Source organism: Ranitomeya imitator, chromosome 3, assembly GCF_032444005.1.
Source record: "Ranitomeya imitator isolate aRanImi1 chromosome 3, aRanImi1.pri, whole genome shotgun sequence".
Taxonomy (NCBI): domain Eukaryota; kingdom Metazoa; phylum Chordata; class Amphibia; order Anura; family Dendrobatidae; genus Ranitomeya; species Ranitomeya imitator.
The window spans coordinates 542693631-542837809 of record NC_091284.1 but is presented as its reverse complement, the minus strand read 5'-3'; the positions used below and the strand labels follow the sequence as shown (position 1 = coordinate 542837809).

Genomic DNA, 144179 nt, shown 5'->3' with positions numbered 1-144179 from the left:
CCTGGCCCTTCTGCCTGGCTACCACACCAGAGTGGTCGCAAGGGTCATGACGGTTCTCATGTGCTTCTTGCACCTTAGAAGCATGGTCGTCCTGCCCTATTTGGTCGACTTTGTAGCCGCTCTCCTAGGACTACGCTGAGTCGTCTATATCACTTGCAATTACCTCTCTATTGGGCTAGCAGCTAAATTTAGACAAGTTTTTTTCCCTCATTCTCAGCCCAGCTGATCCTCTTTGAGGATGATCCTGCCCAAGAAGGATGGTTATTCTCTCTCGAGTCTAGGTCGTGGCCCTTCTACAGGGAGCTTGCGCTCTTGATCTCTCATTCCCTCGGTTCTTTCAATTCGCTAGGAGGGTTCTGAGGGCAAGGAAGTCAACGGAAGCAGTTTCCTTCACTGCGCTCGTTTTCTGCAAGTCAATCAGGCTCTCAAAGGGTAGTCTCTGAGCTCCTTCCTCATCCAGAGCCTTCTCCTGGCCCAATGGCTATTGGGAAATACCATTGCCAGTTTTCTTCTCCCTATCATCTCTCTGTAGATCCGAACGGTACGGCTGTTCCTTCAGCAGGTCCTCTGCCTTCTGGCGGGTCTTCAGTTGGATAATGCCTCGGCTGTGCCACAAGTTAGCCATCTAGCAAGTACCCACAGTCAAGCGCCATGGCTAAGGTACCTCGCACTCTCTGATGGGCCGAGATCTATCTTCGGTGGTCTCAACAGTTCATTCCCTGGAGTAGAACACTGGGCGGCAGACATATTCAGCCGTCCGGGTTTTTCCTCAAGTGAGTGGGAACTTCACTCGGAAGTCTTCCATGGGACCTGCCTTCACTGGAGTACTCCAGAGCTAGTTCGGATGGCGTCCAAGCTGAACGCCAATGTACTCCAGTTCATGGTTTGGTCTCGCGATCCAAGTCCATCGCAGTGCATGATCTATTCTTCCATGGCACCAATTTCCATAACCCCTCTTCCACTACGTCTGAAATCTTTTCGGAAGCGGGTAGGGCCCCAGTGATCCCGGGAGTCCCGCACCGGTCATGTCAGGTTTTTTCTCGCTTGCGGTACTATTATTTTTCCGGCTTATTGTCTCAAGCTGGAAATATGGTCTTTCTCGCAGGCCTCAATCTGTAGTTCTTCCCTACCGCGTACCGTTAAATCCGTGGGACCTTAATGGTCCTGGGCATCTTACAGTGGACTCCTTTTTTGATCCGGATAGACTTTTCTATCAGGGAGGGTCTCTCCCCTTCTTTCTCTGCGTTCTTGTCCTCCTGATGAGTCTTCAGATCTCGACGTTCTGTTCTTTATCTTTTTTCCTTATTACCATCAAGGCAAGGTTGCCCTCTAGCCATCCACTTCCCCTCGTTGCCAAGGGGTATTATATCTCCACTGTTGCAGGGGCATCGTCCTCTCATCTCCTTTGGCTCTAGTCTACAAAGCGGAATGGGTTCTCCATAATCTGGAAGAAGCGAGTGCTCCGAGTGCGTACGTATCGAGGACAACGTCCTTCCAAAGGTTGGACACTTTACTCGGGTTTTTCGATGGTAAGTAGCCTTCCTGACGGTCGCAGGAAGGGTTTAGCCGTTTTTCTTTGGCCACGTTAGCCTGGTGGATTCTTTTCTCCATCCAGGAGTCCTTTCGCGCTAGATGTCAGCCTATCTCCCTGTCTGAGGGCTCTAGGCACCAGACGTCGGCAAGCACGACAGCAGGCTTGCGAATTCCTCCAGGCCGCATGCATTCTTGAAGCACTATAATTCACTCACTTCCACAGATGTGAGTCTGGGCAGGTGGACTTTGCAGGCCGCGGTGGCGCACTTGTAAGTAGCGGCCACACGGCCTGAAGTGATGTTGTCCCCACCCAGGGACTGCTTTGGGACGTCCCATGGTCTGTGTCCCCCAATGAGGTGAAGGAGAAATAGGGATTTTTGTGTACTCACCGTAAAATCCTTTTCTCCGAGCCATTCATTGGGGGACACAGCTCCCTCCCTGTTATTAGCTTATGCTTTGTTTTTATCTTTTGTTATGTTATACTCTTATATATAATGTGACATGCTTTACGCTTATATGTCGTTATTGATCTCCTACTGCTTTTGCACCGAACTGGTTAGCTGGGAGCCAGCAGGAGGGTGTATACTGCAGGGGAGGAGCTAACTTTTTCTTTGTATTACTTAGTGTCAGCCTCCTGGTGGCAGCAGCATACACCCATGGTCTGTGTCCCCCAATGAATGGCTCGGGGAAAAGGATTTTACGGTGAGTACACAAAAATCCCTATTTTACAGCAGCCCCATAGAAAAAGAATGGAGTCGTGGCCGGGTATCCGACCTGCCACTTTTATTTTGTAATATGGATCAAAAATCAGTCGCGAATCAAACCGCCACCAATCGGTTAGTTATCACCCATCCTGTGGGTAGGTGCTAACTTGTTTTCAATGGAAAAGCCCTTTCAATTATTTTATTGTTTTCCTTCCATTACGTCGGGGATCCTGCTATATTTGACACAAAGAATATTTTAGATTGAATTGCTACTTCCGCCATATTGTAGACACAATCACTATTCTTGCCAGATAGTATTCTGAATCGCTACTCTTGTCATCAAAAACATTTGAAGCCTGAATGATTCCCATTAGTCGGACTGGGGTGCCCACGGCCCACCAGAAGAAGTAACTAAAAGGACCCACCCTAAAATGTATATATATATCGGGTCGGGTATATCGCATCGGGTATTCTAGAATATGCATGTTCACCTAGTATATTGCACAGCCCACGTAGTATATTGCCCAGCTACGTAGTATATTGGCCAGCCACGTAGTATATTGCTCAGCCACGTAGTATATTGCTCAGCCACGTAGTATATTGCCCAGTGACATAGTATATTGCCCAGTGACGTAGTATATTGTGCAGCCACGTAGTATATTGCCCAGTGACGTAGTATATTGCGCAGCCACGTAGTATATTGCCGAGTGACGTAGTATATTGCCCAGCCACGTAGTATATTGCCCAGAAACGTATATTGCCGAGTGACGTAGTATATTGCCCAGGCACGTAGTATATTGCCCAGTTGCGTAGTATATTGCCCAGTGTCACGATTCCCCTGACCGCTGTCACCAAGTGGTCAGGATTCACACCGTGACCGTCACCCCTACGTCACGGATCAGGGTGACTTTAGGCCAACAGACAACTATCACCTGTGCAGGGGGGCTTATCTTAGTTATCCCTCCACTGCTAACAATGTGATGAAAAACCACACACAAGGCTATTGACCTCTTAGTTTACTGCAGGGGCTTATTTTAGGTATCCCACTGCTTTTCTATATACCACAAACTGCAGGGATTTATGTATATCCCGCTTACAGTTCCACTTAACACTTGCAGCTCTCTGGCGCCCCCTTACTCTCAGGTCAGATTAGGTACTGCACCCTGGGTAATTAGTCGCCAGAAAGGCTGCCTGCTAGTACTGGCTATTGGGCACGCTGCAGCGACGCGGTAAACTACTCCCACTCAGGCAGGAACAATAATTATCAAACCCGCAGTTGCTTCAGCATAATCCAACAGTCAGCACACTTTCGCTGCCACCAGCTTCGATTAAACGGGTCCGAAGCTAACCCAACACAACAGTAACAGTAGCGTATTTTCCCTTCAAGAGACTTAGGGTACGGTTTAGAACAGGAGAACGAACTAATATATAATAGTATATCCCATTAAAATTAATTAGGCAGTGCTTTACGAAAAAATATTTTATAAAGAAGTTACAAATGAGACAATTGCAAATATGTACATGGGTAATTATAACATAAAGGGAATAAATGAGAAAAGCAACACACTCACATGTTTAAAGCATGACAGGCATCCAGGCTAGTGGAGTTTTTCCATATGTCCCAGCTCATTTGGACGTGCTGCTGGCTTCAGAAGACAAGCAGTCCAGAAGGAGAGATCAGCAGAAGAGACAGCTGGGGAGCCTGCCACAAACTTAATACCTTAAGGCTTTGACATCACAGAAGGGCTGGCTTATCCAGACCCTCCTCTCTCTACCTTCTGCCTAAACTTTGAACTATTCTTTCTAAGTTCTATAACTTCACTACAAAACACGCCATAGTTCTACCAAACTCATCATTCATCTCAGATTAACGTGGGCATTCTAATGAGATCAAATATGTCCTATCTGGGATACATATTTACAGAGAAATCCCTACTTCTTTACCAGATGGAGTTAGAAGCCCGAGTTTCATGGGATGTGTAGATACACCGAGTGAGACTACGAATATATATTTTCATGTTCCTAGCTTAAATCGTTTGCCTAATATCTAACAAAAACTAAACAAAGAATCTTTCATGGATTCTTGAAGTTTCTACTTCCCTTATAGCTGAACAAGAGCTTACACAGGAAATGCCAGTTGTAAATCCCATGCGGCAATAAAACCTCTCTTCCCCCATACTCTCAGAGAAGGAAAGCCAGGAATTTGCAGCTACAAACTGTTACTCCAAGAAGGGGGCTTAGCCCATGCAGGCTAGCAAGAGAACTACTTATGATATTTCATACCATATCGTGACACCTCCCCCTTTTGGTGTGCGCTAGGGAGGCAGTACCCCACGGTATGCCTCCATGGGCACCTCAGTAGGTTCACCCTGGCGGGAGAGTCCATCTGCATTCCCATGCTCTTTGCCCGTTTTATGTTCAATGGTGAAGTCAAACTGCTGAAGGGCAAGGCTCCAGCGTAGCAACCTGCCGTTGGTTCCACACATGGCGTTTAGCCAGCGCAGAGGGTTGTGGTCGGTCACCACAGTGAAAGTGTGACCATACAAGTAGGGCTGCAAGCGCTGCAGGGCCCAGACTATGGCCAGGCACTCCTCGATTGTGGAGTAGGCCACTTCCCTCGGCAAAGGTTTCCGGCTCAGGTATAACACGGGGTGCTCTTGGTCCTCCGAGTCAACCTGGCTGAGCACAGCACCAAGGCCAAACTCGCTGGCGTCGGTCTGCACCAAGAACGGTCGACTGCTGTCGACTGCTTTCAACACAGGGACGTTGCACAGTGCGGTTTTCAACGCCTGGAAGGCCCCCTCACAGCCATCTGTCCAGTTGACAATGTGAGGTAGCTTCTTCCTGGTGAGGTCCGTCAAAGGTTTTGCCAGGCTACTATAGTGCCGTACGAAGCGCCTATAGTACCCTGCAGTGCCCAAGAAGGACATCACCTGTTTCTTGGTCACGGGAGTGGGCCAGTTCACGATCACTCCCACTTTGTCAGGCTCTGGCTTCAGGGTGTTCCCGCCTACCCGGTGCCCCAGGTAGTGAACCTCCCTCATGCCCATCTGGCACTTTCCCGGCTTGATAGTCAGTCCTGCTTGGTGAATTCGCCTGAGCACCTCCTCGAGATGCTGCAGGTGTTCCTTCCAGGAGGGACTGAAGATGGCAATGTCATCCAAGTACGCCACGGCGTACGTCTCCAGTCCCTGAAGCAGGAGGTTGACCATCCGCTGGAAAGTGGCAGGGGCATTCTTCATGCCGAAGGGCATGACCGTGGACTCGTACAGTCCGAAGGGCGTGATAAAGGCGGACTTCTTCTGCGCCTCGGGGCTCAGGGGAATCTGCCAGTATCCTCTACTCAAATCCATTATTGTCAGGTATTTTGCGCCAGCTAACTTCTCAAGCAGCTCCTCGATGCGCGGCATGGGGTGCGCGTCAGAGGCTGTGATGGCGTTGAGCCCCCTGTAGTCCACGCAGAACCGGGTGGTCCGGTCCTTCTTTGGCACGAGAACTACAGGTGAGGCCCACGCACTCTTTGACCGTCGAATCACCCCCAGCTGTAACATCTCATCAATCTCTTGGCGCATAATCTGCTGCACCTGGTCAGAGATTCGATAGGGTGTTCGCCGTAGTGGGGCGTGATTCCCGGTGTCCACCTCGTGGACTGCTAACTCAGTCCTCCCAGGTCGGTTGGAGAACACGACCCGGAAAGGTTCCAGTGTGGTTTGCAACTGCACCCGCTGGGGTTCAGTTAACGAGGCGCTTACCTCCACATCCTCGATGGACCCATTGGCCTTGGCTTGGGCCAGCAAGTCCAGGAGGGTGTCTTCCTCACCGTCTTCGGGCAAGCTGCAGACCGGTAGGACGAAAGGTTCACGTTCGTGATGAGCCTTCATCATGTTGACGTGAAAGGCCTTTCGCCTACCCCGAGCGTGGTCAAGCGTGACCACGTAAGTGACCGGGTTGAGCTGTTGGTGGACGACGTACGGGCCCTCCCAGGCGGCCTGAAGCTTATCAGTTGGTACGGGGACCAGCACCCACACCTTTTGACCCACGTAGTAGGTCCGCTCCCGGGCGTTCTGGTCGTACCAGTGCTTCTGATCAGCCTGAGCCTGCGTCATGTTGTCATGCACCAACTGCGTCAAGGTCTGCATCTTGTCACGGAAGCGCATGACATACTCCACTATGGACACTTCAGAAGGGTTCGGCTCCTCTTCCCAGGATTCTCTTACCAACCCAAGGGGTCCCCGAACTCGCCTGCCGTACAGGAGCTCGAAGGGGGAGAACCCCGTCGAGGCCTGCGGAACCTCTCGGTAAGCGAACAGCAGGTGTGGGAGGTACCGCTCCCAGTCGCGCCCTTGAGTCTCAACCAGCATGCGTAGCATCTGTTTGAGGGTACCATTGAAGCGTTCACACAGGCTATTGGTCTGTGGGTGATACGCACTCGATACCAGGTGCTTCACCTGCATTCTCTTACAGAGAGCCTCCATTAGGCGAGACATAAATTGGGTCCCTTGATCAGTAAGCATTTCCCTGGGAAACCCTACACGTGAAAAGATAGCCAACAGGGCATCCGCCACCTTATCTGCCCTAGTTGACGACAGAGCTACTGCCTCTGGGTACCGGGTAGCGTAGTCTACCACAGTAAGGATATATTGCTTTCCAGAGCTGCTGGGGACGGCCAGCGTGCCCACAATGTCCACCGCGATCCTCTGGAAAGGCTCCTCTATCACTGGCAAAGGGATCAGGGGAGCCTTAAGAGCAGGCCCCGCCTTCCCCACTCTTTGACAAGTGATACAGGAGCAGCAGTAGTTTGACACATCTGTCCCCATCTTAGGCCAATAGAAGTGTTGAGACAGCCGAGCCTTAGTTTTGCTGATCCCCAAGTGTCCAGCTAGCGGGATCTCATGGGCAATCCGCAACAACTCACCCCGGAATTTCTGCGGGACGACCAGCTGTCTTTCCCTCAACCACTCCTTTTGTGATTCTCCGGGTACTGTCTCCCGGTACAACCTTCCTTGTTCCCAGAACACCTTCTCCTTATCAGTCTCGGAGAAGGGCGTCCCGGCAAGTTGTCTCAAACTCTCTAGGCTCGCATCTGTGTGCAGAGCGGCCTGAAACTCCTGGCTAGGGGAAGCCAAAAGCGACGTCAGGGTCCCTTCCCCACGGGAACCCTCTTGGAACTGCTCTGGGTCCACCTCTGGTTCAGTCACAGTAATGACTGAGGAGAGTCCGGAAGGCAGACAGTTATCTGCGTTCCGGGCACTCTGACTGCGGGTGACAGCAGCTACGTAGGCTGTCTCCCCGGGGATTTCTACAGGCCCATCAGCCGGCGCTGCTATGGGCTCTACCTCCCCATCCACCCCCAACACTCCAGGGGCAGTGCTACTTATGGGCCAGTTACCTTCCTCGGTAGCACTGGTCACTTTCATGGCGTCACCTTCCTCACGGTTTTCATGCATCTCCCCATCTCCTGTAGCACCGACACTTGCCCCTGTTAGGGGTTCCTCAGCCGTCTCACTCCGCAGAGCGACGTGGCTGGGCACGCCTGTACCTATGGACACATTAACCTTCACAGAAAAATCATTATCAGGTTCAGCTGGCACAGGTACAACATTTTCACCATCAATCCTAGGGAAAAAATGGTTAATCGATGCATCATTACAAGATAAAGCATGGTCAGGTAACACATGCGATTTCCCATCATCATCATCATCAGGGTTAACTTTACCCTTATTAGTAGATTGGGGAGGGGTGTCAGGGACGTAGTATGCAACCATCCTCCCCAAATCAGTCCCCAACAAAACATCAGTGGGCAAATTATCAGACAGCCCCACTTCCTTCACCCCGCTCCCGGCACCCCAATCAATAAAAACCCGGGCCATCGGTAAGGGACAGCTGATGCCCCCAATCCCAGTGACAGTTAGGGTTTTCCCCGGAATGATTTCTTCAGGGGCCGCCAGTTCGGGTTGGATGAGGGTTCGTTCAGCCCCGGTGTCCTTGAGGCCTGTAGCAACATGGCCTCCCACAGTGACGTGCTGTACGTTGTCACACACCCTCCCAACCACACCACCCACCAAAAGAACTGCTGCATTAGGCCCTGGGGCCTTGGCTTGGGTGTTCTTCTGCTTGGTTGGGCAGGAGAGACTGATATGACCAGTCTGATGGCAGTTGTAACACGTGCGAGGTTCGGTGGTCGGTCTGGTGCTGTTGGCCACGGGGCCAGGACCTCTGGTGTGTTGGCTGGCAGGGGTACTGGCGTTGGTTGCAGGCTTACCCCCTCTCCAGCTGGTGGTGACTGGCTTCCGCCCTTCCGATCTACGGTTGGCCTCATAGGCATCGGCAATCTGTGCTGCTTTCGTCACGTCTTTGGGTTCTCTGTCCATCACAAACTGTCGCACCTCAGCTGGGCAAAGATGAAAGAACTGGTCTTTGATCATCAGGTCTCGCAGCTGTGCAAAGGTGGTCACTGACAGTCCTTGGGTCCACTGGTCAAAGTGGGTCCCCAGTCCATGCACCACATCACTGTAACTGTCGTGTGGGCCACGTTGGAGGGTCCGGAACTTTCTACGGTACACCTCGGGTGTAAGCTGGTACTTGGCTATCGGAGCCTTTTTGATGGCCTCATAGTCACCATCTTGTTCTTGAGGGAGGGCAGCAAACGCCTCCAGAGCTTTACCTCTCAGCCCTGGTGTCAGGTATCTGGCCCATTCATCTGTAGGCAGCTGGTACTGCCTGCAGGCTTTCTCAAAGGCCCGCAGAAAAGTGTCCAAGTCCCCGTCCTTCTCCATAACAGGAAAGTGATCGGGCCGGGGCTTAGGTATCTGAACGCTGCTGGGCTCACGTCTCTGGGCGGTGGAGGGCATCCCCCCCTGCCGGAGCATCTCCAGTGCATGTGCTCGCTGGGCTTGGCGCTCGGCTCTCTCAGCCTCCCGCTCGGCCTCCCGCTCGGCTCGCTCCTGGTATTGCTGGATCAGCTGCAGACGCCTCTCTAGGTCATCTGCGGAGCATTGTTGCAGAGCCAGCTGCAGGAGGAGGTCTGCACCCCCCTGGTTGCCAGTAGGGCCCGTATTCAGTGGTTGGACCTCTGCTGCAGCACCATGTTCGCTTGTGCTGGCTTCTGCGGCCTCTGGGCTCTGTGGCCTGGCTTGGTCTGCTTCAAATTGCACCAGTTCAGTGACCATTTGAGCCTTGGTCTTGCCCTGGGGGTTCAGGCCATGGCACGTGCATATCCCAGCAAGAAAGTCCTTCTTCTGCTGGTTGTACCAGGCTTCCCCTTTCGCAGCCATGGTTGCCAAATAAAAGATAGGATAGAAAAACGAAGAGAAAGGGAAGGGATAATTACCAGTACGCAATTGTCTCACAACTAAAAAGCACTGAGTTCGTTCTCCAAACTTATTTGCGCAGAGTCCTCGCAAGAACTTTCTGCAAGTTTTTAGTGAGAGGAATGATTACTCAAACCAAATCACTAATGCTCTAAGATATCCCACCGCCTTGCCACCAATTGTCACGATTCCCCTGACCGCTGTCACCAAGTGGTCAGGATTCACACCGTGACCGTCACCCCTAGGTCACGGATCAGGGTGACTTTAGGCCAACAGACAACTATCACCTGTGCAGGGGGGCTTATCTTAGTTATCCCTCCACTGCTAACAATGTGATGAAAAACCACACACAAGGCTATTGACCTCTTAGTTTACTGCAGGGGCTTATTTTAGGTATCCCACTGCTTTTCTATATACCACAAACTGCAGGGATTTATGTATATCCCGCTTACAGTTCCACTTAACACTTGCAGCTCTCTGGCGCCCCCTTACTCTCAGGTCAGATTAGGTACTGCACCCTGGGTAATTAGTCGCCAGAAAGGCTGCCTGCTAGTACTGGCTATTGGGCACGCTGCAGCGACGCGGTAAACTACTCCCACTCAGGCAGGAACAATAATTATCAAACCCGCAGTTGCTTCAGCATAATCCAACAGTCAGCACACTTTCGCTGCCACCAGCTTCGATTAAACGGGTCCGAAGCTAACCCAACACAACAGTAACAGTAGCGTATTTTCCCTTCAAGAGACTTAGGGTACGGTTTAGAACAGGAGAACGAACTAATATATAATAGTATATCCCATTAAAATTAATTAGGCAGTGCTTTACGAAAAAATATTTTATAAAGAAGTTACAAATGAGACAATTGCAAATATGTACATGGGTAATTATAACATAAAGGGAATAAATGAGAAAAGCAACACTCACATGTTTAAAGCATGACAGGCATCCAGGCTAGTGGAGTTTTTCCATATGTCCCAGCTCATTTGGACGTGCTGCTGGCTTCAGAAGACAAGCAGTCCAGAAGGAGAGATCAGCAGAAGAGACAGCTGGGGAGCCTGCCACAAACTTAATACCTTAAGGCTTTGACATCACAGAAGGGCTGGCTTATCCAGACCCTCCTCTCTCTACCTTCTGCCTAAACTTTGAACTATTCTTTCTAAGTTCTATAACTTCACTACAAAACACGCCATAGTTCTACCAAACTCATCATTCATCTCAGATTAACGTGGGCATTCTAATGAGATCAAATATGTCCTATCTGGGATACACATTTACAGAGAAATCCCTACTTCTTTACCAGATGGAGTTAGAAGCCCGAGTTTCATGGGATGTGTAGATACACCGAGTGAGACTACGAATATATATTTTCATGTTCCTAGCTTAAATCGTTTGCCTAATATCTAACAAAAACTAAACAAAGAATCTTTCATGGATTCTTGAAGTTTCTACTTCCCTTATAGCTGAACAAGAGCTTACACAGGAAATGCCAGTTGTAAATCCCATGCGGCAATAAAACCTCTCTTCCCCCATACTCTCAGAGAAGGAAAGCCAGGAATTTGCAGCTACAAACTGTTACTCCAAGAAGGGGGCTTAGCCCATGCAGGCTAGCAAGAGAACTACTTATGATATTTCATACCATATCGTGACACCCAGTGACGTAGTATATTGCCCAGCCACGTAGTATATTGCACAGCGAAGTAGTATACAGCACAGAGCCACGTAGTATATTGGCCAGTCACGTAGTATATTGCCCAGCTACGTAGTATATTGCCCAGCCAGGATGGTCACAGGTGAAAAAATAAACATATACTCACCTTTCCGAGGGAGCCCTTGTAGTCCACGGCAGCTTGCGGTCCCAGGGTTGGTATCAGAGTGCAGGACCTGTGATGACGTCGCGGTCACATGACCGTGACGTCACGGCAGGTCTTTCTAGCGCAGGCGCGCAGGGCCTGTGATGACGTCGCGGTCACATGACCGTGACGTCATGGCAGGTCCTTCTGCCATACCATCTTTGCCACCGGAAACTGCAGCGGAAGATGGCGGCCGGCGCGAGCGGCTCAGCAGACTACAGAGGGTGAGTATAGCAGGTTTATTTTTAAAAAATTATTTTTAACATTACATTTTTTACTATTGATGCCGCATAGGCAGCATCAATAGTAAAAAGTTGGGGACACACAGGGTTAATAGCGGCGGTAACAGAGTGCATTACCCGCAGCATAACGCGGTCCGTTACCGCCGGCATCAACCCTGTGTGAGCGCTGACCGGAGGGGAGTATGCGGGCGACAGGCATTTTCTTCCGGACCTGTGCCCGTCGCTGATTGGTCGCGGCAGCCATGACAGGCAGCTGGCGAGACCAGTCAGCGAATGAATAACCGTGACAGAAAGGACAGACAGACAGAAAGACGGAAGTGACCCTTAGACAATTATATAGTGTGTGTATATATATATATATATATATATATATATATATATATATATATATATATATATATATATATATATATATATATATATATATATATAATTAGCGAAGGCAATAATTATTTGATACCTTGCTGATTTTGTATGTTTTCCTACTGACAAAAACATGAACAATCTATAATTTTAAGGGTAGGTTAATTTTAACAAAATATCAAAAATAAAATCCAGAAAATCACATTGTTTTAATTACCAGTATATAAATTTATTTGCATTTTGCAGACTATTCATGTCTTTGTCAGTGGGCAAACTTACAAAATCAGCAAGGGATCAAATACTTACTTCCTTCATTGTATATTTTTGGGGACAGGTTGTGTGTGTGTGTGTGTGTGTGTGTGTGTGTGTGTGTGTGTGTGTGTGTGTGTGCATGTGCATACAACTAAGATGCACTAACAGAACATGGCTCAGTAAACTTAAAGGGAACATGTAATTACTATATTCATGCTGCCCAAACCATGGCAGCAGCCCTTGGAATTTGGCTGCAGCCTGCCATGTTTTTCTCGTAAGCGCCAGAGTTAAAGCTTCTTTCCGCACTGCTCAAGGAGACGAACAGGTCTCTCCCTTTGTACACATATGGCTCTTTGAACAATGTTTTCTGAAGGGCATGGCATAGTGAAGCATGTGATAGGAACAAGTGCGTAGTAAATGGCTAGTTATCCATTTGTGTGACAACATCAAAAAAGCAAATTGTCGGTAAATCTTTTGTTTTTCTTCAATAAAAAACGATCTGATTGAAAAAGTAGGAATGCAACGTTCCCCAGCACACAGGAAATTCTGACTGGGGAGCGCTGCACACAACAGACAACATGGGACCAACTCCTTAGAAAAAAACAAGATCCATTCATCAATAAGCAATTTGTTTAATAGACGCACTTTAACTAAAATCAAATTTCAATGTACCGGTAATTATTTTTAGCAGCCGCAGTTCAATCACGTGCTCCAGATGCCACGTAGGACTCCAATCTCAAGCATGTCATGGACAAGTCTTTCTGTATATGACAGCATGGCTTACACCCCTACTTCTCCACATGCAGACATGCTTTTTCTTACGCAAATTCTGTGCAGACAAGCACATTTTATCACACACATACACTTCGAAAGCTTGCATGATCTTACATGTTTCCACACACAGGAATGTTTTTTTAGACTTTAGTTTTGCATTGGCACACACATCTATATACAAATGCACATTTTTAGACAAATTCTTATACACATGTAAGCATACATTCACGCTCCTGTACATATTAGGCGCGTGCGTGTGTATTGTCCTTACCTGCTTGAGATGGTGTCATCTGGAAGCTATAATAAGACCTACAGTACAGACCAAAAGTTTGGACACACCTTCTCATTTAAAGATTTTTCTGTATTTTCATGACTATGAAAATTGTAAATTCACACTGAAGGCATCAAAACTATGAATTAACACGTGGAATTATACACTTAACAAAAAAGTGTGAAACAACTGAAATTATGTCTTGTATTCTAGGGTCTTCAAAGTAGCCACCTTTTGCTTTGATGACTGCTTTGCACACTCTTGGCATTCTCTTGATGAGCTTCATGAGGTAGTCAGTGGGAATGGTTTTCACTTCACAGGTGTGCCCTGTCCGGTTTAATAAGTGGGATTTCTTGCCTTATAAATGGGGTTGGGACCATCAGTTGTGTTGAGCAGAAGCCTGGTGGATACACAGCTGATAGTCCTACTGAATAGACTGTTAGAATTTGTATTATGGCATGAAAAAAGCAGCTTAGTAAAGAAAAATGAGTGGCCATCATTACTTTAAGAAATGAAGGTTCGTCAGTCCGAAAAATTGGGAAAACTTTGAAAGTGTCCCCAAGTGCAGTTGCAAAAACCATCAAGCTACTTAGCTTGGCCGACTCTTCTGGCAGCAGTTTCTCTCCCATGAAAACAGCAAACAAAAAGCACTGTGGTTTACCGCCTTATATTCAGAGAAGGAAAGCGTGGAGTGCGCCTCGCTCATCACCGTCTTATGTTTCCAACATGATGTAGAACCGGCAGATTGTTGTCACTACTGGTGATGTCCCTGAAAAAAATCCTCACGTGTCTGTGCAAATAGTTTTTGATACTGATGACCTCTTGAAATAAGTGAGCAGCAAACATTTAGTTTATGTAATTAAAAAAAAAAAAACAGCGTACAAATGCGTACCGGAGTAATGCCCACAAAAAACTGAACTGAAAATCACTTAAATAAAAACAGATGGCGTCACCTCTTGACAACACTGATCGATTTAGATAAAAATAAAATATAAGAGTAGATGTCTAGTATGATTTGTAATGGGGTGCCCCTACCTTATGGCATGTGAAATCACTGTTGGGGTGAAAAGGTGATAGGGTGTTTGGAGTTGCTTGCTAGTGAAAAGCGAGCGTGCTGGGATAAGGTGTTATCCGAGCATGCTTGTGTGCTAACCCAGTGACTTTGGCGTGCTTGAATAATATGTTCAAGTCCACGTGGTTGCATATCTCGTGGCTGTTCGACAGCTAACAAACAAGCAATCTGTACATGTGTTGCGGCTGTCAAACAGCCAAGAGACATTCAACCGTGGGGACGTAAACATATATTTTTCGAGCATGCTGAAGACGCTCGAGCATGCTCTAATAACTCCTTATCCCAGCACGTTACTCATCACCATTGCTTGCCCCTCATCAGCCATAGGTGGCGTAAGGAGTAACATTTAGTCGGCGCAGTGCTACTGTAGGAACTTAAATGTGAATAGCCATTGCTTGCCCCTCATCAGCCATAGGTGGCGTAAGGAGTAACATTTAGTCGGCGCAGTGCTACTGTAGGAACTTAAATGTGAATAGCCTCTTTAAGGTGGAAGAGGACTTGACCTCTCCTGCCAAGAACAACCAATCCACACCAAAACTCAATTTTGATAAAAATTTGACCATAAATAAAACATAACAAAAAAAAAACTGCTGCAAATCTATATAAACGCATGTATAAACATCACACATATATTACACATCCATATACAGTGTGCCCCTACATCATAGATGTGAAATCTGACTATAATTGAAACATTAACCATGTGATGCAAATCTATATAATCACATAGGCAAGTTTAGATGTCAGATGAGGGTTAGAGGGCCTCCATACATACCAGATGGTTTCCCAATAGATGTCAGGTGAGGGTTAGGAGGCCTCCATACATACCAGATGGTTTCCCAATAGATGTCAGGTGAAGGTTAGGAGGCCTCCATACATACCAGATGGTTTCCCAATAGATGTCAGGTGAGGGTTAGGAGGCCTCTCAACGTACCAGATGGTTTCCCAATAGATGTCAGGTGAGGGTTAGGAGGCCTCCATACATACCAGATGGTTTCCCAATAGATATCAGGTGAGGGTTAGGAGGCCTCCATACATACCAGATGGTTTCCCAATAGATGTTAGGTGAGGGTTAGGAGGCCTCTCTACGTACCAGATGGTTTCCCAATAGATGTCAGGTGAGCGTTAGGAGGCCTCCATACATACCAGATGGTTTCCCAATAGATGTCAGGTGAGGGTTAGGAGGCCTCCATACATACCAGATGGTTTCCCAATAGATATCAGGTGAGGGTTAGGAGGCCTCCATACATACCAGATGGTTTCCCAATAGATGTTAGGTGAGGGTTAGGAGGCCTCTCTACGTACCAGATGGTTTCCGAATAGATGTCAGGTGAGGGTTAGGAGGCCTCCATACATACCAGATAGTTTCCCAATAGATGTTAGGTGAAGGTTAGGAGGCCTCTCTACGTACCAGATGGTTTCCCAATAGATATCAGGTGAGGGTTAGGAGGCCTCCATACATACCAGATTGTTTCCCAATAGATGTCAGGTGAGGGTTAGGAGGCCTCCATACATACCAGATGGTTTCTAAATAGATGTCAGGTGAGGGTTAGGAGGCCTCCATACATACCAGATGGTTTCCCAATAGATGTCAGGTGAGGGTTAGGAGGCCTCTCTACGTACCAGATGGTTTCCCAATAGATGTTAGGTGAGGGTTAGGAGACCTCCATACACACCAGATGGTTTCCCAATAGATGTCAGGTGAGGGTTAGGAGGCCTCCATACATACCAGATGGTTTCCCAATAGATGTCAGGTGAGGGTTAGGAGGCCTCTCTACGTACCAGATGGTTTCCCAGTAGATGTCAGGTGAGGGTTAGGAGGCCTCCACACATACCAAATGGTTTCCCAGTAGATGTCAGGTGAGGGTTAGGAGGCCTCCATACATCCCAGATGGTTTCCCAAAAGATGTCAGGTGAAGGTTAGGAGGCCTCCATACATCCCAGATGGTTTCCCAATAGATGTCAGTTGAGGGTTAGGAGGCCTCCATACATACCAGATGGTTTCCCAATAGATGTCAGGTGAGGGTTAGGAGGCCCCCATACATACCAGATGGTTTCCCAGTAGATGTCAGGTGAGGGTTAGGAGGCCTCCATACATACCAGATGGTTTCCCAATAGATATCAGGTGAGGGTTAGGAGGCCTCTCTACGTACCAGATGGTTTCCCAGTAGATGTCAGGTGAGGGTTAGGAGGCCTCCACACATACCAAATGGTTTCCCAGTAGATGTCAGGTGAGGGTTAGGAGGCCTCCATACATCCCAGATGGTTTCCCAAAAGATGTCAGGTGAGGGTTAGGAGGCCTCCATACATACCAGATGGTTTCCCAATAGATGTCAGGTGAGGGTTAGGAGGCCTCTCTACGTACCAGATGGTTTCCCAGTAGATGTCAGGTGAGGGTTAGAAGGCCTCCATACATCCCAGATGGTTTCCCAAAAGATGTCAGGTGAAGGTTAGGAGGCCTCCATACATCCCAGATGGTTTCCCAATAGATGTCAGTTGAGGGTTAGGAGGCCTCCATACATACCAGATGGTTTCCCAATAGATGTCAGGTGAGGGTTAGGAGGCCTCCATACATCCCAGATGGTTTCCCAATAGATGTCAGTTGAGGGTTAGGAGGCCTCCATACATACCAGATGGTTTCCCAATAGATGTTAGGTGAGGGTTAGGAGGCCTCTCTACGTACCAGATGGTTTCCCAATAGATGTCAGGTGAGGGTTAGGAGGCCTCCATACATACCAGATGGTTTCCCAATAGATGTCAGGTGAGGGTTAGGAGGCCTCCATACATACCAGATGGTTTCCCAATAGATGTTAGGTGAGGGTTAGGAGGCCTCTCTACGTACCAGATGGTTTCCCAATAGATGTCAGGTGAGGGTTAGGAGGCCTCCATACATACCAGATGGTTTCCCAATAGATGTCAGGTGAGGGTTAGGAGGCCTCCATACATACCAGATGGTTTCCCAATAGATATCAGGTGAGGGTTAGGAGGCCTCCATACATACCAGATGGTTTCCCAATAGATGTTAGGTGAGGGTTAGGAGGCCTCTCTACGTACCAGATTGTTTCCCAATAGATGTCAGGTGAGGGTTAGGAGGCCTCCATACATACCAGATGGTTTCCCAATAGATGTCAGGTGAGGGTTAGGAGGCCTCTCTACGTACCAGATGGTTTCCCAATAGATGTTAGGTGAGGGTTAGGAGACCTCCATACACACCAGATGGTTTCCCAATAGATGTCAGGTGAGGGTTAGGAGGCCTCCATACATACCAGATGGTTTCCCAATAGATGTCAGGTGAGGGTTAGGAGGCCTCTCTACGTACCAGATGGTTTCCCAGTAGATGTCAGGTGAGGGTTAGGAGGCCTCCACACATACCAAATGGTTTCCCAGTAGATGTCAGGTGAGGGTTAGGAGGCCTCCATACATCCCAGATGGTTTCCCAAAAGATGTCAGGTGAAGGTTAGGAGGCCTCCATACATCCCAGATGGTTTCCCAATAGATGTCAGGTGAGGGTTAGGAGGCCCCCATACATACCAGATGGTTTCCCAGTAGATGTCAGGTGAGGGTTAGGAGGCCTCCATACATACCAGATGGTTTCCCAATAGATATCAGGTGAGGGTTAGGAGGCCTCTCTACGTACCAGATGGTTTCCCAGTAGATGTCAGGTGAGGGTTAGGAGGCCTCCACACATACCAAATGGTTTCCCAGTAGATGTCAGGTGAGGGTTAGGAGGCCTCCATACATCCCAGATGGTTTCCCAAAAGATGTCAGGTGAGGGTTAGGAGGCCTCCATACATACCAGATGGTTTCCCAATAGATGTCAGGTGAGGGTTAGGAGGCCTCTCTACGTACCAGATGGTTTCCCAGTAGATGTCAGGTGAGGGTTAGGAGGCCTCCACACATAGTAACATAGTTAGTAAGGCCGAAAAAAGACATTTGTCCATCCAGTTCAGCCTATATTCCATCATAATAAATACCCAGATCTACGTCCTTCTACAGAACCTAATAATTGTATGATACAATATTGTTCTGCTCCAGGAAGACATCCAGGCCTCTCTTGAACCCCTCGACTGAGTTCGCCATCACCACCTCCTCAGGCAAGCAATTCCAGATTCTCACTGCCCTAACAGTAAAGAATCCTCTTCTATGTTGGTGGAAAAACCTTCTCTCCTCCAGACGCAAAGAATGCCCCCTTGTGCCCGTCACCTTCCTTGGTATAAACAGATCCTCAGCGAGATATTTGTATTGTCCCCTTATATACTTATACATGGTTATTAGATCGCCCCTCAGTCGTCTTTTTTCTAGACTAAATAATCCTAATTTCGCTAATCTATCTGGGTATTGTAGTTCTCCCATCCCCTTTATTAATTTTGTTGCCCTCCTTTGTACTCTCTCTAGTTCCATTATATCCTTCCTGAGCACCGGTGCCCAAAACTGGACACAGTACTCCATGTGCGGTCTAACTAGGGATTTGTACAGAGGCAGTATAATGCTCTCATCATGTGTATCCAGACCTCTTTTAATGCACCCCATGATCCTGTTTGCCTTGGCAGCTGCTGCCTGGCACTGGCTGCTCCAGGTAAGTTTATCATTAACTAGGATCCCCAAGTCCTTCTCCCTGTCAGATTTACCCAGTGGTTTCCCGTTCAGTGTGTAATGGTGATATTGATTCCCTCTTCCCATGTGTATAACCTTACATTTATCATTGTTAAACCTCATCTGCCACCTTTCAGCCCAAGTTTCCAACTTATCCAGATCCATCTGTAGCAGAATACTATCTTCTCTTGTATTAACTGCTTTACATAGTTTTGTATCATCTGCAAATATCGATATTTTACTGTGTAAACCTTCTACCAGATCATTAATGAATATGTTGAAGAGAACAGGTCCCAATACCGACCCCTGCGGTACCCCACTGGTCACAGCGACCCAGTTAGAGACTATACCATTTATAACCACCCTCTGCTTTCTATCACTAAGCCAGTTACTAACCCATTTACACACATTTTCCCCCAGACCAAGCATTCTCATTTTGTGTACCAACCTCTTGTGCGGCACGGTATCAAACGCTTTGGAAAAATCGAGATATACCACGTCCAATGACTCACCGTGGTCTAGCCTATAGCTTACCTCTTCATAAAAACTGATTAGATTGGTTTGACAGGAGCGATTTCTCATAAACCCATGCTGATATGGAGTTAAACAGTTATTCTCATTGAGATAATCCAGAATAACATCCCTCAGAAACCCTTCAAATATTTTACCAACAATAGAGGTTAGACTTACTGGCCTATAATTTCCAGGTTCACTTTTAGAGCCCTTTTTGAATATTGGCACCACATTTGCTATGCGCCAGTCCTGCGGAACAGACCCTGTCGCTATAGAGTCACTAAAAATAAGAAATAATGGTTTATCTATTACATTACTTAGTTCTCTTAGTACTCGTGGGTGTATGCCATCCGGACCCGGAGATTTATCTATTTTAATCTTATTTAGCCGGTTTCGCACCTCTTCTTGGGTTAGATTGGTGACCCTTAATATAGCAAATGGTTTCCCAGTAGATGTCAGGTGAGGGTTAGGAGGCCTCTCTACGTACCAGATGGTTTCCCAGTAGATGTCAGGTGAGGGTTAGGAGGCCTCCACACATACCAAATGGTTTCCCAGTAGATGTCAGGTGAGGGTTAGGAGGCCTCCATACATCCCAGATGGTTTCCCAGTAGATGTCAGGTGAGGGTTAGGAGGCCTCCATACATCCCAGATGGTTTCCCAAAAGATGTCAGGTGAGGGTTAGGAGGCCTCCATACATACCAGATGGTTTCCCAATAGATGTCAGGTGAGGGTTAGGAGGCCTCTCTACGTACCAGATGGTTTCCCAGTAGATGTCAGGTGAGGGTTAGGAGGCCTCCACACATAGTAACATAGTAACATAGTTAGTAAGGCCGAAAAAAGACATTTGTCCATCCAGTTCAGCCTATATTCCATCATAATAAATACCCAGATCTACGTCCTTCTACAGAACCTAATAATTGTATGATACAATATTGTTCTGCTCCAGGAAGACATCCAGGCCTCTCTTGAACCCCTCGACTGAGTTCGCCATCACCACCTCCTCAGGCAAGCAATTCCAGATTCTCACTGCCCTAACAGTAAAGAATCCTCTTCTATGTTGGTGGAAAAACCTTCTCTCCTCCAGACGCAAAGAATGCCCCCTTGTGCCCGTCACCTTCCTTGGTATAAACAGATCCTCAGCGAGATATTTGTATTGTCCCCTTATATACTTATACATGGTTATTAGATCGCCCCTCAGTCGTCTTTTTTCTAGACTAAATAATCCTAATTTCGCTAATCTATCTGGGTATTGTAGTTCTCCCATCCCCTTTATTAATTTTGTTGCCCTCCTTTGTACTCTCTCTAGTTCCATTATATCCTTCCTGAGCACCGGTGCCCAAAACTGGACACAGTACTCCATGTGCGGTCTAACTAGGGATTTGTACAGAGGCAGTATAATGCTCTCATCATGTGTATCCAGACCTCTTTTAATGCACCCCATGATCCTGTTTGCCTTGGCAGCTGCTGCCTGGCACTGGCTGCTCCAGGTAAGTTTATCATTAACTAGGATCCCCAAGTCCTTCTCCCTGTCAGATTTACCCAGTGGTTTCCCGTTCAGTGTGTAATGGTGATATTGATTCCCTCTTCCCATGTGTATAACCTTACATTTATCATTGTTAAACCTCATCTGCCACCTTTCAGCCCAAGTTTCCAACTTATCCAGATCCATCTGTAGCAGAATACTATCTTCTCTTGTATTAACTGCTTTACATAGTTTTGTATCATCTGCAAATATCGATATTTTACTGTGTAAACCTTCTACCAGATCATTAATGAATATGTTGAAGAGAACAGGTCCCAATACCGACCCCTGCGGTACCCCACTGGTCACAGCGACCCAGTTAGAGACTATACCATTTATAACCACCCTCTGCTTTCTATCACTAAGCCAGTTACTAACCCATTTACACACATTTTCCCCCAGACCAAGCATTCTCATTTTGTGTACCAACCTCTTGTGCGGCACGGTATCAAACGCTTTGGAAAAATCGAGATATACCACGTCCAATGACTCACCGTGGTCTAGCCTATAGCTTACCTCTTCATAAAAACTGATTAGATTGGTTTGACAGGAGCGATTTCTCATAAACCCATGCTGATATGGAGTTAAACAGTTATTCTCATTGAGATAATCCAGAATAACATCCCTCAGAAACCCTTCAAATATTTTACCAACAATAGAGGTTAGACTTACTGGCCTATAATTTCCAGGTTCACTTTTAGAGCCCTTTTTGAATATTGGCACCACATTTGCTATGCGCCAGTCCTGCGGAACAGACCCTGTCGCTATAGAGTCACTAAAAATAAGAAATAATGGTTTATCTATTACATTACTTAGTTCTCTTAGTACTCGTGGGTGTATGCCATCCGGACCCGGAGATTTATCTATTTTAATCTTATTTAGCCGGTTTCGCACCTCTTCTTGGGTTAGATTGGTGACCCTTAATATAGCAAATGGTTTCCCAGTAGATGTCAGGTGAGGGTTAGGAGGCCTCTCTACGTACCAGATGGTTTCCCAGTAGATGTCAGGTGAGGGTTAGGAGGCCTCCACACATACCAAATGGTTTCCCAGTAGATGTCAGGTGAGGGTTAGGAGGCCTCCATACATCCCAGATGGTTTCCCAAAAGATGTCAGGTGAAGGTTAGGAGGCCTCCATACATCCCAGATGGTTTCCCAATAGATGTCAGTTGAGGGTTAGGAGGCCTCCATACATACCAGATTGTTTCCCAATAGATGTCAGGTGAGGGTTAGGAGGCCTCCATACATACCAGATGGTTTCCCAATAGATGTCAGGTGAGGGTTAGGAGGCCTCCATACATACCAGATGGTTCCCCAATAGATGTCAGGTGAGGGTTAGGAGGCCCCCATACATACCAGATGGTTTCCCAGTAGATGTCAGGTGAGGGTTAGGAGGCCTCCATCCATACCAGATTGTTTCCCAATAGATGTCAGGTGAGGGTTAGGAGGCCTCCATACATACCAGATGGTTTCCCAATAGATGTCAGGTGAGGGTTAGGAGGCCTCCATACATACCAGATGGTTTCCCAATAGATGTCAGGTGAGGGTTAGGAGGCCCCCATACATACCAGATGGTTTCCCAGTAGATGTCAGGTGAGGGTTAGGAGGCCTCCATCCATACCAATCTTGCTATAAGAAGTTGGATTGGGCAAATTGTACTAACTGATGCTGTGTATCTGAGCGCATGTTCTTGTGCCTGTGTGGTGTGGTTTTTTTTCCTAGTGTATTATGCATTGTTAATACTTAGAAAATAAGTATTGCCATTTTACAGGAACAAAAAAAAAAGCGTACCTACTTTAATGGTGTAAGATAATGGATGCACTATAATTTCTGTTCTCAGACTGTCTCAAGTTTCCAGCCCCAGTCCCATATGGGGGTTTGGTCCCTGCTGCTTTGGTGACTGGCATGACCATATATTTCACAGTTCTCTTACTAATCCTTATCTGGAATTTTATTACAGTAATACAAATGTTGACTTTACACTTTTTTTTAACTGTTCTTTATGCTGCACTGAGTAAATCTATCCTGAGTCATTTGTGACGCTTTTGTTCATTGTGTTTCAGTACTATCACACGTAATGTAAGTACATTGTAGTGGTAAATTCACACGTTGCGTTTTTGCTGTGTGTTTTATGCAGCGTATTTGTTGCATAAAATACGGAGCTTTTGCATCACCAGCGTAACCAGTGAGATTTCTGAAATCTCGTGTACACACTGCATGTTATTTCTATGCATATTTTGAGCCCAGCTGTGTTTTTGCCAAGGCACGGTGTGCATTCTTTCTTTCAGCGCTTTTCACTTGTTAAAATGAATGAAAGAAGACGCTGCAAAAATGTTTTGTAAAACCACGTCCACAACGTGCGTTTTTCCTGCCATCACTCTGGTCTGTTAATGCAGAAAAGAAACACTGAAAATATACAACATGTGAACAAACCCTTATTGTTGCCATAAGTATTATTGAATTATTCTAAAATCGGAAGCTTTTCTTTTGTGTCTATTAGCCATGACCCCGGTGATACTGCCATACCTGTGTCTGCTCTTTTTGGTGTTGGCTTAGATGAACTGAAACAACGAGTACAAAGCATAGTGATGACCAATACGGAGAGGTTGATAGTGACGATTAGAGTAAACCTGGAAAGTCCTCAGTTAAGGTATGTTCTACTATCCCCGTAGATGGTAGGTCCAGCATGACTAAGCCTTGTCACAAAATTTAGCACCTCATTCATTTCATATTTCTGTATCACATTCTTGCATATTTTGAGGAGCTTAAATCTAGTGTTGGAAGCTGTCCACATTTAGGGGACATTTTTAAAGGGCCACTGTCACCCCCTCCAGCCGTTATAAACTAAAAAAGCCACCTTGTGCAGCAGTAATGCTGCATTCTTACAAGGTGGCTATTTTAGTTTTTGGTGCATGTATTCCCAAAATAAAGCGTTTTATAACTTCTCCAAAATACCTGTCTTTATCCAGGGAGGCAGCTCCTCACCCACCTGCTTGAAACGCCACACTGCCGTCACTCAAATCTTCAGGGGCTCCGGGCGCCGCCCCCTCCGCGCTGTTTTCGCATGAAATCCGGTGCCTGCGCTGTGTAGTACTGTCTCGTGCAGGCGCAGTAAGCTCTGGCCATCTGACGTCCCAGCCAGGCTTGCAGACTGCGCCTGTGCGGCCAGTGCGGCCACCCACCTTGGTAATCCCAGCCCCGCAGTGTGTTATGCATTATGCACAGTGCGGGGCTGGGATTCCTGGGCATGCGCACTGCATGTGTCAGCCACTCACCCAGGTCCCCCGCTGACACATGCAGTGCGCATGCCCAATAATTGCAATAATGCTGTTCCGGTGATGTCAGTGCGTGGCTTCCAGGACTTTGTGATATTGTTATGCCACGTGAGCTCTGTAGCCAATCAGCAGCCACTAATGGGCTCCAGTTCTCATCTTAGATACATGCAAAGGAAGTATAAGTGAAGTAGCTCATTAGTGGCCATTGATTGGCCGCAGTACTCACATGGCATAACAATCCAACGCGAACCCTGGTAAACCCAGTGCCGACATCGCTGGAATGGTGTCTGTAAAACGAAAACAGATACTATATTTCATATTGTGGGGAAGGAGCGTATTTAGGAAAGGGTTGACAAAGTAGATTAAATTATTATTTTATGAATTCAGCTACAATTAAACTTATAAAGTGATCATATTAATGTTAATATTGGCCTGGGCAACTTTCATAAAGGATTATACAGCTATTCCAACATCAAGTTCTAAAGTGGGGGAAAATAAGTATTTGATACACTGCTGATTTTGCAAGTTTTCCCACCTGCAAAGAATAAAGAGGTCTATCATTTTTATCGTAGGTACACTTCAACTGTGAGAGACAGAATCTAAAAATAAAACCAGAAACTCACATTGTATGATTTTAAAATAATTAAATTGCATTTTATTGCATGAAATAAGTATTTGATCACCTACCAACCAGCAAGAATTCTGGCTCTCTCAGACCTGTTAGATTTTCTTTAAGAAACCCTCCTACTCTTCACTCATTGCCTGTATTAATTGCACCTGTATGAAAGACACCTGTCCACACACTCAATCACACTCCAACCTTTCCACCATGGCCAAAGACCAAAGGCGCTGTCTTAGTACACCAGGGACAAAATTGTAGACCTGCACAAGGCTGGGATGAGCTACAGGCAATCAGCTTGGTGAGAAGGCAAGAACTGTTGGCTCAATTATTAGAAAATGGAAAAAACAAAAGATGACAATCTTCCTTGGTCTGGAGCTTCATGCAAGATCTCTCCTCGTGGGGTAAGGATGATTCTGAGTAAGGTCAGGATTTGGCTGAGAACTACACCGTAGGACCTGGTCAATGACCTAAAGAGAGCTGGGACCACAGTCTCAAACATTACCGTTAGTAATACACTACCCCATCATGGATTAAAATCCTGCAGGGCACGCAAGGTCCCCCTGCTCACGCCAGCACATGTCCAGGCCTGTTTGAAGTTCGCCAATGACCATCTGAAGGATCCAGATGAGACCAAAATAGAACTTTTGGTTTCGACTCCACTCGCCATGTTTGGAGGAAGAAGGACTCCAAGAAAATTGGCCCAACTGTGAAGCTTAGTGAGGGAACCTCATACTTTGGTTTGCTTTTCTGTAAAGGGGACAAGACGACTGCACCCGTATTGAAGGGAGGATGGATGGGGTAATATATCGCAAGATTTTAGCCAACAAACTGCTTCCCTGAGTAAGAGCTTTGAAGATGGGTTGTGGCTGGGTCTTCCAGCAAGACAATGACCCAAAACACACAGCCAGGGCAGCTAAGGAGTGGCTCTGTAAGAAACATTGCAAGGTCCTGGAGTAGCCTAGCCAGTCTCTAGACCTGAACCTAATAAAAAAAAAATCTTTGGAGGGAGCAGAAACTCAACGTTGCCCAGCAACAGCCCCAAAACCTGAAAGATCAGGAGCTCTGTAAGGTCAAGAACTACAGGAAGCATCTGACCTCTGTAACTGCAAACAAGGGCTTCTGTACCAAATATTAGGTTCTTTTTCTATTGTATCAAATGCTTATTTCCTGCAATAAAACGCATATTAAAAAAAAATCCAGAAAATCACATTTTGCGATTTCTACATAAGATTCTGTCTCTCACAGTTGGTGTATCTACGATAAAAATTACAGATCTCTCCATTCTTCGTATGTGGGAAAACTTGTAAAATCGGCAGTGTATCAAATACTTATTTTCCCCACTTTCTGTAACAGGGAATGCAGTTTATATTGTGCAATATAATGCCATATCTGCTCTAAGGGTATGTGCAAACGTTGCGGTTTTTGCTGCGGATCCACAGCGGATTTGACGCTGCGGATCTGCAGCAGTTTTCCATGCGGTGTACAGTACAATGTTAACCTATGGAAAACAAAAACCGCTGTGCACATGCTACGGAAAAAAACGCGCGGAAACGCTGCGGTTTATTTTCCGCAGCATGTCAATTCTTTGTGCGGAATCCGCAGCGGTTTGGCACCTGCTCCATGTTAAAAATCCGCAGGTGTCTAAAACCGCAGTGGAAACCGCGATAAATCTGCAGTACTTTTTGCACTGCGGATTTAATCAATTCTGCTGCGGAAAATTCCGCAACGGAATCCGCAGCATGTGCACATGGCCTTAGGGCTTTTTCTCTCTTACAATCATTGTAACTAGGGCAGAATGTAAAACTCAAAAAGGCACTCAACAGCACACACAAAATACTTATAGCTCCTTATTATGGACCTGTAGGCACTCTGGGGTATCACTTAGGCTCTTGGTGAGTACATCGCTATATTGACGGTGTGGTGCGTTTCATGTAGAGAGCTTGGACACTGTATGTGAAGGGAGCAATGCCTTTAGGACGTATGCAGTCTTGGAAAAAGGGGATTTATGACTTCTAGCTTTTGCTATTACTTAGATTAAATTGTTGTAGGAGACCAGACAGGTCATTCAAGCATAAGTGTAACCATTTTGAGTGTGCCCTTCTTTTTTTTCAGTGTGATGATATATAGTAATCCACAGGTTGCTGTGCCTATATAGGTATGCTTGAGAAAGTCCAAGACAGACCGAAATGTCTCGACAATCTATTTATTATAATATATCATTTACATATGAATTGGGCTTTGGGTGACCGTTCGAGAATGTGTGTGCCTGTTTTGACTATTGCTGCTGGAGTGCTTTTGCCCCTTCTATGTGGAGCTGTCAGAAGTTCTTCAGGGTCAGAAAAAGGAATTATGGGATGTTTAGGTCCACAGTGATAATGAGAAGTGGTAAATAATGTAGTTGTTTTATTGTACACCTCAAGATCCATGTTGAATATCATAATCTCATGGGGACCTTCCTAGAATAATGCTCGTGTAACCTGTCTTACATATGTCTGACAGCTGGCTGTACAAGGAGGCTTCAGTACAAGAAGTGAAGGTGTTACCAGAAGACGGATCAGCAGATGTGCTAGTCATGATAACCAGTGCTATGTATGGAAAATACAAAAAACTGTTTTGTAAATGAACTCTGAGTAATGGGACTTTACATTAGTCAAGTACAGCGTGGCTACAACGAGAGGGAGCATCCTATTTATTGATGAGCTGCAGCCAATACCGCATGGATCTCTCTGAAGATTCAGGAATATGGGACGCCATATGATATCGGAGATAATTATCATCATTGCCATAAATAAAATATTTTCTTACTAATGAATGTTATTCATTTTTGTATGCAAGTATCTGAATGATTTTTACAGTGTGGTTAGCAGTGGAGCCTTGCAGTGCTGACTCTTTGTGTTTGAAAACAAGCAATGACATCTGCACGGAGTTTGGAAACCCATATAAAACATGGGGAGAAGATACAAAGACCTACTAATAGACAATGTAGATGGTCATCACTCACTTTCCCCAAAAGAGTTCACAATGTCTGTAAAGCATGGGTGGGCAAATCATTTATAAAAAGGGCCACATATGGAACTGGTATTGTTGTGGAGGGCAGAAGATCTCCTGAGCTCAGTTAGGCTTTCCTAACCTCGTTCTGAGGGCTCATACTCACTTGCGAGAAACTTGGATGAGTCTCGCATGTTAATACCCAGCGCTGCTGCCGGCACTCAGATCGGAGCGTGCGGCCGCATGGGAATACATGCAGCCGCACGCTCCGCTCCTCTGCCAGGTGCAGTGCAGGTATTGCCGTGCGAGACTCATCCGAGTTTCTCGCAAGTGAGTATGAGCCCTGAGTCTCATAGACTTATGCTGAGAAAGTGATTTCCGGTCCGCACAAAAGACGCTGTGGGAGTCGGCAGGTCACAAATGATTTTATCTTGTGCCGGAGCGGCACTGGAAACTGCAGAAGACGGCGACTGGCAATACACTCTGCACAAACGCATTACTGATTTGATTGCTAACAGCAAAAACGATAAAATAAATATGCTGGAGTGTTCCTTTTAGGCTGGAGGCACACCAGTGTATTAAAAAATCGGTCCGATGTTGATCCAGAAAAGTAGGACGAGTGTCATGCAAGTACAATGTGATTTTTATCACCTAGCATGCTTATGGCATGTGTATGCAATGCACTTTTAACATCTTTTACATACTGTAATTCTCTATGTATCGTATTTTGCAGTTTATAAGAAGCACCCCAAAGTTTGGGGAGCAGAATAGGAAAAAAAACATTAGTAAAATGGTGGTGCTTCTTATAATTGGTGCGCCTTATTGCTTGCCGGGGGTGGCGACTGCAGTGAAGTGGGGTCCCGGGATGCTGCTGGTGGAGACAGGAGTGGGGTGGTGCTGCGGACCCCATGCTGGAAGGAAGGGGTGTTTGGAGCAGAGCTGCGACGCTGCAGGTGTTTCACTTTGTGAAAGCCTTGAGCTCCTGCACATCCATGGTTTACATTGCGATGGACTCCGGGAAAATGGCCACCGTGGTCGGCGCATGCGCAGATGGAGATCTCAGCAAGGAGATCTAGGGAGACAAGATCTCTGTGCCGAGATCTCCATCTGTGATGCCCCCTGGCGGCCATTTTCCCAAAATCCACCATGGAAGTGCGGGGGCTCTTGACTTTCCCAAAATGTCAATGGAGCCCCCCCCCCCCACACCATTGAACACCCCCTTCTCCCAGTCTGTGGCCAAGAAGCATCACCCTCTCTTGCCTCCCCCAACCGGTGTCCCTGGGACCCCGGTCCACTACACCCAGTAAGGTATATTCGAATTATAAGATGCACCCCCACTTTCCCCCAAAATTTTAGGGAACAAAAGTGCATCTTACCCGAAAAATGCCGTAATTTAAAGCTAGTTTTCGATCTAATAAAGCAATATTGTCTACAGATAGATAAATTACCAATAATATCCAAAAATTATATTAACCCCTTCCCGACCCATGACGCCACGTAGGCGTCATGAAAGTCGGTGCCAATCCGACCCATGACGCCTATGTGGCGTCATGGAAAGATCGCGTCCCTGCAGATCGGGTGAAAGGGTTAACTCCAATTTCACCCGATCTGCAGGGACAGGGGGAGTGGTACTTTAGCCCAGGGGGGGGCTCCCCCCCCCCCCCCCCCCGTAGCTACGATCGCTCTGATTGGCAGTTTCACTTTCAACAGCCAATCGGAGCGATTTGTAATATTTCCCCTAAAAAACTGGTGATATATTACAATCCAGCCATGGCCGATGCTGCAATATCATCGGCCATGGCTGGAAACACTGATGTGCCCCCCCACCCCACCGATCGCCCCCCCCAAGCCACCGATCTGTGGTCCGCTCCCCTCCGTCCTGTGCTCCGCTCCCCCGTCCTCCTGTCCGCTCCCCCCGTGCTACTATGCCACCCCCCCCCCCCCGTGCTCCAACACCTCCCCCCCCCCCCCCCCGTGCCCCGATCCCCCCCTTATACTTACCGAGGCTCCCGGTGTCCGTCCATCTTCTCCATGGGCGCTGCCATCTTCCAAAATGGCGGGCGCATGCGCAGTGCGCCCGCCGAATCTGCCGGTCGGCAGATTCGTTCCATGTACATTTTGATCACTGTGATAAAACCTATTACAGTGATCAAAATAAAAAAAAAGTAAATGAACCCCCCCTTTATCACCCCCATAGGTAGGAACAATAATAAAATAAAGAATTTTTTTTTTCCACTACAGTTAGAACTAGGGTTAGGGTTTGGGTATGTGCACACGTATTCTGGTCCTCTGCGGAATTTTCCGCAGCGGTTTTTATAAATCCGCAGTGCAAAACCGCTGCGGATTTATCGCGGATTTACTGCGGTTTTTCTGCGGATTTCACTGCAGTTTTCTATTTGGAGCAGTTGTAAAACCGCTGCGGAATCCGCAGAAAGAAGTGAAATGTGCGGAATGTAAACCGCTGCGTTTCCGCGCAGTTTTTTCCGCAGCATGTGCGCAGCGTTTTTTGTAAACTCATGAAAAACTGCTGCGGACCCGCAGCGGCGGAAACGCTGTGGATCCGCAGCGTTTTCCGCATCGTGTGCACATACCCTTAGAATGAGGCTATGTGCACACGGTGTGGATTTGGCTGCGGATCCGCAGCGGATTCGTAGCAGTTTTCCATCAGCTTTACAGTTCCATGTAAACCTATGGAAAACCAAATCCGCTGTGCCCATGGTGCGGAAAATACCGCGCGGGAACGCTGTGTTGTATTTTCCGCAGCATGTCAATTCTTTGTGCGGATTCCGCACAGTTTTACACCTGTTCCTCAATTTGAATCCGCAGGTGAAATCTGCACAAAAAACACTGGAAATCCACAGTAAATCCGCAGGTAAAACGCAGTGCCTTTTACCCGCGGATTTTTCAAAAATGTTGCGGAAAAATCTCACACGAATCCGCAACGTGGGCACATAGCCTTAGGGTTGGAATTAGGGCTAGGGTTGGAAATAGGGTTAAGATTAGGCTTGTGGTTAGGGTTATGGTTAGGGGTGTGTTGGGGTTAGGGTTTGGATTAGAGTTAGGATTATGTTTAGGGTTGGGATTAGGGTTAGGGGTGTGTTGGGGTTAGGGATGTGTTGGGGTTAGGGTTGTGATTAGGGTTATGGCTAGAGTTGAGATTAGGGTTAGGGGTGTGTTGGGGTTAGTGTTGGAGTTATAATTGAGGGGTTTCCACTGTTTAGGCACATCAGGGGTCTCCAAACGCAACATGGCGCCACCATTGATTCCAGCCAATCTTGCGTTCAAAAAGTCAAATAGTGCTCCCTCCCTTCCGAGCCCCGACATGTGCCAAAACAGTGGTTTACCCCCACATATGGGGTACCAGCATACTCGGGACAAACTGGGCAACAACTATTGGGGTCAAATTTCTCCTGCTACCCTTGTGAAAATAAAAAACTGCTTGCTAAAACATCATTTTTGAGGAAAGAAAAATAATTTTTTTTATTTTCAAGGCTCTGCGTTATAAACTTCTGTGAAGCACTTGGGGGTTGAAAGTGCTCACCACATATCTAGATAAGTTCTTTTGGGGGTCTAGTTTCCAAAATAGGGTTACTTGTGGGGGGGTTTTACTGTTTAGGCACATCAGGGGCTCTGCAAATGCGACGTGACGCCCGCAGACCATTCCATCAAAGTCTGCATTTCAAAACGCCACTACTTCCCTTCCGAGCCCCGACGTGCACCCAAACAGTGGTTTACCCCCACATATGGGGTACCAGCATACTCAGTGCAAACTGGGCAACAACTGTTGGGGGTCCAATTTCTCCTGTTACCCTCGTGAAAATAAAAAATTGCTTGCTAAAACATTTTGAGGAAAGCAAAATTATTTTTTTATTTTCATGGCTCTGCGTTGTAAACTTCTGTGAAGCACTTGGGGGTTCAAAGTGCTCACCACATATCTAGATAAGTTCCTTGGGGGGTCTAGTTTTCAAAATGGGGTCACTTGTGGGGGGTTTCTACTGTTTAGGCACATCAGTGGCTCTGCAAACGTAACATGATGCCCACAGACCATTCCATCAAAGTCTGCATTCCAAAACGTCACTACTTCCCTTCTCAGCCCCGACGTGTGCCCAAACCGTGGTTCCCCCCCCACATATGTGGTATCAGCGTACTCAGGACAAACTGGACAACAACTTTTGGGGTCCACTTTCTCCTGTTACTCTTGTGAAAATAAAAAAATTGCGGGCTAAAAAATAATTTTTGAGGAAAGAAAAACGATTTTTTATTTTTACGGCTCTGCGTTATAAACTTCTGTGAAGCATTTGGGGGTTTAAAGTGGTCACCACACATCTAGGTTAGTTCCATGGGAGGTCTAGTTTCCAAAATGGGGTCTCATGTGGGGGAGATCAAATGTTTAGGCACACAGGGGCTCTCCAAACGCGACATGGTGTCAGCTAACGATTGGAGCTAATTTTTCATTCATTCCAAAAGTCAAATGGCGCTCCTTCCCTTCCAAGCCCGGCCGTGTGCCCAAACAGTGGTTTGTGACCACATATGAGGTATCACTGTACTCAGGAGAAATTGCCCAATAAATTTTAGGATCCATGTTATCCTGTTGCCCATGTGGAAATGAACAAATTGAGGCCAAAGTAAATTTTTTGTGAAAAAAAAAGGTATTTTCATTTTTACGGATCAATTTGTGAATCACCTGGGGGTTCTAAGTGCTCACTATGCATCTAGATAAGTTCCTTGGGGGGTCTAGTTTCCAAAATGGGGTCACATGTGGGAGAGCTCCAATGTTTAGGCATACAGGGGCTCGCCAAATGCGACATGGTGTCCGCTAACAATTGGAGCTAATTTTTCATTCATTCCAAAAGTCAAATGGCGCTCCTTCCCTTCCAAGCCCGGCCGTGTGCCCAAACAGTGGTTTGTGACCACATATGAGGTATCTGTGTACTCAGGAGCAATTGCCCAACACATTTTAGGATCCATTTTATCCTGTTGCCCATGTGGAAATGAACAAATTGAGGCTAAAAGAAATTTTTTGTGAAAAAAAAGTACTTTTTCATTTTTACGGATCAATTTGTGAAGCACCTGGGGGTTCAAAGTGCTCACTACGCATCTAGATAAGTTCCTTGGGGGGTCTAGTTTCCAAAATGGGGTCACTTGTGGGGGAACTCCAATGTTTAGGCACACAGCGGCTCTCCAAACGCGACATGGTGTTCGCTAAAGATTGGAGCCAATTTTTCATTGAAAAAGTCAAATGGCGCTCCTTCCCTTCCGAGCCCTGTCGTGCGCCCAAACAGTAGTTCCACCCCACATATGGGGTATCGGCGTACTTAGGACAAATTGTATAATAACTTTTGGGGTCCAGTTTCTCTTTTTACCCTTGGGAAAATAAAAAAAAATTGTTGCTAAAAGATCATTTTTGTGACTAAAAAGTTAAATGTTCATTTTTTCCTTCCATGTTGCTTCTGCTGCTGTGAAGCACCTGAAGGGTTAATAAACTTCTTGAATGTGGTTTTGAGCACCTTGAGGTGGTGCAGTTTTTAGAATGGTGTCACTTTTGGGTATTTTCAGCCATATAGACCCCTCAAACTGACTTCAAATGTGAGGTGGTCCCTAAAAAAATGGTTTTGTAAATTTTGTTGTAAAAATGAGAAATCGCTGGTCAAATTTTAACCCTTGTAACTTCCTAGCAAAAAAAATGTTGTTTCCAAAATTGTGCTGATGTAAAGTAGACATGTGGGAAATGTTACTTATTAACTATTTTGTGTCACATAACTCTCTTGTTTAACAGAATAAAAATTTGAAAATTGCGAAATTTGCCAAATTTCCATTTTTTTCACAAATAAATGCAAAAATTATTGACCTAAACTTACCACTAACATGAAGCCCAATATGTCACGAAAAAACAATCTCAGAACAGTTAGGATCCGTTGAAGCGTTCCCGAGTTATTACCTCATAAAGGGACACTGGTCAGAATTGCAAAAAACGGCCAGGTCATTAAGGTCAAAATAGGCTGGGTCATGAAGGGGTTAATGACACTTCATATGACTATAATTAAACCTATTTTTTATGATTTAATACCCATCCCCCCAAAAAAGCTCCAATTAACAACACTAAAGTAACCTGATTTATGAAGAAAGTATGGCAACAGCGAATAGAGCTTTTAGTAACATGCTGTGATATACAGTGGGGCAAAAAAGTATTTAGTCAGTCAGCAATAGTGCAAGTTCCACCACTTAAAAAGATGAGAGGCGTCTGTAATTTACATCATAGGTAGACCTCAACTATGGGAGACAAACTGAGAAAAAAAAATCCAGAAAATCACATTGTCTGTTTTTTTATCATTTTTTTTGCATATTATGGTGGAAAATAAGTATTTGGTCAGAAACAAGCAATCAAGATTTCTGGCTCTCACAGACCTGTAACTTCTTCTTTAAGAGTCTCCTCTTTCCTCCACTCATTACCTGTAGTAATGGCACCTCTTTAAACTTGTTATCAGTAGAAAAAGACACCTGTGCACACCCTCAAACAGTCTGACTCCAAACTCCACTATGGTGAAGACCAAAGAGCTGTCAAAGGACACCAGAAACAAAATTGTAGCCCTGCACCAGGCTGGGAAGACTGAATCTGCAATAGCCAACCAGCTTGGAGTGAAGAAATCAACAGTGGGAGCAATAATTAGAAAATGGAAGACATACAAGACCACTGATAATCTCCCTCGATCTGGGGCTCCACGCAAAATCCCACCCCGTGGGGTCAGAATGATCACAAGAACGGTGAGCAAAAATCCCAGAACCACGCGGGGGGACCTAGTGAATGAACTGCAGAGAGCTGGGACCAATGTAACAAGGCCTACCGTAAGTAACACACTACGCCACCATGGACTCAGATCCTGCAGTGCCAGACGTGTCTCACTGCTTAAGCCAGTACATGTCCGGGCCCGTCTGAAGTTTGCTAGAGAGCATTTGGATGATCCAGAGGAGTTTTGGGAGAATATCCTATGGTCTGATGAAACCAAACTGGAACTGTTTGGTAGAAACACAACTTGTCGTGTTTGGAGGAAAAAGAATACTGAGTTGCATCCATCAAACACCATACCTACTGTAAAGCATGGTGGTGGAAACATCATGCTTTGGGGCTGTTTCTCTGCAAAGGGGCCAGGACGACTGATCCGGGTACATGAAAGAATGAATGGGGCCATGTATCGTGAGATTTTGAGTGCAAACCTCCTTCCATCAGCAAGGGCATTGAAGATGAAACGTGGCTGGGTCTTTCAACATGACAATGATCCAAAGCACACCGCCAGGGCAACGAAGGAGTGGCTTCGTAAGAAGCATTTCAAGGTCCTGGAGTGGCCTAGCCAGTCTCCAGATCTCAACCCTATAGAAAACCTTTGGAGGGAGTTGAAAGTCCGTGTTGCCAAGCGAAAAGCCAAAAACATCACTGCTCTAGAGGAGATCTGCATGGAGGAATGGGCCAACATACCAACAACAGTGTGTGGCAACCTTGTGAAGACTTACAGAAAACGTCTGACCTCTGTCATTGCCAACAAAGGATATATTACAAAGTACTGAGATGAAATTTTGTTTCTGACCAAATACTTATTTTCCACCATAATATGCAAATAAAATGTTAAAAAAACAGACAATGTGATTTTCTGGATTTTTTTTTCTCAGTTTGTCTCCCATAGTTGAGGTGTACCTATGATGTAAATTACAGACGCCTCTCATCTTTTTAAGTGGTGGAACTTGCACTATTGCTGACTGACTAAATACTTTTTTGCCCCACTGTAAGATCAAGATACAGATGTATATAAGTAGTCATGTGACCCCTTTACAATGGACTAAAATAATTAGCAGCTTGTATAATTAACCAGTACAACATGTAATGATGTATTCAAAAAGAATGGCATTGTCATATCAACCTAAGTCCAATGAGAGAGCGGAAAAGAACAACCAAAAGTAAACAGAGACACCATTTGTGGTTCCCCTACAAATAGAAATATAAACCACACATGGTTTGCCTGACAAGAATGTGATGGGCAGGTCTAGCGTCTCTACGAGGGCTCTGAGAGTTGGCAACTGATGAGCGTTGTAGTTGATGTCTATGCTGTTTAGAGCCGCCAGGTCTTGCGGGAGATGGCAGCTCAGATTCGGTACTGCCAGCATAGGTTACTGCTGGTCAAGTCTCCCGTGCGATGATGTTACTGACATCATAGAGAGTAAGACATGACTGGAAGTGAACTTCTCAGAACGACCCTTCAATTGCTGGAAATAGAGAAAACTGATGGCACTACAAAATAGTAGTCGGGATCACAGACCACACACTTGAAAAAGCACAACCAACTGAGATGAAAAGAAGTGTGTAAAACATGGCAAGGATCACCGATCTATATAAAATGAAATAAATGTATTTAAGATACAAATATGCAAGAAAGGCAAAAGCACATTTAAAAACAAAAAGCCAAAGGGCTAGAAAATGTAACAGCTGGAGGACCATGTAAGGACCATCCAGACTCCTCCACTGTGTGAACCGGGGGTATGATGCTGCTAATGCGCACTCAGACTGCCCTGGGAAAATAACTGCTCAAGCAGTGTTGCAAACAATATAATGCAAAATCACAATCTATAAGTATAAACAAGTACAGATAGTCCTAAACAGTTGGAACTCCAGAAAAGTATTTCAAGGGAAACAGAAAAACCTATAGTATCCCAAAATGAGAAATACAACTGATACTATGAGAAGAAAGGTCCCAGGAAAGCAAGGTTATATAAGGCCTGTTCGTCTAGTGAAAGTCACCCAATCACAGCATGATGCGTGGAGGAAAGAGCCCCATGCGTATCGCCATGGAGCGTGGCTTCTTCAGGGGAAAGCGTGGCTTGAAGAGTACAATGCAGACACACACACTATAATGCAGCCCCCCACACGCACATAGTAAAACGAAGTTGCCTCAGAGTATAATGCAGCCCCACACACACAGTATAATCTAGCCCCCTATACACACTGTATAATGCAGCCCCACCCCTACACACACACACACACACTATAATGCATACACATATATACACATGTAATACCTCTCCTCGTTCTCTGTGCTGCTCCAGGCTTGTGCTCCTGTCTAATCGGCTCCACTGCTGGCACAATATGGCGCACGATGAAGTGACATCTTCGCGAGCCCACTGAATCACAAGCAGAGGGGAATAATAGGAGAGGGAGCATCATCTGACGCTCTATCCTCCATCACTGCTTTCAACTTTATCAGCATCATGATGCAGATAATTTGAAGGCGTGATGCCGTTGGGAAGGGGGGGGGGCGGCGCTGGGCCCCTCATACAGGCCCCCCATAGTGGCCTCACTGGCTGGGGGCTCCTAGAGGCCCTGAACAGGACAATGTAGTAGGATAGTAGGAGACAACTCGGTGAACAAAACTATCCATATATATGTGTCCGTCTTTAAGCCTTTCACTCCTCCTCCACGGGTGATTAGCCATATTTTATTTTTTTTCTATTTATTCCTCTTCCAAGATCCATAACTTTTTCATTTTTCTGTCAATAAAGCCACGAGAGCTTGTATTTTGCAGGACGAGTACTTTTGAATGACCTCATTCTACCACATCATGTACTGGAAAATGGGTGGTTAAAATACAAAAAAAAGGGCAATTCCACAATTGTTTTTTTATGTATTTATAAAGTTCATTATATATTAAAACTGACCTGGTAATATGATTCTCCAGGTCAACATGAGTATGTAGATACGAAACATGTGTGCTTTTATTTTTTAAAACTTTTTTTAAGTAGTGAAAAAAATGGAAATTTGGAAGAAAAACATTTTTTGGCTTTTGTCATTTTCCGATTTGGGAAATGGGGCTGTGTGAGGACCTATTTTATGCACCCTGAGCTGATTATTTTTAACCCCTTTACCCCCAAGGGTAGTTTGCACGTTAATGGCCCGGCTAATTTTTGTAATTCTGACCACTGTCCTTTTATGGGGTTATAACTCTGGAACGCTTCAATGGATCCTGATGATTCTGACATTTTCTCGCGACATATTGTACTTTATGGTAGTGGTAAAATTTCTTTGATATTACCTGTGTTTATTTGTGAAACAAAATGGAAATTTGGCAAACTTTGAATTTTTATGCCCTTAAATCACAGAGATATGTCACAAAAAAATACTTAATAAGTAACATTTCCCACATGTCTACTTTACATCACCGCAATTTTGGAACCAAAATGTTTTTTTGTTAGGGAGTTATAAGGGTTAAAAGTTGACCAGCAATTTCTCATTTTTACAACACCATATTTTTTTAGGGACCACATCACATTTGAAGTCACTTTGAGGGGTCTATATGATAGAAAATACCCAAGTGTGACACCATTCTAAAAACTGCACATCTCAATGTGCTGAAAACTACATTCAAGAAGATTATTAACCCTTGAGGTGTTTCACAGAAATTTTTGGAATGTTTAAAAAAAAATGAACATTTAACTTTTTTTCACAAAAAAATTATTTCAGCTCCAATTTGTTTTATTTTACCCAGGGGTAACAGGAGAAATTGGACCCCAAAAGTTGTTCAATTTGTCCTGAGTATGCTGATACCCCATATGTGGGGGTAAACCACTGTTTGGGCGCATGGCAGAGCTCGGAAGGGAAGGAGCGCCATTTGACTTTTCAATGCAAAATTGACTGGAATTGAGATGGGACGCCATGTCTCGTTTGGAGAGCTCCTGATGTGCCTAAACATTGAAACCCCCCACAAGTGACACCATTTTGGAAAGAAGACCCCCTAAGGAACTTATCTAGATGTGTTGTGAAAACTTTGAACCTCCAAGTGTTTTACTACAGTTTATAACGCAGAGCCATGAAAATTAAAAAAAAAAATTCCCACACACATTATTTTTTAGCCCCCAGTTTTGTATTTTCCCAAGGGTAACAGGAAAAATTGGACCCCAAAAGTTGTTGTCCAATTTGTCCCGAGTACGCTGATACCCCATACTTGGGGGGGGGGGGGAACCACTGTTTGGGCGCATGGCAAAGCTCAGAAGGGGAAGGGAAGGAGCGCCATTTGGAATGCAGACTTTGATGGATTGGTCTGCAGGCGTCACGTTGCATTTGCAGTCAGTACAGACCAAAAGTTTGGACACACCTCATTTAAAGATTTTTCTGTATTTTCATGACTATGAAAATTGTACATTCATACTGAAGACATCAAAACTATAAATTAATACATGTGGAATTATATATTTAACAAAAAAGTGTGAAACAACTGAAATTATGTCTTATATTCTAGGTTATTCAAAGTACCATAATTTGCTTTGATGACTGCTTTGCACACTCTTGTGTATCCAAACTTTTGGTCTGTATCGTAGGTCTTATTAAATCTTCCAGATGACCACCATCTCAAGCAGGTAAGGACAATACACACGCACACGCCTAATATGTACAGGAGCGTGAATGTATGCTTACATGTGTATAAGAATGTGTCTAAAAAATGTGCATTTGTATATAGATATGTGTGCCAATGCAAGACTAAAGTCTAAAAAACATTCCTGTGTGTGGAAACATGTAAGATCATGCAAGCTTTCGAAGTGTATGTGTGTGATAAAATGTGCTTGTCTGCACAGAATTTGCGTAAGGCTGGGTTCACACTGCGTTAAGTGTGACCCGTTTAACAGGGTACGTTACACCGCGGCATATCGCATACCTAAACAGTAGAAACCCCCCAATGACCCGATATTGGAAACTAGACCCCAAGGAACTTATCTAGATGTGTTGTGAGAACTTTGAACCCACAAATGTTTCACTACAGTTTTTAACATAGAGCCGTGAAAATAAAAAATCTTTTTTTTCCAGAAAATTTTTTAGCCCCCAGTTTTGTATTTTCCCAAGGGTAACAGGAGAAATTGGACCCCAAAAGTTGTTGTCCAATTTGTCCCAAGTACGCTGATACCCCATATGTTGGGGTAAACCCCTGTTTGGGCGCATGGGATAGCTTGGAAGGGAAGGAGCACTGTTTTTACTTTTTCAACGCAGAATTGGCTGGAATAGAGATCGGACGCCATGTCGCGTTTGGAGAGCCCCTGATGTGCCTAAAAGGTGGAAACCCCCCAATTCTAACTGAAACCCAAACACATCCCTAACCCTAATTCCAACCATAACCCTAACCAAACCCCTAACCCTTATCCCAACCCTTAATGTAATCCAAATCCTAACTTTAGCCCCAACCCCAACCCTAACTTTAGCCCCAACCCTAACCCTAATGGGAAAATGGAAATACATTTTTTTAAAGTTTATTATTTTTCCCTAACTAAGGGGGCAATGAAGGGGGTTTTTATTTACTTTTATAGCGTTTTTTTTAGCGGATTTTTATGATTGGCAGCCGTCACACATTAAAAGACACTTTTTATTGCAAAAAATAGTTTTTGCATCTCCACATTTTGAGACCTATAATTTTTCCATATTTTGGTCCAGAGAGTCATGTGAGGTTTTGTTTTTTTTTGCGGGACGAGTTGACTGTTTATTGGTACCATTTTCGGGCACGTGATATTTTTTGATCGCTTTTTCTTCCGATTTTTGTGAGATAGAATGAACAAAAACCAGCTATTTATTAATTTCTCTTGGGGGGGGGTCGCTTATACCGTTCCACGTTTTTTAAAATTGATAAAGCAGTTTTATTCTTCGGGTCAGAATGATTACAGCGATACCTCATTTATATCATTTTTTTATGTTTTGGCACTTTTATACGATAAAAACTTTTATAAAAAATAATTATTTTTGCATCGCTTTATTCTGAGGACTATAACTTTTTAATTTTTTCGTTGATGACGCTGTATAGCGGCTCGTTTTTGCGGGACAAGATGACGTTTTCAGCGGTACCATGGTTATTTATATCTGTCTTTTTGATCGCGTGTTATTCCACTTTATGTTCGGCGATATAATAAACGCATCGTTTTTTGCCTCTTTTTTTACGGTGTTCACTGAAGGAGTTAACTAGTGGGACAGTTTTATAGGTCGGGTCGTTACGGACACAGCGATACTAAATATGTGTACTTTTATTGTTTTTTATTATTATTTAGATAAAGAAATGTACTTTTTGGAACAATTTTTCTTTTATTTAGGATTTTTTTTTTTTTTTATACACAAAAAAGAACAGACTAGGTCCTATAAACGGGAATCACCACAACGGATATGACAAATGTAAACACAGCTTTTATTGGGAAACACAGAAAAAGTGACAAAAACACTTACATTTAAAAACATTTAAAAAGCATTAAACATTATAGCCCCTAATACGGCAGTAAACCACGTAGGACTCAACCATATAACATCATATACAATATGTTAGTACAAGAACCAACCTGGCCATGTAGGCTATAGTACCTTGGCACTCCTCCGGGTAATTTAAACCTGTGTACGAAGCACTGATGACAGATAAAAAATAACAACTATGTGAAGCTCATGCGAACTTGCTAATCCCTACACCCAAGGTCCAGTATAAGGACAGTACCTCACAGACCTGCCTGGTGATAAAAAAGCAAATGTGCATATAAATGCATACAATGCATGATAACAAAAGGCATTAGCAAACGGAGCAGTCACTTGTGATATGCAATCAAAAGGTACCACAGGGAGAATTTCAAGGCCGCATGTAAAACAATGCAATCAATGTATAATATCCAGAGGCATATGTTGCCTGAACCCGTAGAGCCTCAAATGGGAGTCCTAATGTGGGCTACTAAGAGACTCAACGCGTGTCGCCACCACACAGGGTGGCTTCGTCAGGGGTAATCTCAAGACCAAGTGTGTGTCACTTATATATATAGATACATAATAATGTTACCGCAATCAGCTGTGTTGCTGCTTGTCAGCCGCATGGAGTTTTCTAAGTCGCATCGTACAGAGCCCCGTCCCTCCTCTGCCTCCATCTGCGAATGCTCCGGCGTCCAGGCACCATTGGTGTATCAGTCAGGTTGCCAGGGAGACCAGAGTGCTTCCTGTATAACGCCCACAATGTGTAAATAGACCACCACTTGGGCCGCACTATAATACTTCCACTATCAGCAGGATGTGTGAGCGCCGATATCCCACATACATATCCAGCTATTTCGCCGCTTGTACCGTTAATATAAGGAAGCACCAGCGCCACAGGATGATAAATAAGCCCAGCTAGGTTGCCCAGGCAACCGGGACGCCATCTAGTGGGTGCTTCCTGTACAGCGCCTACTTCCTGTTACTATACCACAGCTTGGGACACACTGTGATACTATCAGCATGATATATAAGCGCCGACAATTAACTTATTACGCCGCTTACATGCTTTGTATGAGGCTGTAAAGGAGCACTGCTCCAACCACTCTGCAGACGCTCCAGCGCTACAAAGTGATAAGTGCACCAGGCTGGGTTGCCTAGGTCACCAAGCCGCCATCTAGTAGGCGCCTGCACTGTAATGCTTCCCAAAACCAACAGAGTATATGAGCACCGGTAAATAGACATACATCCAGCTACTTCGCCGCTTACATACTTAGTATGAGAACGCAAAGGAGCTCCGCTCTAATCGCTCTGCGCATGATTCCGCGCCACAGAGTGATAAGTGCACCCAGCTAGGTTGCCTAGGCCACCAAGACTACTTCCAATGGGCACCTGCATGCTACTTATAGAATACCGGTCAGGCTATACCAAGGATACGCCGTACATGATAATTTAGAACAGTGCCCACACACGCACATATGTTGTGGTGCCGATACGATGTGAAAGAAAAATACGCCGTATAATAGCAAGCGAACACATATATAGAAAGGTGAAACACAGAACGCACCATTCACTTTCTCTTTTAATGCGCATACCCCAGCCCGACACAGTGATATGTATACCCGAATGGGTTAATGAAAAGATAATACTGTAAACGAGCGATGCACATGCAATGAGGACAATGTCCGCAACCACTTTGATGTTGTGGTGCAGGGATAGCGTAGAATACGAGAGCCGTGTGCACGACAGCCATAATACAAGAACCTAATATAATGATGAGATGTAATATAAATCATTATACTCCCTCTATCGGGCGTCCGCACCGGCGCCTCAGGAGGGTAAACATGTCCAACAGGGTTACTAAAAACCCCATGACCCCCTGCACGGGTGCGTATGTACACTACTCACGTACAAAAAACAGGGCAATGCTATAAATGAGCCATACGCGGTAATGAAAATAGTGTCCAAATGCACCCCTATAATATCGTACCAGTCCTGTGTGACCTGTTTTCAATAAGACATATATACGGCCCTAATAAATGAGCCAAGTACAACAATATGTACATGGTGGTGAACACATCTAAGCCCTAAGTGTACTCAAATGTATGCCGGCATGGCCGCACCTGTATAATACAAATGCTAACACAGCGGCAATCAATGGTACACAAGATAAAAAAGGGTCATAAGGAAGCTGTCAAAAATAGGATGGACGAATCACGTACCCTATAACAAGCACAACGGGGCCATGCAGATGTATTATCAATCTTTATTCTGCATGATGCCCAAAAGAACAAGTCGAACCTGCTAGATGGTGTGGTAAGAGACAGACATACACAGATTACACCAAAAAAGGCGGCGCAGCCCCCCAATGCCAAGTGTATAGCACCCCAACCAAATAAGATGCAATATAAGGGGAAGTAGCCGCGTGCAGTCATACCTGCTGTTACGCTGAACCATAACAGCACACAACCAAGTGAAATCTCCAGATACCGAAACATGGACCACCAATACATGGGTCATGCACAGGGGGCCCAAAAAGGAAAAAGATAACCAAAAAAGTTTATATCCTATGCCAAAAGGCATACTGTGTTGTTGCATAGATGTCAAATATTTACAACACAGCATAGCATACCCTAAAAATACCCTAAAGTAGGCCAACTGGCCATGAAGCTCAATAACCACGGCACCGTGCTGTAGAGATGTATATGAACATCCGTCCACATACACTATGAATCAATAATGCAGAATACAGGTTAAATAAATAAATTAACCAGGGGAGGCCACCTCTGTTAGCGAGTTATAGAGGCATTCATCTTGAACCTAGCCCAAAGCAGGGCAAACGACAGAGAGGAAGAGGGAAGAAAGACATGGAACACAACTTCAAATCTGCTTATAGAACCCAGTAAATAAAAGGTCCTCATTTAGACCCAAGGGGGTTAAACAGTTTAATTCAAAGATCCATCTGGATTCACGCCTCAAAAGTTCCAAAGTGACATTGCTCCCTCTGATGTTTGTTTGAACACCTTCCAGTCCAATGATTTTGGTGTCCACCATCTGAGAATTGTATTCGGCCAGATAATGTGTGGCCACTGACGTAAGAGTCTTTCCTTTTGCTTTGTCCATTTTGGCAGTAGAAATGTTCGAGAAATGCTGTTGGATGCGTTTCCTCAGTTCTTGTATAGTCTGGCCGACATACACCTTGTGGCACGGACATATGAAAGCATACACCAGGTTGCGGGATTTGCAGTTAAAATAGGCCTTAATCGGAATCTGTAAAGGCAAAGAGTGCAAAGTAATTAGCTTGTCGCCAACCATGAAAGGGCACATGTTACAATTCCCACAGGGGAATGTACCCGTGAGTCTGACCCCCCTATTCAACCTCTTGGTTGGCCGCTGAAAATGGCTATGGCTCAAGCAATCCCTCAGATTTCTAGCCCTCCTAGCTATTAGATTTGGTTGAGTGGAAATGTGGGGATGGAGTCTGGACTCACTGCGTAAGATGCCCCAGTATTTAGAAAGGATGTTCCTTACATCTTTCCACTGGTTGTTAAAGGCCGTGATTACCCCCAGGGGTTTTCCAGATGTCTTGGCACGGGGTTGCAAAAGGCTCGCCCTGTCACTATCCCTCGCCGCAACAAAGGCTCGTGAGATTACCTTATGTGCGTACCCACGTTCACGGAACCGCATTGTGAGTTCACGGGAGTGCTCCCCAAAGTCCTCTTGTCGGCTACAGTTCCTCTTCACTCTGTAGAACTGTCCTTTTGGAATTCCTCTCTTCAAGTGCTGGGGGTGAAAACTTGTAAAGTGGAGGAGACTATTAGTGGCCGTGGGTTTCCGGTATAAATTAGTCACAATTCTTGTCTCCCTCACACTCAATTTGAGGTCCAGGAATTCAATGTCCACTTGGGAGTACTGAGATGTCAATCGGATATTCCAAGGGTTGTCATTCAATGTTCTGACAAAGTCCTGACACTCATCCAGGGTGCCTGTCCAGAGAAATAGAACATAATGTACCGTAGCCATCTGATAACATGTTTGACATATCCCTCCAGACAGTACACCTTGGTAGCTTCCCACCACCGCAAAAAGAGGTTGGCGTATGCCGGGGCACACCGGGCCCCCATGGCTGTACCCCTCACTTGACTGTAGAAGACACGATCAAAGATAAAGAAATTCCTATCCAAAACAAAGAGTAGAAGATCCAATAGAAACGAATCGTGTCCCCTGTCTCCTGTTGTACTCAAATCCAAGAAGTACGATACAGCTTGTAACCCCAGATCATGGCTTATACACGTGTAGAGTGACTCTACGTCAAGGGTCACAAGCCATGAGTTAGAAGGAACCTCCAAGTCCTGCAATAGTGAGATAAGAGATGTTGAGTCCCTAACATAGGACTGCAAATTGAGGACAAGGGGCTGAAGGAAAAAATTGATGTATATACAAGGTCGCTCAAGTAGTCCCCCTATTCCTGACACTATGGGCCTACCTGGTGGAACCTCCAATGACTTGTGGACTTTGGGGAGCATGTAAAAAGTCGGGGTCCTGGGATGTTGATTTGTCAGGAACTCCTTCTCCCGTTTGTTAACTATTTTTTTTTTTTTACACGTGAATGTTTTTTCGTTTTTACTTTTTTACATTGCCCCAGAGTGGGACATCACACAATAGTGACAGATCGCTGATCTGACACTTTGCAGTGCACTGTGTCAGATCAGCGATCACACAGGCACTGCAGGAGGCTTGCCGGCGCCTGCTCTGAGCAGGCGCTTGCAAGCCACCTCCCTGCAGAACCCGGAACCCCCCGTGGTCATTTTGGATTCGGGCCTGCAGGGAGGAGATAGGAGACCCTCGGAGCAATGCAATCACATCGTGTTGCTCCGAGGGTCTCGGGGAAGCACGCAAGGAGCCCCCTCCCTGCGCGATGCTTCCCTGTGCCGCCAGAACGCTGGATCATCTTTGATCGCAGTGTGCCGGGGGTTAATGTGCCAAGAGCGGTCTGTCACCACTCCTGGCACATAGCGCCGGATGTCAGCTGCGATAGCTAACACCCGGCCCCGATCGGCTGCGCTCCCCCCTTGAGCGCGGCTGATCGGTGATGACGTACTATCCCATCGGTGGTCATACGGGCCCATACCACCTTGATGGGATAGTATGTCATGTCAGAAAGGGGTTAAATATATAATATATAATTTGGAGGTAGATAGAATGTTTTGATCGCATCTTATTGCAATGTTGCAGCTGCCAAAAATATATAATCTTGGCATTTTTAATTTTTTTCCGTTAAGCCGATTTTTAACAGGGCAAAAGGGGGGTGATTTGATTTTTTTTTTCCTTACCGTATTTAATAGTCCTCTTAGGACTGCAATTTAGAGCAGTAATCACAATCGCCTATAAACACGGGCCGGCGTTCACAGGATTGGAATTACAGTCATGAGGGTCATCAGCAGACCTCCAGTTATCATGTCAATCCATCGGTGCCCCATGGTCAAGTCATGGGAATGATGATCGGAGCGCTTCATTCTACATTTCCTGCAGTTGAGATTGGAGAAGTGCTTAAGGCTCAGTTTTCAGCGATCAATGCATATGTGAATTACTTGTTTTTGGGTCACCATCTTGTACGTTTTTTCTTGAAGACAAGAACCTTAGAGCTTCATTCTGGGCTCCGGTGGGATATGGCCTTAGTACCGAAGTCCTTGCAGGAGTTTCTTTTGAAAATATCAAACATAGAAAACGCCGTTTCTGGCAGCTGTTACAACTGCTAAGAGGGTTAGGGAGATTCGAGCATTATCTTCAAGAGATTCTTACTTGCATCTCTTTCCAGATCATATTGTCTTCAGGCTTATGCCAGGATATATTCCTAAAGTGAATTCTATATTTAATATCAATCAAAAAGTGGTTCTGCTGGTCCTTTTCCCTAATCCTCAATGGGACGAGCAACAGTGATTACGGTACATTTATTAGATATTGGGAGAATCCTTCATCTTCAAGGGACTCAAAGCTTTCAGGAAAAATAGAAAACATGTTTGTTCAATTTGGCGGTCCAAACCATCGCAATAAAGCCAGTAAGGGTATGTTGGCAAGATGAATCAGATACATAATCTGCAATACTTACCTGAGGAATTAGGATCCACCACCACTCCACTAGAGGAGCTTCCACGTCTTAGGCTGAGTTGGCACAGATTCCGCTAGAACAGTGTTTCTTAAATCCAATCCTCAATGCCCACCAACAGGCCATGTTTTCAGGATTTCCATAGGTGATGGAGTTAATGCTAGAGCAGATGATGAAATTATCACCTGTGAAATACTAAGATATCCTGAAAACTTGACCTGGTGGGTCTTGAGGACCGGAGTTCAGAAACACTGCGCTAGAACACATCAGTAGACCTGCCACTTGGTGATCTACGTCCACTTTTGTGAACCATGACAGATTAGATGTCTTTGCAACAGCCTTCAACAAGGGTGCTAGAGCAAGCAGCTGGTTTCTCTATCCTCCGCTATTTTTTTTGGTTCATTGCTTTACAAATCCCATTATGTGCTGCTATAAAACAGCCAGGAAAGTGTAAAATTTACTTGCCTGAAATTGTCATTTCCTGGAGACCATAGGTAGCACAGACTTCCCTCCCTTATAGATTAAACTACTTATTTGCTATAACATAGGTGGTGTGTGAGGGTTTTTCTCCCTTTATTGTGTAGGATAGGGGAGTGGTTGAATACTTGTGGTTAATTAGTTTTAATTGCTTATTAACGTCTTAATTTCTAGTTGGGATAAAGTATTAACCCATAATGTGCTGCCTACACTCTCCAGGAAACAAACATTTCAGGTGAGTAAATTTTACACTTTTACCTCACTTTTTCTTCCTGTCCTGCCCAGGAGCTGTGGACTATGTTTCTGCATGGTCAGACAAATGCATTACTCAGGGGCACATTTATAAGATTATCTCGTGACAAGAACATGTAAAATGTACTTTGTTCATGGGAAAACCCCTTAAATGTCCTAAAAAATGCGCCAAAACTGTGGAATACTTGTCTAGCGCAAAGTAAGCCAACTAAGATGTGTTCTAAACTTAGGCTAGGCAGTCTTTAAAAATAAAATTAATCAAAGAGCATGAGCAAACTTGGCACATTTAATATTGTCTAATCTCAGTTTGCACTGTATTGATAAATCTGCCCCTTCATATAGAACAGTACTGGGACATATTTGTTAATAAAATGCATTCATAAAAAGAAGGAGCAAATGGGTAGTTCTGCGCTGCCGTGAAAGAATGGAGAATGCCAATCCAATAGTAAGCGGTTTATTCGTCAACGCATTTCAAAGTATACAACTTTTTCATCAGGACAACCACGATAAGTATTGGATTGGCATCCTGCATTCTTTCATGACAGTGCAGAACTGCCCCTTTGCTTTTCCTTTTATGGTTTCATCTCCTCGTGGGTCTGCAGCAGCCTTAAGCTGTGTGCAAGCAGCCCGACCAAGTGAGTACTATTTGTGTAGCAAAAATGCTCATCTGCTATGAGCGCCAGCCACTGGTTGTAATGCCAACCCATTGGCGCCCTGTAATCATGTGACAGTGGCGCTGATAGGTATAGCTAATGACATGCATCCGGTTTGCGTGTGTTAAATGCTGCTGTCAGATATTGACAGCAACATTTAATATGTTGCTCGTGGCAAATAGCCGTACTGACCAGCTGTCATGTGTCCCTGTCATGTGCCGGAATAGGTGCGGGCTCAACGTCGAAGCCCGCAGCAAAGAGGAGGAGGCTACCTATAGGTCGTAAAGGGGTTAAAGAATGGATCAGTTATATTTTGTTAACTGCTTTCTATCTTTGAATGCCTGAGGGGTTAAAAGAAGCTGAAATGACTGAGCATACGCATAGCAAATAATTTTTACATTGAAATGCACATATTCTTCCTTTGACCATTGGGTTAGCACTTTTTCAGGCACATTTGCTAGAATGGACTTACCTGAAAAAAGATGTCATGTGCACATACGATTAAAGCTGAATTCAGAAGCCCATAAACTGTACGTGAATCGATCTTGGTGTATGGACTGGTCTGTTTCCTGACCCGAACTGAACATCTTCATATAGGCTTGTGAGACTTTTGAATTTAGGTTGGGAGACCCGTGGCCATACACAGACCGTATTTCACAGTTGTCTGAATGCGGCCTACAGAGCTCACTGACTGCAAGCATATCCTGTAATCTAATACCACCGTTGTGACCGTAAGTTAATGAAATTTCTTCACTCCTAAATATTCCATAATCAACTATAAATGATATTGTTGAAAAGTGGAAGCAGTTGAGAACTAAAAGCAACTCTGTTATAAAGTTACAGACCACACAGAGTTACAGAGCAGAGTCGCTATGTGTCAATGCAGAAATGGTGCAAATCTGGCGTTGTTAGCATTGAGACCAGCACAAAAAATTGTGCACTGTGAGCACCCTGGCATGGAAATCCATGACCAAGCAACAACATGGAAGCTTTAGATCACCAAGCCCAATACCAGGGGGCTGGATGACATGTAAAGCGCACCTCCACTGGGGTCTGGAGAAGTGGAAACTTGTTCTGTGGAGCAACAAATCATGCCTCTCTATCTGGCAGTCTGTTGGCTGATGCTGAGTTTGGCGAATGTCAGGAAAACCTAACCTGCTTAAATGATGCCATGGGCATGTCTTTCATGGATGACTTGGAGCTGCTTAGTTTTGGCCAAAATATATTTTTAAAGGTGTTGTCTTAGAAACCATGACCATTTTAATTAATCTTCTAATGATAATTTTCACTATTGGATGTGTTTAATTAAAATGTCCCTGTGCTGAGATAATCTTATAAATGTGCCTGTGCTGTGTACTGTGTAATAACTGTCTCTCTAATCTCTTAAGTTTTGAGAATTTTTAACCCCTTTACCCCTACGGGTAGTTTGCACGTTAATGACCGAGCCAATTTTTACAATTCTGACCACTGTCCCTTTATGAGGTTAAAACTCTGGAACGCTTCAACGGATCCTGATGATTCTGACAATGTTTTCTCATGACATATTGTACTTCATGATAGTGGTAACATTTCTTTGATATTACCTGCGTTTATTTGTGAAAAAATGGAAATTTGACGAAAATTTTAAAAATTTCACAATTTTCCAACTTTGAATTTTTATGCCCTTAAATCACAGAGATATGTCACACAAAATACTTAATCAGTAATATTTCCCACATGTCTACTTTACATCACCACAATTTTGGAACCAAAATTTTTTTTGTTAGGGAGTTATAAGGGTTAAAAGTTGACCAGCAATTTCTAATTTTTACAACACCATTTTTTTTAGGGACTACATCACATTTGAAGTCACTTTGAGGGGTCTATATGATAGAAAATACCCAAGTGTGACACCATTCTAAAAACTGCACCCCTCAAGGTGCTCAAAACCACATTCAAGAAGATTATTAACCCTTCAGGTGTTTCACAGGAATTTTTGGAATGTTTTAAAAAATAGGTACATTTAATTTTTTTCACAAAAAATTTACTTCAGCTCCAATTTGTTTTATTTTCCAAGGGTAGCAAGAGAAATTGGACCCCAAAAGTTGTTGTGCAATTTGTCCTGAGTACGCTGATACCCAATATATGGGGGTAAACCACTGTTTGGGCGCACAGCAGAGCTCGGAAGGGAAGGAGCGCCATTTGACTTTTCAATGCAAAATTGACTGGAATTGAGATGGGACGCCATGTCGCGTTTGAAGAGCCCCTGATGTGCCTAAACACTGAAACCCCCCACAACTGACACCATTTTGAAAAGCTGACCCCCTAAGGAACTTATCTAGATGTGTGGTGAGCACTTTGACCCACCAAGTGCTTCACAGAAGTTTATAATGCAGAGAAGTAAAAATAAAAAAATCATATTTTTGTAAAAAAAATAATCTTTTCGCCCCCAATTTTTTATTTTCCTAAGGGTAGCAGAAGAAATTGGACCCAAAAGTTGCGCAATTTGTCCTGCGTACGCTGATACCCCATATGTGGGGGTAAACCACTATTTGGGCGAACAGCAGAGCTCGGAAGGGATGTGCCTAAACATTGAAACCCCCCACACGTGACACCATTTTGGAAAGTAGACCCCCTAAGGAACTTATCTAGATGTGTGGTGAGAACTTTGAACCCCCAAGTGTTTCACTAAAGTTAATAAGGCAGAGCCATGAAAATAAAAAATATATTTTTTCCACGAAAATTGTTTTTTGGCCCCCAGGTTTGTATTTTCCCAAGGGTAACAGGAGAAATTGGCCCCCAAAAGGTGTTGTCCAATTTGTCCTGAGTGCGCTGATATTCCATATGTGGGGGGGGGGGACCACCGTTTGGGTGCATGGCAGAGCTTGGAAGGGAAGGAGCACCATTTGGAATGCAGACTTAGATGGATTGGTCTGCAGGCATCACGTTGTATTTGCAGAGCCCCTGATGTGCCTAAACATTGAAACCCCCCACAAGTGACCCCATATTGGAAACTAGACCCCCAAGGAACTTATCTAGATGTGTTGTAAGAACTTTGATCCCCAAATGTTTCACTACAGTTAATAACGCAGGGCCGTGAAAATAAATCTTTTTTTTCACAAAAATTGTATTTTAGCCCCCAGTTTTGTATTTTCCCACGGGTAACAGGAGAAATTGGACCCCAAAAGTTGTTGTCCAATGTGTCCTGAGTACACTGATACCCCATATGTTGGGGTAAACCCCTGTTTGGGCGCACGGAGAGCTCGGAAGGGAAGGAGCACTGTTTTACTTTTTCAACGCAGAATTGGCTGGAATTGAGATCAGACGCCATGTCGCGTTTGGAGAGCCCCTGATGTGCCTAAACAGTGGAAACCCCCCAATTCTAAGTGAAACCCTAATCCAAACACACCCCTAACCCTAATCCCAACGGTAACCCTAACCACACCCCTAACCCTGATACACCCCTAACCCTAATCCCAACCCTAATCCCAACCATAAATGTAATCCAAACCCTAACCCTAACTTTAGCCCCAACCCTAACTTTAGTCCTATCCCTAACTGTAGCCCTAGCCCTAACCCTAGTCCCAACCCTAATGGGAAAATTGAAATAAATACATTTTTTAAATTTCATTATTTTTCCCTAAATAAGGGGGTGATGAAGGAGGGTTTGATTTACTATTTTTATAGCAGGTTTTTTAGCGGATTGTTATGATTGGCACACTAAAAGACGCTGTTTATTGCAAAAACCAGCTATTCATGAATTTCTTTTTTTTTTTGGGGGGGGGGGGGGGGGCATTATTCCGTTCCACGTTTGGTAAAATTGATAAAGCAATACCTCATTTATATCATTTTTTTATGGTTTGGCTCTTTTATACGATAAAAACTATTTTATATAAAAAATAATTATTTTTGCATCGCTTTATTCTGAGGACTATAACTCCTTATTTTTTTGCTGATGATGCTGTATGGCAACTCGTTTTTTGCGGGAGAAGATGTTTCAGCGGTACCATGTATATTTATATCCTTTTTTTTAATTGCGTGTTATTCCACTTTTTGTTCGACGATATGATGTTTTTTGCCTCGTTTTTTTGTGACGGTGTTCACTGAAGTGGTTAACTAGTGGGACAGTTTTATAGGTCGGGTCGTTACGGACACAGCGATACTAAATATGTGTACTTTTATTTTATTTGTTTTTATTTAGATAAAGAAATGTATTTATTGGAACAATATTTTTTTTTCTTTATTTAGGAATATTTTTTTTATTTTTTTTTTACACATGTAAATATATATATTTTTTAACTTTTTTACATTGCCTCGGGGGGGGCATCACGCTATAGTGTCAGATCACTGATCTGACACTTTGTACAGCACTGTGTCAGATCATCGATCTGACAGGCAGTACTGCAGGCTTACCAGCGCCTGCTCTGAGCAGGCACTTGTAAGCCACCTCTCTGCAGGACCCGGAAGCAGCTCCACGGCCATTTTGGATCCGGGGCCTGCAGGGAGAAGGAGGTAGGAGACCCTCGGAGCAACGCGATCACATCGCGTTGCTCTGAGGGTCTCAGGGAAGCACACAGGGAGCCCCCTCTCTGCGCGATGCTTCCCTATGACGCCAGAATGCTGCGATCATGTTTGATCGCAGTGTTCCAGGGGTTAATGTGCCAGGAGCGGTCCGTGACTGCTTCTGGCACATAGTGCCGGATGTCAGCTGTGATAGCTGACACCAGGCCGTGATCGGCCACACTCCCCCATGAGTGCGGCCAATCGCATATGACGTACTATCCCGTCGGTGGTCATACGGGACCACCCCACCTCGACGGGATAGAACGTCTAATGTCAGAAAGGGGTTAATATAGCCATGGGGCACATTGTGGATTGCTACATGTGCACATGATCAGAACCACCGTCAGTACATGAATGCAGTGCCAGAACCACAATCAGTAAATGTATATGGCACAAAGCTTAATGCAGTGATCAATTGTAATGTCAGGTCAGCACAAATGAATTGTAAAATTTAACTTTTCTTTTTCTAAAGCAGCAATGCAATTCCAATTTCATATATTCCATATTTGTATACTACAGAGTTACAGGGTGCAGCTTTAATTTGTTACATGTGGAAGTGATTCTCTTTGCTTGCACCTGTTTTACTGAAGTGACGGGTCAGTCTTTGATATATAGACTCTCTGACTGAGCACTTCACAAACAGCCTATGGTGGTTTTAAACACAGCTTGATCCTACTTACCCATATAGTTGTAGGCTATCAGTCAGGAGAGAATTCATATTAGGTTAGATTCCCAGCAAAGAATGTCACGTTCTCGATGGCTGTTGGGTACATAAATTTGCCAATTTATGCACTTCATTTTAACCTTTTTTTTGTAAAGCAGTAAGGCAATGCAAATTTCATACATTTCATGTTTGTATACTATAGCGTTACAGTGTACAGCTTTAATTTGTTAATTACATATGGAAGTGGCTCTTAGCGTGCACCTGTTTTTTCTGTTTGAAAGTGACAGTCTCTGAGAGAGAGATATATATATATATATATATATATATATATATATATATATATATAATATTCCTAGAATATAGAAACAGGAAAAACTTTTATTGTGAATTTATTGTTCTGCAGAAGTAGTAAAACATAAAACAACTACGGTATATAAATGCTGTATAAAAAAATGCAAAACAACTTATTGATACTGTGCAATGAACAGCAACGTCAATAACAGAAAATACATTTTTATTAAAGTGTTTATATGGTTTAAAAGCAGCAAACCTAAAAAAAAAAGGTGCCGCATACCACACTATTCTATTCCCCTTCAAAAATATATACGGTACCTTTAATAAAGATAGATAAAAAACAAGTATGGCTGTACTATGTCTGACCATTACAGTCTGTGGCTTTACCCTTCTATCATTTGTATATATATTTTTTTTTGTTGCAACTTTCAAATATACTCATTAGAAAGGTGAGGAGATCGCAAAGTTAAATGTGAACATCCATTGATTTCACAGCCCATTCTGTGAATCACCTGTTTTGCCGAAAACAACCCTAGATGAGTTGCTTGAGCGATGTAGTTTAAAAAAAACGATGGCTTTGCAAATGTGACGTGGCATCTGCAATCTATTCAGCCAAATTTGTGCACCAAAAGTAAATGCTCCATCCCTTCATAGCCCGGCTGTGTGCCCAAACAATAGTTTATGACCACATGTGCATATCCAATTGTAGAGATTTTTATCCTGATCAAAATGAAAAATTTTGGATAGTAGAGCCGCCGGCCAGTCCGAGCATCACAATACGATCCTTTCGCTAGTAATTTGGCAGTCTGCAAATTACATAATACTTCAAAGTCGGGCAGCACGGTGGCGCAGTGGTTAGCACTGCAGCCTTGCAGCGCTGGGGTCCTGGGTTCTAATCCCACCCAGGACAACATCTGCAAAGAGTTTGTATGTTCTCTCCGTGTTTGCGTGGGTTTCCTCTGGGCACTCCGGTTTCCTCCCACATTACAAAGACATACTGATAGGGATTCTAGATTGTGAGCCCCATCGGGGACAGTGATAATGTGTGTAAAACTGTAAAGCGCTGCGGAATATGTTAGCGCTATATAAAAATAAAGATTATTATTATTATTATAAAGTCTGAAAAACAGTAATTTTTCTACAATTTCAGAAAACTTCATATTATTGACTTAAATTTACCACAAACAAGTACAATGTCATGTAAAAAACAATCCGGGAATTACTAAGATGTGTAGAAGCATTCTTAAAGGCGTTGTCCGATAAAGTCTGCAGTCGCTCCATGTGACTGCAGACATATGAATCCCCCCAGTGCATGCACTGTGCGATGCAGGGATTCCCCGGTTTCAGACCAGGGGACGGTGAGTATATACAAGTTATACATACCCTCGGCCAGTGGGCGCGGCCTCGCTCTCCATACATTTCTATGGAGCGAGGCTATGCCCTCTAGTCGGTCATGGCCACTGACGTGACTGGTCTGGGCGCGGCCTCAGCTCCATACAAGTGTATGGACTGAGGCCATGCCCATTGGTCTGGGCTAACTGCAGCTTTTATCAGTTTTAACAGGACAACTCCTTTAAGTTATTACAATAAGGCTATGTGCACACGTTGCGGATTAGCCTTAGGAATTTCTGGTGCGGATTCTGCATGTCTTGGCAGAAAACTCAGCTGCGGATTTGTCGTGTTTTTTGTGCGGATCCGCAGCGTTTTTGGTGCGGTTTTGCTGTGGATTTTTTGCAGAATTTCAGCGCTTTTTACCCCTGTGGATTTCTATAATAGAATGGGTACAAAAACGCTGCAGATCTGCAAAAAAGAAGTGACATGCTACTTCTTTTAATCCGCATGGAATTTTCCGCACCATCTGCACAGCGTTTTTTTTTCTCATTGATTTACATTGTACTGTAAATCAATTGCAGATCTGCAGCGTTTCTGCACCTCAAAAAATGCTGTGGATCCGCAGAGAATCCGCAACGTGTGCACATACCCTAAGGTGACACATGTCAGACTTAAACTGGAGTTGGTCGTGAAGACCAAAGCTAGGGGCGGAGAAGTGAAAGGGAGTGTAGAATCAGAAAATCTACTATTTAAATTGTCTAAGGGTCACTTCCGTCTTTCGGTCTGTCCTTCAGTCTGTCACGGATATTCATTGGTCGCGACCTCTGTCTGTCATGGAAATCCAAGTCGCTGATTGGTCGCGGCAAAACAGCCACGACCAATCAGCGACGAGCACAGTCTGGAAGAAAATGGCCGCTCCTTACTCCCCGCAGTCAGTGCCCAGTGCCCGCATACTCCCCTCCTGTTACCACTCACACAGGGTTAATGCCGGCGGTAACGGACCGCGTTATGCCACGGGTAACGCACTAGGTTACCACCGCTATTAACCCTGTGTGTCCCCAACTTTTTACTATTGATGCTGCCTATGCGGCATCAATAGTAAAAAAAATGTATTGTTAAAAATGATAAAAAACAAAAAACCTGCTATACTCACCCTCCGTAGTCCGCCGAGCCGCTCGTGCCTGCCCCCATCTTACGTTCCCAGCAATGCATTGCAAAATTACCCAGAAGACTTAGCAGTCTCGCGAGACTGCTAAGTCTTCTGGGTAATTTCGCAATGCATTGCTGGGAACGGAAGATGGCGGCAGCCGCGCGCTCATCGCCTGCGCCAGAGCCTCGCTGGATTCGATCCCAGCGGGTGAGTATATAACTATTTTTTATTTTACTTATTTTTTAACAGGGATATGGTGCCCACACTGCTGTATACTACGTGGGCTGTGTTATATACTGCGTGGCTCTGTGCTGTATACTACATAGGCAGTGTTATATACTGTGTGGGCAATATACTACGTGACTGGGCAATATACTACGTGGCTCTGTGCTGTATACTACGTTGCTGGGCAATATACTTCGTGACTGGGCAATATACTACGTGACTGGGCAATATACTACGTGGCTGGGCAATATACTACGTGGCTCTGTGCTGTATACTACGTTGCTGGGCAATATACTACGTGGCTCTGTGCTGTATACTATGTTGCTGGGCAATATACTACGTGACTGGGCAATATACTACGTGACTGGGCAATATACTACGTGACTGGGCAATATACTACGTGGCTGGGCAATATACTACGTGACTGGGCAATATGCTGTGTGACTGGGCAATATACTACGTGGGCTGTTTGTTTTTTTTTACGCTGGTAACCAGGGTAAACATCGGGTTACTAAGCGCGGCCCTGCGCTTAGTAACCCGATGTTTACCCTGGTTACAAGCGAACGCATCGCTAGATCGGTGTCACACACACCGATCTAGCGATGACAGCGGGAGATCCAGCGACGAAAGAAAGTTCTAAACGATCTGCTACGACGTACGATTCACAGCAGGATCCCTGATCGCTGCTGTGTGTCAGACACAGCGATATCGTAACGATATCGCTGGAACGTCACGAATCGTACCGTCGTAGCGATCGAAATGGCAGTGTGTGACGGTACCCTTAGGGTTCAGATCCAACCACTGTGGCTATGTAGAGTCATGGCCAAAAGTATTCGTGAGAGAAAACACCCTGTGCACAGCTATACTGTGGTGCTTAGACTAGGTTCCCAGACCTTCAATACAAATAGAAAGAAGTGTAGCACTCAACTTAAGCGGCGAAAGATTTGATTTATTTGTAGCACTTGAAACGTTTCAGTCCATAAGGACTTTCATCAGTCACTACAAAGTCATAACAAAATAAACAAAATAAAGAGTACAACCAGTACAAAACAACGAAAGTATATACAAATGACAAAAAAACAAAATATCATATAAACATATAAAGCCGATAACAATGAGGTCATCATAAACGATCATATCTGAGTAAATATATCAACGGTCCTCACAACAACTCACTATCACCTCATTTGACACTGAGCGGAGCGATTTGCTGTATATCCACTGCCTTCATATATTTACTCAGATATGATCGTTTATGATGACCTCATTGTTATCGGCTTTATATGTTTATATGATATTTTGTTTTTTTGTCAATTTGTTAGCAGCTGACCAGTTGAACGAATTTACAAAGAATGATGTGAAGCCTGGCCAGAAGATGTGTGCATCATGTCGAAAAGAATTTGCTAACAGGAAAAAATCAGCTGATCCAGTTTCCTCTGAATCAGATCCAGATGGACTCCAGCGCTGCAAGGCTGCTGTGCTAACCACTGTGCCACCGTGCTGCCCAGGGATCTTAGCCTTACCTAGAATCAAGTGTGGCAAGAAAGTTTCTGAGGAAGTGAAGAAAAAGGTGCAGGCATTTTTTGAGGATGATGAATTCAGTCGAATGTGCCCTGGTAAAAAAGACTATGTATCAGTGCGAATAGCAGAAGAAAAAAAGCAGATGCAAAAGCGACTATTACTGAGCAATATGAGGGAAATGTTTGTTGCCTATCGGGATCGGAATGGGCCTGAAATTGGATTTTCCAAGTTTTGTGAGCTTCGGCCAAAGTGGTGCGTAACCATTGGATCTGCTGGAACACATTCCATTTGTGTGTGTACCATTCACCAAAATGTCAAACTAATGCTTGCAGGATGCCCAATCAATGAGGACTACAAAGAGCTCATATGCAAAATGGTCTGTGGAATTGAATCCAAGGACTGTATGCTTGGCCGTTGTGATAAATGCCCGGGTCCTGAAGTTTTAAAATAATTTCTAGTCAATGTGTTTGTCATTCACACTGATCGAGACACGCTTGATACCAACCAAATTTTCAAAGCCAATTCTTCAATGAAATCTTTTATAGTCAATAAAAGATTTCATTGAAGAATTGGCTTTGAAAATTTCTAAACTTTGTAGCCATCACTACATCGCCAAGCATCAAAGTTGCTATCTGAGATCGTTGAAGGAAAATCTGAGACCTGGAGAGCTTGTGATCCTTATGGACTTTGCTGAAAATTACTAATTTATTGTTCAAGATGCCATTCAAGGTTTCCACTGGGAAAATAGTCAAGCTACAGTACACCCATTTGTAATTTACTTCAAGGAGTTAAATGGTGAAGCTGCTCAGAACATCAGCTTGTGCATAATCAGTGATTGCTCACGACATGACACAGTTGCAGTCCACACTTTCTTAACAGTAATTGTGGAGTATCTCAAGACTCTCATCTATGAGATTCGTCATATCCACAACTTCAGCGATGGATCTGCAGCCCAGTACAAAAATTTCAAAAATGTTCTCAACTTGTGCCACCACAATGCTGATTTCAATATCAGCGCTGAATGGAATTTTTTTGGTACCAGTCATGGAAAGTCGCCCTGTGATGGGATTGGAGGGACAGCAAAGAGGTTGGCAGCTCGTGCCAGTCTTCAACGCCCAACTGAAAACCAAATACTGACCCCGATTGATTTATTCAACTTTTGCAACGAGCAACTGCATGGAATCAAATTTTTTTGGGTTCCAAAAGAAAAAATTGACGAACTACGGGTATTTCAAGAGGAAAGGTTCAAAGATGGACATACAATTGCTGGAACAAGAGAAAATCACCAGTTTGTGCCAATTGATGACAAAAAGATTCGCATTTCAAGGGTGTCAAATGACCCATCATCTTTCATTGCCCATGTAGATAGATCTGTAAGATCAGAAATGCCTTTTGTGCCAATTGCAAACCTCCAGCCAGGGCAATACATTGCCTGCATTTACGATAGGAACTGGTGGATTGGAAATATTTCTGAAATTTCAGTCGACGAGCATGATGCATTAATAAATTTTATGCATCCTCATGGACCAGCTAGCTTATTTCACTGGCCTGTGAGAAATGATACATGCTGGATTCCCGAGCAGTCAATCATTGCAATAATTCCAGCACCAGCTGCAACAGCAATGGGCCGACAATACAGCTTCTCTGAACCGATTATGTTGAAAATTCAGCAACAATTCCAGACCACTTAGACTGAACATTATGGCTTGGGAACCAACAAAAGATACCCAATATTAGGCTTGGGATCCTAGGCAAAGACACCCACCCTCAGGCTTCGGAACCTGCGATAAAGAGACCGCCCGAGGCTCGCCTTGCACGGCTATCGGCCATGGCTCCTAGGCGATGGGGCTGCCAATTCTCGAAAGACAGCATTATTACAATTCTTAATAGGATTATAATACCAATTCTTAGGGAATTGGTTGTGGTATAACCACCATGGACCAACGCAAGGGTTTGAATAGTGCAGTTACCATTCATTGCGTATTAATAAATAACACCATGTTCAGTGGCATTTTTCATTTCTTAAACTGAGAGACTCCAAAAAAAAAAACAATGATCCTTGTAGAGAAAAATGTGCTCTTTCGAATGATATCAGAATTAATATATTTTGGGGGTACCCTTTTTGAGAAATTTGACCTAAAAATAGGTAAAATTCGTTTTTTTTTTTTAAGTTTTTCATCATATGTGGGTGTGAATATTTCCACAAATACATATGCTTTGACCGTGATATTGCAGCAATGCAAAGTCATGTAGATGTTTGGTGTACAGGGCAAAGCACCAGTTACTATTGGTTTTTGGTCTTGAGTTATATATGGGCAAAGTTTGGCATACATTTTATGCGACGCATTTTTCAAGCTACTTTAACACAAAATTGCGGCTGAAATATTGATTTGTCATAGCCGGTAATAATTTTATCGTGTTTAGCAGCAAAGATTGAGACAGTATGCCAAATTTCAGCATCATAGCCAGTATAGAACTCTAATGGCTACGTGCCAAAGTTTGCAAAATCCTTTTAGCTGAAGCCGAAGGCTTGGTGGAACCTCCAGTGAAAGGTCAACAGTGCCCAATGTATTTGAGATCTGGCCCTAAAAATTTACAGAACCTCTTTTCAAACATACATGTACATCCTTATAAATTTTCCGCAAAATCGGAGAAGGTAGAGTGGGGACGATTTTTAAAACTGGTCCACTTGATGTGGAATGACCCTATTGCTAGATACCATTCTGCAGTGTACTTTAAGCATGCTCGGATTCCGAAAATGACCCAATGAAGAACATGTATAACAAAATATATACAAAAACCTGATATCACAATGTAAACCCTCATACATAAGGCATATCCCATATAGCAGTGTTTTTCAACCAGTGTGCCGCGGCACACTAGTGTGCCGCGACACATGGTCAAGTGTGCCGCGGGGAACGGGAGTCAGCTGTTCTCTGTGCCGACTGTCAAGCTGACAGCCGGCACAGAGAAGCTGCAGCGCGCCGGCTCCCGGAGATCAATTGTACTCGCAGACATCTACCAGCTGCGAGTACAATTGAGGCTCTGACCGCTGGGTCAGAGCGACGCCAGCAGCGTGATCAAGTCATGTGATCACGCTGCTGACGTCACTATCCGGCGCGCAGGAGAAAGAAGAGACTTGGTGGTAAGTGCTCCTGTGCTGTGGAGCTGAAGACACTGAAGATTCAGCGTGGGGCGGGTTTATGGGGAGTATGTGGGGGGATTTATTAAGTGTGTGGGGGGATTTATTAAGTGTGGGGGGATTTATTCAGTGTGTGGGGGGGATTTATTCAGTGTGTGGGGGGGATTTATTCAGTGTGTGGGGGGGGATTTATTCAGTGTGTGGGGGGATTTATTCAGTGTGTGGGGGGGATTTATTCAGTGTGTGGGGGGGATTTATTCAGTGTGTGGGGGGGATTTATTCAGTGTGTGGGGGGATTTATTCAGTGTGTGGGGGGGATTTATTCAGTGTGTACGTGGGGGGGGGGGCTGGAATTTATTTAGCATGTGTGGGGCAGGGTGCATTTATTCTGTGGAAGGGGATGGATTTATTCTATCGGAAGGGCAGTGGATATATTCTGTGGGGGTGAGTGGGGAGATGGGGGTGGACACAGTAGCGAGGGGAAAAATGTGTGCTGACAGTACTGGGAGCAACGGTGATGGGATGTGTGAGGACAGTATGGGGAGTCGGGGGAATGTGTGAGGAGGAAATATGGAGAGAGCAAAGGGGTATGTTAGCAGGGGGGGATGTACAGGAGGAGGCTATTAGAAATGTGTGCAGACAGTATGGGGGGATGAAAGTGTGAGTGGACACATAATAGATACTGAGTAGTGTGAGGGTAACAGCCAGGAGGAGACAGTATGCCAAGTAGGAGGAGTGTAATGAAGGGGCACAGTAGAGAGACTGGGCTCTCTATGAGGGACACAGTATGAGAAGGCAGCGTGAAGTATGGAAAAAAGAGAGAGGGTAGTGTGGATGGCATGTACCATAAGAGGGACAGTGAGGGTCATATTATGTGCTGGGAATAAAGTGAGGGGCAATTATTTACTCAGGGGCTCAGCCTAGGGCAGATATTGTTATTCCGGAGCATTATAATAACACTGCTATCTTTAAGGGTGTTGTGTCGGGATGTGCTGCAGAAGACAGGAGAAGATGGAAGTCTGCAGAAACGAGCTCTGCCGGTGGATGAGAAGAGTCATCATGGCATCTGGACAAGGTGAAGATGAAAAGAAAGAGGCGACTCCACAAACAACGTCATCTATCAGGTACCTGGATGTAAATGTGTTTTTTTTGTGATACTAATTCTCATTTTTATTTGTTAGGAACATTAAAGGGGATGTCCAAGGTTGTGATGAGTCTGCAGTCATACTATGTGACTGCAGACTTCTGAATTCTCACAGTGCACACTGCTATCATAATTCTCTGATGTTGGTGATTTACATACATGCGGTCACGTGCTGACTAGACATGTGTGGCCTCATTCAATGAAAATGAATTGACTGAGGCCGGACACGTCTAGTTAGAATGTGGCCAGAAGTATCCAAATCACATACTTGTGCTGTCATGACCGTCCACTCTGGCCACCGGCAAGGGAGAATCCTGAAAGTGTGCAGTGCTTGCGCTGTGAGAATTCAGAAGCCTGCAGTCACATAGAATGACTGCAGACTTTCATCTCAAACCTGGACGCACCATTTTGTGCCATTTTGGTTGGTGGTGTGCCTCGGGATTTTTTAAGTATAAAAAGTGTGCCGCGGCTAAAAAAAGGTTGAAAATCACTGCCATATAGAATAAAGGGCATATTGAAGATTGAAGAGGGCAAACACGCCTATCGAAGATAAGATATAAAGGGTATAATACCAATTGTTGAAATGATCCAGTGTGTCAAGAAATAAGATGTGACCAAAGGGTCTAACAATCATAGAAAATATAAAGCCAGCTGCTGGAGAATAGTCAGGGCTAATACGCCCAAGTAAAAGACAAGAGAAGGGGGGTGAGGCAAGAGCCCCACGCGTATCGCAGCACTACACCACCTACAAACAAGGTGGGGGCTCCTCGCCATGGGCATAACTACAGCGGTCGCAGCTGCAATCGCAAGGTCGCCTACTGACGCTCGCAAATACTCTTCGGACACATGTTTAGCTGATGTGTATTGGAGCACATGGACCCATTGGGTCCGTGAGTGTCAATACACGTTACCGACCAATCAGAGGCTAAAAGCTGACATGGTCATGCAGATGACTGGGAGCGCATGGCAGTGATATCATGCGCTCCTGTCGCTTGCACGCTGAAGTCAGCTGCCGGCTTCAGAAGAGGATGCTGTGTGGCGGGGGTGCGGATGGGAGGAGAGTTATACGGTGGCCATACTACTACATGGATGACTATGGGCTGTGCATTATACTACACGGAGGACTATGAGCTGAGCATTGTATATAGAGGTGCATTATATACTAAATAGAGGAAAATGGGGGGGGTATATTTTATGGAGGACTAAGGGCTGTGAATTATACTAATATGAAGGACTATTCACTGTGAATTATACTATATGGACTATGAGCTGAGCATTATACTATATGGAGGACTAAGCGATGCATTATCCTATATGTATGGTATTATACACTGCTCAAATAAATAAAGGGAACACAAAACACCACATCCTAGATATCACTGATTGAAATATTTCAGTTGCAAATCTTTATTCATGACATAGTGGAATGTGTGAGAATAAAACATAAAAATGATCAATGTACATCAAAATGAATATTCCATGGAGGTTTGGATTTGGAATGATACTCAAAATCAAAGTTTGAAAATCAAATTACAGGCTGATAAATTTCAGTGGAAATGCCTCAAGACAAGGAAATGATGTTCTGTTTTGTGTGTGTGGCCTCCCTACAACACCTGTGCATGCTCCTGATGAGGCAGCGGATGGTCTGCTGAGGGATCTCCTCCTAGACCTGGACTAAAGCATCCGCCAACTCCTGGACAGTCTGTGGTGCCACATGACGTTAGTGGATGATGTGAGACATGATGTCCCAGATGTGTTCAATCGGATTCAGGGCTGGGGAACGGCGGGCCAGTCCATAGCTTCAATGCCTTCATCTTGCAGGAACTGCTGACACACTCCAACCACATGAGGTCTGATATTGTCCTGCATAAGGTGGAACCCAGGGCCAACCGCACCAGCAAATGGTCTCACAAGGAGTCTGAGGATCTCATCTCTGTACCTAATGGCAGTTAGGCTACCTCTGGTGAGCACACGGAGGGCTGCGCGGAAGTTCAAAGAAATGCCACCCCACACCATTACTGACCCACTGCCAAGCCGGTCATGCTGAAGGATGTTGTAGGCAGCAGATCACTCTCCATGGCATCTCCAGACTCTGTCACATGTGCTCAGTGTGAACCTGCTTTTATTTGTGAAGAGCACAGGGCGCCAGTGGTGAATTAGCCAATCCTGGTGTTCTGAGGCAAATGCCAATCCTCCTGCACGGTGTGGGGCTGTGAGCACAACCCCCATTTGTGGATGTCGGGCACTCAGACCATCCTTATGGAGTCGGTTTCTAACCGTTTGTGCAGACACATGCACATTTGTGGCCTGCTGGAGGTCATTTTGCAGGGCTCTTGAAGTGCTCCTCCTGTTCCTCCTTGCACAAAGGCTGAGGTAGCGGTCCTGCTGCTGGGTTGTTGCCCTCCTACTGCCCCCTTCACGTCTCTTGGTGTACTGGCCTGTTTCCTGGTAGTGCCTCGAGCCTCTAGACACTACGCTGACAGACACAGCAAACCTTGCCACAGCTCGCATTGATGTGCCATCCTGGATGAGCTGCACTACTAGAGCCACTTGTGTGAAAGCACAACCAACATTCAAAAGTGACCAAAACATAAGCCAGAAAGCATTGGTACTGAGATGTGGTCTGTGGTCCCCACCTGCAGAACCACTCTTTTATTGAGTGTGTCTTGATAATTGCCAATAATTTCCATCTGTAGTCTATTCCATTTGCACAATAGCATGTGAAATTGTCAAACAGTGTTGCTTCCTAAGTGGACAGTTTGATTTCACAGAACTTTGACTTACTTGGATTTATATTCTGTTGTTTGTTTCCTTTATTTTTTTGAGCAGTGTATAATTTACAATTGATATTACTCATGTAATGTAAGAAGTGAAATCTTTGGCATTGTACTATACCTATATTTCTGTGCATCATGAATCGTGGTATGTGTTAAAGGGGCCCACTTGACTCTTTCGCCTGGGCCCACAAAAACCTGGAGCCGGCCCTGCAGAGAAGTGACAAGAGAACCACGGATAACAGATGAAGGCAGTGGCTGCAAAGTATAAGACGAGGGGCACAGAACTTATATTAGCAGCACCACTTTAACACTGAAATAAAAAAAAGATGGAGTGGTGCTTTAAGTATAGGGCATATTGCTATTCATACATCTTTAACTGAGAAGTGCAAAATACTACAATATTTCAAGTCTTATAGCTAAGCAGTGCATCAGTTCTGTCCAGAAGCTTCTTATTGAGTTTAATCACCGCAGAAACAAAGTCATCAGATCCAATAAGATCTTCTGCAATAATATTGGTGGCATCACCGCTCCCTCCTGGATGTTGCTTCTGTATCCACTTGTACAAAAATGGAAGTTTAGGCAAAGTCATGCTTTTCATGGAACCAAATGGATGTTTTAAGATGTAAGACCAATTCTCCGTTAAATTAAGGCCAGCCACAAAAAATCCATCTGTAAAATATAGTACATTCAGAATCAAAGACAAAACAATTTTTTCAGTCCACTTATTTTAAACACTATTATACACCGTATTGATTACATAGTAATCTTTAGCAATCAGATAGACTCCGTTAAAGACTATAGAATTTTCTGTTTTTAAGTTGTTTTCCGTTATATCCCTTCCCACAGCGCAACACATGGGAATTCACTGCTCTGCAAGCAGATAGAACAGGTGAAACTTTTAGGGCATGTTCACACATCATGTTTTTTCTTGTGTCCATGAAAACGCAGCATTTTACTGTCCTGGCAAAGTGGATGAAATTTCTAAATCTTGATGCAGATTCTGTATATATTTTTCTTTCCAGATTTGAATCTGTTTTGCAGCATTTTTCACCCATTCTAATGAAAGGAAAAAAAATGCACAGAAAGATGTTTCTTGCCAGGAGAGACATGCTGTATTTTTTGGACTATAAGACGCACCAGACCATAAGATGAACCTAGGTCTTAGAGGAGGAAAATAGGAAAAAAATGAAGCAAAAAATGTGGTCAATTCTGTACTTAATATCCCGGTATATATCGTCCCCTCATCCCCATCCTTATATGCATGCCCCCCCCCATCCTTATCCTGGTATGCATGGCTGCCTCATCCCTACGCTGTTATGCATGGCCCCTCTCATCCCCATCCTGGTGTGCATGGCCCCCTCATCGCTATCCTGGCATGCGTGCCCCCTCATCTTTATCCTGGTATGCATGGCCCCTCTGATCCCCATCAAGCTATCCATGGCCCCATCCTTATCCTGATATGATTGGCCCCCATCCCCATTCTGGTATACATGGTCCCATCCTTATCCTTGTATGACTGGCCTCCATCTCTATCCTGGTATGCATGGCCCCATCAGATAAACTTTAAAATAAAAAACAAACATTACACTTACCTACCTGCACTCCCTCGCAGCGTCTTGTTCTGGTGCCAGCAGCTGATTTATGCTTGTAAACAGCGCATGGCAGGGACGTCATGGGATGCGTGCAAGCAGAGGACAGCTGCCAGAATATGCACTGCTCTCCACGCCGAGACTATGTGCGTGGAGGGCAGTGATTATTCATTGCTCTTTAGTAGCGAGCACAGTGTCAGCCACCTGCTTCCTGCAGCTGCCGGGCTTTCACATGTTAGCTACTAAAGGAAATGAATATTCACTGCATTCCACGCCTGTGAGAGTGGAGAGCATTGAATATTCATTTCCTTTAGTAGCAGGGACAGCCTGGCAGCTGTAGGAAGCTGATGCCTGCGACTCACACTGCGCGCTACTGAAGAGCAATGAATACTCACTGCCCTCAACGCACATAGTCCCGGCGTGGAAAGCAGTGAGTATTCCGGCAGCTGTCCTTGGCTTGTAAGCAGCGCATGACATCCCTGCCATGCACTGCTTACAAGAGTAAAGCAGTTTCTGGCACCGGAACAAGATCCTGCGAAGGAACGCAGGTTGGTAAGTGTAATGTTTTGGGGTTTTGTTTGTTTTTCTGATGCAGCCATACATACCAGGATAAGGATGGGGCCATGCATACCAGGACAGGGATGGGGCCCAATCATACCAGGATAAGAATGGGGCCATGCATACCAAGATTCTATTATAGAGAAATTAATATTCACTGCTCACCACTCCTATGGGCGTGGAATGGAGTGAATATTAATTTATCTTTAGTAGCGAACACAGGAGTTAGCTGCAACCGCCGGCCCCTCACTCCTGTGACCCACTGCTCCCCCACCACAACCAGAACATGTTCATCGGGACTATAAGTCGCACTCCCATTTTCCTTCACATTCTTGGAGGAACAAAGTGCATCTTTTAGTCCGAAAAATACGGTATTTTATGCAGAAATTTCGGAAGCAAATACATACACACATAACCTTAATCAAACACAATACTATATTGGTAATGAACAGAGCTGAGGTTGAACATGTGCACCATTATAATGGGATAAAAGCTCCCTTTTCTGCCGATTAGGCCTCTTTTCCATTTGCGAGAAACACCTCCGTGTCTCGCATGTGAAAACCAAGCTCTGGTGCCGACACTCCAGAGCGAAGTGTGCGGCCGCAGAGCAACACATGGAGCTGCAAGCGACGCTCCCAAGTGCCGGCACCAGAGCTTTGTGTTCACATGCGAGACACGAACGTGTTTCTCGCAAGTGGAAAAGAGGCCTTAGTGTGGGTCTCAGCATAGGTGGAAACTTGTTTTAACCGGATAATTGCTTTAAAAGTACCAGACCTCAGTAATTAGGTGTTACCTAAATAGGATGAGTTTTTAAACTACATTTTCCCTGAGAAAGCAATTAGTCTACATAGTTATTTGACTACAAAACCTACAAGAAACAAAATGAGCAAAAACCCCTGCTGTAACTAAATAAGTAAAAAGCAAAAGTGCATCTAAATAACACAGAGTTTTTAGTAATACTGTTTGTGATCAAAAATAGCATAAAAGCCATCTCACCTCGACAAGGTGACCCTGATCGGGATGGTCCTATGCTGTCTAATATTAAAAACCTTACCATGTGTCAGGGTTGACTTCAGTGTGTAAATAGTTATTTGATTGCTTATCGGTCCTACTTTCTATGGTTTATAGTTAATGTACACTGTTTGCTGAATTATTAGGCAAGTTGTATTTTAGAGGATTATTTTTATTATTGATCAACAACTATGTTCTCTATTAACCCAAAAGATTCGTAAATATCAATATTTATAATATTTTTGGAAGTTGGAGTGGGTTTATTTTAAGATTTGGCTATCTTAGGAGGATATCTGTTTGTGCAGGTAACTATTACTGTGCAGAATTATTAGGCAACTTAATAAAAAACAAACAAATATATTCCCATCTCACTTGTTTATTTTCACTAGGTAAACCAATATAACTGCACAAAATTTAGAAATAAACATTTCTGACATGCAAAAACAAAACCCAAAAAATTATTGACCAATATAGCCGCCTTTCTTTATGATGACACTAAACAGCCTTCCATCCATAGATTCTGTCAGTTCCTTGATCTGTTTACGATCAACATTGCATGCAGCTGCCACCACAGCCTCCCAGACATTGTTCCAAGAGGTGTACTATTTTCCCTCCCTGTAGATCTCACATTTTATGAGGGACCACAGGTTCTCTATGGGGTTCAGATCAGGTGAACAAGGGGGCCATGTCATTATTTTTTCTTCTTTGAGATCTTTACTGGCCAGCCACACTGTGAAGTAGTTGGAGGCATGCGATGGAGCATTGTCCTGCATGAAAATCATGTTTTTCTTGAACGATACCGTCTTCTTCCTGTACCACTGCTTGAAAAAGTTGTCTTCCAGAAACTGGCAGTAGGTCTGGGAGTTGAGCTTCACTCCATCCTCAACCCGAAAAGGTCCCACAAGTTCATCTTTGATGATACCAGCCCATACCATTACCCCACCTCCACCTTGCTGGCATCTGAGTCGGAGTCGAGCTCTCTGCCCTTTACTGATCCAGCCTCTGGCCCATCAAGAGTCACTCTCATTTCATCAGTCCATAAAACCTTTGAAAAGTCAGTCTTAAGATATTTAATAATAAATAATAATAATCTTTATTTTTATATAGCGCTAACATATTCCGCAGCGCTTTACAGTTTGCACACATTATCATCACTGTCCCCAATGGGGCTCACAATCTATAATCCCTAACAGTATGTCTTTGGAATGTGGGAGGAAACCGGAGTACCCGGAGGAAACCCACGCAAACACGGAGAGAACATACAAACTCTTTGCAGATGTTGTCCTGGGTGGGATTAGAACCCAGGACCCCAGCGCTGCAAGGCTGCAGTGCTAACCACTGCGCCACCGTGCTGCCCATTTCTTGGCCCAGTCTTGACGTTTTATCTTATGTTTCTTATTCAAAGGTGGTCGTACCCGGTCAGGACCTATGGCATCTAGTTACCTCCTGATGAACTGCAGATTGCGGGGAAACGTGTCGGGCTATATATATATCAGGATCAGATAAGTTTGACTCACAGTATAATTTGATTCTTTCCACTGTGATATTTGTCAATGCGACATTGTCTCAGCAGATCGCTCTGTTATGCCCACGGGTGTAGCAGTATCAAAGCCTAGTAGGACATCTACATTATATGTACTATCATTGTGGGAATTTACATGATATGTACCGTTATTGTGGAAAGTGTGTTTTTTTTTGTTTGTTTGTTTTTTGGGAGCAATATCTATGGCTGATCACAGATATTTTTGTTGCTTAATTTTGCTATACAATATCCCTGCTGAATCTGGTCTATTAAATGTATATATCTAAAAAGACTCTTCATCCCCATTCTATCTGCATATTGTTTTCCAACCTTGTGGCTTAAGGTACCTTCACACTCAGCGACGCTGCAGCGATACCGACAACGATGTCGATCGCTGCAGCGTCGCTGTTTGGTCGCTGGAGAGCTGTCACACAGACAGCTCTCCAGCGACCAACAATCCCGAGGTCCCCGGTAACCAGGGTAAACATCGGGTTAAGCGCAGGGCCGCGCTTAGTAACCCGATGTTTACCATGGTTACCAGCGTAAACGTTAAAAAAACAAACACTACTTACCTTCAGCTGTCTGTCCTCCGGCGCTCTGCTTTCCTCTGCACTGTCAGCGCCGGTCAGCCGGAAAGCAGAGCGGTGACGTCACCGCTGTGCTTTCCGGCTGGCCGGCGCTGACACAGGATGCAGGAGGAGTGCAGAGAAGCAGAGCGCCGGGGACAGACAGCTGAAGGTAAGTATGTAGTGTTTGTTTTTTTAACATTTACGCTGGTAACCAGGGTAAACATCGGGTTACTAAGCTCGGCCCTGCGCTTAGTAACCCGATGTTTACCCTGGTTACCAGTGAAGACATCGCTGAATCGGCGTCACACACGCCGATCCAGCGATGTCAGCGGGAGATCCAGCGACAAAATAAAGTGCTGGACTTTCCTCAGCGACCAACGATCTCCCAGCAGGGGCCTGATCGTTGGTCGCTGTCACACATAACGATTTCCTTAACGATATCGTTGCTACGTCACAAAAAGCAACTATATCGTTAACGATATCGTTATGTGTGAAGGTACCTTTAGGGTTGTGATAGGGTAGTTAGGGTTAGACTATGGTGAGTAGGGGCGCCAAATCGCTCTTTAGGGTGCCAACCCCCACAGATAGGTAGGTTATCAGCCAGGCCAATTGCAGGGACTTTGTAGGCAAATTTTTTGGTCATTTAGTTGTGGCATCTAGCTTGGTATGTTTACACTGGGTAGGTGATTTTTTTTTAATTATACTACAAACTGGAACCGCGCTTAGGTGGTGCAGGTAACTCACCCCTACTCGCAGGGGTGCAGTAAACCTGAGCACAGCAATGAATGCAGACACTGAAATGACCCACTGTGGATAGTGTGCCAAGTGCGCCACAGAACAACAAACTGCCCCCCTGACGGTAGCGATATAACTGCACACTGTATAAGCAACAATCCTCGCTCCTCCAATATAAATGATACCAGCCGGCGCGGCGGCCGTACACGCTATAATAGTGATAATAGGAATGTGGCCCTTACCGTATGCTGAATAAACTGGAATGCCCGGCTGGTCCTAGTAAATGTAGGGAGGGTGTGCGATACTCCTACCTGTGGCCGAGGCGGAATCAGAAGCGGGGCGAGTGTGAAGTTGGTGTCCGGAGGGTAGGCACACTGGTGTGTGCTCAGGCGAGACCGGGACAAAGAGACGCAGGTAAAGTGCAGAGCCAGGGAACGTCCCGGCCGGAGGCGTGCCTGGTTGCAATTAGAAACCAAGATGGCCGCCGCTGACTGGCAGCGTGTGACGTCACAGGCCAAGGGAGCCTCGCTGGGATCAAAAAGACTAACCGACGCGTTTAGAAGGGAAAACGCCCTTCTTCCTCAGGGTTACAGCCCAGCGGCGACTCCTATTCTATATATACCCTCGCCACCTCTATGGGCCCACCCACCAGAACTCTAGACCCGCCCCAGTCAATACAATGGCCGTGCAACTCCAATAAAAGCACATCAGCACATCATAGTATTAATCCCTCAAATTGGAGAACAACTGATCCCTAACTATTAAATATTAATTGGGCATATAACCCGATATTTGTACGTATGGATAGGCGTCCACCAGCTCTCTAAAAAATACGAGTAACCAAAAACAAAAGCCCTATACATAAAATTATAACTTTAATAGTAAAACATTAAAAACACTTTAAAAATGCACTGACACGGCCAAAGGCGCAAATATGACGCCCTAACAAAAAAAAAATTATATAAAAATACGATAAAATAAAATATGGATATATACCTTAAAAATCATATATGGGCCTAATACATATAATGACCGGGACACGGAATTCAGAGGTCCTCACTGCACAATACCCCCTCGAGAGGCTGTCTACAGTCGTTGTAATAAATAATCAGTAATAAAATACAATAAAATAGAATAGTCTGTACTATACAACGCAGGTAGTATTTAGCCTAAGCCTTTAAAATGCGTATAATTCAAAATCATGATTCAGGCCCTTAGGGGCAAGGCAGTCCAATCTGAATATCCATTCTGACTCAATCTTGGACATTTGTTTCACGAAATTGCCCCCCCTCAAATTTTGGTGAACTTTTTGAATCCCACAAAATAACAAGTCCCTAACACTCCCATTGTGTACCTCTTGGAAGTGGCGGGATAGGGGGTGGCCCAAGAATCCCTTCTGAATATTTCTCAGGTGTTCCCTAATTCGAACCATAAGCTTTCTTTTGGTCCTACCCACATACAGTTTCCCGCAAGGGCATTGGATCAAATAGATTATCCCCATTGAGAAACATGTAATCCTATCCCGAATGTCAAATGTCAACGTGCCACTAGAGTCCCTGAATGTGATTTGGCAACTTTTCTCAATCCCTGTGTGTATGCAACCAAAACACCCCCCACATGGCATAAAACCCCCGTTAGGTCTGGATTTTAGACTACCCACCGGGTCCTGTTTGTTATAGGCCAATTTGGCTGTGGCCTGTTCCACCAGTGGCAAAGGGTAACCCTTCTCCAGGAATTGCTGTGTAAGATGCCCAGATTCATGATCGAAGTCATTGAGATTAGTGCAGTTACGTCGAATCCTGGTGAATTGTCCCTTTGGAATGTTCGTGAGCCACACCGGAAGGTGGCAGCTGCTAGTGTGAATAAAGCTATTTGAATCCACTTCCTTCCGGTAACATTTTGTGCAAAGGTGGCCCTCTTCCACGAAGATGGTCAAATCCAGGAAATTGATGGTACTGCCGCTAATAGTGGGTGTAAACTCCAGGCCAAATTGGTATTTAGGCCATGAAGGAATGAGTCCAGGTCAACCCTGGAGCCCTCCCACACAAGTATGACGTCATCTATGAATCGACGCCACAGTGCTACCCCCGTACGTAGCTGGCCCTTATCATAGATGGCTGACTCCTCCCACTTGGCTACATATAGGTTGGCGAACGCGGGGGCAAACCGTGTCCCCATTGCCGTACCCCATTGTTGTAGGAAGAAACGGCCTCCTCTGGATGTTCAGTCATCTGGGTTGTGGTGGATCGTTTTTCGAAGATGGCGCATTTTGTTCCGTTACCTGGTCTTCCGTCTGCTTCAGAGCTCACTGATCATTTCATTCAACATATCTTTCATCTTCACGGGTTTCCTCTCCATATCGTATCCGACAGGGGTGTCCAGTTCACCTCCAAATTCTGGAGAGCACTTTTTAGGTCTGTACAAGTGGAGCTGGACTTCTCTTCCGCATATCATCCTCAATCCAATGGGCAAGTAGAGAGGACCAATCATATTCTGACAGGATGCTTGCGTCACTTCGTCAACGTACATCATGATGACTGGATCAAGTTGCTGCCTTGGGCAGAATTCTCGTACAACAATCAAGTAAGTGAGTCTTCTGGAATATCTCCCTTTCAGATTGTGTTTGGGCTCCAACCCAGGATTCCGCTTCCCATCTCTGGGTCTGGCGTTCCTGCAGCTGATACCTTTACGGAGGAATTCTCGAAAATATGGAGCGACACCAAGGTTGCCTTAGAGAGAGCTTCACTACATATGAAGAAGTATGCGGACAAAAGACATCTGGAGGCTCCTTCCTTCCGGCCAGGAGATAAGGTATGGCTCTCCTCCAAATATATCCGTCTGAAGATGCCCTCTTACAAACTGGGTCCCCGCTTCATCGGTCCTTTTGAAGTCCTGAAATGGATTAACGCAGTCTCGTACAAATTGAAACTGCCGGCTTCCTTACGTGTGCTTAATTCTTTTCATGTTTCCCTCCTCAAACCCGTACTTTTGAGTTCATTTTTTAAAGATCCTGGTTCCACTCCGGATCCCGTCAGTGAGGAGGATGTTTTTGAGGTACAGAATATCTTGGCTTCTAAAAGGATAAGGGGTAAGAGCTATTTTTTGGTGGATTGGAGGGGCTTCGGTCCTGAGAAGTCATGGGAGCCTAGAGAGAATATCCGTGCTCTTCTTCTACTGAAAAAATTCTACGCAGGCTTGAAAAAGAGAGGGGCCTAAAGAGGGGGATACTGTTACACCCGGTCTGTTTAATGTACCTCCAGGGGGTCTCCGTCGGGACTCTCGCTCTGTACTGGCTTCACGCTGTCTTCACTGCCCCTGAAGAAGCCGGTTTACTGGCGACACGCGTTGGGCTCTTGTGCCCGGTGTTTACCCCCCTTTCATTGCCACCTGCTTATTTTATCCTGTTACCTTCACCAGGAACGCTGCCTTGGACACCTGACTTATTCCATCAGGTAGTATAGGATGTTTCTTCTCATCCAGGCCACTTTTTATAGGGCTTTATAGGGGGTCTCTTTGTACTAGGGCATTACTGCCTCTCTAGTAGATCCCCTAGCTATGGACTGACCAGGCAGCTCTTGTTTATAGGGGGACACCGTGGCTTGACCTTATTTTGGGTCTTGGTTTCATTTGCTTTGTACTTCATAGTGCAATTTTAATTGTTTTTAACCCTTTTTTGCAGTGTTCTTGTGTGGTACAATAATAAAGTTGTTATATTGTGATATTATTTGCATGGTGATCCCTTCTTTTGTGCATGCTATTCTTCTCTTGTTTGTTGTATTATGTTCTTGTAGCATGCTGTAGGTGATCCCTGGCGGCGGTGCCTGCCTATATTTTGTGGTTTATACAAGGCTTCACGCTGTCTGGACGCAGCCCCCACCCCTCCTTCCTCTCCTGCTTCCTGGCGTGCGACAAGCAGGTTCCCTGGCAGGGTTCTTAAAGAGACAGTGTGCATTTTCCAAATGTTGCCTCTAACCAATGGTGTGTGTTTGTCTATTATTTCTAGCCCTTCCACCATAGGGAGGGCGCCGGAGCAACAAGTATCTACTGTTGCTAACTTCCGGTTCCGGTTATCCTGCACTTCTGTTTCTGAAATATCTGCAAGGAACTCCGCTTATTCTGTCTGTCTCCACAGATCTTCTGCTACCAGTCACCCGGCTATTCTGGACTGCATCCGCAGTATCTACGCTGGACCCGTCTAGTCCTGCCAGTCCGCCAGCCTCACTTCCGGACCACGCCAGTACCCCCGGCGCCAGCTTCTACACCCGGTATCCTCCAGTCAACTCTGCAATACCCGCTAACCTTGCTGGTCCGTCTGTTCCGCTGGGACAGCCGCCATGAGTATGGGGTCTAACTGAAGGTAGCACCTGTGTCCTCCAGGCATTTCATTCTGTCCCTGTTCGAGGGGACTTACTAAGGGTGTCTGGGGCTCACGCCTTCGGAGCCCCCCGGACTGTGGTCTAGTGGTTCCACATCAAACTTTAATAAATACGAATGTGAACTTCTACATCTGTGCCTCCGTTTCCATTCGTTACAATTTTCCTCAATTCATGGGCAGTTATTTTGTGCCTTTTTTGCCCAACACGCTTCTTGCGACCCTGTTGTCTATTTGCCATGAAACGCTGATTGTTCAGTGATCACACTTCAAAAGTTTGGCAATTTCAAGACTGCTGTATTCCTCTGCAAGACATCTCACAATTTTGGACTTTTCAGAGCCCGTCAAATCTCTCTTCTGACCCATTTTGCCAAAGGAAAGGAAGTTGCCTAATAATTAAGCACACCTTATATAGGGTTTTGATGTTATTAGACAACACCCCTCCTCATTACAGAGATGCACATCACCTGATTTACTTAATTGGTAGCTGGCTCTCAAGTCTGAACAGCTTGGAGTAGAACAACATGTATAAAACGTATCATGTGATCAAAATACAACTTGCCTAATAATTCTGCACACAGTGTATTTAAACATGTAAAGTTAAAATGCAGGAAAAAAACATTTTATGTAGAAGTGTGTTTTTCTTATTTACATTAAGGTCATTTTAGAAATGTATTGTTCAAAATGGCAAAGATACCCTAGGGGAGGACTGGTGTCACAGGAGAAAATCTGCACAACACTGCAGAAAATCATGAGATTTTCCACGGTTTCACATTTTAGATTTTTGTGTGAAGTCGCACTATCACATATTTATGTAGCTGCAAGTCTAAAAACACTTTTTGGACCTGTATATGTAAGTGAACTTTACATTTTGGAAACCTATCAAATTCATTATTTTTGTTTTGTGCTATATTGTTCTACAAGAACAATATAGAAAAGAACAATAAAGCGTAAAACAAAAAAAAGCTTAAAAAAAGAAATATCATATATACTCGAGTATAAGCCGAGATTTTCAGCCCAAATTTTTGGGCTGAAAGTGCCCCTCTCGGCTTATACTCGAGTCAAGGTGGGTGGCAGGGTCGGCGGGTGAGGGGGTGAGGGCGCTGAGGCATACTTACCTGCTTCCAGCGATCCTGGCGCTCCCCCTGCCTGTCACACTGTCTTCGGGTGCTGCAGCTCTTCCTGTCAGCGGTCACGTGGGACCGCTCATTAGAGAAATGAATAGGCGGCTCCACCTCCCATAGGGGTGGAGCCGCCTATTCATTTCTCTAATCAGCGGTAACGGTGACTGCTGATAGAGGAAGAAGCTGCGGCACCGAAGACAGCTGTACGGGGGAAGGAGCCGGATGCCGGGAGCAGGTAAGTATCGCATATTTACCTGTCCACGTTCCAGCCGCCGGGCGCCGCTCCATCTTCCCGGCGTCTCTGCGCTCTGACTGTGCAGGTCAGAGGGCGCGATGACGCATATAGTGTGCGCGGCGCCCTCTGCCTGATCAGTCAGAGCGGAGAAACGCCGGGAGTGGACGCCGGGAGCTGCAAGCAAGAGAGGTGAGTATGGCATTTTTTTTTTTTTACTGCAGCAGCGGCAATGGCAGAGCTTTCTATGGGGAAATATGAACGGTGCAGAGCACTATATGAGGCACAGCTATAGGGAAATATGAACGGTGCAGAGCACTATATGGCAGAGCTATGGGGAACTATGAACGGTGCAGAGCACTATATGGCAGAGCTATGGGGCAATATGAACGGTGCAGAGCACTATATGGGGCACAGATATGGGGAAATATGAACGGTGCAGAGCACTATATGGCACAGCTATGGGGAACTATGAACGGTGCAGAGCACTATATGGCACAGCTATGGGGCAATATGAACGGTGCAGAGCACTATATGGCAGCTATGGGGAAATATGAACGGTGCAGAGCACTATATGGCAGCTATGGGGAAATATGAACGGTGCAGAGCACTATATGGCACAGCTATGGGGCAATATGAATGGTGCAGAGCACTATGTGGCAGAGCTATGGGGAAATATGAACAGTGCAGAGCACTATATGGCACAGCTATGGGGCAATAATGAACGGTGCAGAGCACTATATGGCACAGCTATGGGGAAATATGAACAGTGCAGAGCACTATATGGCACAGCTATGGGGCAATAATGAACGGTGCAGAGCACTATATGGCACGGCTATGGGGAAATAATGAACGGTGCAGAGCACTATATGGCACGGCTATGGGGCAATAATGAACGGTGCAGAGCACTATATGGCACAGCTATGGGGAAATAATGATCTATTTTTATTTTTGAAATTCACCGGTAAATGCTGCATTTCTACCCTAGGCTTATACTCGAGTCAATAAGTTTTCCCAGTTTTTTGTGGCAAAATTAGGGGGGTCGGCTTATACTCGGGTCGGCTTATACTCGAGTATATACGGTAACCACAAATGCAATAATGAGTCATTCTTTTATGGTTTAAAAAATGTACATGGGATATTACTAATCTAAGGATGCCAAAAAAATTCTGGTCATATTCCCCAAAATAAAACTTGTCAGCATACAGAGGATAAAATACTGAGAACACCAAACTCTCCCTTTAGGCTAACAATAACGTTCTATAAACACCTAAAAGAAAAGTAAAAATTGAAATGAAGAACCAGATACCGTACCTGGTCTCCCACTGTGTTTTTTCATCTCCAGAAAGTGCAGCAAGTAGTCTGTATTAGTTGTGTTTGCCCACCAGTATGGCATAGATGGCCATAGAAAGTCAATTATCAGTGCCTGGGGATGATCATAGCACACAATCACTTGATAATTTTGCTTCCACAAGTCCCTCAGGGTTGGCCGTTCCTGGAAATAGAGCGAACATGCATAAAAGTATTCTTACAGATGATTACAAGGATCCGGCTTGAAGTTCACATTAATCTGGCGGACAACTTTTGCATTGTGCAGCAGCCCTAAAATGTCACAATGTGGAACGTGCACCTTTTTCATGTACAGAAGTGGACGATTGCATTATCTTACTAAAAATTCATACCCCCAAAATAAGCGTTTTTGAGCATCTGAGTCAGTGACAGGAAGAATAGCGCTCAATGCAGAGTTTTTTCCACTGTCACTGAGATCCGTTGGGCACAGTTGGTATAGGTCATTCTACATGTGAATAGGGCAGTTTCCAGATAATAGGAGGGAAGTCTGGATTCTTCAAGCAAACTGGTACATAAAAACTTGTTGGCAGTGCACTTCTGTGAATTCTGCTTCCCCACACTGAAAGTGAACCTGTCATCAGATTTTGGCTATGTAATCTCAGAGCAGCATGATGCAGGAGGTGAGATCCTGATTCCAGTGATGTGTCACTTAAGCTTGGTGTGGCTGTTTTCATAAAATCAGTGTTTTATCAGCAGGAGATAATTACTACAGGACTAGGTGTGGATTAGCAGCTTCCTGTCAATCAGAGGTGTGGGCGAGGTTATACAGGGCTCAGTATGCGGAGTACGGCTAGATTTGCTGCAGAGAAAACTGTGATGTCAAAACAATAGTATGCAGTCCAGCAAGTGACACATTATTATTATTATTAATAATAATAATAATCTTTAGTTATATAGCGCCAACATATTCCGCAGCGCTTTACAGTTTAACAGTTTCAAACACAAACAGTAACAATGTTAACAATACAATAATTAAAGCTAAATAAAATGACCCTGCTCGTGAGAGCTTACAATCTACAATGAGGTGGGGGAGATACAAAGTACAGGTGTGTATTTGCAATGATGTATTTACAATGATGGTCCAGCCATCTTCAGGGGGTGGGGGATAGATGGAGATAGTGAATGGGCTACACACACAAACATAAAATGACTGATTACTGAATGTGATAGGCCGCTCTGAACAAATGCGAGTGCCTAAAACTATGCAAATTGTGGATGGTCCTAATATCTTGGGAAAACCAGTATAGTGGGATACAGCACAGTCCCCCACATAATCACCATCAAAATACTGATATATATAGTGTAATGGGACTAAATGAGAACCATATAGGACACAACTGCATAATATATGAAAAACACACTAAAGAAACAACAGTCAAAAGGTCCAATATACAGAATATAAACTTTATTGAATAAAAGCATAATAAAGATAGAAATAAGGTGCTAAACAACAGCGAAAAACGATCACCGTGCACATCCACAGCACGAAACATGGGACGGGGGAAGGCAGCTCTATATCACAACACCCATATAATATATAGATAAATAACCCCGCATAGTGTGTATCACAATACGGAGTATGTATGAATAAACATCAAAACAGTTCCTACGTCTATAATCAGGGGCACTGAGTCCCAACAAGTGTAAGGTACGAGAACCGCTGAAATACATATATACATACCGTGTTGAATTATAGCCTGGGATAGAAGAACATACCACCCCCGTTGGGGTAGAGCATTCCAGAGGATTGGCGCAGCACGGGAGAAGTCTTGGAGTCGGGAGTGGGAGGTACGGATTAGTGCAGAGGTTAGTCGAAAGTCATTTGCAGAGCGCAGCGGTCGGTTAGGCCGATAGACAGAGATGAGGGAGGAGATGTATGGGGGTGCCGCACTGTGGAGAGCTTTGTGGGTGAGAACAAGTACTTTGAATTGTATCCTGTAATGAATGGGCAGCCAGTGTAACGACTGGCGAAGAGCGGACGAGTCCGAGTAACGATTAGCCAGATGGACGACCCTGGCTGCTGCATTAAGGATAGACTGGAGAGGGGAAAGTCGAGTAAGGGGGAGGCCAATTAGTAGAGCTTTACAGTAGTCCAGGCGGGAGTGGATCAGGGCGACAGTGAGGGTTTTTGTTGTTTCCCTGGTGAGAAAAGGGCGGATTCTAGAGATGTTCTTTAGGTGTAAGCAACACGAGCGGGCAAGAGATTGTATATGGGAGGTGAAGGAGAGATCGGAGTCAAATCTAACACCCAGACAGCGCGCCTGCTGCCGTGGTGTTATTATGGTGCCACCCACGGAGAGGGAAATGTCAGATTTAGGGAGGTTAGTTGATGGCGGGAGCAGAAGAAATTCAGTTTTGGAGAGGTTGAGTTTCAGATAGAGAGCAGACATGATGTTGGAGACTGCAGACAGACAGTCAGTGGCGTTCTGTAGTACAGCGGGGGTAAGGTCAGGGGAGGATGTGTATAGTTGTGTGTCATCGGCATAAAGATGGTACTGAAAGCCAAATCTGCTGATGGTCTGTCCAATTGGGGCCGTGTAGAGAGAGAAGAGAAGGGAGCCAAGAACTGAGCCCTGAGGTACCCCGACAGTGAGAGGAAGAGGAGATGAAGTGGACCAGAGAACAGAACACTGAAGGAGCGGTCAGAAAGATAGGAGGAGAACCAGGAGAGAGCAGTGTCCTTAATGCCAAGTGACTGGAGGCTAGAGAGTAGGAGAGGGTGGTCAACTGTGTCGAAAGCTGCAGAAAGGTCGAGAAGAATGAGCAGAGAGTGGTCACCGTTACGTTTTGCTGTCAGAAGGTCATTGGTCACTTTGATGAGTGCAGTTTCTGTCGAATGTAGGGGGCGGAAACCGGACTGTGAAGGGTCTAGGAGGGAGTGAGTGGAGAGGTAACGGGTAAGGCGGGAGTATATCAGTCGCTCCAAGAGTTTAGAGATGAAGGGGAGATTGGAGACTGGTCTGTAGTTGTTTGTGCAGGATGGGTCGAGGGTGGGTTTCTTTAGTAATGGAGTAATGATAGATTGTTTGAAGGAGGAGGGGAAAATGCCAGAGGAGAGGGAGAGATTAAAGATTGTAGTTAGGTGAGTTGTGACGACTGGAGAGAGAGACTGGAGGAGATGTGAGGGAATGGGGTCAGACGAGAAGAGGACAGGAGCCTGGAGACTACTTCTTCTGTGATGGGATCGAATGTGGAGAGTGAGCCAGGGGAAATGCAGGGAGGGATGGGAGTCACTGAACTTGGTGATTGGGAGCGGATTTCCTGACGGATATTGTCTATTTTCTCTATAAAGTGGGAGGCAAGGTTATCAGCACAAATGTCTGTGATAGGGGCTTGTGCTTTTGGCCTGAGGAGGGAGTGAAAGGTGTCGAAAAGTTTCTTGGGGTTATTGGATAGTGAGATCAGGGTGGTGAAGTAGGTCTGTTTGGCGAGGTGAAGGGCAGAATTATAGGTCCTTAACATAAATTTGAAGTGTATGAAGTCTTCTGGTGTGCGTGTTTTCCTCCATAAGCGTTCAGCACACCTAGAGCATCGCTGGAGAAATCGGGTTTGCGATGTGAGCCAGGGCTGTTTCACTCTGTGTTAGGAGGTTCTGAGGGTGAGGGGAGCTACTTGGTCAAGGGTGCGTCTAAGAGTGTGATTTAAGTGATGTACATTACTGGAATCAGGGTCTCTGTTCCTACATCATGCTGCTATCAGTTTATATAGCAGAAAACCTGCATATATGTTGGTGATCTAAATTTATTCTGCACAAAGTCAAGGTACTGCACTCGTAACTTGGTTGCAAAAATGTACTAGCAGCATTGATCCACACTCACACTTGCCTATTTTCCATCACTAAAATCTGAATTTTGGCTTAAGAAATAAACCCAATATGTTTCTCCTTATTATACTTTACTACATTCTACCCAGGCTTTTAGCAGTGAAGCTCCATACCAGAACACATACAAGTCTAGGATTAGATTTCATGTACTTACATGCTTAGGGCATAGTTTGAGTCCAAATATCCTGTGTATGGCGTTAATTAAATACACATGATGCTCTGGGGACATGGACTGTAGATTATCGCACCCCAGGATGAGGACTTCTCGAGGATTCCGCTGTAACCAGTCGGCCATCTCCTGTAGTGTGTGCTAGAAAAGAATATATACAGTAAATTAACTTTGTTTAATGCACAGTCGTTTATATTTTCTTATTTTACTTTAAGTTCCCACAATGTGTTTCTGGCACAGTGAATATATGCTGCGTCAAATACTCAGGGGTCTAAAAGTTTCAGCAAAGTAGATGAGATTTAGAAAAATCTCATGCCCTGTGCTTTTTTTGCGGTGCGTATTTCAAAGTTTTATGTGCGGATTTTCCACATAGAATTGCATTAGATGCTGAAAGCTAAATACTGTAAAGTATCAAAAACAAAGCAGCTTACCGTATATACTCGTGTATAAGCCGAGATTTTCAGCACTTTTTTTGTGCTGAAAACGCCCCTCTCGGCTTATACACGAGTCATTGCGGTCGGGGAGGTGGGGGAGCAGAAGACATCATACTCACCCTCCTGGTGCTGCATATTAGTCCCTGCATCTCGGGCGTCGGCATCTCTCTTCCTGTTTTCCTTCCTGTGCTGAGTGGTCACATGGTACCGCTCATTAAAGTAATGAATATGCACACGTCTCCACTCCGATAGGCATGGAGTGCATATTTATTACTTTAATGAGCGGTATCACTGACCGCTCAGCACAGGAAGGAAGAGAGATGCTGGTGCCCGAGATGCAAGGACTGATATGCAGCGCCAGGAGGGTGAGTAACACTGCAGGGACGAGAGGTGAGTATGTCATATATTTTTTTTTTAATCTCAGCAGCATTATATGGAGCATATTTTAATATGGAGCATCTTATGGGGCCATCACTAACCTTTACGCAGCATTATATGGGGCATATTTTAATATGGAGCATCTTATGGGGCCATCATTAACCTTTGTGCAGCATTATATGGGGCATATTTTTGTATGGAGCATCTTATGGGGCATCATTATCCTTTGTGCAGCATTATATGGGGCATCTATTTATATAATTGCCTTGTAATGTTTTCATTTCCTGTTCTGAAACCGAAGTGATGGGTGTCTTAATATGGAAACTGCTGCTGGTACCAACCTATTGCATGTGCCACCAGCGGAACACCGTCGCACCACACACACACACACTCTCTATACGCCATACGCACCACACACACACACTCACGCAGCCTCTTGCCCAGTACCACCAGCGGAACACCATCGCGAACACGCCGCCACCGGGATCAGCCGAATGATAAACTGCTGCCATCTTTGTACAGGAGGAGCGCATGCACAGTTTTAATGTGACCGCCGCTATCTGTCTGCACAAAGATGGAGGCGGTCTGATTTACTGCGCCTGCGCGAATTTCTCACAGGTGCAGTGAATCATTCAGCTGATCCCGGCGGCAGATGCACGACGTGTCTGCAGGCAGAGGAAGCCGGTGACATTAAAGGGGTTTTCCCACGAACGAAAGTTTAGTTTAAAAATTGACTGTGTCTCATCGTGTACAGAGCATACCACATCTCCTGGGCAGGAGAGGAAGCAAAAACAATACTGACATTACAGCAGGGGATCACAGTGGATTTATTTTATGAGGTAAAATATTTCACTGACCCATGTTCGTTGCGTTCCAGCTCTGTTCACTTTGGCGCAGCTAGCGTGAAAAGGCGCTCTGCCATTGCGCTATAATGTAGTGATTTTTTTTTACAGTGTTTTCGGCAGATTTCTGTAAAGGGAATGTCCACCGCACTCTCAAAGTCGATATATATTCAAGATACTTTATTGATTGGTACACAACAAAAAAGCATAAACCAGGTGAAAACAGATTAGCGACAAAATAAGAAGGGGTTTGTGACACTGCAAGGGCACGGGATGTGCATGCGGTACTCTCTTCTGTTTCCCCAGACGGATGACCTGTTCTAAGCTATCCCTATATAACAAGCTCATGCTTCCATATGCTGTATTTCAGTGATTCAGATATACTGCGACCTTGCGATAAAGACCCGGGACGGGTAGAAACGTCTTCCTTATTTTGACGCTAACCTGTTTTCAACTGGTTCATGATTTTTTGATGTGTACCAATCAATAAAGAATCTTGAATATATCAACTATGAGAGTGCGGTGGGCATTCTTTTCCATATACCGGGACTACAACCCACTCCTCTAGCACCTCCATTTTATTTAGCGTGCAGACCAATTAACCCTGATTTCTTTGGCAGATTTCTGGCGTGAACACTTTAATGAACCAGGGCCTATGTATGTAAAGTGAAAAGACTGAGATGCAGGAACAAATATGAAGAACTGCAGTCTGCCTTACTTCCACAGTCCGGGATGTATAAAGGCCATGTACAAAGTACAGATTCGAGAAGACATCAGGCCTGTGAGCTATTCGGAGATCCAGGTATCGGATTCCTGCATCCAGCTGCTCAGTAACGCTCAAAGTCTATCAAACACAAAGAATATTCTGTAAAATATTAATATACGATCATATGTTATACAAAACTGATGCAACAATGGCAGCGTAGGGCATTACCTTCTGCCTCTCCGAGGGAGGAGCACTTTTGGGGGAAAAAGTGGACATTGCTGAATGCCTTTCAATAGTCGCAGGCATTGAGCACAGTGATGGCTGAAGCGCAGTCAAACAGGGAAGCAGTGTCAGTCACCGACACCGCTCACCCCTCTCTCTGCCTGCACCCTGACCGTTGTTCCCTCCCTGCACTCAATTATATTCACTTCTGTCGGATGCGCATGCAATTGATCTCGGAGCCACTCAGGCCAGGAGCAGAGGAGCTGTAATCAGCACCCTGCTCCCCTGGGAACTCTAGGAGAACTGTTTCCTTGTGTTCTGAAATTGGTCATCCATATAGTTAGATATCAGTGTCCGGCCCATAGCCTGGAAGAGGTCACTTACATATAAGAGAATGTGGATTTCTCTGGAATGAGACATTGGATCTCAGATATCAACGTATAATTTTATTCAGCTTTCTATGACCTGGATTCCAATAAAGACAGGTTAGAGGGTTGATCCTATTAACAGATTCCCTTTGATGACCACGCCCCATTTTTTCAAATCTGACCATTGCTACTTTATGTGGTAATAACTCTGGAACACTTCTATACATCCTGGTGATTCTGAGACTGTTTTTCATAACACATTGTGCTTTACAGTACAGACCAAAAGTTTGGACACACCTTCTCATTTAAAGATTTTTCTGTATTTTCATGACCATGAAAATTGTACATTCACACTGAAGGCATCAAACTATGAATTACCACATGTGGAATTATATACTTAACAAAAAAGTGTGAAACAACTGAAATTATGTCTTATATTCTAGGTTCTTCAAAGTAGCCACCTTTTGCTTTGATGACTGCTTTGCACACTCTTGGCATTCTCTTGATGAGCTTCAAGAGGTAGTCACCTGGAATGGTATTCCAACTATATTGAAGGAGTTCCCAGAGATGCTTAGCACTTGTTGGCCCTTTTGCCTTCACTCTGCGGTCCAGTTCACCCCAAACCATCTAGATTGGGTTCAGGTCTGGTGACTGTGGAAGTCAGGTCATCAGATGTAGCACCCCATCACTCTCCTTCTTGGTCAAATAGCCCTTACACAGCCTGGAGGTGTGTTTGGGGTCATTATCCTGTTGAAACATAAATGATGGTTCAACTAAACGCAAACCGGATGGAATAGCATGCCGCTGCAAGATGCTGTGGTAGCTATGCTGGTTCAGTATGCCTTCAATTTTGAATAAATCCCCAACAGTGTCACCAGCAAAGCATCCCCATACCATCACACCTCCTCCTCCGTGCTTCACGGTGGGAACCAGGCATGTAGAGTCCATCCGTTCACCTTTTCTGCGTCGCACAAAGACACGGTGGTTGGAACCAAAGATCTCAAATTTGGACTCATCAGACCAAAGCACAGATTTCCACTGGTCTAATGTCCATTCCTTGTGTTCTTTAGCCCAAACCGTTGCCTGTCCTTAGCAGTGGTTTCCTAGCAGCTATTTTACCATGAAGGCCTGCTGCACAAAGTCTCCTCTTAACAGTTGTTGTAGAGATGTGTCTGCTGCTAGAACTCTGTGTGGCATTGACCTGGTCTCTAATCTGAGCTGCTGTTAACCTGCGATATCTGAGACTGGTGACTTGGATAAACTTATCCTCAGAAGCAGAGGTGAATCTTGGTCTTCCTTTCCTGAGGCGGTCCTCATGTGAGCCAGTTTCTTTGTAGGGCTTGATGGTTTTTGCCACTGCACTTGGGGACACTTTCAAAGTTTTCCCAATTTTTCGGACTGACTGACCTTCATTTCTTAAAGTAATGATGGCCACTCGTTTTTCTTTACTTAGCTGCTTTTTTCTTGCCATAAGACAAATTCTAGCAGTCTATTCAGTAGGATTATCAGCTGTGTATCGACCAGACTTCTGCACAACACAACTGATGGTCTCAACACCATTTACAAGGCAAGCAATCCCACTTATTAAACCTTACAGGGCACACCTGTGAAGTGAAAACCATTCCCGGTGACTACCTCTTGAAGCTCATCAAAAAAATGCCAAGAGTGTGCAAAGCAGTCATTAAAGCAAAAAGGTGGTGCTAACATTCAAATTCAGGTGCCATCTTGGAACAGGGCACATGGAGTTGTCATCCTGGAAGAGTAGAGACATCCCACACAACTATGATAGCTGTGATTGGCTATTCAATTCTGAATAGCCAATCAAAGAGTTTCTCAGTGTTTCAGTCAGATTGCCTGAAACACTAATGTCCAGCCTAGGATCGGTGCAATAAGAGCATAAGCTGGTGCCTGGCAATGCCAGGATCACAAGGGCCAGCTCTGATTGGTGTGATCGACGACGACATCGATTGCACAAATCAGAGTGCACAGAAGCTTTGGATTTGCACAGGATGGAAACTGTCCATCCGTGCTGGGCCTTGTGGTGCCACAGCAGCCAGTGACATCAGAGATTCTGCTGCTGCTGCCCGTTATCCTGTTCCTGCTGAAAAAAGAAGAGTTCCTGATCCTTGACAGGATCTACTGTTCAGCCGAGCGCTGATCAGTGCTTGATCGCTTGATTTTTGGCAGTTTTTTTTTCTTTGTCGTGCGTCCTGCAGTAGCCGAGCGCTGATCAGTGAAGCAAATTATTGATCTATGTCTATGCTCACTGTTTTCCAGGTCTTTTCTTGTCCCTGTCCATTCCCCCCCTCTCCTTTGCACCACCTCCCTGTGTGCATCCAGCAGCCGCCGAGCATTGATCAGTGACACAAATCACTGGTCCGCACTCGTGCTCGCTGTTTTCCACAACTTTTTTTTCCCACTATTTTTTCTCTCTCGCTCTCCCCCCCCTCTTGCACCACTCCATGCGTGAGTCCTACAGCCACCAAGCCGCTGATCAGATGTATGCCACTGATTAGCACCTGCCCCTTTTTTTGGCAATACATTTTTTTTCCCATTCCTTTTTTTGCACCACATCTGTGCATCCGTCCTACAGCAGTAGAGTGCTTACCACTGACACACATCACTGACCGGCCTCCAGTTGCTGCTTTTTTTATTTAGAAAAAAGATAAAAGTTTACACCAAGCACTCACACACACAAATAAATTTTGGTACTCACACAGACATCACACAAGTAAAAAAAAAATGCCCCACTTGTCCCAAACACGGTATTCAGCGGAGGAGGCATACACTTTCCTTGCCTCAGACACTGACTCGTCAGGACAGAAACTGCACCTGAGCCCACCATTATTGACCCAGTATGGACCTCACCCCCCAACCCCCGAAGACAGTGCCACTGATTTTCTGGCGCAATCAGGAATCAAATTTGACACCACTGTACTCACAGAAATAAGACTTGTGGACCAAACAAAATTGTACGCCCAGCAATTTTTGTCACAAAACAGCCCGTCATCATATTCTAACTGGACTCCTGTAGACGCAGTAGAAATGATGATGTTTTGGGGCCTAGTTCTTCACATGGGGCTACTGAAGAAGCCAGAACTTTGGCAATATTGGAGTGTTGACGTTTTGTATAATACTCCAGTGTTCTGAATGGCCCATGACCTGTAAATATTTTGAGGCCATCCAAAAATACTTGCATTATAAAGGAAAGAAATATATCTTGGTACCGTGTTAGCCAGTAGATAGAAAAATATTTAGAATTGAGAGTCCTCAGTGGTTGATACCTTTTAATGGCTAACTGAAAAGATGGTAACAAATTGCAAGCTTTCGAGACTACATACGTCTCTTCATCAGGAAAAGACTAAAGCAAATTCTGAAGAATCACATATTTATGCACAATATAGTATAGAAAAAAAAAAAAGGGAAAAACCATGGTTAAGCCAGGTGACATGAAGCAGAATTACCATGGGTGATAAACAGTTACGTCCAGAATTGGCCCAATATTTATGGACGTAACTGTTTATCACCCATGGTAATTCTGCTTCATCTCACCTGGCTTATCCATGGTTTTTCCCTTTTTTTTTCTATACTATGTTGTGCATAAATATGTGATTCTTCAGAATTTGCTTTAGTCTTTGCCTGATGAAGAGACGTATGTAGTCTCGAAAGCTTGCAATTTGTTACCATCTTTTCAGTTAGCCATTAAAAGGTATCAACCACTGAGGACTCTCAATTCTAAATATTTTTGCATTATAAAGATAATGCACGGTATCCTCTCCGAGGTGACCCCGACTTTGAAAGTCTTTTTAAAGTTTGGTCGGTAATTGAGCACTTCAGCAACAAGTTTGCTGAGGTGTGCATGCCCCAAAGGGACATTTGCGTGGATGAGTCCTTAATCCATTTCAAGAGGAGACTCATATTCTGGCAGTAACTGCCCAGTAAGAGGACCAGGTATGGAATTAAGCTGCACAAATTGTGTAAGAGTACCTAAGGGTACACCCAAAAGTTTAGCGTTTATGAAGGGAAGGACTCCCGGATTGAACCCCCTGAATGCCCCCCTGTACTGGATGTGAGTGGAAAAATTGTGTGGGATTTGGTGCACCCACTGCTGGATCAAGGCTATCACCGCTACGTAGACAACTTTTCTACCAACATCCCACTCTTCAAGTCCCTCTCTGAGGGGGGTACCGCAGCCTTCGGTGCTGTCTGCAAAACTCACACAGGCCTCCCTAAAACGCTAGTAGGTCAGATGCTCAGGAAGAGTGAGAGCAGAGCCCAAAGTAGCAATAACATGCTGGTGGTTAAGTACAAAAAGGATGCCCTCTTCTTGACCACCATACATGGTGACGACAGCAACTCTAGCTCTGTACGAGGTACCTCTTCACAGGTCTGCAAACCAGACTGTGTACTGGGGTACAATAAGAACATGAGGGGAATTGATCTTGCTGATCAAGTCCTCCAGCCGAAGTATGCCATGAGAAAGGCCAAGGTGTGGTACAAGAAGCTGGCTGTGCACATCGTACAGATGGCAATGTACAACCCTTTTGTGCTATCACGATTTGCAGGCCAGACCGGTATATCATACTTTCAGTTCCAGGAAGTAGTGTTCAAGGCCCTAATCTTTAGAGATCAAGAAGGAGCATGACCCCAGTACTTGCAGAACTGAAGGTGCTCGTATCGTACCAGGCCAACACTGACCAGGGGAGGTCGCAAGAGAGTTGCCAAGTGTGTTACAGAGGGGATATGCAAAGACATCACTTATCAATGCAACACCTGCCCCGACAAACCTGGCCTGTGTATAAAAAAATGCTTCAGACTGTACCACCTTGAAGGGTGCAGTTTTTAGAATGGTGTCACTTTTGGGATTTTCTGTCATGTAGACCCATCAAAGTAACGTCAAATATGATGTGGTCCGTAAAAAAAATGATTTTGTAAATTTTGATTTAAACATGAGAAATCACTGGTCAACTTTTAACCCTTACAACTTTATAACAAAAAATAATTGTGTTTAAAAAAAATTGTGCTGATGTAAAGTAGACATCTGGGAAATGTAATTTATTAACTATTTTGTGTGACATATCCCTCTGATTTAAGGGTATAAAGAATTCAAAGTTTGAAAATTGCTAAAATTTTCTACAAATTTCAGTTTTTTCACAAACAAACGCAAGTCATACAAATAAATTGTACCACTGTCATGAAGTACAATATGTCTCAGAATCACTGGGATCCCTTGAAGCGTTCCAGAGTTATTCTCTCATAAAGGGACACTGGTCAGAATTGTAAAAATTGTCCTGGTGTTTAATGTGCAAACCACCTTGGGGGGTAAAAAGGTTAACTTGTTGCTAAATTTTTTGATTTTTTTTTTTTCGAAGGAAATTTACAAATTCAATTGTATTGACACCCCTACAATTCTGTCAGATAATACTCAGTTTCTTCCTGAAAATGATTGCAATCACAAATTCTTTGGTATTATTATATTCATTTAAATTTGTCTTAAATGAAAAAAACACAAAAGAAAATGAAGCAAAAAGTAAAACATTGATCATTTCACACAAAACTCCAAAAATGGGCCAGACAAAAGTATTGGCACCCTCAGCCTAATACTTGGTTGCACAACCTTTAGCCAAAATAACTGCGACCAACCGCTTCTGGTAACCATCAATGAGTTTCTTACAATGCTCTGCTGGAATTTTAGACCATTCTTCTTTGGCAAACTACTCCAGGTCCCTGATATTTGAAGGGTGCCTTCTCCAAACTGCCATTTATAGATCTCTCCACAGGTGTTCTATGGGATTCAGGCCTGGACTCATTGCTGGCCACCTTAGAAGTCTCCAGTGCTTTATCTCAAACCATTTTCTAGTGCTTTTTGAAGTGTGTTTTGGGTCATTGTCCTGCTGGAAGACCCATGACCTCTGAGGGAGACCCAGCTTTCTCACACTGGGCCCTACATTATGCTGCAAAATTTGTTGGTAGTCTTCAGACTTCATAATGCCATGCACACGGTCAAGCAGTCCAGTGCCAGAGGCAGCAAAGCAACCCCAAAACATCAGGGAACCTCCACCATGTTTGACTGTAGGGATCGTGTTCTTTTCTTTGAATGCCTCTTTTTTTCTCCTGTAAACTCTATGTTGATGCCTTTGTCCAAAAAGCTCTACTTTTGCCTCATCTGACCAGAGAACATTCTTCCAAAACGTTTTAGGCTTTTTCAGGTAAGTTTTGGCAAACTCCAGCCTGGCTTTTTTATGTCTCGGGGTAAGAAGTGGGGTCTTCCTGGGTCTCCTACCATACAGTCCTTTTTCATTCAGACGCCGACGGATAGTATGGGTTGATACTGTTGTACCCTCGGACTGCAGGGCAGCTTGAACTTGTTTGGATGTTAGTCGAGGTTCTTTATCCAACATTCGCACAATCTTGCGTTGAAATCTCTTGTTTTTTCTTTTCCGTCCACATCTAGGGAGGTTAGCCACAGTGCCATGGGCTTTAAACTTCTTGATGACACTGTGCACGGTAGACACAGGAACATTCAGGTATTTGGAGATGGACTTGTAGCCTTGAGATTGCTCATGCTTCCTCACAATTTGGTTTCTCAAGTCCTCAGACAGTTCTTTGGTCTTCTTTCTTTTCTTCATGCTCACTGTGGTACACACAAGGACACAGGACAGAGGTTGAGTGAACTTTAACCCATATCAATTGGCTGCAAGTGTGATTTAGTTATTGCCAACACCCATTAGGTGTCACAGGTAAGTTACAGGTGCTGCTAATTACACAAATTAGAGAAGCATCACATGATTTTTCGAACAGTGCCAATACTTTTGTCCACCCCCTTTTTTATGTTTGGTGTGGAATTATATCCAATTTGGCTTTAGGACGATTATTTTTGTGTTTTTTTCATTTAAGACAAATTAAATGAAGATGATAATAACAAGGAATTTGTGTTTGCAATCATTTTCATGAAGAAACCGAGTATTATCTGACAGAATTGCAGGGGTGTCAATACTTTTGGCCACAACTGTATAATTGATAACCCTCAGAAGTGGTTATAGTTTAAAACTGACCCTCTCAAATTATTCTAAACTGCTGTTAGGAAATTTGTTAACCCTTCAAGTGCTACACAGATATTAAGGCAAAATGGATTGATAAAATGAATACTTAAATTTTTCATTTTCACAAGGGTTAATAGGAGAAAATGGATCCTATAATGTATTAAGCAATTACTCCTGAATATGGCAATATCCGATATGTGGTCAAAAACTGCTGTTTGGACATACGGCAGAGCTCGGAAGGGATAAGCACCATTTGGTATTTGGAGTGTAAATTTGGCTGGAATAGATTGCAGAGCCCCTGAGGTACCAAAAACAGAAATCTCCACAAATTACCTCATTTTGGAAAATAAGCCCCTTTATGAATTCATCTAGGCATGTGTTGAACATTATGAACCCACAGGGAATCTGTCAGCAGAGTTTTGCTATGTAATCTGAAGACAGGAAGAGAGAGGCTGAAACACAGATTTCAGGTATGTGTCACTTTTTTGGGGGCTATGTGCTGTTGTTTATTTGTTACTAGATGGTGGCCCGATTTTAACGCATCAGGTATTCTAGAATATGTATGACAGAACTTGTTCAGTAAACGTAAACGTAGCATATAAGCCCACGTAGCATATAGCACAGCCCACGCAGCATATAGCACAGCCTACGTAGCATATAGCACAGCCACGTAGCATATAGCACAGCAACGTAGCATATAGCACAGCCACGTAGTATATAACACAGCCACATAGCATATAGCACAGCCACGTAGTATATTGAACAGTCACGTTGTATATAGCACAGCCCATGCAGTATATAGCACCGCCCATGCAGTATATAACACAGCCCACGTAGTATATAGCACAGCCCACGCAGTATATAACATCGTCCACATAGTATATAGCACAGCCCACACAGTATATATCACAGCCCACGTAGTATATTACATATATAGTATATTGCATATAACTATAACAGCACACATAGTATATAGCACAGCTATTTCGTACTGTATATAACACTGCCACGTAGTATATAGCACAGCTCACGTAGTATATAGCACAGTCCACGTAGTATATAGCACAGTCCACGTAGTATATAGCACAATCCACGTAGTATATAGTACAGCCCATGTAGTATATAGCACAGCCCATGTAGTATATAGCAGTGTGGGCACCATATCCCTGTTAGAAAAATAATTAAAATAAAAAAGTTATATACTCACCTTCCGGCGGCCCCCGGATCCAGCCCAGGAGTTAGCGATGCTCTGGCCAGGTCCATTCCCAGTGATGCTTTGCGGCAATAACCCGCGATGACGTAGCGATCTCGCGTGATCCTGCGTCATCTGGGGTCATTCCGCAAAGCATTACTGGGAACGGAGCTGCCGAGAGAATCGCGAGGATGGGGAAGGCATCGGGGGCCGCCGGAAGGTGAAAATAGCACGATTTTTTATTTTATTATTTTTAACATTATATCTTTTTACTATTGATGCTGCATAGGTAGCATCAACAGTAAAGCCTGTCGCTGACTGGTCGCGGCTGGCTGGGCGCGACCAATCAGCGACGTGGGATTTCCGTTACAGACAGACGGAAATGGACCTTAGACAATTATATATATACTAGATGGTGGCCCGATTCTAACTCATCCGGTATTCTAGAATATGTATGTAGTTTATTTATGAAGATTTCAGAATAATGCAATGAATACACAGGATTCGGCCGGCTGGGCGCGACCAATTAGCGAAGCGTGGTTCAAATACCGCGCCAATTCGTGGCCGTACTGTGTCTGTCGCTGAATGTTCGCGGCCGGCTGGGCGCGACCAATCAGTGAAGCCAGGGCCAGCTCCAGGTTTTTGAAGGCCCCGGGCGAAAGAGTCTCACAGCCCACATAGCATATAACACAGCCCACGTAGTATATAGCACAGCCACGTAGTATATAGCACAGCCACGTAGTATATAACACAGCCACATATTATATAGCACAGCCACGTAGTATATTGAACAGTCACGTTGTATATAGCACAGCCCATGCAGTATATAGCACCGCCCATGCAGTATATAACACAGCCCACGTAGTATATAGCACAGCCCACGCAGTATATAACATCGTCCACATAGTATATAGCACAGCCCACACAGTATATATCACAGCCCACGTAGTATATTACACAGCCACGTAGTATATAACACAGCCACGTAGTATATAACACAGCCACGTAGTATATTGCACAGCCACGTAGTATAAAACACAGCCCACGCAGTGTAAAACACAGCCCACGCAGTATATAACACAACCCACGTAGTATATAACACTGCCCACATAGTATATAAACACTGCCCACGTAGTATATGTAGCAATGTGGGCACCATATCCCTGTAGAAAAAAAATTAAAATAAAAAATAGTTATATACTCACCTTCCAGCGGCCCTCGGATCCAGCCCAGGCCTTTAGCGATGCTCCTCGTGACGCTCCGTTCCCAGTAATGCCTTGCGACAATAATCTGTGATGATGTAGCGTGTTATGAATAGGTAATTCAGAACCACAATGGACCTTGAAGTTCAGAGCACACAAAGTGACCTGACAATAACCAAAAAAACATAGGACAAGCTCTGAGACGTGGAAACTCTGCTGACCGCAATCCCTAATCCTAACCAACCACACTAGAGGCAGCCGTGGATTGCGCCTAACGCTCCCTATGCAACTCGGCACAGCCTGAGAAACTAGCTAGCCCTAAGATAGAAAAATAAGCCTACCTTGCCTCAGAGAAATACCCCAAAGGAAAAGGCAGCCCCCCATATATAATGACTGTGAGTAGAGAAGAAAATACAAACACAGAGATGAAATAGATTTAGCAAAGTGAGGCCCGACTAACTGAATAGACCGAGGATAGGAAAGATAGATTTGCGGTCAACACAAAACCCTACAAACAACCACGCAGAGGGGCAAAAAGACCCTCCGCACCGACTAATGGTACGGAGGTGCTCCCTCTGCGTCTCAGAGCTTCCAGCAAGCAAGAAAAACCAATTAAACAAGCTGGACAGAAAATATAGCAAACAAAATTAACACAAGCAGAACTTAGCTTATGCAGAGAAGACAGGCCACAGGAACGATCCAGGAGGAAGCAAGACCAATACTAGAACATTGACTGGAGGCCAGGATCAAAGCACTAGGTGGAGTTAAATAGAGCAGCACCCAACGACTTAACCTCATCACCTGAGGAAGGAAACTCAGAAGCCGCAGTACCACTTGTGACCACAGGAGGGAGCTCGAGCACAGAATTCACAACAGTAGCGGTCTCGCAAGACCGCTACAACATCTGGGGTCATTGCCGCAATGCATTCTTGGGACCGGAGCACCGCGAGGAGCGGGAAAGGCTGCCGCGGACGCCGGAAGGTGAGAATATAATGTTTTTTGTTTTTTTATTGTTTTTAACATTATATGTTTTTACATATTTATGTACATTTTACATGTTTATGTTTTGGTCCCACTTACAGGGTTAATGGCAGCGTTTACGGACTGCGTTACACCGCGTTACGCCGCGGTGTAACGCAGTCCGTTTAACGGACTGCTAAAACGCTATGTGGGCGCTGACTGAAGGGGAGTATGGAGGGGCCAATTCGCGGCCGGACTGTGCCTGTCGCTGATTGGTCGCGCCCAGCCGGCCGCGACCAATCAGCGACGTGGGATTTCCGTAACAGACGGAGGTGGACCTTAGACAATTATATATAGATAGATGATGATACACCTTATACACTGAATGGTTGTCTGATTAAACCTAAGTTGGGATTTTTGGCAAATATTAATATAAGACTGGGAATCTTAGAAATGTAAACACAGACCCATAGGAGATCCCATAACTGACAATTCAAAAGTCATAACCCCTTCACGACCTTGGACGTACAGTGGGGCAAAAAAGTATTTAGTCAGTCAGCAATAGTGCAAGTTCCACCACTTAAAAAGATGAGAGGCGTCTGTAATTTACATCATAGGTAGACCTCAACTATGGGAGACAAACTGAGAAAAAAAAATCTAGAAAATCACATTGTCTGTTTTTTAACATTTTTTTTGCATATTATGGTGGAAAATAAGTATTTGGTCAGAAACAAGCAATCAAGATTTCTGGCTCTCACAGACCTGTAACTTCTTCTTTAAGAGTCTCCTCTTTCCTCCACTCATTACCTGTAGTAATGGCACCTGTTTAAACTTGTTATCAGTATAAAAAGACACCTGTGCACACCCTCAAACAGTCTGACTCCAAACTCCACTATGGTGAAGACCAAAGAGCTGTCAAAGGACACCAGAAACAAAATTGTAGCCCTGCACCAGGCTGGGAAGACTGAATCTGCAATAGCCAACCAGCTTGGAGTGAAGAAATCAACAATGGGAGCAATAATTAGAAAATGGAAGACATACAAGACCACTGATAATCTCCCTCGATCTGGGGCTCCACGCAAAATCCCACCCCGTGGGGTCAGAATGATCACAAGAACGGTGAGCAAAAATCCCAGAACCACGCGGGGGGACCTAGTGAATGAACTGCAGAGAGCTGGGACCAATGTAACAAGGCCTACCATAAGTAACACACTACGCCACCATGGACTCAGATCCTGCAGTGCCAGACGTGACCCACTGCTTAAGCCAGTACATGTCCGGGCCCGTCTGAAGTTTGCTAGAGAGCATTTGGATGATCCAGAGGAGTTTTGGGAGAATGTCCTATGGTCTGATGAAACCAAACTGGAACTGTTTGGTAGAAACACAACTTGTCGTGTTTGGAGGAAAAAGAATACTGAGTTGCATCCATCAAACACCATACCTACTGTAAAGCATGGTGGTGGAAACATCATGCTTTGGGGCTGTTTCTCTGCAAAGGGGCCAGGACGACTGATCCGGGTACATGAAAGAATGAATGGGGCCATGTATCGTGAGATTTTGAGTGCAAACCTCCTTCCATCAGCAAGGGCATTGAAGATGAAACGTGGCTGGGTCTTTCAACATGACAATGATCCAAAGCACACCGCCAGGGCAACGAAGGATTGGCTTCGTAAGAAGCATTTCAAGGTCCTGGAGTGGCCTAGCCAGTCTCCAGATCTCAACCCTATAGAAAACCTTTGGAGGGAGTTGAAAGTCCGTGTTGCCAAGCGAAAAGCCAAAAACATCACTGCTCTAGAGGAGATCTGCATGGAGGAATGGGCCAACATACCAACAACAGTGTGTGGCAACCTTGTGAAGACTTACAGAAAACGTTTGACCTCTGTCATTGCCAACAAAGGATATATTACAAAGTATTGAGATGAAATTTTGTTTCTGACCAAATACTTATTTTCCACCATAATATGCAAATAAAATGTTAAAAAAAACAGACAATGTGATTTTCTGGATTTTTTTTCTCAGTTTGTCTCCCATAGTTGAGGTCTACCTATGATGTAAATTACAGACGTCTCTCATCTTTTTAAGTGGTGGAACTTGCACTATTGCTGACTGACTAAATACTTTTTTGCCCCACTGTATCTCATACGTCATGGAAGGGGAGGACTTCCTGGCCTAGGAGACATAAAAGCTGACAACTGGCTCTCACTGCAAGGAGCAGTGCCAAGAGATTAACCCCCTAAATGAAGTGATCAATATAGATTGCAGCACTTAGAAGAGAGGGAGGGGGCTTCATCTCCCCTTCGATCGGCACCCTGAGGCTAAGTGAACACGTCGCAGAATTGCTGCGGAAATTTCCGCGGCAATTCTGCAACTCCTGCCGTGGGTATATCGCATGCGGAATCGGCATGCGTATTCCTGCTAAAAACTAGCGTTTTGCAAGCATAATTAGCTTGCAGAATGCTAGGGTTTTCCAAGTGATCTGTAGCATCGCTTGGAAAACTGATTGACAGGTTGGTCACACTTGTCAAACATAGTGTTTGACAAGTGTGACCAACTTTTTTACTATTGATGCTGCCTATGCAGATATAATGTTAAAAATAATAAAAAAAATAAAAAAATGGTTATTCTCACCTTCCGAAGGCAGCCGATCTCCTCAGCGATGCACGCGGCGGCATCCGTTCCTATAAATGCTTTGTGTGCAGGACCTGTGATGACGTCACAGTCACGTGACCGCGACGTCATGGCAGGTCCTTCACACAAAGCATCCATGGGAACGGAAGCAGCCGCGTGCACTGCTGAGAGGCGGGAGGACTACGGGGCCATCGGAAGGTGAGTATATCACTATTTTTTATTTTAATTCTTTTTTTTTTAACAATTATATGGTGCCCAGTCCGTGGAGGAGAGTCTCCTCTCCTCCACCCTGGGTACCAACCGCACATGATCTGCTTACTTCCCGCATGGTGGGCATAGCCCCATGCAGGAAGTAAGCAGATCAATGCATTCCTATGTGTGCGCAATCCCCACGATTCTGCACAAAGAATGAACATGCTGCGTTTTTTTCTGGAATGCGATTCCGCTCAGGAAAACAACGCAGCATGTGCACAAAAAATGCGAATTGCATTCTATTAAATAGGATGCTTAATGTGAGCGTTATTTTTGCGGTTTTGTAGCATTTTTATAGCGAAAAACCGCGACAAAAACGCAAAAAATCTGCTACGTGTGCACACAGCCTGAGGGTCTGATAGTTGCCATGGTGACTCAAGGTAGTCATGACTACATCTGGGTCACCAGGCTAGCAAGCTTGCTATATCATCTCTACAGGACTTTCACTTTATACATATACACACTGTATACATACTAGTAACATAGTAACATAGTTAGTAAGGCCGAAAAAAGACATTTGTCCATCCAGTTCAGCCTATATTCCATCATAATAAATCCCCAGATCTACGTCCTTCTACAGAACCTAATTGTATGATACAATATTGTTCTGCTCCAGGAAGACATCCAGGCCTCTCTTGAACCCCTCGACTGAGTTCGCCATCACCACCTCCTCAGGCAAGCAATTCCAGATTCTCACTGCCCTAACAGTAAAGAATCCTCTTCTATGTTGGTGGAAAAACCTTCTCTCCTCCAGACGCAAAGAATGCCCCCTTGTGCCCGTCACCTTCCTTGGTATAAACAGATCCTCAGCGAGATATTTGTATTGTCCCCTTATATACTTATACATGGTTATTAGATCGCCCCTCAGTCGTCTTTTTTCTAGACTAAATAATCCTAATTTCGCTAATCTATCTGGGTATTGTAGTTCTCCCATCCCCTTTATTAATTTTGTTGCCCTCCTTTGTACTCTCTCTAGTTCCATTATATCCTTCCTGAGCACCGGTGCCCAAAACTGGACACAGTACTCCATGTGCGGTCTAACTAGGGATTTGTACAGAGGCAGTATAATGCTCTCATCATGTGTATCCAGACCTCTTTTAATGCACCCCATGATCCTGTTTGCCTTGGCAGCTGCTGCCTGGCACTGGCTGCTCCAGATAAGTTTATCATTAACTAGGATCCCCAAGTCCTTCTCCCTGTCATATTATACCCATAAATTTGTATTTTTATGTAAAAAAACTAAAAATGTAAGTTTGGGATTGCCACATCCAGAACGACCTACCCTATAAAACGGTCACACTAGTTAACCCCTTCATTGAACACTATAAAAAAATAAACTTTGCTTTTTCATCATACTGCCGAACAAAAAGTGAAATAAAACGCAATCAAAAAGATGAATGTAAATAAAAAAGGCGTGTAGTTTACAAAATGGGTCACTTGTGTGAAGTTTCCACTGTTTAGGCACATCAGGGGCTCACCAAACCCTACATAGTGTCTGCAAATTATTCCGGACAATTTTGCGCTCCAAAAGTCAACTGGTGCTCCTTCCCTTCTGAGCCCTGCCATGTGCACAAACAGTAGTTTTCTCCCTCATATTGGGTATCAGCATACTAGGTAGAAATTGCACAACAAATTGGATGGTGCATTTTCTCCTGTTACCCTTGTGAAAATGCAAAAATTAAGGCTAAAAACATTTTTGAGGGAAAAAGTAAATTTTTCACTTTTTCTTTCCACATATCTTTAGTTCCTGTGCAGCACGTGAAGGGTTAATAAACTTCTTGAATGTGGTTTTCAGCACCTTGAAGTGTGCAGATTTTAAAATGTTGTTAGTTTTGGCTATTTTTGGTCATATGGTTACTTCAAATGTGATGTGGTCCCTAAAAAAATTGATTTAGTAAATTATGTTGGAAAAATGAGAAATCGCTGGTCAACTTTTAACCCTCATGACTTCCTAACCCAAAAAAAATTATGTTTCGAAAAAATGTGCTAATGTAAATTTGACATGTGGGAAATATTATTTATTGACTATTCTGGTGCCATACATCTTTGATTTAAAAAGGCATAAAAATTAAAAGTTTGAAAATTGCTACATTTTCAAAATTTTGTCCAAATTTCCGATATTTTCACAAATAAACGCAAGTCATATCGAACAAATTTTACCACTACCACAAAATACAATATGCCAAGATAAAAACATTCTCAGAAACAGTGGTAGCCGTTGAATCATTCCAGAGTTTTTACCTCATAAAGTGACACTGGTCAGATTTGTAAAATTTGGCCTGGTCATGAAGGTGAAAACAGGCTGTGGTGGCTTGAAGGGCTTAAAAAAGGGGAATGTTATCATATAAGCTGCATTTTATCTTTTTTCACATTTTTCCTTTAAAATATATTTGGTAAAATAGAAGGTATGTACAGTAGATAAATTGATGACCGTAATGTGCAAAGAAATGGCTTAAAGGGAACCTGTCCAGTCCCCATGCTCTCCAACCCACCAGCATTCACCTATGTATGATTAGCTCCCTGCCTAACCAGCCATGTGTAACGCTTCCCAGCTTCAGAGATGAAGCGAGATTTGCAAACGGGCGTGATAACATGGAAAGAGGGCTGACTAGTCTGGGGCAGCTAACACCCCATCCACTAGTCAAAGCCCTCAGTAGCATAGCAAACGGATACATTATAAATGCTTTTTTAAAGCATTTATTAAACTGAATTATGTTATACAGGGCTCATTAGGGAGGGAGTTTAATCACAGGTGTACACTGTTGGATTGGAGGGCATAGGGGACCTGACAGGTTCCCTTTAAAATACACATTTAATGTTAGGTTGGGCACCATAAACTGGCCATGTGGCACTGAATCTGTATATTAGCAACTGCTTCAATACATTTAGAAAAATGATTACCCCTTTAATGACCGCCGATACGCCTTTTAACGGTGGCAGTTAAGGGTACTTAAACCACAGTGCTGTTAATTAACGGCACTGTGGAAAAAGTGAATAGCGCCCCCCAGAGTTGGATTTTCTCTGGGGTCTCGGTTGCCGGGGGTAGCCGAGACCCCAGAGAACATGACTCGGGGGTTTTTTTACAGACCCCCGGGTTGTGATCGCCGGTAATTAACCGTTTACCGGCGGTCGCACAAAAAACACGCGATTTCCCATTTAATTTTTCTGTCCTCCGATGTGATCGCACATCAGAGGACAAAGAAATGGGGTCCCCGATCGCCCCCCGAAACTCACCTGTCTTCCCCGATGCTCCTCGTGGCTCCCGATGGGCGTCGCCATCTTGTTCTGGCCAAAAAATGGCGAGCGCATGCGCAGTGCGCCCGCCGGCCGGCACCCGGAAGATCTTTGGGGTCTCGGCTGCCGGGGGTAGCCCGAGACCCCAAAGAACATGATCGGGGTCGGTTTTTACCAACCCATTTTGCGATCGCCGGTAATTAACTGTTTACCTGCGGCCGTAAAAAAAAAAAAAAAGCGATGTGTCATTCTCTGTCCTCTGATGTGATCGCACATCAGAGGACAGAGAAATATTGGGATTCGGGGACCCTGTTATACTTTCCGGTGTCCCTGGGTCCTCCTGCGTCCCCTCCTGGCCGCCGGCTTCTTCATTCGGTAAGAAAATGGCGGGCGCATGCGCAGTGCGCCCGCCATGATCTGCCGGCCGGCAGCTAAGGAGTTGGGCTAAGGCTAGGGTTAGGGCTAAAGTTAGGGTTAGGGCTAAAGTTAGGGTTAGGGCTGGGGCTAAAGTTAGGGCTAGGGTTAGGGTTGGGGCTAAAGTTAGGGCTAGGGTTGGGGCTAAAGTTAGGGCTAGGGTTGCGGCTAAAGTTAGGGCTAGGGTTGGGATTAGGATTAGGGTTGGTATTAGGGTTAGGGTTGGCATTAAGGTTACGTTTGGGATTAGGGTTAGGTTTGGGATTAGGGTTAGGTTTGGGATTAGGGTTAAGGTTAGGGTTGGGATTAGGGGTGTATTGGGATTAGTGTGTTGGATTTAGGGTTTTGATTAGGGTTATGGTTAGGGTTGGAATTAGGGTTGTTTTGGGGTTAGGGTTGTGATTATTGTTAGGGTTGTGATTAGGATTATGGATCGGGTTGGGATTAGGGTAAGGGGTGTGTTGGGGTTAGGGCTGGAGTTAGAACTGGGGGGGTTTCCACTGTTTAGGTACATACATCAGGGGGTCTCCAAACACGACAGCGAATTTTGCGCTCAAAAAGTCAAATGGTGCTCCCTCCTTTTTGAGCTCTGCCGTGCGCCCAAACAGTGGTTTACCCCCACATATGGGGCATCAGTGTACTCGGAATAAATTGGACAACAACTTTTGGGGTCCAATTTCTCCTGTTACCCTTGTGGAAATAAAAACTTGGGGCTAAAAAATCTTTTTTGTGGAAAAAAAATATTTTTTATTTTCACGACTCTATTATAAACTTCTGTTTAGCACTTGGGCATTTAAAGTTCTCACCACACATCTAGATAAGTTCCTTGGGGAGGTCTAGTTTCCAAAATGGGGTCACTTCTGGGGGGTTTCTACTGCTTAGGTACATCAGGGCTCTGCAAACGCAGCATAATGCCCGCAGACCATTCTATCAAAGTCTGCATTCCAAAACGGCGCTCCTTCCCTTCCGAGTTTTGCCGTGCGCCCAAACAATGTTCCCCCCCACACATGGGGTATCAGTGTACTCAGGAAAAATTGGACCACAACTTTTGGGGTCCAATTTCTCTTGTTACCCTTGTGAAAATAAAAATTTGGGGGCTAAAAAGTCTTTTTTGTGGAAAAAAAAATTTTTTTATTTTCACGACTCTGCATTATAAAGTTCTGTGAAGCACTTGGGCATTCAAAGTTCTCACCACACATCTGGATATGTTCCTTGGGGGGGTCTAGTTTCCAAAATGGAGTCACTTGTGGGGGGTTTCTACGGTTTATGTACATCAGGGGCTCTGCAAATGCAACATAATACCCGCAGACCATTCTATCAACGTCTGCATTCCAAAACGGCGCTCCTTCCCTTCCGAGCTCCGCCATGTGCTCAAACAGTGGTCCCCCCCACATATGGGGTATTGGCCTACTCAGCTTAAATTGCACAATAAATTTTGGGGTCCAAATTCTCCTGTTGCCCTTGTGAAAGTAAAAATTTGGGAGTGAAAAGATCATTTTTGTGGAAAAAATATGATTTTTTTTATTTTCATGGCTCTACATTATAAACGTCTGTGAAGCAGTTGGGGGTTCATAGTGCTCACCACATATCTAGATAAGCTCTTTGGGGGGTCTAGTTTCCAAAATGGGGTCACTTGTGGGGGGTTTCTACTGTTTAGGTACATCAGGAGCTCTGCAAATGCAACATGACGCCCGCAGACCATCCCATCAAAGTCTGCATTCCAAGCAGCGCTCCTTCCCTTTCGAGCCCCGATGTGTGCCCAAACAGTGCCCCCCCCCCCCCCCACATATGGGGTATCAGCATACTCAGGACAAACTGGTCAACAAATTTTGGGGTCCAATGTCTCCTGTTACCCTTGAGAAAATAAAGAATTGCAGGCTAAAAAACTCATTTTTGAGGAAAAAAAGGATTTTTTTTATTTTCATGGTTCTACTTTATAAATTTCTGTGAAGCACTTGGGGGTTCAAAGTGCTCACCACACATCTAGATAAGTTCCTTAATGGGTCTAGTTTCCAAAATGGCATCATTTGTCGGGAGTTTCCACTGTTTAGGCACATCAGGGACTCTCCAAACGCGACATGGCGTCCGATCTCAATTCCAGCCAATTCTGAATTGAAAAAGTCAAACGGCACTCCTTCTCTTCGAAGCTCTGCTGTGCGCCCAAACAGTGGTTTACCCCCACATATGGAGTATCGACGTACTCAGGAGAAATTGCACAACAACTTTTGTGGTCTAATTTCTTCTGTTACCCTTGTGAAAATAAGAATTTGTGGGCGAAAAGATCATTTTTGTGTAAAAAAATGTGATTTTTTTATTTTCATGGCTCTACGTCATAAACTTCTGTGAAGCACCTGGGGGTTTAAAGTGCTCACCACACATCTAGATAAGTTCCTTCAGGGGTCTAGTTTCCAAAATGGTGTCATTTGTGGGGGGTTTCCACTGTTTAGGCACATCAGGGGCTCTCTAAACGTGACATGGCGTCCGATCTCAATTCCAGCCAATTCTGCATTGAAAAAGTCAAACGGCGCTCCTTCTCTTCCAAGCTCTGCCGTGCGCCCAATCAGTGGTTTACCCCCACACATTAGGTATCGATATATTCAGAAGAAATTGCACAACAAAATTTATGGTTAAATTTCTGTTTTTACACTTGTGAAAATAAAAAAAATGGTTCTGAAGTAAAATGTTTGCAAAAAAAAGTTAAATGTTCATTTTTTCCTTCCACATTGTTTCAGTTCCTGTGAAGCACGTAAAGGGTTAATAAACTTTTTGAATGTGGTTTTGAGCACCTTGAGGGGTGCAGTTTTTAGAATGGTGTCACACTTGGTTATTTTCTATCATATAGACCCCTCAAAATGACTTCAAATGTGGTCCCTAAAAAAAATGGTGCTGTAAAAATGAGAAATTCCTGGTCAACTTTTAACCCTTATAACTCCCTAACAAAAAAAAAAAATTTGTTTCCAAAATTGTGCTGATGTAAAGTAGACATGTGGGAAATGTTGCTACCAAAATATGAGTACAAAGGTACTCACAGACCACTATAGCACAAAAATATGATAAAATCAATAAGGTTTATTGAAACATAGTTTAAAATTGTACAAAATACCATATGAGGATGTCAGAAGACTCAAACAAAGTTCCATATTGAGCAGCGGAAACATACTTATACATCTCATAGAAAGCATTTAAATGATATATCTATCACAGTGTTGGTCCTATAAATGGCTCACGAAGACATCCTTTAAGGTCATTATATCATGTGTTATACCCGGATGATGGGAGCTCAATTATAATGGACACCTCGAAAATAGTAAAGAATGAAGTCAATGCTTACCCATACTAAATGTCGCTGCAGGAACGCCCCGACGCGCGTTTCGCCCATCACATGCTTTCTCAAGGGGAGTGTGTACCTTACCCCCACCTTACCTCATTAAATACCCCCTGAATGTTCCAGGTAAGCCAATAGCATTTTGCATGCGAGAACGCTCCACCAAGCTTCCAGGTGCATCGAGTTCGGCACTAAAGTCCGGTGCGCGTTAGAGGAAATACCTCATTGACGTCATTAAACGCGCACCGGAAATTGCGAGAGACCTTCATCAATGCAGGAACCGAGGTGAGCGAATGCGCATATCGGCGCCATTTTAAAGAAGCCCCTTGGAAGATACCATCTTTCCTTGTCCCATAAGGGTAAAGTGCGCGTGCGCACCCGGACACTATCTCCGAAAAGATGAATAAATGCGCATGCGTATATCAGCGCCATTTTTATGAAGTCCCTCAGAGGATGCCATCTTTCCTTAGCTCATAAAAATAAATAATAAAGTGCGCTTGCACATATGTGCGCGATCTTTAAGAGATAATAGAACCTAATCTAAAAGGGGGGGGGAAAGGAGTTATTAAGGTGAGCAAATGCCTGGACGTATATCCAACCATCACAAAAAAGGCTCATACCGAGTGCCATATCTCGTTAGTGTGCGCCCATGCCTCTAATAACTCCATCCCAGAGGTCATATATGGAAAACAAAAAATAATAAAAAATAAGAAACAGCCAATTCCACAGTACATAAGTATCCCATCATCCAAGTAACACATAAAGGTGCAATGTGCATAATGTAATTTTGTGAGATGTAAATAACCTGGAACAATAGAGACTACCATCTCATCATACAAATGGCACATACAAGTGCAATGTGCATTATTATTATTATTATTATTATTTATTTATATAGCACCATTGATTCCATGGTGCTGTACATGAGAAGGGGTTACATACAAGTTACAAATATCACATACAGTAAACAAACTAACAATGACGGACTGATACAGAGGGGCGAGGACCCTGCCCTTGCGGGCTTACATTCTACAGGATTATGGGGAAGGAGACAGTAGGTTGAGGGTTGCAGGAGCTCCGGTGTTGGTGAGGCGGTAGCTCAATAGCATAATATGATTTTGTCAAATACAAATAACCTAGAGCAATAAAGACAAACCACCGATTATTATATGTAAAATAGACAAAATTATACAAAAATATTAAAGTGACCATACTTAAAATGGACACTTACACATATAAATATACTATGTATATCAGCACCATCCATGTTAGACACCAAGAGAGGATGCCACGTAATTAAACATGAGCATCCCTCCCGGAATCCACACAGATGCGGCCGACATAGTGCTAATTACAAATGTGAATATACAAGGGATTATGTCAATAACAACAGGACACCCAGATCTTCCATTAAGAGAAGGAGAGGGGTATAATTCCCCATACTAATTATTCCTTTTTAATGTTCACATAGATGTACTGAGTCTTCTCAAATGTCCATAAAGTTTGCCATGTTCGATGGTTATCCAAACACTTGATCATCAGAAACATAACCACAGGAGGAAGAGAGGTTGGGGATAGATCTTCTTTAGGTAAAGATTGGAGCAAGAATCGCCAGAATCTCACATGTAGAGCAAGAGATGATATTGCTACTAATATAAAATATATGAAAAAAAAGAAGAGAATTAAAAACACACAAAAAAAACACATTCTTAAAAAACAGGGACTACAAAAATGGTATAAAACTGATCTTTTCATTTAACCCGTCCGGAGACATGGTCCCTAATTCGATAATCCACTTGGATTCCATTTGGGCCAACATTTGTTTGATGTTACCTCCCCTAATACCACAATGGAGCCTGTCAATACCTCGGACCTTGAAACCTCTTGGATCAGAGTTATGGTGAACTCTAAAATGTTTGGGTATGGTTTTCAAAACTGAAAGGTCATCCACCTCTCCTGCCGCAACAATGTCTCTTACATGCTCTCTGGTCCTGATACGTAGTTCTCTTGATGTTAGTCCAATATAGACCTTGTGACAAGGGCAAACTGCATGGTATATGACGTAGGTCGTGCTACAGGATATATAGCTGGTGACCGCAAAGGACCGAGTCCCATCAACCGAGGAGAAGGAGTTCCTTCTCACTATATTACCTCTATTACATGCAAGGCAATCTCCACATGGGAAACATCCCCATTTCTGTTTGCCAGCACCAAAGGGATTTTTAGTTTTTGCCGTATAATGGCTCCTAACCAAGTGGTCTTTTAAGTTTTTACTACGTCTAGCTGTCATCAGAGGAGCTGGTGAAATCTTTTTTTGTAATACTGGATCGGTCATCAGTACTGGCCAATGCTTGGTGAGAATTTGTCAGATGGAATGCCAACGACAATTGAAAGTTGAGATGAATCTGGTCTTAAAATCATCCTCTCTCACCTTCTGAGTTGTAACAAGAAGTTTCTCCCTAGGGGTATTTTTTGCTCTACAGTATCCGTGCTTAATCATTCTGTGACTGTAACCTCTATCTAGGAACCTCTCCTTCAGATCAAGGGCCTGTACTTCAAATCTACTTTCAGTGGAGCACGTGCGTTTTGCCCTAAGGTACTGGTCAATAGGGATTGCTTTTTTTGTTGCATGTGTATGGGAAGATGATGCATGCAGAACCGAGTTTACTGATGTCTTTTTACGAAAGATATCCGTTTGGATAGTCCCATCTTGATCTACTGAGATTAAGATATCCAAAAAATCTATAACACTTTTTCAATTTTATATGTTAATTTGATGTTATATGGATTCTGATTTAGTCCGGCAATGAATTGTTCCAGTTCAGTTTTGGGCCCATTCCAAAAAATTAGATCGTCAATATAACGGAGCCAGCACTGCACATGGTCAGCGGCACACGCGCCGTCACAATGCACAACCTCCCTCTCCCAAAATCCGAGAAAAAGGTTAGCATACGACGGCGCGCATGCCGCACCCATGGCAGTGCCGCGCTCCTGCAAATAAAAAACGATCTTTAAAAGTAAAAAAGTTGTGTTTTAAGACAAAGTCTAATAACTCCAGAATCAAATCAATTAGTGAATGATCCAAATTACTCATTTCAAGAAAAAAACGGACAGCTCTCATTCTGTCCTCATGACCAATAGAGGTGTAAAGGGACTCGACGTCTGCGGTCACCAGCCATACATTAGGTTCCAGAGTAATTCCATCGACTCTCACCAGGACGTCTGAAGAGTTTCTGACATAAGAGGGCAAGGTCTCTACCAGTGGTTTTAAATAATAATCAATAAACTTACAGACCGGATCACATAGCCCCCCCATGCCAGAGACTATCGGACGCCCTGGCGGGTCCACAGGATCTTTGTGGATTTTTGGGAGCATGTATAAAGTAGGAATCTTTTGAAATTTAACCATTAGTCCATCCAATACTTTTTTGGGAATTATACCCATTTCAAAAGTTGAGATATTTTGTAAACTAGTTATGACGGACTTTAAAGAGATACCGCGACATATCCAAAAAGACAATCTGAACTGTACACAAAGACGGGCTCTTAAAGAACTCAAGGCTCTTGATGATATTGTCATCAAGGCGGCCGACAAGGGAGAGAACGTGGTGATCTGGCCGGTTGAACAATACGAACGGGAAGCATATAGACAACTAAGGAACAAAGATAGTTACTCAATGCTTTCCAAAAACCCATTGCATGAATTTGCTGATGAGTTACATGACATATTACAGCGGGCTTTGGAAATGGGTATAATTCCCAAAAAAGTATTGGATGGACTAATGGTTAAATTTCCCAAGATTCCTACTTTATACATGCTCCCAAAAATCCACAAAGATCCTGTGGACCCGCCAGAGCGTCCGATAGTCTCTGGCATGGGGGGGGATATGTGATCCGGTCTGTAAGTTTATTGATTATTATTTAAAACCACTGGTAGACCTTGCCCTCTTATGTCAGAGACTCTTCAGACGTCCTGGTGAGAGTCGATGGAATTACTCTGGAACCTGATGTATGGCTGGTGACTGCAGACGTCGAGTCCCTTTACACCTCTATTGGTCATGAGGACATGAGAGCTGTCCGTTTTTTTCTTGAAATGAGTAATTTGGATCATTTACTAATTGATTTGATTCTGGAGTTATTAGACTTTGTCTTAAAACACAACTTTTTTACTTTTAAAGATCGTTTTTATTTGCAGGAGCGCGGCACTGCCATGGGTGCGGCATGCGCGCCGTCGTATGCTAACCTTTTTCTCGGATTTTGGGAGAGGGAGGTTGTGCATTGTGACGGGGCGTGTGCCGCTGACCATGTGCAGTGCTGGCTCCGTTATATTGACGATCTTCTAATTTTTTGGAATGGGCCCAAAACTGAACTGGAACAATTCATTGCCAGACTAACTCAGAATCCATATAACATCAAATTAACATATAAAATTGAAAAAAGTGTTATGGATTTTTTGGATATCTTAAAGGGAACCTGTCACCCCGTTTTTTGAGATTGAGCTATAAATACTGTTAAATAGGGCCTACGCTGTGCGTTACTATAGTGTATGTAGTGTACCCCGATTCCCCATGTATGCTGAGAAATACATTACCAAAGTCGCCGTTTTCGCCTGTCAATCAGGCTGGTCTGGTCAGGTGGGCGTGTTCACAGCGCTCTTTTCTTCCCCAGCTTTCCGTTGGTGGCGTAGTGGTGTGCGCATGTCCAGAGTTCCGACTTCCCTGCGCCCACGTGAAGACACAGCGCGCGATCTGCGCTGTAATCCCTTGCATCGGTGGGGGCGGCCATCTTCCTGGGGCCGCGCGTGCGCAGATGGAGTGCTCTGCTGCACGGGGCTTCAGGAAAATGGCCGCGGGCAGCCGCGCGTGCGCATTAGAGATCGCGGCGGCCATTTTCCCAAAGCCGAGATGCAAACTCGGCTTTGGGAAAATGGCCGCCGCGATCTCTAATGCGCACGCGCGGCTGCCCGCGGCCATTTTCCTGAAGCCCCGTGCAGCAGAGCACTCCATCTGCGCACGCGCGGCCCCAGGAAGATGGCCGCCCCCACCGATGCAAGGGATTACAGCGCAGATCGCGCGCTGTGTCTTCACGTGGGCGCAGGGAAGTCGGAACTCTGGACATGCGCACACCACTACGCCACCAACGGAAAGCTGGGGAAGAAAAGAGCACTGTGAACACGCCCACCTGACCAGACCAGCCTGATTGACAGGCGAAAACGGCGACTTTGGTAATGTATTTCTCAGCATACATGGGGAATCAGGGTACACTACATACACTATAGTAACACACAGCGCAGGCCCTATTTAACAGTATTTATAGCTCAATCTCAAAAAACGGGGTGACAGGTTCCCTTTAATCTCAGTAGATCAAGATGGGACTATCCAAACGGATATCTTTCGTAAAAAGACATCAGTAAACTCGGTTCTGCATGCATCATCTTCCCATACACATGCAACAAAAAAAGCAATCCCTATTGGCCAGTACCTTAGGGCAAAACGCACGTGCTCCACTGAAAGTAGATTTGAAGTGCAGGCCCTTGATCTGAAGGAGAAGTTCCTAGATAGAGGTTACAGTCACAGAATGATTAAGCACGGATACTGTAGAGCAAAAAATACCCCTAGGGAGAAACTTCTTGTTACAACTCGGAAGGTGAGAGAGGATGATTTTAAGACCAAATTCATCTCAACTTTCAATTGTCGTTGACATTCCATCCGACAAATTCTCACCAAGCATTGGCCAGTACTGATGACCGATCCAGTATTACAAAAAGAGATTTCACCAGCTCCTCTGATGACAGCTAGACGTAGTAAAAACTTAAAAGACCACTTGGTTAGGAGCCATTATACGGAAAAAAACTAAAAATCCCTTTGGTGCTGGCAAACAGAAATGGGGATGTTTCCCATGTGGAGATTGCCTTGCATGTAATAGAGGTAATATAGGGAGAAGGAACTCCTTCTCCTCGGTTGATGGGACTCGGTCCTTTGCGGTCACCAGCTATATATCCTGTAGCACGACCTACGTCATATACCATGCAGTTTGCCCTTGTCACAAGGTCTATATTGGACTAACATCAAGAGAACTACGTATCAGGACCAGAGAGCATGTAAGAGACATTGTTGCGGCAGGAGAGGTGGATGACCTTTCAGTTTTGAAAACCATACCCAAACATTTTAGAGTTCACCATAACTCTGATCCAAGAGGTTTCAAGGTCAGAGGTATTGACTGGCTCCATTGTGGTATTAGGGGAGGTAACATCAAAGAAATTTTGGCACAATTTTGGCACAAATGGAATCCAAGTGAATTATCGAATTAGGGACCATGTCTCCGGACGGGTTAAATGAAAAGATCAGTTTTGTACCATTTTTGTAGTCCCTGTTTTTTAAGAATATGGTTTTTTTTGTGTGTTTTTAATTTTCTTCTTTTTTTTTCATATATTTTATATTAGTAGCAATATCATCTCTTGCTCTACATGTGAGATTCTGGCGATTTTTGCTCCAATCTTTACCTAAAGAAGATCTATCCCCAACCTCTCTTCCTCCTGTGGTTATGTTTCGGATGATCAAGTGTTTGGATAACCATCGAACATGGTAAACTTTATGGACATTTGAGAAGACTCAGTACATCTATGTGAACATTAAAAAGGAATAATTAGTATGGGGAATTATACCCCTCTCCTTCTCTTAATGGAAGATCTGGGTGTCCTGTTGTTATTGACATAATCCCTTGTATATTCACATTTGTAATTAGCACTATGTCGGCCGCATCTGTGTGGATTCCAGGAGGGATGCTCATGTTTAATTACGTGGCATCCTCTCTTGGTGTCTTACATGGATGGTGCTGATATACATAGTATATTTATATGTGTAAGTGTCCATTTTGAGTATGGTCACTTTAATATTTTTGTATAATTTTGTCTATTTTACATATAATAATCGGTGGTTTGTCTTTATTGCTCTAGGTTATTTGTATTTGACAAAATCATATTATGCACATTGCACTTGTATGTGCCATTTGTATGATGAGATGTTTAGTCTCTATTGTTCCAGGTTATTTACATCTCACAAAATTACATTATGCACATTGCACCTTTATGTGTTACTTGGATGATGGGATACTCATGTACTGTGGAATTAGCTATATTTTATTATTTTTTGTTTTCCATATATGACCTCTGGGATGGAGTTATTAGAGGCATGGGCGCACACTAACGAGATATGGCACTCGGTATGAGCCTTTTTTGTGATGGTTGGATATACGTCCAGGCATTTGCTCACCTTAATAACTCCTTTCCCCCCCCCCCCTTTTAGATTAGGCTCTATTATCTCTTAAAGATCGCACACATATGTGCAAGCGCACTTTATTATTTGATTTTATGAGCTAAGGAAAGATGGCATCCTCTGAGGGACTTCATAAAAATGGCGCTGATATACGCATGCGCATTTATTCATCTTTTCGGAGATAGTGTCCGGGTGCGCACGCGCACTTTACCCTTATGGGACAAGGGAAGATGGTATCTTCCAAGGGGCTTCTTTAAAATGGCGCCGATATGCGCGTGCGCTCACCTCGGTTCCTGCATTGATGAAGGTCTCTCGCAATTTCCGGTGCGCGTTTAATGACGTCAATGAGGTATTTCCTCTAACGCGCGCCGGACTTGAGTGCCGAACTCGATGCACCTGGAAGCTTGGTGGAGCGTTCTCACATGCAAAATGCTATTGGCTAACCGGAACATTCAGGGGGTATTTAATGAGGTAAGGTGGGGGTAAGGTACACACTCCCCTTGAGAAAGCATGTGATTGGCGAAACGCGCGTTGGGGCGTTCCTGCAGCGACATTTAGTATGGGTAAGCATTGACTTCATTCTTTACTATTTTCGAGGTGTCCATTATAATTGAGTTCCCATCATCCGGGTATAACACATGATATAATGACCTTAAAGGATGTCTTCGTGAGCCATTTATAGGACCAACACTGTGATAGAAATATCATATAAATGCTTTCGATGAGATGTATAAGTATGTTTCCGCTGCTCAATATGGAACTTTGAGTCTTCGGACATCCTCATATGGTATTTTGTACAATTTTAAACTATGTTTCAATAAACCTTATTGAATGTATCATATTTTTGTGCTATAGTGGTCTGTGAGTACCTTTGTACTCATATTTTGGTAGCAGTATATACTTGTCCACTATTTTCTTGAATTTGTGGTATAGTATTAGGGAAGCAATTATAGCAATGCTTCTGGCTGAGATTGGTTATCTATGCTTTTTGTATCTATATCTTGATGTGGGAAATGTTATTTATTAACTATTTTTTGTGACATATCTCTCTGATTTAAGGGCATAAAAATACAAATTTTGATAATTGCAAAATTTTAACATTTTTCGCCATATTTCCGTTTTTTCATAAATAATCGCAAGTAATATCCAAGAAATGTTACCACTAACATGAAGTACAATATGTCACGAAAAAAACAACCTCTGAATCAGCGGGATCTGTTAAAGCGTTCTAGAGTTATAACCTCATAAAGTGACTGTGGTCAGAATTGTAAAATTGTTTAGGTCATTAAGTACCAAATTGGCTCTGTCACTAAGGGGTTAAAGGTATTGTAAAGAAAAAAAACAATTCTGCATACAGACCTGTGTAGAACTCCATCTTAAAATAAAGGCACGTGTGAAATTAGGCACATATTTCTCTAAAAACAGCAGCAGCTTAGGAGAGCTAGGATCAACTGGTGATTTTTTATCTAAGCAATAGGTCATGGTGTCATGACTCCCTGAAACGGAGACAAAAAAAAAAAATGATTAAGAACATGAATTATAAAATGGCAACAAAATACAAAGCGATAATCTTTTCCAATGTACATGAATAGAGACACAAGTAAGGACAGACTGTTTTTTAATTTCTAAAGTAAAACCGAAAGTTTAGAAAACTTTGTCTGTCACAGAGACACTTCAGGACATTCAAATTGTGTAAGTAAGGTTGCAAAGACCCCCACAATCAATAAAGAGTAGTAAATGGAAAACTCTTTATGAAACAAAAAATCTGGCAAAGAAGATCCAGGAGCGCTAAGCAGCTAGAATCCTACATCAGACAAGAATGGGACAATATCACAAACACAACTCTGTTGTTGGAATACCTGTGGCCAGGGGTTTCTTCCCTGTACCTAATGCTAGAGGCACCCTGGCTATCCCTGCTTTCCGGATTACTTCTGATGGTGAAGATGTCGGGGCCACATACCTAAACTCCTGATTTAGCCCTATATCTGGCACCCTACCCCACCCAAGAAAGTGGGGATGAATAGTGTATTCATTAGCCAGACTAACAAGGGAGGACATACAGAGATAAATGAAAATACCAAACATACAAATATGCATTCAGAGACAACAGACAGGAACACCATGGAAGAAAAGGGAGGAAAATAAAATAGGAGAGGACAAAGAATTGCACACAGCCGAAACACCAAGCAATAGTCACAGATCACTACTCCAAACACCTCTGCCAACAACCGACACCTCCACACTCCACACCAGGCACTCCACAACTTTGAATTTTCATGCCCTTAAATCACAGAGATATGTCACACAAAATACTTAATAAGTAGCATTTCCCACATGTCTTCTTTACATCAGCACAATTTTGGAACCAACATTTTTTTTTTGCTGGGAAGTTATAAGGGTTAAAATTTGCCCAGAGATTACCCATTTTTACAACATAATTTACAAAACAATTTAAAAAAAAAAAAAAAACATCACATTTGAAGTACCTTTTGAAAGGTCTATATGATAGAAAATACCCAAAAAGTGACACCATTCTAAAAACTGCACCCCTCAAGGTGCTCAAAACCACATTCAAAAAGTTTATTAACACTTCAGGTGCTTAACCCCTTTCTGCCATCGGACGGAATAGTACGTCCGAAGCCAGAACCCCCGCTTTGATGCGGGCTCCGGCGGTGAGCCTGCATCAAAGTTTGGAACAGTTGCCATGTGCTCGCAATAGGCGCGATCCACCCGCGCCTATTAACTAGTTAAATGCCGCTGTCAGAGTTTGACATTTTAACATGCGCTTCTGGCCATCCGGCCGGAAATGCGGACACCGCTGACCCCCGCTTCTATGTAGCAGAGGCAATCAAGTTGTGTCAGCTTCTAGCCTCCTATGGAGGCTATTGAAGCTTCGCAAAAGTAAAAAAATGTGAAAGATATGAAAAAAAGTATTAAACTTTTGTTTTTTGTTTATATTTTTAAAAAACATAATGACAGGTTTGAGTGGGGACTTGCTTTTTTTGTGGATTGTGTTGAAGCTTTTATTGGGAATATTTTACATAACGTTTGGGATCACATTTATCCGGCGCTCTGCGCTGACCACTTTGAGGTTTCGATCTAAATCTCTGAGTAAGGGATCCATTTGTAATGACCAGGCCGAACGTTCCTTGCTATCCACCCCCACATGGTGTTATCAGCCGAAGGAATTATGACACACACCTGTCTCGGGGATAACAGTTGCTTTTACTTCAGCAGGAATGGGAATTATAACTTGTACAAATAAGGAACAGTCTTTCATGGATTGTCCACGGCAATTTCAGTTCACACTTAGATGCTGAGCTGTGATTGGGGTCTAGAGTGTTAAGAGCAATGGACAGTGTCTTTTGATAGCTTACAGAAAGAGGTAGACGCAGCAATTGAGTTTACAGACCTGTACTCGGTGTTAACTCCATAGTGCGTCAGGGCATGTGCACAAGTACTTATAGGTAATGTAAAAACTGAGGTGAATCCAGCCAGAAAGACTTTAGAATGATGTCTGTACGGGCTAGAGAGGGAACCCAGGCTCTTAGGCCTGCTGGAGATCTTGTAGTGAAAACACCCTCCACATGTGTTCTGCTCTCCCTGAGGGCATCCCTCAGACTAAAGAACATTTGAAACTTGCCGGGAAAACAGCTCCTCCTGTTGACCATGTGACAAGGAGCTGACCAAACTCCTTACAAAACAATAATTATCAGTCATTGTACACTTTCACCATTAGATGACGCCAGAACACCGCAAATGAGAAATGCATTGCATCTAAAATGGAGGTGACTACAAATGGAGAATTACAGCTCACAAATGCAGGGGATAATGTAGAGGGGAAGTTAGAGAGTGAGCTGTAGTGTACAGAAGCTACTCACAATACAGGATTACTTAAAGGGAAGGACACACTCTCGACTGGGTCACTAGACATTCACTATAATGAGGCAGCAGAGTTACTCTGGACTCCGTCTGGCCTCTGTTCAGCAGTGTCTTTTTCAGAAGTGCACAAAGCTGTGGCCGACTGCGTCGACGTCTAAAAAGACGGACACCGCCGGATCACAGGTCCTATGGCGCCCACAGTTCCCCCATTTGTCTTATAGGGAATCTTTCGCCAGAGAATTCCGTCTGAATCACATATTTCAGAGATTTACATGGAAACCCCGATGCAAGCACTTAGCACAGGATAAATGTGCGCCGAGCCTTACTGCGATCTTTGGGAAGCAGAATTAAAAAATCAACATCAGGTGAAGAATTGGTTGTATTTTTTACGCCGTTCCTTGTGCGGTATAAGTGATTAGGCGACTTTATTCTTTGGGTTGGTGTGATTACAGCGATACCAGATTTATATCGGGTATTTATGTTTTGGCTGCTGTCACACACTAAAAAATGCTTTTTATTGCAAAAAATAGTTTTTCATCACCACATTTTGAGAGCTATAATTTGTCCATATTTTGGCCCACAGAGGGGCTTGATTTTTGCGGGACAAGTTGACGTTTTTATTGGTACCATTTTCGGGCACATGATCGCTACTGACACTTAGTGCCGAGTGTCAGCTGTCAGAATCAGTACTGTAATGAGCGGTAACGGTGACCGCTCAGTATAGGATGAAGCTGCGGCGTCGGGGGAAGCAGGGACTGCACAGCGCCAGGACCAGGTGAGTATACGGGGAGGGGAGCGCTGCGTGATAGTCACCTTTCCTTGTTCCAGGCGTCGCTCTGTCTTCAGCAGTGACGCTCAGGTCAGAGGGCGTGGTGACGTGGTCAGTGCACACCCTCTGCTGAATGTCAGTGCAGAAGACAGAGCCGCACCGGAACAAGGAGCAGGTAACTATTGAAAGTGCCGGGGGCCTGAGCGATGGAGAGGTGAGTATGTGATTTATTTATTTTTTATCGCAGCAACAGCAAATGGGGCAAGTGTCTGTATGGAGCATCTATGGGGCCATAAGGTTTGTGCAGCACTATATGGGGCCATAACATTTGTGCAGCACTAGATGGGGCCATAACATTTGTGCAGCACTAGATGGGGCCATAACATTTGTGCAGCACTAGATGGGGCCATAACATTTGTGCAGCACTAGATGGAGCCATAACATTTGTGCAGCACTATATGGGGCCATAATATTTGTGCAGCACTATAGGGGGCCATAACATTTGTGCAGCACTAGATGGGGCCATAACATTTGTGCAGCACTAGATGGGGCCATAACATTTGTGCAGCACTAGATGGAGCCATAACATTTGTGCAGCACTATATGGGGCCATAATATTTGTGCAGCACTATAGGGGGCCATAACATTTGTGCAGCACTATAGGGGGCCATAACTTTTGTGCAGCACTATAGGGGGCCATAACATTTGTGCAGCACTATAGGGGGCCATAACATTTGTGCAGCACTATATGGGGCCATAACATTTGTGCAGCACTATATGGGACCATAACATTTGTGCAGCACTATATGGGGCCACAACGTTTGTGCAGCACTATATGGGGCCACAACATTTGTGCAGCACTATATGGGGCCATAACATTTGTGCAGCACTATATGGGGCAAGTGTTTGTATGGGGCCATAATTAACGTTTGTGGAGCATTACGATATATGGGGCAAGTGTCTGTATGGAGCATCTTATAGGGCCATAATCAAGGTTTGTGCAGCACTATATGGGGCAAATATCTTTATGGAGCATCTTATGGGGCCATAATCAGCATTTGTGCAGCATTATATTGGGCAAATGTGTCTATGGAGCATCTTATGGGGCCATTATTAACCTTTATGCAGGATTATATGGGGCATATTTTAATATGGAGCATCTTATGGGGCCCATCATAAACTGTATGGAGTATTATATGGGGCTCCTGATTCAATATGGATATTCAAAAACACTTAGCCTACTGATGTCTCAATTAATTTTACTTTTATTGGTATTTATTGGTATCTATTTTTACTTTTGACATTTACCGGTAGCTGCTGCATTTCCCACCCTAGGCTTATACTCGAGTCATTAAGTTTTCCCAGTTTTTTGTGGCAAAATTAGGGGGGTCGGCTTATACTCGAGTATATACGGTATGTCTTTAGAGTGTGGGAGGAAATCTGAGTACCCGGAAGAAACTCACACAAACCAGGGAAAACATACAAACTCCTTGCAGATGTTGTCCTTGGTGGGATTTGAACCCAAGACCGCAGCACTGCAAGGCAACAGTGCTAATCACTGAGCTGCCGTGCTGCCCGTATACTACAGTAAGGCTATGTGCACACGTTGCAGATTTGGGTACAGAATTATCTGCAACTCCTGGCAGAAAACGCAGTTGCAGATTTGATGCGGATTTTGTGCCTTTTTGTTGCGGATTTGCTACGGATTTTGTGCGGATTTCACGCGTTTTTAACCCCTGCGGATTTCTATAATGGAAAGGTGCAGAAACGCTGCAGATCCACACAAAAGAAGTGACAGGCTCCTTCTTTAAATCCGCTGTGTTTTCCATGCAGAATTTTCCGCACCATTAGCACAGCATTTTTTTTTCCTATTGATTTACATTGTACTGTAAATCACTTTGCAGATCTGCAGCGTTTCTGTGCGGGAAAAAACGCTGCGGATCCGCAGTAAATCCGCAAAGTGTGCATATAACCTAACACTGGTTTTATGCACCATTGACACCAACTCACAATTTATCAAACTAATGGTGAGTAATTTTGTGTCTACATCATATTACTACTGAATAATGATTTACAGCCTGTATTATATAATTGGACTGACGAGTCATTCACAGCTCCTGGTTGTAATTGGAAACAGTCAGCAAGCTTGTCACCACACACAGATGAGATAACTGTTGTTTACATTCAGAGAATAAAACTATATCGCAGCTGCTGACCAAGACTGTATGCCAGATTTTCAGGGCAAGATTTTAGTCTCTGAATATAAAGTGTGCTTCTATTCCATGACTGCATGCAAAAATGTGGAAAATTAAACAACTGAATAAAGAGTTTGTATTTATTTTTATTTAAAGGGAGCATGCCACAGTGAACATGCCGTCAGATCTGACAACAGCGTGTAACACAGCAGGAGGAGCTGAAAAGACTGATTTACAGGTAAATCAAACTCCGACATAAAACTTCAACTTTAGGCCACGTTCACACGTTCAGTATCTGTAAGCCAAAAGCAGGAGTGGGTGATAAATACAGAAGTGGTGACGTGTTTCTATTAATTTTTCCCCTGATTGTTCCTCTCCTGGGTTTGCACCTGCCTCTAAGGCCATGTTCACACAGTGCGTTTTTTACCGCGGAACCGCGGCGGTTTTGCCGCTGCGGTTCCGCAGCTGTTTTCCATGCAGGGTACAGTACACTGTACCCTATGGAAAACAGGACACACTGTGCACATGGTCCGGAAATTGTAAAAAAAAAGACGCGCTGAATAGCTCCCGGAAAAAAGAAGGAGCATGTCAATTCTTTTTCCGGAGCCGCAGCGGTTCTGCACCCATAGACCTCCATTGTGAGGTCCAAACCGCAGTAAAACCCGCAGATCAAAAATATATCTGCGGGTTTTACTGCGGTTTGATGTGCAGAACCGCTGCAGCAGGAAGTGCGGGGAGCGGGCGGAAGTGCGTGGGCGGAGTGTGGCTGCCCCCCCCGTGTTCCGATCCCGCCCCCCCGTGCTCCGATGCCCCCCCCCAGTGCTCCGATGCCCCCCCCCAGTGCTCTGATGCCCCCCCCGTGCCCTAATCTCCCCCCCTTATACTCACCCGGCGTCCCGGTGTCCGTCCGGCCGTCTTCTCCCTGGGCGCCGCCATCTTGCAAAATGGCGGGCGCATGCGCAGTGCGCCCGCCGAATCTGCCGGCCGGCAGATTCGTTCCAAAGTGCATTTTGATCACTGAGATATAACCTATCTCAGTGATCAAAATAAAAAAATAGTAAATGACACCCCCCCCCCCTTTGTCACCCCCATAGGTAGGGACAATAAAAAAAATAAAGAATTTTTTTTTTTTTTTCACTAAGGTTAGAATAGGGGTAGGGGTAGGGTTAGGGGTAGGGTTAGGGTTAGGGTTAGGGGTAGGGTTAGGGGTAGGGTTAGGGGTAGGGTTAGGGGTAGGGTTAGGGTTAGGGGTAGGGTTAGGGGTAGGGTTAGGGTTAGGGGTAGGGTTAGGGGTAGGGGTAGGGTTAGGGTATTTTCAGCCATTTTAACCCTAAAAAAATTCCTAGAAAACACACAGACTCTGGCTAGAAAACTGCATCAAAAAAACGCATCAAAAAACGCATCAAAAAACGCATCAAAAACGGACCAAAAAAGGACCAAAAAAAGGACCTGCGTTTTCTGCCAAGAGCTGCAGTTTTTTAAAAAACAGTCAGGAAAAAAAAAGGATGGAAATCCTGAACGTGTGAACATACCCTAACTGCAGCGACCAGAGTTAGACAACAGCGATCAAAACTATCTGATAGTGGCATTTAACTGTTACAATCTCTGTGGGTGTTCATTCTGCCACCCATAACCACTCCCCTTCACCCACAATGTATGCAATACCATGACAGCTAGGGGCTGGCCTTAGTCATTAAATCTCTGTACATTCTGAGCTTAGGAGTCAGTGATTTCCAGCTACAGTGGCCTGTGAAAATATTCCCCTCCCTTGGCATTTTTCGTGTTTTGATGCCTCACAACCTGGAATTTCACAGGTTTTTTTTTTGAGGGTTTGTATCAGTTCGTGTAAAGAACATGCCTACAACTGTGGACATTTTTGTTTTCTTATTGTGAAGAAAACAATAGGACAAAAAAAACCGAAAACTTCAGTGTGCATAACTATTCACCCCCCTTAAAGTCAGTACTTTGTAGAGCCTCCTTTTGCAGCAATTACAGCTGAAAGTCACTTTGGAAAAGTCTCTATGGAGCTTTCCACATCTTGCCACTGGGATTTTTGCCCGTCCCTCAAAGCAAAGCTGGGCCAGCTCCTTCAGGTTAGATGGTTTCCTCTGGTGAAAAGCAATCTTAAAGTCTGAGCACTGATTCTCAATTGGATTAAGGTCTGGGCTTTGACTAGGCCACTCCAAAACATTTACACGTTTCCCCTTAAACCACTCGTGTATTGCTTTAGCAGTAGGCTTTGGGTCATTATCTTGTTGGACGGTGAACCTCGGTCCCAGTCTCAAATCACTGACAAACAGGTTTTGCACAAGAATATCCTTGTATTTTACACAATCAATCTTCCCCTCAACTCAGACCATTTTCCCTGTCCCTGCTGCTGAAAAACATCCCCACATCATGTTCCTGCCACCATGTTTCACTGTCAGGATGGTGATCTTGGGGTGATGAGCTGAGTTGGTTTGGTGTCAGACATAGTGTTTACCTTGGTGGCCAAAAAGGTAATTTTTTGTCTTATCTGACCTCAACACCTTCCTTCATACATTTGGGGAGTCTCACACATCTTTTGGCAAACTCAAAACGAGCCTTACAATTTGTGTAAGTAAAGGCTTTGTTCTGCCAACTGTTCCATAAAGGCCACCTCTATGAAGCGTACGGCTTACTGTGGTCGTATGGACCGATACTCCAGTCTCTGGGAACTCTGCAGCTCTTTTGGTCTCTGTGCTGCCTCTCTGATTAATGCCCTCTTTGCCCTGGCTGAAAGTTTTGGTGGGCTTCCCTCACTTGGCAGGTTTGTTGTGCTACTTTCTTCTTTCCATTTGATGATAATGGATTCGATGGTGCTCCAGGGGATTATCAGAGATTGCGATTTTTTTTTTTTAATAACCCAACTCTGACTTGTATGTCAAATCAACATTGTCCCTGACTTAATCCTCTAGAGGCAATCACCCACAATAAATATAGAAACAAGTCTAGTGGCCACTATATGGGGGTGAAAGGATAGGTACAGCAGGTTCAGTGCAGAAACGATAGAAAACATATAGAGAACAAATGAGCACCAAGGAACCAATGAGTAAATATCTAAAAAGGTAAAGCTTTTTGAAGTAAATATATAAAACAAGTATGACTGAGGAAGTAGGGTGATGACACTGACAAACGAGAATGTGGAACCGCAACTCAGAGAGGTAACAAACAGGCAATAATAAACGGAACATACATTGCTCAAGAGTACATATGTAGCCAAATAATTCCATATAAAGCAATGCTACAGACTATATACAAAGTATAAGGAAAATGAGAGAACCAACAGATGAGATAAACAAAGCTGTATGCAGTGTTTGGAAAAGATATTGAGCAAAGAGAGGGAGTATGTTAAAACAACCTGATGGTACCTGGGATTTGCGGTGCCACTGCCCCAACGCGCGTTTTGGCTAAGTTCCTTCTTCTGGGCGAGTCAGATTCCATTTATTATTGCCTGTTTGTTACCTATCTGAGTTGTAGTTCCACGTTCTGGCTTGTCAGTGTCATTACCCTACTTCCTCAGTCATACTTGTTTTTTTATATTTTACTTCAAGAAAGCTTTACCTTTTATATATCTACTCATTGGTTCCTTGGTACTCATTCGTTCTCTATATGTTTTCTATTGTCCCTGACTTGTTTGGAGATCTCCTTGGCCTTCGTGATGTTGTTTGGATAGTGATGTGGCAGCCTCTGTGGCCTTTCAGAAAAGGTGTGTATACACTGACAGACGATGTGACACTTACTTTGCACTCTGGTGAGCATCCTTTCACTAAGAATGTGACTTATGAAAGTAATGGCTTGAATCAGAAATTTTTAGGGGCGTCATCGCAAAAAGGGTGAATACATATCCACATGCCAATTTTTAGCTATTTGATCCCATAAATTTAATTTATGCCTATATTTTTTTTCACTTCACCAAATTAGACTATTTAGTGCTCCTGCATCACACACAAATCGGATGGCAAAAATATTTAAACACAGGTTGTAATGTAATTAAATAGGTAAAAAGTCAAGGGGGTGACTACATTTGCAAGCCCTTGTATCTCTATGTGCAGTAGGTGGTCAATCACTGACCAGGACACCCTCTTGACTGCTAAGCCTAAAATGAGCAGATATTTAAAGAAAAAAGCAGGTTCAAATTGAATTTGATTTACCTTATCACAAGACTGATTTCTTGCTTGAGGATTTTCTATAGATTACTTTACCGGATCATTAGAAGAACTGAACAAGGAACACCTAACTGGTCCCACCGGCTACTTGTACAGAGATGGCTGGCCATTCTACCTTTTTTTTTGTCATTCCTTTCACACACTAATCGCACAATAAGCTACGTCCACACTATGTTTTATAAACTGTGATGAATGAAAGACTGATGGCTCACAAATCAGTCATAGACTTGTAAGTAAAAAAAAAAAAAAAGTATGGCTGCAATTCTGGAATGTCCCCAAAATTCCTGAGTAAATTGCTTTGAAAAGTCACAAAGTGCTGTCACAACTCAAAAGCTGTCCAAAAATGTGGCAACTTTTGGCGTTTTCAAGCCCGTTATTGTCAGTGTCATAAAAATGGTGAAGCTGGGGGGTGAAAGGCGAGCTGTGGCATTCCTTATGTCAAAAATCTCACTCCAATTCCAGAACGGAGTGAAAATTCTGGGGTAGCACACGGAGGCCCACGTAACTCTTCAGATTCACGAAGAGAAGTGGAGCTCATGTGACTCCACCACATCCACTCATCAAGACGGCAAGAAAACTGCCAGTATTGATGAATTGGGCCTATTTGTTTAATGCTTTTTTTTTTCTTTTACTGGACCCTGTGGGATAAAAAAAAGTATAGTTATGTAATACAGCAGTAAACTACTTTTTTTGCCATATACTGAGCTATTTACCCATTTAGCGTGTGTGTGTTAGGAACTTTACAGGTGCGTAGAGTAAATGTAAGTCAAAAACAAAGTGTGAACGTAGCTTTAGAATTGCCTCAATTCTATATAAGACATTGAAGCATTGTTACAAGATGTAGGAATGCTTTTCTGCACAACTAGCAAGCTCCTATATGTTGCAGTTGGACGTTACTACAAATTACATACTCCATGATGGCAAAAAATACTCCTCAAAAATGCTAAGTGTTGTCTTACCCTGGGGTAAAAGATGGGTTTCAACATTACAAATGGAAAATGAAGCCGAAGACCAGTGATACCAAATTATACCTGGAACTGACAGTTTATACAGGGGAACGTCCCACAGTTCTTCACTCAGATTGGACATCCATTGTTGGTTTTCAGCCATCTGCTTGTTACATTTCTGGAAAACGTTGTCCATATTGCATTTCTAATACGCCTGAAATTATAGGGAGATATTACAAAAAAGGCTTATTGATACCATAAGGGTATGTGCACACGTCAGGAATTTCTTGTAGAAATTTCCTGACAAAAAAACGGACATTTCTGCCAGAAATCCGCATGCTTTTTTTTTGCGTTTTTATGCGTTTTTGACACAGTTTTTTTGTGCGTTTTTTCCCAATGCATAGAATAGTGGGAAAAACGCGAAAAATCCGCAAAATTAATTAACATGCGCTTTTTTTACCGCAATGCATTTTTTTGCGGAAAAAAAACGCATCATGTGCACAAAAATTGCAGAATGCATTCTAAATGATAGGATACATATGTCTGCAGTTTGTAATGCGTTTTTATTGCAAAAAAACGCGAAAAAACCTGAACGTGTGCACATACCCTAAGAGTAGCCTCAACTCACCACATCATCCCAGATAAAACAAGTGATTGGCTGAGGACTATAAACCTTAACTTCTACTCTAATATGCATTAAATTACATATACCGATACCCATAATACAAGGTGGGTATATAACATTACACCTACAAAGTTGGCGGATGCCTGTAACTCCATGGTGAAAAAAAAAGGATCATAAGCACCAAATGACGTACGTATACAGGGTAAGCCTTCGTCATGTATCAATACACATGAAATGATAGAAGATATCTAAAAGTGGCGATAACAATTCAGAACGTCTCTCATGGGGTGTGAATGAGAGAACAGTGCAGAATAAACACCAACTGGATCACTGTTTAGGCCAAGTTCACAAGAGTGTAAGTTGCGCTCCATCTATGAACCTCAATGACTGGACTTACCACTGGTCTCCTAACCCAAACTTACTGCCTCATGGACACATGGGAGGGTGTAATTCCAGGTCTGGATTCCCGGCCACCAGACGTGCATTGTGGTCTATATATGGACCGTAAAATAGCTTGTGTGAACCTAGCTTACTGCTCAAGTTGTCATGTCACTAAGGGTCCAGTTTATGTCAAGAGCTCATCAAGATGCATGGTCTTCCCCTGGTAGGCAATGGCTCCTCTCATATTATGTCCTACTTTAGTTACTGCCTTCTTGTGTGGGGGCCCCCAAACTGAATACTTGACCCAATCAAATAGTCCATAGCGTGTCTCATATAAAAATTGCTGTCCTGACAGAACATGTTTCTATCCATATGGCAGATTCATCACGGGACCTAAAAAATCATTGAGAAAAGTAAACATAACTTAGTGAGAATCATGGAAACAATGGCAGGGAAAAAACCCGGTGTGCTAGTCAGTAGGGCAGACACACACTCACATGTACATTATTTTGGGCTTTTTTGCACTGTGCAGTTACATGCATCCACTGGTCTTGTAGGTGCAGTTACATAACCTCCTCTTGGCTATCACTCGTGTTTGGCACTTCGGCGATCCCGATAAAATACAGTCTAAATATCCAGCCGGTGACCACAATGAGACAAGACTAGTCCGGCACCACAGTAGTTGATTGACAGGTCTCTCCCGCCCGTGTGTACATGGAGAGGGAACTGTCAATCACCTGGAAGAGGACTGAAGCCAGTGGGGTGGATCCACCTTGTAACATCATATTTACAAATAAATTGCATTTTTTAACATAGGAAACTTTACTTGCTCTTGCAAATTTTGACAACTGCTGATGGTTAAACATAGATGCCATATGTATAAAAACAGATGACAATACAGATGAAAATCAGCCATTTTTTCAGGAAGAAAATCAGCTGATTTGCATACACATTTATGAACTTAGGCTGCTTTCACACATCAGTTTTTTGCCGTCAGGCACAATCCGGCAAATTTTGAAAAAAACGGATCCGTCGCAGATTGTGAAAAACCGATGCAACGGATCCGCTTTTTCGACAGATCCGACTAGCTGATCCAGCTAATTGTATTCCCCCCAAAATTGGAGCATGCTCAGTTTAAAAAAACGGAATCCGTCACTGGATTCCGTCATTTGACGGATCCAGCGCAATAGGGTTCCATTGTAGCAAATGCTGGATGCCACCGAATCTGGACCTGTGCGTTTTTTTCCCGGAGACAAAACCACCGGATCAACAATTTTCACGAGATGCAAACTCGGCTTTGGGAAAATGGCCGCCGCGATCTCTAATGCGCACGCGCGGCATCCCGCGGCCATTTTCCTGAAGCCCCGTGCAGCAGAGCACTCGATCTGCGCACGCGCGGCCCCAGGAAGATGGCCGCCCCCACCGACGAAAGGGATGACAGCGCAGATCGCGCGCTGCTTGTTCACGTGCCCACAGTGGATTAGTCACCTCAACATGCGGACACCACTACGCCACCAACGTAAAGCTGAGGAAGAGCCAGCGCTGTGAACACGCCCTCCCGACCTGACCAGCCTGATTGACAGGCGAAAACGGCGACTTTGGTAAGTTATTTCTCAGCATAGGTGGGGAATCGGGGTACACTACATACACTATAGTAACACACAGCGCAGGCCCTATTTAACAGTATTTATATCTCAATCTCAAAAAACGGGGTGACAGGTTCCCTTTAATTTCCCTCCTTTCAGAAAGCAAAACATAATGGAATGTGATATAACTGGATTGTAGCAAGACATGTAGCTACTCAGCTCACATTACAGCACTTATGTCAGTTAAAGGAAATGCAGGATTGTGCACGGTAACCTACAGACAGTGTCAGGTCAGTGTCGTTATACTGATTACAATGATACCCTGGGTGATGAAATCCATCTTGTGGTTGTTGTGTTATTTTCACCTGCGGCCAGTGCCCTTTTCAAACTTTTTTTTTTCTAGGAATATCAGGAGAACAGCAAAGAAATGAATTATAAACACAGTACATTTGCGATCATGCCACCACTGGTACCTGCCTGCAGAAACGTGTTTTTTTTCCCCAAGATATTATGATATATTTATTATGCACACTCGGGGGGGTTGGTCGGGGGGGCTGGTAGTGGGGGGGGGGCTGGTCAGTGATCTGTCAGAAGCCATACAGATGAATAATTGGAGCACCACATGAAGCCCCCCACAGGCTACCCCGGAGCACGAGCACATCATTAACCAAAAACTGAAAATAAGGATTACACAACAACCACAAGACGGATGTCATCACCAGGTATCATTGTAATCAGTATAACGGTGCCGACCTAACACTGTCTGTAGGTTACTGTGCACAATCCTGCTGACAGGTTCCCTTTAAAGGGGTTGTCTGGCTTTATGGTGACTGCAGACTTATATCCTACGTGCAGACAAGTGAATCCTCACATCGCACTGCGCACTGTGAGAATTGTATGGTGCCAGAACCATTAGGGGAAGACGCGTGACCGCAAGTCAGCTTTTTTTACATGCAGATTTTCTGCATCTCAAATTTATGGAGAAAATCCACAAAGAAAACACAAAACCGCAAGAGAAACTGTTGCGGGTTTCAAAAACCCACCGCGGGTCAGCTTACCCCATCACGGGTCAGTTTACCCCGTTGCAAGTCAGTTTACCTCACCGCGAGTCAGTTTACCCCATCACAGGTCAGTTTACCCCACCGCGGGTCAGTTTACCCCGTCGCCAGGTCAGTTTACCTCGTCGCCGGGTCAGCTTACCCCGCCGCGGGTCAGCTTACCCCACCGCGGGTCAGCTTACCCGACCGCGGGTCAGCTTACCCCACCGCGGGTCAGCTTACCCCACCACGGGTCAGTTTACCCCATCGCGAGTCAGTTTACCTCACCGCGGGTCAGTTTACCCCGTCGCGGGTCAGTTTACCCCATCGCGGGTCAGTTTACCCCATCGCGGGTCAGTTTACCCCATCGCGGGTCAGTTTACCCCGTTGCCGGGTCAGTTTACCCCATTGGGGGTCAGTTTACCCTACCGCGGGTCAGTTTACCCCACCACGGGTCAGCTTACCCCACCACGGGTCAGTTTACCCCATCGCGAGTCAGTTTACCTCACCGCGGGTCAGTTTACCCCGTCGCGGGTCAGTTTACCCCATCGCGGGTCAGTTTACCCCATCGCGGGTCAGTTTACCCCATCGCGGGTCAGTTTACCCCATCGCGGGTCAGTTTACCCCGTTGCCGGGTCAGTTTACCCCATTGGGGGTCAGTTTACCCTACCGCGGGTCAGTTTACCCCGTCGCGGGTCAGTTTGCCCCATCGCGGGTCAGTTTACCCCATTGTGGGTCAGTTTACCTCACCGTGGGTCAGTTTACCCCACCGCGGGTCAGTTTACCCCACCGCGCGTCAGTTTACCCCATCGCGGGTCAGTTTACATCACCGCGGGTCAGTTTACATCACCGCGGGTCAGTTTACAGTGCGGAAAAGCAGAGTGGGCATAAGATTGTGAGAAATCCCATCTACTTTGCTGGAACTGTAGGGGTATGTGCACATGTAAAATATTTGGTGCAGATATTTCTGCATCTCTTGGCAGGAATACCGCAGAGGCAGAAACGCGTGTTTTTGCTGCGTTTTTTACTTGCATTTTTGGTGCAGATTTCCCCCCAGTCATTAGTATTGGAGAAATCTGCAGTAAAAACACTGAATTAATAAGCTGCAGATTTATATCCGCAAGTCACAAATCAGCACCGTGTGCATCAGAAAACTCGCACCGTGCGCTTCAGAAAACTCGCACCGTGCGCTTCAGAAAACTCGCACCGTGCGCTTTAGAAAACTCGCACCGTATGCATTAGAAAACTCGCACCGTGCGCTTCAGAAAACTCGCACCGTATGCATTAGAAAACTCGTACCGTATGCATCAGAAAACTCGTACCGTGCGCTTCAGAAAACTCGTACCGTGCGCTTCAGAAAACTCGCACCATATGCATTAGAAAACTCGTACCGTGCGCTTCAGAAAACTCGCACCGTGCGCTTCAGAAAACTCGCACCGTGCGCTTCAGAAAACTCGCACCGTATGCATCAGAAAACTCGTACCGTATGCATCAGAAAACTCGTACCGTGCGCTTCAGAAAACTCGCACCGTATGCATTAGAAAACTCGTACCGTGCGCTTCAGAAAACTCGTACCGTATGCATTAGAAAACTCGCACCGTGCGCTTCAGAAAACTCGCACCGTGCGCTTCAGAAAACTCGCACCGAGCGCTTCAGAAAACTCGCACCGAGCGCTTCAGAAAACTCGCACCGAGCGCTTCAGAAAACTCGCACCGAGCGCTTCAGAAAACTCGTACCGTGCGCTTCAGAAAACTCGTACCGTGCGCTTCAGAAAACTCGCACCATATGCATTAGAAAACTCGTACCGTGTGCATCAGAAAACTCGTACCGTGCGCTTCAGAAAACTCGCACCGTGCGCTTCAGAAAACTCGCACCGTATGCATCAGAAAACTCGTACCGTATGCATCAGAAAACTCGTACCGTGCGCTTCAGAAAACTCGCACCGTATGCATTAGAAAACTCGTACCGTGCGCTTCAGAAAACTCGTACCGTATGCATTAGAAAACTCGCACCGTGCGCTTCAGAAAACTCGCACCGTGCGCTTCAGAAAACTCGCACCGAGCGCTTCAGAAAACTCGCACCGAGCGCTTCAGAAAACTCGCACCGTGTGCATTAGAAAACTCGCACCGTATGCATCAGAAAACTCGCACCGAGCGCTTCAGAAAACTCGCACCGTGTGCACACAGCCTAAGACGCTGCATGTTTTGCACACAAAAATGCGCAGTGGAAAAACCTGAACCAAATACTTACTGTGTGAACTTAGCTTTAGATGTTCTCACCTGCAGCATGGCCGTTACGTGCACAGATTAGGGCCAGGAACACTGCAGATTACTTGTACAGGTTTACACTGGGGCTAATCTGGGTACTAACCTGCCAACACAGCCACAAGAGACCTAGTAACCGCTGTGAGCCCAGGATGAGGAGCCACTACATACATACAGACTGTAGGGCCACAGTGCGCAGCCATTGCCAGCTGTACCTGTGCAGGGAAGCACTCACCACGGAGACTTCTGGTCCCAGCCTCTGCCCCGCCACATCCCGGAGCCTGCACTCCGCCATCCTCACACAGCGGCCGCCAACCACACAAGCGACTGCTCCGTGCACCGGTCCTCACTCCAGCGAGGTAGTCCTGGAATTCAGGACGCGTACAGGAGATCAACGGTCCTCCCCCTGGAAACCGAACAATGGATCAGCCCGGTAGAGAGTCCGCTGTAGCAAAAGAGGAAGAGCTGTGTGCATTACGTCCGCGAGGGGGGGGAGATAAATCTGCTGCACAGACTGGGGGGTTTCCAGTGTGTGAGGCATGTAATAGGCTGTGCGGGTGAATTGTCACAGCGATGCACCGGAGACATAGTAGTAGTGGAGATGTAGTGGTAGTGTCCTGCTTAAGACAGTATGACCATAGACAGACGATACAGGATGTGCACCATGTTTGACATGACACGGGGGTAAACTAAAGTTGGCACCTCCAGGACCGAAGCCAAACATCTCATACCCGTAAAGGATCATAGGCCGGACCCATCACGGGACAGATTCACCGTAGGATAGATACATCCTAGGAATTGATCGGACAAACCATTGATAGGATGCATCCAGCATAGGACGGACCGATCATCAGACATAGCCATCAACATAGGACGGACCCATCATCAGACATAGCCATCAACATGGGACGGACCCATCATCAGACATAGCCTTCAACATAGGACGGACCCATCATCAGACATAGCCTTCAACATGGGACGGACCCATCATCAGACATAGCCATCAACATAGGACGGACCCATCATCAGACATAGCCATCAACATGGGACGGACCCATCATCAGACATAGCCATCAACATAGGACGGACCCATCATCAGACATAGCCATCAACATAGGACGGACCCATCATCAGACATAGCAATCAACATAGGACGGACCCATCATGAGACATAGCCATCAACATAGGACGGACCCATCGTCAGACATAGCCATCAACATAGGACAGACCCATCATCAGACATAGCCATCAACATAGGACGGACCCATCATCAGACATAGCCATCAACATAGGACGGACCCATCATGAGATATAGCCATCAACATAGGACGGACCCATCGTCAGACATAGCCATCAACATAGGACGGACCAATCATCAGACATAGCCATCAACATAGGACGTACCCATCGTCAGACATAGCCATCAACATAGGACGGACCCATCATCAGACATAGCCATCAACATAGGACAGACCCATCATCAGACATAGCCATCAACATAGGACGGACCCATCATGAGACATAGCCATCAACATAGGACGTACCCATCGTCAGACATAGCCATCAACATAGGACGGACCCATCATCAGACATAGCCATCAACATAGGACGGATCCTTTATGGGACGGACGGACACATCACAGGACAGATTCACCGTAGGATAGATACATCCTAGGAAATGATAGGACAGACCATTGATAGGATGCATCCAGCATAGGACGGACGCATCATCAGAATAGGCATCAACATAGGACGGATCCTTCATGGGACGGACGGACCCATCATAGGACAGATTTGTTATAGGAAGGACCCATCATGCGGTAGGATGGATGTGTTTTCTCAAGGAGTTAATTTATAATGAAGCAGAATAAACAGTGTGAACTAGCCTTAGCTCTGTTTTCCTTCGTCACCTCTTAGCTCACTTACTTTTGCACCAACATTTTCTACAGAAATAACAGTACAGTCTGACGCATTTTGAAATTCATCTTAGTCCCATAATAAATTTGGCGCAGTGCAAGTTTTACAAAGCAAGAGTGTAAAAATCAGGATCTTTGTAATTTCCATTTTATTAAAAAAAAACCTTCATTCTCAATAAAAGCGGGATCTTTATTTCTAGTGTACAGTTCTTTGCCTAGGGTCAAGTGGTGTGATCAGATTATGCTTTAGGCTAAGTGCGCACGCTGCGGATTCCATTGCGGAATTTTCCGCAGCGGATTTGCTGCGGTTTTTACTGCGGACATAGGCTATGTGCACACGTTGCAGATTTGACTGTGGAATTTTCTGTGCAGATTCTGAATTTCTTGGCAGAAAACGCAGGTCTGAATCTGCGCCTTCTTACTGCGGTTTCTTTTGCGGTTTCCTCTGTGGGTTTTCACCTGCAGATTTCAATTGGAGCAGGGGCAAACCCGCAGCGGAATCCGCAGAAAGAATTGACATGCTTCGGAAAATAAACCGCTGCGTTTCCGCGCGTTTTTTTCCGCAGCATGTGCACTGCGGATTTCATTTCCCATTGCTTTACATGGTACTGTAAATGCATGGGAAACTGCTGCGGATCCGCAGCAAAATCCGCAGCGTGTGCACATACCCTTACAGCCTGCTCATGGCATTCTGAAGCTGGCTGGATCACCCTAGCAGCTGGCCGGATCACCCTAGCAGCTGGCCAGATCACCTTTGCAGCTAGTCGGACCACCTTTGCAGCTGGCCGGATCACCCTTGCAGCTGACCGGATCACCCTTGCAGCTGGCCGGATCACCCTTGCAGCTAGCCGGATCACCCTTGCAGCTAGCCGGATCACCCTTGCAGCTAGCTGGATCACCCTTGCAGCTAGCCGGATCACCCTTGCAGCTAGCTGGATCATCCTTGCAGCTAGCCGGATCACCCTTGCAGCTAGCTGGATCACCCTTGCAGCTAGCCGGATCACCCTTGCAGCTAGCCGGATCACCCTTGCAGCTAGCTGGATCACCCTTGCAGCTAGCCGGATCACCCTTGCAGCTAGCCGGATCACCCTTGCAGCTGGCCGGATCACCCTTGCAGCTGGCCGGATCACCCTTGCAGCTGGCCGGATCACCCTAGTGGAAACACTCTCTTTTGGGCCAGCAAGGTGCTATGCTGTTTGTCTTAACTGTTGATCTTCAGGAGTGCACTGCCCCCCAAACAGCAGAAAGCTGGGGGATAGAGGAGCTGTACGCTCCTGAAGAAAAGGTGATTAAGAAAATGTTACGCCTTTTGTTAACATTTTTAAAACATAAATTATTGAGTGCGCACTACAGCAACAGCATGGCCACCTCTTTGTTCATTGTTTTGCTTGGATGCAGGAGCTTCCTCATCAGAAGGGCCCAATCTCCAGATAACGACCAGTCCCAGGAGTATGTCTTTTCCATTACAAATCTGCAATGAGCGCTTCAAATCAGATATGAATAGAGCCTTATTAAAAAGTCTGTGTCATGGCTTCATTTTGTATGCAGCCATAACATGACACCCACAGAGTAGTATGAGGCCTTACTGTACCTACATATCTTTTGACTGTGTACATCCTAATTACTATAGAGGTGCTAAGCAATGCTGGGTGAAAAATACTGCCTAAAGGAAGCCTGCACAGCTCCATGTCAGAAGGCATGACAATGGAAGTACAATATTTTCCATTGTATATACAGTGGTGTGAAAAAGTGTTTGCCCCCTTTATGATTTCCTATTCTTTTGCATGTTTGTCACACTTAAATGTTTCAGATCACCGAACAAATGTAAATATTAGACATAGATAACACAAGTAAACACAAAATGCAGTTTTTAAATGAATGTCTTTATTATTAAGGGAAAAAAATCTAAACCTACAGGGCCCTGTGTGAAAATTGTGATTGCCTTCCAAACCTAATACTGGTTGGGCCACCCTTAGCAGCATCAACTGCAATTAAGTGTTTGCAATAACTGGCAATGAGTCTTTTACAACTTTCTGGAGGAATTTTGGTCCACTCATCCTTGCAGAACTGTTGTAATTCAGCCACATTGGATGGTTTCCGAGCATGAACCGCCTTTTTAAGGTCATGCCACAGCATCTCAATCGGATTAAGGTCAGGACTTTGACTAGGCCACTCCAAAGTCTTAATTTTGTTTTTCTTAAGCTATTCAGAGATGGACTTGCTGGTGTGTGTTGGATCATTGTCCTGCTACATAACCCAAGTGCACTTCAGCTTGCGGTCATGAACAGATGACCGGATATTCTCCTTCAGGATTTTTTGGCAGACAACAGAATTAATTATTCCATTATCACAGCAAATCTTCCAGGTCCTGAAGCAGCAAAATAGTCCCAGACCATCACACTACCACCACCATGTATGACTGTTGGTTTGATGTTTCGTTTCTGAAATGCTTTGTTACTTCTACGGATGTAATGGGACATGCACCTTCCAAGTTCAACTTTTGTCTCGTCAGTCCACCGAGTATTCTCCTAAAAGTCTTGGGGGTCATCAAGATGTTTTCTGGCAAAACTGTGACAAGCGTATATGTTCTTATTGCTCAGCAGTGGTTTTCATCTTGGAACTCTTCCATGCAGGCCATTTTTGCCCAGTATTATTCTTATGGTGCAGTCATGAACACTGACCTTCACTGAGGCAAGTGAGGGCTGCAGTTCTTTGGATGTTGTTGTGGGGTCTTTTGTGACCTCTTGGATGAGTCGTCGCTGCACTCTTGGGGTAATTTTGGATTTTGGTTGGCCAGCCACTCCTGGGAAGGTTCACCACTGTTCCATGTTTTCGCCATTTGTCCCTAAGCTTGAGAAATCGCTTCATAACCTTTCTCAGACTGATTGATCTCAGTTACTTTGTTTATCATTTGTTTCAAAATTTCTTTGGATGGTGTTATGATGTCTAGCTTTAGAGTATCTTTTGGTTTACTTCACTTCCTCAGGCAGTTCCTATTTAAGTGACTTCTTGATTGAGAACAGGTGTGGCAGTAATCAGGCCTGGGTGTGCTAGGAAATGTGAACGCAGCTTCCCAAATATGTGATAAACCACAGTTAATTTATCTTTGAAGGGGGAGGGGTTTAATCTCTTTTTCACACAGGGCCCTGAAGGCTTGGATTTCTTTTTCAATTAATAATAAATACCTTCATTTAAAAACTGCATTTTGTGTTTACTTGTGTTTTCTTTGCCTAATATTTAAATTTGTTTGGTGATCTGAAACATTTAAGTGTGACAAACATGCAAAAGAATAGGAAATCACTAAGGGGAAAAAACTTTTTCACACACAACTGTTTATATAAAATTTGAGTTTGACACAATCCGTGGATATATCCATGATCAGCAAAAATATTTGCATCTGTGGGTGAAATCATAACAGTTTTGGTAGCTGGCAACCAACAGTAGTGCAATATCTCCCTGAATTATGGATATTTAATATTCATGTGTGGTATATATTGTGATGCAGTGACCCCTATGCACAGAGGCGTATTGCGGCCATAAGAATGCATGGCAGTCGTGGGTATAACTGTGGTGATGAGACAAAGTCCGGCAGGATTGTAAATGGCTGGTATGTGTCGCAGAGGAAGTCTGCCCGATAAGCCTGCAGTATTGTCGTTCTGGGACTTGTAGTCCCACAAGTATTTGTATAGTTTATAGAGGGAGGCTTACTGGGCGAGTTTGTAGAGCTGGGCGGGTCGAACTAGCCACACACATCTCCCACCTGTGGGGGTGGTTACAGCTTCATCATGTGACCATGGTGTGGGTCACAGGGTTGAGAGTGTTTGGACCTGAATGGTCTGTACTGTAGGTCCTGGAAGAGATCAGGTCTGTGTTGGAAGCTCCTGTGAGTGGAGGCTTCCTGGAAGAACCTGGAGAGACCGTGGACCTGGATGGTCGGTGTTGGAAGTTCTTGTTAGTGGAGACCTCCTGGTACCTACAGAGCCTGGGATGGCTTCTGTGTTGTCAAAGACAGGACTGACAAGGAGACGGAGTGGGGAGCGGAGCTCCTGGAAGGTAACCCGGACAAGGGGATTGTAATATATGGCAGAGAGGTTTATCTGCTGCATGAACAGACTGGTGGTCATGATATGTTCATGAATGTAATGAAATGGACTTTATGTTATGTGGTTTATGCTGTATAAATAAACCAAATAGACCGTTTTTGTGAGAAAACTGTGCCTGACTACATTAATCCGCTGCCAAGCGAGTATTCCCCAACCCGTTAGTGAGTGCTATCTCACATACAGTATGGTGCTAGACTGGGGGCAACGGTTCAGAAAGCACGTATGAGGTGTTTGCTGTGGCTCGGCGGGGTCACGAAGAGTACAAGCATCTGGCTGTAACTCGGCGGGGTTACGAAGAGTTGCTGTGAATTGGCGGGTCCACAAAGTCTGCGGTGCAGAGTTGTGCAGAGATTTGCAGGAGGAGCTGCAGTTGCAGCAAAAGGTTCAGCAGCAGGAGCTGCAGTGGCGGTTGCAGCGGCTTGTGATCAGCACACGGAGCGCTGGTGGTTTGTGACTGTAGCAGGAGCTGTGGTAGCACCAGCAGGAGCTGGTTAGGTGTCATTAAAACATTGTTGGTCCAGATCGTGCAAACTCTTAAAGGGCCAGTACCGACCTAAAGAAACTTTTTTTTACTGTGCGAACTGGTGCCTGAGAGTACCGTGGGGAGTCCACGGGGTGTACCCCAGGGAAGGGGTAGTGTCCCAAAAAAGGGGGCAGTAACCCAAACAGGGATGGTTCCCAAAAGGGGGCAGGATCCCAAAAGGACTGTTAGTAATGTGGTAAATAAAACCTGTGGAGCTGACACCCAGATAGAGAGGACCTTAAGGGTTCACCATACTGTGGGGTGTGACACAGACTCCGGGGGTGACTGACAGGTCATTGCCAGCAACAACCGCTAGAGCTGAGTACGATGTTGTGCTGACAGAAACACTGTCACAGGGGAACGACAGTGCTCCACAAGGTGACGTTAGGATGGCGGGGGCAGACATACCAGAAAATATGACCTGTGTAAGTGGCGACTGCTGGATGCAGGATGACCGATCGGGTGGTGGTGACTCCCATTCAGATGAGGACGCCAGTGGAAAAGAGTGCAGTAATGCTGACTCAGGTACAAACGGCAAGTCTTCCGTCGCCGGAGACGTAAAAGAGGAAAAGGGACTGAACCAGTTACACCTTGTGAAGATTTGAATAAAGGTGGGGTGACGGAAGATGGTGAAGGCTCCAGAAAACCTGATGCTGAGGACCTGGAGTGTGTGAAGTACTCAAGTCCCAGAGAACCGGGACGAAGCTAAGGATGTCACTGCTGAGACCCCAGAGAGGGCTGAAGATGACCGTGCTGAGTGCAAGTGTGCAGAGGTGGAGGAAGTCACCAGAGGTGTGGGGCCTGAAAAAGATACCTTCTTGAGTGATGGAAACTCAACCAAGCCAGAGGATGTGAAAAGCGAGTTAAGGAGGATCGAGGAGGCAGTAGAAACCCAGTTAAAGCAAGAGGAGCTTCGGAGACAGGCTGCTGAGTGCCGAGTGGGTGCCTTGGAGAAAGAGGTGTCTGAGCTCAGAGATCACCTGTCAACGTGGCAAACTGTGACCAAGGCCCTAAAGGAAAATGTGGAAATCCTCAGAGAAGCACTAAGAGACCCTCTACAAGAGAAAGAGGTGGTGGTCGCAGATTTACCGTGCCGGTGCCAGAGTGGTAACAAGGTGAAGCTGTTAATGCCCATCTTGGCCAGGGGTCTGAAAGAGTGTAAAGCGGAGGAAGAATTGGGACTAAAAACAGAACAAGACAGTCCCCTGGTTGTGGCAGATGTCTTGATGGAAAGGTCCATGGCAAAGCAGGAGTGGTCCGTCCATGAAGAGAGTGAGACCCCGCTCTTCAAGTGCGTGATAGAGGTACCCGAAGACATACAAGATGCATGTACCAGTGAAGGTGGGCATGAGGCCTTTAAGAAAGCGGTCGAAGCGTGTAGAGTGCACTGGGCACCTGAGACTCAGCAGTTGGTCGTACTATCGGCCAGGAAAGACACAGTGAAGCGGGTGACTGTCCTGAGGGATATGCAGCTACAATGTCTCCGCACAAAACAGATGATAATGTTAAATAATAGGAAATCCGCTCGCTGTCTGGAGCTTTCAAGGGAAGTTAAATATCGGCTGGGCTTAATGGAAGATGTAATTCCGGTACCTAGACATCTGTTAGGGAAAGTCATTGGAAGGCGTGGAAAAGTGATGCAAGAGCTTGTGAATAGATCCGGTGTGGCGAGAGTGAGGATCCCACCTCATGATGAAGACCAGGTAGATGGTGAAGATGGCATTGTTCCAATCATTGTTGTTGGCTCTGTGGAAAGCCTTAGGAACATCCGAATGCTCCTGGAATATCGGGTAACGTACCTGATGGAGATAGAGCAGCTAAGACTGGACAGACTACAGATTAATAAACAGATGCAGCCCACCGATGCGGCCACCTTCAACCCGAGATATAAGGACCAGAAGGGGCCCTCCAAATAATGAAATGGCAGGTAGCTGAAGACTTTCAGCAAGACAAGAACGTCGAGAATCTGCAAGTGGCAGTTCTACTCTCAGTATGAGACTGAGAGACCTGGACAGTAGCTCCTGTGATGTACTAGATGAGTCAGACTCAGACCAGACAGTCGCCTCGACTGTAAAGGTACCGTCACATACCATGAGATACGGCCTTCCCAAAACCCTGTCTGATGACAAATGCACACTAAGCAGGATGCAGCAGGCCTCCACTGATAAAGGCTAGGGGCGGCACAGGTGCAAACTACTTGATAAAAACAGCCACCCCAACCAAACATTGCAGGGGTTGGCTGCCTAGCAGAAAAAAATGCACATTGATATGACTCACATAGGACGCCAGTCACACTGATAAGTGTAGTGCACTTTTTGCAGGATGTGGCCAGGCCTCTTTATGTTGGCTAGGTTTTTCTGGGGCGTCTGTCACTGTGTGCTGCATTTTTTTAGTGCTGGGCAGCCCGCCTGTTAATACAAGGGGCGTCATCAATAGGTTGCATACAGACACTGTGCACTACACTTATCAGTGTGACTGGCGTCCTATGTGAGTCATATCAATGTGCATTTTTTTCTGCTAGGCAGCCAACCCCTGCAATGTTTGGTTGGGGTGGCTGTTTTTATTAAGTAGTTTGCACCTGTGCCGCCCCTAGCCTTTATCAGTGGAGGCCTGCTGCATCCTGCTTAGTGTGCATTTGTCATCAGACAGGGTTTTGGGAAGGCCGTATCTCATGGTATGTATTTTTTCTGAGTTTTTTCTATGTTAGCTGTTTTTGATATTAGTGGTAGGACCCGCAATATTATGGGGACCCTTGGCGTTGGGTTGCGGGCTTACTTTATTTTGGCCAAAATATTAAACCAATACCCCATATAGTGTATGCATTTATCATATGCATGCATTTTTTTGCACTTTATCATATCCTTTTTTGCAGGATGTGGCCAGGCCTCTTTATGTTGGCTAGGTTTTTCTGGGGCGTCTTTCACTGTGCGCTGCATTTTTTTAGTGCTGGGCAGCCCGCCTGTTAATACAAGGGGCGTCATCAATAGGTTGCATACAGACACTGTGCACTACACTTATCAGTGTGACTGGCGTCCTATGTGAGTCATATCAATGTGCATTTTTTTCTGCTAGGCAGCCAACCCCTGCAATGTTTGGTTGGGGTGGCTGTTTTTATCAAGTAGTTTGCACCTGTGCCGCCCCTAGCCTTTATCAGTGGAGGCCTGCTGCATCCTGCTTAGTGTGCATTTGTCATCAGACAGGGTTTTGGGAAGGCCGTATCTCATGGTATGTATTTTTTCTGAGTTTTTTCTATGTTAGCTGTTTTTGATATTAGTGGTAGGACCCGCAATATTATGGGGACCCTTGGCGTTGGGTTGCGGGCTTACTTTATTTTGGCCAAAATATTAAACCAATACCCCATATAGTGTATGCATTTATCATATGCATGCATTTTTTTGCACTTTATCATATCCTTTTTTGCAGGATGTGGCCAGGCCTCTTTATGTTGGCTAGGTTTTTCTGGGGCGTCTGTCACTGTGTGCTGCATTTTTTTAGTGCTGGGCAGCCCGCCTGTTAATACAAGGGGCGTCATCAATAGGTTGCATACAGACACTGTGCACTACACTTATCAGTGTGACTGGCGTCCTATGTGAGTCATATCAATGTGCATTTTTTTCTGCTAGGCAGCCAACCCCTGCAATGTTTGGTTGGGGTGGCTGTTTTTATCAAGTAGTTTGCACCTGTGCCGCCCCTAGCCTTTATCAGTGGAGGCCTGCTGCATCCTGCTTAGTGTGCATTTGTCATCAGACAGGGTTTTGGGAAGGCCGTATCTCATGGTATGTATTTTTTCTGAGTTTTTTCTATGTTAGCTGTTTTTGATATTAGTGGTAGGACCCGCAATATTATGGGGACCCTTGGCGTTGGGTTGCGGGCTTACTTTATTTTGGCCAAAATATTAAACCAATACCCCATATAGTGTATGCATTTATCATATGCATGCATTTTTTTGCACTTTATCATATCCTTTTTTGCAGGATGTGGCCAGGCCTCTTTATGTTGGCTAGGTTTTTCTGGGGCGTCTGTCACTGTGTGCTGCATTTTTTTAGTGCTGGGCAGCCCGCCTGTTAATACAAGGGGCGTCATCAATAGGTTGCATACAGACACTGTGCACTACACTTATCAGTGTGACTGGCGTCCTATGTGAGTCATATCAATGTGCATTTTTTTCTGCTAGGCAGCCAACCCCTGCAATGTTTGGTTGGGGTGGCTGTTTTTATTAAGTAGTTTGCACCTCTGCCGCCCCTAGCCTTTATCAGTGGAGGCCTGCTGCATCCTGCTTAGTGTGCATTTGTCATCAGACAGGGTTTTGGGAAGGCCGTATCTCATGGTATGTATTTTTTCTGATTTTTTTCTATGTTAGCTGTTAAAGGTACTGTCACACTCAGCGACGCTGCAGCGATATAGACAACGAGCCGACCTAAACTAGATCGCTGGAGCGTCGCTGTTTAGGTCGCTGTAGAGACATCAAACACAACAACTCCAGAACGATGCAGGAGCGATCCAGTGACGTAACGGCGACTCACTTCTCGTTCTCGCTGGTTGTTAGCTCCATGTCAAACAGCCGGAGTGTACCGATCCGACACACATCTAGGGGCCCTATGCTCGTTGCTGGCGTCGTTGCTTTTGATGTCAAACATGACAATACACGCCGACCTGGCGACAAAATAAAGTTCTGTACTTCTAGCTCCGACCAGCGATGGCACAGCGGGACCCAGATCGCTGCTGCGTGTCAAACACAACGAGATCGCTATCCAGGATGCTGCAACGTCACGGATTGTTGTCGTTCTCTTTGCAAAGTTGCTGAGTGTGACGGTACCTTAAGTGGATTGACTAAAAAGGGTCTGGTGACACAGACAGATAGTGACTCAAGGGCTGAAGCCCAAGGCCGGCATACTGACCGCTGGGGGCGGGGGAGGCCTATCAAACGTGTGAAACTGAATGATGTTTCAGAAAGTTCTCTCGACTTGTAGGGCAAGGTGACTTGAGCACCCGGTCTCAAGACCACTGGTTTATGGCATGTGTTCAACCCCGCAAGTTTGAACAGAGGGAGAGGGTATGTGATGCAGTGACCCCTGTTACAGGTAGGGGGCGCTGCATGGTCTCTTCAGAATATGCACGGAGGTGTATTGAGGCCAAAAGAATGCATGGCAGTCATGGGTATAACTGTGGTGATGAGACAAAGTCCGGCAGGATTGTAAATGGCCGGTATGTGTCAGAGGAAGTCTGCGCCATAAGCCTGCAGTATTGTCGTTCTGGGACTTGTAGTCCCACAAGTATTTGTATGGTTTATAGAGGGAGGCTTACTGGGCTAGTTTGAAGAGCTGAGCGGGTCGAACTAGCCACACACACCTCCCACCTGTAGGGGTGGTTACAACTTCATAATGTGACCAGGGTGTGGGTCACAGGGTTGAGAGTGTTTAGACCTGAATGGTCTGTATTATAGGCCCTGGAAGTGGTCAGGTCTGTGTTGGAAGCTCCTGTGAGTGGAGACTTCCTGGAATCACCTGGAGAGACCGTGGACCTGGACAGTCTGTGTTGGAAGCTCCTGTGAGTGGAGACTTCCTGGAAGCACCTGGAAAGACGGTGGACCTGGATGGTCGGTGTTGGAAACTCCTGTGAGTGGAGACCTCCTGGAACCACCTGGTGAGACCATGTACCTAGAGAGCCTGGGGCGGCTTCTGTGTTGTCAAAGACAGGACTGATTGTACTTACAGTAACACCCAGCAGGGGATGTGTTCTGATATCTTTAAGGGGTTTCCAGGACTATTTTATTATTTTTTCTTATTGGACTAAGAACTAACAGGAACAGGCAGGTAGTTGCTAACTACTTCATGTTGTGCCCAGCTCCTGTTCAGAGTGATCACAGACCACTCTAGCCAGTGATTCTTCTGCTTCATGTCAACAGAGCAGCTCTTCCTCTTCTGGGCTGCTGTGTTGACGGAGCGTAACTGCTGACATCATGCTGATTGAAAGCTCGCTCCCCACAGCATTGGCAGTAACGCTTCGTCAACACAGCAGAGTCAAAGAAAAGCAGGTTCTCACTCGACGTGACCTAACCAAAAGCCACAGAAGCCCTTGAATGCTCTGAGCCAGCAGAGATCAGCAGCGGGCACAACTGGCAGGTACTGCAATTAGCAGCTACCTGATTATCAGGCCCATAAGCAAAAAAAAAAATTAGTCCCAGATATTTCAAAGTAAATTTTAAGTATTGTGGTGCAGTGACCCACGTTACAGCCAGGGGGCGCTGTGTGTGTGCTTCAAGATGCGCTTGGAGGCATAAATGTGATGAAACAGTGACTGGCAGAATTGTAGATGGCCAGTGTGTGTGTCGCAGAGGAAGACACTCTGCGCTGTCAATCTAAAGTTATGTTGTGGTCTGGGACCTGTAGTCCCACATGTAAATGTGTAAGTTCTAATGGGAGATTGGCAGGGCTAGTTGTGTGAGATGGGCGGGACAAACTAGCCACACACTCTCACCCAGGGGAGTGGTTAAAAGTATATAACGTGACCAGGGTGTGGGTCACATGTTCCTGTGTATGGATCCGTTTGTTCCTGTGTTTGGATCTGAATTGTCCAAGTGCAAGGCCCTGGAAGCCTGTGTTGGAAATCCTGGGAATTCCTGAATAGCACATGGTTGGGCTTTGGCACTGAGTAACCTGTGTGCTGTAGGTCCTGCACGGTCAGTGTTGGAGGCTCCAGGGAGTGGAGTCGTCCTGGAAGCACTGTGAGACCGTCGACCTGGACGGTCAGTGTTGGAGGCTCCTAGGAGTGGAGTCGTCCTGGAAGCACTGTGAGACCGTCGACCTGGACGGTCAGTGTTGGAGGCTCCTGGGAGTGGAGTC

General features: G+C 44.6%; 2 protein-coding genes across 6 annotated transcripts in view; one reads left to right on the top strand and one right to left on the bottom strand.

Moving 5' to 3' along the window:
• LOC138670476 (putative GTP-binding protein 6) overlaps positions 1–27705 on the top strand; it is a 67242-nt gene extending 39537 nt beyond the window's left edge. For 2 of the 3 annotated variants that reach the window (XM_069757864.1, XM_069757863.1), the window contains 2 exons: positions 23497–23646; positions 27393–27705. In XM_069757864.1, coding sequence (XP_069613965.1) covers positions 23497–23646; positions 27393–27516 — 274 coding nt within the window. In that variant the 3' untranslated portion in view covers positions 27517–27705. Of the gene's footprint in view, positions 1–23496; positions 23647–27392 lie in introns of those variants that run through there. The other variant, XM_069757865.1, reaches the window with a different exon arrangement.
• A 35045-nt stretch (positions 27706–62750) lies between these two features.
• PLCXD1 (phosphatidylinositol specific phospholipase C X domain containing 1) lies at positions 62751–131268 on the bottom strand. Of its 3 annotated transcripts, none has more exons than XM_069757859.1 (7): positions 131031–131268; positions 124915–125116; positions 114282–114418; positions 84821–84946; positions 82434–82589; positions 78421–78601; positions 62751–66063 (listed from the first exon to the last, which is right to left on the bottom strand). In XM_069757859.1, exons 2-7 carry the CDS (start codon positions 125096–125098, stop codon positions 65798–65800), a joined length of 1050 nt encoding a protein of 349 aa, XP_069613960.1. In that variant the 5' UTR covers positions 125099–125116; positions 131031–131268; the 3' UTR covers positions 62751–65797. The 3 variants fall into 3 exon arrangements, with proteins under 3 accessions (XP_069613960.1, XP_069613962.1, XP_069613963.1); XM_069757861.1 differs by lacking the exon at positions 131031–131268 and adding an exon at positions 130902–131007; XM_069757862.1 differs by having other exon boundaries at positions 62752–66063; positions 124987–125116.
• Positions 131269–144179: the final 12911 nt, after the last annotated feature.

Bases quoted from the DNA above. Each gene is read 5' to 3' on its own strand.
- PLCXD1 (XM_069757859.1), bottom strand. From the start codon at position 125,098: ATGGACAACGTTTTCCAGAAATGTAACAAGCAGATGGCTGAAAACCAA. The intron at 84,947-114,281 runs GTCTGTATGCAG...TGTGTTTGATAG, and splicing joins TAAGATGGAGTTCTACACAG to ACTTTGAGCGTTACTGAGCA. The intron at 78,602-82,433 runs GTAAGTACATGA...CTCTATTTCCAG, and splicing joins TCAAACTATGCCCTAAGCAT to GAACGGCCAACCCTGAGGGA.